We start from the raw sequence: 128,235 nt of genomic DNA, 5'->3' as shown, positions 1-128,235 counted from the left end.
CCATGCTTCCATATTCATTATCTGCCAGAGTTTGCTTGGTGATGCCATTCAACCATCTCCTCCTCTGTTGCCCCTTTCTCCTTTTGCCTTCAATCTTTCCCGGCATCAGGATCTTTTCCAATGATTTGGCTCTTTGCATCAGGTGGCCAAAGAATTGGAGTTTCAGCTTCAGCATCAGTCCTTCCAGTGAATATTCAGGGTTGATTTACTGGATTATATGATAATAAAATTTGTAATTTTTTGAGGAACTTCCATATTGTTTTCCATAGTGATTGCACCAATTTATATTCCCACCAACAGTGTACAACGATTCCGTTTTCTTCACAAGCTCACCAGCACTTGTTTTTTCTTGTCATTTGGATAATAACCATTTTTTGGTGTGAGGATATATCTCATGTTTTGCATTTCCTTGATGATTAGTGATGTTGAGCATCTTTCAATGTGTTTATTGGCCATCTGTGTTTTTTTTTTTTTTTTAAAAATGAATATTCATGTCCTTTTCCCAATTTTTATCAAGGTTTTTTTTTTTTTTTTGATGTTGAGTTGCATGAGTCCTTTGTATATTTTGGATATTAATCCCTTATCAGATCAGAGTAATCCCTTATCAAATTGCAAATATCTTCTCCCATTCAGTAGGCAGTCTTTTTGTTTTGTTGGTAGTTTCCTCCACTGTACAAGAGCTTTTAAGTTGGATATAATCCCATTTGTTTCAGTTCAGTTCAGTCGCTCAGTCGTGTCCGACTCTCCGCAACCCCATGAATCACAGCACGCCAGGCCTCCCTGTCCATCACCAACTCCCGGAATTCACTCAAACTCATGTGCACAAAGTCGGTGACGCCATCCAGCCATCTCAATCTCTGTCGTCCCCTTCTCCTCCCGCCCCCAACCTTTCCCAGCATCAGAGTCTTTTCCAGTGAGTCAACTCATCGCATGAGGTGGCCAAAGTATTGCAGTTTCAGCTTTAGCATCAGTCCTTCCAATGAACACCCAGGATTGATCTCCTTTACAATGGACTGGTTGGATCTCCTTGCAGTCCAAGGGACTCTCAAGAGTCTTCTCCAGCACCACAGTTCAAAAGCATCAATTCTTCGGCGATAAGCTTTCTTCACAGTTCAACTCTCACATCCATACATGACCATGGGAAAAACCATAGCCTTGACTAAATGGACCTTTGTTGGCAAAGTAATGTCTCTGCTTTTTAATATATTATCAAGGTTGGTCATAACTTTCCTTCCAAGGAGTAAGCGTCTTTTAATTTCACGGCTGCAATCAGCATCTGCAGTGATTTTGGAGCCCCAAAAAATAAAGTCTGACACTGTTTCCATTGTTTTTCCATCTATTTCCCATGAAGTGATGGGACCAAGTGCCATGATCTTTGTTTTCTGAATGTTGAGCTTCAAGCCAAACTTTTCACTCTCCTTTCATCAAGAGGCCTTTGAGTTCCTCTTCACTTTCTGCCATAAGGGTAGTGTCATCAGCCTATCTGAGATTATTGATATTTCTCCCAGCAATCTTGATTCCAGCTTGTGCTTCTTCCAGCCCAGCGTTCCTCATGATGTACTCTGCATAGAAGTTAAATAAGCAAGGTGACAATATACAGCCTTGATGCACTCCTTTTCCTATTTGGAACCAGTCTGTTGTTCCATGTATAGTTCTGACTGTTGCTTCCTGACCTGCATACGGGTTTCTCAAGAGGCAGGTCAGGTGGTCTGGGATTCCCATCTCTTTCAGAATGTTCCACAGTTTATTGTGATCGACACAGTCAAAGGCTTTGGCGTAGTCAATGAAGCAGAAATAGATGTTCTTCTGGAACTCTCTTGCTTTCTCCATGATCCAGCGGATGTTGGCAATTTGATCTCTGGTGCCTCTGCCTTTTCTAAAACCTGCTTGAACATCTGGGAGTTCATGATTTACATACTGCTGAAGCCTGGCTTGGAGAATTTTGAGCATCACTTTACTAGCGTGTGAGATGAGTGCAATTGTGTGGTAGTTTGAGCATTCTTAGGCATTGCCTTTCTTTGGGATTGGAATGAAGACTGACCTTTTCCAGTCCTGTGGCCACTGCTGAGTTTTCCAAATTTGCTGGCATATTGAGTGCAGCACTTTCACAGCATCATCTTTCAAGATTTGAAATAGCTCAACTGGAATTCCATCACCTCCACTAGCTTTGTTCATAGTGATGCTTTCTAAGGTCCACTTGACTTCACATTCCAAGATGTCTGGCTCTAGGTCAGTGATCATGTTATCGTGACTATCTTGGTCATGAAGTTCTTTTTTGTACAGTTCTTCTGTGTATTCTTGCCACATCTTCTTAATATCTTATGCTTCTGTTAGGTCCATACCATTTCTGTCCTTTATCGAGCCCATCTTTGCATGAAATGTTCCCTTGGAATCTCTAATTTTCTTGAAGAGATCTCTTGTTTTTCCTTTTCTGTTGTTTTCCTCTATTTCTTTGCATTGATTACTGAGGAAGGCTTTCTTATCTCCCATTTGTTTACTTGTACTTTTGTTTCCCTTGCCTGAAGAGACATTTCCAAAAAATCATCACTGAAGCCAGTGTCAAGGAGCTTACAGCCTATGTTTTCTTCTAGGTCTTACATTAAGTCTTTAATACATTTAAAGTTTGTTTTTCTGTTTGTTGGGAGAGAGTAGTCAATTTGATTCTTTTGCACATAGGTGTTCATTTTTCCCAATCCCATTTATTGAAGAAACTGTATTTTCCCTGTTGTATTCTTGCCTCCTTTAATGTACGTTAATTGCCCATCTAAATGTGGGTTCATTTCTGGGCTGTCTTTTGTGTTCCATTGATCTATGTGTCTGTAAAAACACCAGTGACAGTACCATACTGTTTTGATTACTGTAGCTTTGTAGAGTAGTTTTAAGTCATTGAGCATGATACTTCTGGCTTTATTGTTCTATCTCAAGATTGTTTTGATAATTGGGGGTCTTTTGTGTTTCCATACACATTTTAGGATTATTTTTTCTAGTTTTATGAAAAATGACATTGGTACTTTGATTGGAATAGCATTGAATTTGAAGATTGCTTTAAATAGTATGATCATTTTAACAATAATAATTATTCCAATCCTCAGGTATGGTATATCTTTCCATTTTTTTGTGTCATCTTCAGTTTCTTTTCTTAATGTCATATGTGATTTATTCCTAAGTATTTTATTCTTTTGATACAATTATAAATGGGATTGTCTTGTAAATAAGACTTTCTGTGCTTCTTGAATCTGGATGTCTGTTTCTTTTCCCTGGTTAGGAAAATTTTCAGTTAATATTTCTTCAAGTAAGTTTTCTGCCCTTTTTTCTCTTCTCCTTCTGGGACCCCTATGATGTGAATGTTAGTATGTTTGATCTTGTCTCAGAGGTCTCTTAAACTGCCCTCATTTTATAAAAAAACCAAAAAACTAATTTTTTCTCATCAACTTTGATGAGGTCCAAATTCTGTCTTCAAGTTTGCTGATATGTTCCTGTGCATCACCTAGTCAACTATCATCTAATCTTTTTTCAAATTATTACCTTTGTGCTAGGTCTTGAGTATGTGGGAATTTCAAGCGAGTTTTTGCACATGCCCAGTAAGAGTGGACTCTGTTTCTAGGGGGCTTCCCTCATAGCTCAGTTGGTAAAGAATCCGCCTGCAATGCAGGAGACCCCTGGTTCGATTCCTGAGTCGGGAAAATCCACTGGAGAAGCATAGGCTACCCACTCCATTATTCTTGGGCTTCCCTTGTGGTTCAGCTGGTAAAGAATCTGCCTGCATTGTGGGAGACCTGGGTTCGATCCCTGGGTTGGGAAGATCCCCTGGAGAAGAGAAAGGCTACCCATTCCAGTATTCTAGCCTGGAGAATTCCATGAACAGTCCATGGGGTCAAAAATAGTCAGACACGACTGAGCGACTTTCACTTTCACTTCACTTCACTTATGTTTTGTAGAGCTATAAGCTACAAACCCTGGCTTCGAAACCAGCTTTCAAGGGAAAAGGGGCTCATCTTCCTAATACAAATCCCCAAAAATAGGGAGCCTGATATGGAGCTTGGACCCCTCACTCCTTAGGGATAACCTGCGAAATTGTGATTATCCTCTCATTTGTAGGTCAGTTACCCTGGGGGTGTGAGTCTTAACTATACCATGTCTCTGCCCTTCCTACCTGTCTTGTGATTCCTTCTTTCTGTCTTTAGTTGTGGAAATTTTTTTCCTGCTAGTCTTTTGGTTGTTTCAGTACAGTTAAGTTCGCTCAGTTATGTCTGACTCTTTGCAGCCCCATGGACTGCAGCACGCCAGGCTTCCCTGTCCATCATCAACTCCCAGAGCTTACAGAAGCTCATGTCCATTGAATCAGTGATGCCATCCAACTATCTCATTTCGTCCCCTTCTCCTCCTGCCTTCAGTCTTTCCCAGCGTCAGGGTCTTTTCCAATGAGTCAGTTCTTTGTATCAGGTGGCCAAAGTATTAGAGCTTCAGCTTCAGGATCAGTCCTTCCAATGAGTATTCAGGATTGATTTCCTTTAGGGTGGACTGATTGGATCTTCTTGCAGTCCAAGGGACTCTCAAGAGTCTTCTGCAAAACCATAGTTCAAAATCAATTCTTTGGCTCTCAGCTTTCTTTATAGTCCAACTTTCACATCCATACATGGCTACTGGAAAAACCAGACCTTTGTTGGCAAAGTAATGTCTGTGCTTTTTAAAATCTCCAGTTCCCGTCCATTTGAGTTCACTGATTCATAAGATGTCGATGTTCACTTTTGCTATCTTCTGCTTGGCCATGTTCAATTTACCTTGATTCATGGACCTAATATTCCAGGTTCCTATACAATAGTTTTCTTTACAGCCCTGGACTTTACTTTTATCCCCAAGCACACACACAGCTGAGCATTTGTTCCCACTTTGGCCTAGCGCTTCATTCTTACTGGAGCTATTAGTAATCGCCGTCTGTTCTTTCCCGTAGCGTACTGGATACCTTCTGACCCAGGGGGCCCATCTTCCAATGTCATATCTTTTAGTTTTTTCCTGCTATTCATGAGGTTCTCCAGGCAAGAATACTGGATTGGGTTGCAATTTCCCCCTGCAGTATACCATGTTTTGTCTGAACTCTTCACTATGACCCATTTGTCTTGAGTGACTCTGCAGAGCATGGCTCATAGCTTCATTGAGTTATGGAAGGCCTTTCACTACAACAAGGCTGTGATCCATGAAAAGGATAAAGAGAATAAATTAATATCTAAAAATCCTCCACAATATATATTAAGAACTTCCAACTAACTGTTAAGGGCTTCCCTCATGGCTCAGTTAAATCATTCAAAAATGAAAATCAGACAGTTTTCCAATGATTGGTGCTAAATTGCTCCTTACATAATGTGTTTAACACACAGATGCCCTGCAACTATAAACAAGATAGAGGAATCAGAAGCTACTCTTCTAAAAAATGAATTAGTATTGTGTGGGGAAACATCATTCTTCAAAGAGTGTGTCTGTGTGTGAGTGTGTAAATGTGTGTGTATTTATGGAATCTGTTGTATCTACTACTGTGGGCAAAAATCCCTCATAGTCAACTAAAGAGTCCACAATGCAGTACTTGGGTGCAATCTCAAAGGTGACAGAGTGGTCTCATTTCATTTCCAAACAAACAATTCAACATCACAGCAGTTCAAGTCTATTCTCCAACTACTGATGTTGAGGAAGCTGAAGTTGACCAGTTCTATGAAGACCTACAACAAGTTCTAGAACTAACACCAAAAAGAAAGAAAAGAAGAAAAAAAAAAAAAGAGAGAGATGTCCTTTTCATTGTAGGGGATTGGAATGCAAAAGTAGGAAGTCAATAGATACCCAGGATACCAGGCAAGTTTGGCCTTGGAACACAAAATGAAGCTAACAGAGTTTTGTCAAGAGAGTACCCTGGTCATAGAAAACACTCTTTTCCAACAAAACAAGAGATAGCTCCTCCCCTGGAGGAGGAAATAGCAACCCGCTCCAGTATTCTTGCCTAGAAAATCCCATGGACAGAGGAGACTGGTGGGCTACAGTCCATGGGGTTACAAAGAGTCGGACATGACTTAGTGTCTAAAAACAAACAATCAAAAAAAAGCAGAGAACTTTAGTAATTCACACTTAGCCACAGGGTCAGGAAGATCCTCTGGAAAAAGGAGTGGCTACCCACTCCACTCCAGTATTCTGGCCTGGAGAATTCCATACAAACATTATTGAATGCTGTGTGTTAGGTCTTGTGGTAAGTGCCTCACATATATTATTTAATTCTCACCACAATTTTTGAGAGAAATTTCATTTTTGTTTTTAGTTGAGAGACGATGAGACACCGGTACTTGAATGCAGATTTTTCTGACAACAAAAAACATTTTTTCCTTCAAGTAGTTTTTTCTTCAAGAAACGTGTAGTAAACCCTGTAATAGGTTCTGAGAATTTAACAGATAGGAGGACATATGACTTATTTATATAGAGTTGTAATCCATTTTAAGTTGACTTTCTGTATGGTATAAGAGAGTGGTCCACTTCAGTTGTTCTTTTTTAAAAACTTGGGACATAATTGCTTTATAATGTTGTGTTAGTTTCTGCTGTACAATGAAGCGAATCAGTTGTATGTATATATCTTCCTCTTGGACCTCCCACTCGCCCCACCCCCTCATCAGACTCCTCTAGGTCATCACAGAACCAAGCTGAGCTTCCTGTGCTTTAGAGTAGGTTCCCATTAGCCATCTATTTTACACATGATAGTGTATATATTATTGGAGAAGGAAATGGCAACCCACTCCAGTATTCTTGCCTGGAGAATCCCAGGGACGGCGGAGCCTGGTGGGCTGCTGTCTATGGGGTCACACAGAGTCGGACATGACTGAAGCGACTTAGCAGTAGCAGCAGTGTGTGTGTGTGTATATATATATATATGTCTATATATATATGTCAATCCTAATCTCCCAGTTTGTCCCACCCTCCTCTTCTGCTCTATGTCCACATGTCCATTTTTGACATCTGAATCTTTGTGTCCTGGAAATAGGTTCATCTGTACCATTTTTCTAAATTCCTCATATGCGTTAACATTTGTTTTTCTCTTTCTGACTTACTTCACTTTGTATGACAGGCTGTAGGTCCCTCCACATCTCTACAAGTGACTCAAATTCATTCCTTTATATGACTGAGTAATATTCCATTGTATATATGTACCACATTTTCTTTATCCATGCATTTATCGTTGGATATTTAGGTTGTTTCCATATCCTGGCTATTGTAAACAGTACTGCAATGAACATTGGGGTACATGTATCATTTTTGAATTATGGTTTTCTCAGGGGATTTAGCCAGAAATGGGATTGCTGGGTTATATGATAATTTTATTTTTAGTTTTTTAAGGAACTTCCATACTGTTCTCTACAGTGGCTGTATCAATTTACATTCCCAGCAACAGTACAAGAAGGTTCCTTTTTCTCCACATCCTCTCCAGCATTCATTGTTCATAGATTTTTCAGTTATGGCCATTCTAATTGATGTGGGGTGATCATTCATTGTAGTTTAGATTTGCATTTCTCTAATAATTAATGCTGGAGAAGACTCTTGAGAGTCCCTTGGACTGCAAGGAGATCCAACCAGTCCATTCTAAAGGAGATCAATCCTGGGTGTTCATTGGAAGGACTGATGCTAAAGCTGAAACTGCGATACTTTGGGCACCTCATACGATGTGTTGACTCACTGGAAAAGAGTCTGATGCTGGGAGGGATTGGGGGTGAGAGGAGAAGGGGACAACAGAGAATGAGATGGCTGGATGGCATCACCAACTCGATGGACATGGGTTTGGGTGGACTCTGAGAGTTGGTGATGGACAGGGAGGCCTGGCATGCTGCGGTTCATGGGGTCGCAAAGAGTCGGACACGACTGAGCGACTGAACTGAACTGAACTGAACTGAATAATTAATGATCAATATCTTGTGTCTTTTGGCCATCTGTATATCTTCTTTGGAGAGATGTATATTTAGATGTATATTTCATCCATTTTTTGATTGGGTTTTTTGATTTTTTATATTGAGCCTCATGTGCTGTTCGTATATTTTGGAGATTAATCTTTTGTCAGTTGTTTTGTTTGCAAATATTTTCTCCCATTCTGAGGGTTGTTTTTTCATCTTGTTTATGGTTTCCTTTGCTGTGCAAATTCTTTTAAGTTTAATTAGGCCCCACTTGTTTATTTTTATTTTCTTTAGGAAGTGGGTCAAAAAAAATCTTGTTACGATTTATGTCAAAGAGTGTTCTGCCTGTGTTTTCTCTGATAGTACTATAGTGTTCAGTCTTACATTTAGGTCTCTAATCCATTTTGAATTTATTTTTCTGTATGGTGTTAGGATGTGTTCTAATTTCATTCTTTTACATGTAGCTGTGCAGTTTTCCCAGAACCACTTACTGAATAGACTATCTTTTCTCCATGGTATATTCTTGCCTCCTTTGTCATAGATTAGGTGACCATAGGTGCGTGGGTTTACCTTTGGGCTTTCTATCCTGTACCATTGATTGATATTTCTGTTTTTTGTGGCAGTGCCACTCTGTCTTGATTACTGTAGCATTGTAGTATAGGCTGAAACTGGGGAGCCTGATTCCTCCAGCTCAATTTTTCTTTCTCAAGATTGCTTTGGCTATTTGGGGTGTTTTGTTTCCATACAAATTGTAAATTTTTTTGTTTTAATTCTGTGAAGCATGGCATTGGTAATTTGATAAAGTTGCACTGAGTTTGTAGATTGCTTTAGGTGGCATAGTCATTTTCACAGTATTGGTTCTTCCAATCCAAGAATATGGTATATTTCTCCATCTATTTGTGTCATCATTGATTTTTTTCATCAGTGTTTTGTAATTTTCTGAGTACAGGTCTTTTGCCTTCTTAGGCAGGTTTATTCCTAGATATTTCACTCTTTTAGTTGTGATGGTATATGGGGTTGTTTTCTTTATTTCTCTTTCTGATTTTTCATTGTTAGTATATAGGAATGCAAGAGCCTTCTGTGCATTAATTTTGTATCCTGAAACTTTACCAAATTCATTGATTAGCTCTAGTAGTTTTCTAATGTCATCTTTAGGATTTTCTATGTATAATATCATAAATGCACACAGACAGTTTTACTTCTTTTCCAATTTGCATTCTTTTTACTTCTTTTTCTTCCCTGATTGCCATGCAAGGACTTCCAAAACTATGTTGAGTAATAGTGGCAAGAGTGGACACCCTTGTCTTATTCCTGATCTTAGAGGAAATGCTTATAGTTTTTCACTATTGATAATGATGTTGTAGGTTTGCCATATTTGTCCTTTATTATGTTGAGATAGGTTCCCTCTATGCCCAATTTCTGGTGAGTTTTTAATCATAAATAGGTGTTGAATTTTGTCAAAATTTTTTTCAGTATCTATTGAGATGATCACATGGTTTTTATTCTTCAATTTATTAATATGGTATATCACATTGGTTGATTTTCATGTATGGAAGAATCCTTGCATCCCTGAGATAAATCCCACTTGATCATGGTATATGATCCTTTTCATGTGTTGTTGGATTCTGTTTGTACTTTGTTGAGAATTGCTGCATCTGTGTTTATGAGTGATATTGGCCTGTAGTTGTCTTTTGTGTGTGTGTGATCTTTGTCTGGTTTTTGTATCAGGTAGCCTTATAGAATGAGTTTGGGAGTGTTTTTCCCTCTGCAATTTTTTGTAAGAGTTTGAGAAGGATGGATGTTAGCTCTTTTCTAAATATTTGATAGAATTTGCCTGTGAATCTGTGTAGTCCTGGACTTTTGCTTGTTGAAAGATTTTTAATTACAGATTCAACTTCATTACTTGTGATTGGCCTGTTTATATTTTCTAATTCTTCCTGATTCAGTCTTGGAAAGTTGTACGTTTCCAAGAATTTTTCCATTCCCTCCAAGTTTTCCATTTTATTAGCATATAGTTGCTTGTGAAAGTGAAAGTGACAGTCGTTCAGTCGTGTCCAACTCTTTGAAACCCCGTGGACTGTAGCCCACCAGGCTCCTCTGTCCGTGGAATTTTCCAGGCAAGAATACTGGAGTGGGTTGCCATTTTCATCTCCAGGAGATCTTCCTGACCCAGGGATCGAACCTGTGTCTCCTGAATTGCGGGAGGTTTCTTTACCATCTGAGCCACCTAGGGTAATACTCATAGTTGTTTGTAGTAGTCTTTTATGATCCTTTGTATTTCTGCAGTGTCAGTTGTAATTTCTCCAAATCAATTTTATTGATTTGAGTTCTCCCTTTTTTTCTTGATGAGTCTGGCTATTAAAATTGATGAGATTTATCAATTTTATCTTCTCAAAGAACCAACTTTTTATTGATCTTTGCTATTGTTTTCTTCATTTCTTTATCTTCAGATCTTTATGACTTCTTTCCTTCTACTGATTTACAGTTGTCTTTAGTCTTGTTTCTCTAGCTGCTTTAGGTGTAAGGCTAGACAGTTTATTTGAGATTTTTCTTGTTTCCTGAGGTGAGATTTCAGGAGACTGCTGTAGTTTCTTTTCCCTATCCTCACTTTCAGTCTGTAAGTGTCCCTAGCATTGTTGTTAAGCTGTTTTGGTGGTGCTGAATTATCTTAGTTTTCAGCTCACTTATTCTGTAAAACTTTTGATTTCTCTATCAAATCTGGAAGAGATCCTTGCTTTATAGAGTAATCTTGGTTGTAGTTTTTTTTTTTTTTTCCTTTCATCACTTTAAATATATCCTGCCACTGCCTTCTGGCCTGCAGAGTTTCTGCTGAAAAATCAATTGATAACTTGATGGGGATTCCCTTGTATGCTATTTATTGCTTTCCCTTGCTGCTCTTAATATTTTTTCTTTGAATTTAAGTTTTGTTTGATTAATATGTGTGTGTTTCTCCTAGGGTTTATCTTGTATGGAACTCTCTGTCATTCCTGAATTTGTGTGGATATTCCTTTCCCATGTTAGGGAAGTTTTCAACTATAATTTCTTAAATATTTTATTACACCCTTTCTCTTTCTATTCTTCTGGGACCCCTATATTCAAATATTGGTGCATTTAATGTTGTCCCAGAGTCTCTGAGACTGTCCTCAATTCATTTCAATTTTTTCCCCCTTATTCTGCTCCTTGGCAGTTATTTCTGTCATTCTATCTTCCAGCTCACTTATTCATTCTTTTGCCTCAGCTATTCTGTATTTGATTCCTTCTAGTGTATTTTTTTTTATTTCAATTTTTGTGTTGTTCATCTGTTTGTTCTTTAGTTCTTCTAGGTCTTTTTAAAATATTTTGTATATTTTTTTTTATCTGTTTCTCCATTCTATTTCTGAGATTTTGGATCATCTTTACTATAATTATCCTGAATTCATTTTCAGGTAGATTGTGTATTTCCTTTTCATTTATTTAATCTTGTACATTTTTACCTTCCTTCTTCATCTGGAACATATTTTTGTTGTTGTTGTTTCATTCTTTTGATGGGTGGGACCATGTTCCTGTCTTACTGGTTGTATGGCCTGAGGCTTCCAGCACCGGACTTTGCAGACAGTTGGGTAGAGCCAGGTCTTGGTGCAGAGATGAGGATCTCTGGGAGACCTCACTCTGATAAACATTTTTGGGGGTCTGAGGTTCTCTGTTAGTCTAGTGGTTTCAGGTTGATGCTCCCACCACAGGAGCATCAGGCCTGACCCTTGACCTTTGAGCCAAGATCCTGCAATCTGTGTGACACCACAAAGGAAAAAAAAATGGAGAATAATAACAAAGTATAAAAAATAAAATTAGAAAAATAACAGATATATTAGAAGAAATAAAAATAGAAATGAAACAAGATAACATCAACAAGATAAACAAGATAAATATCAACAAGATAAAACAGAACCACAATGGCAAAAAATAAAAACCCAAAAAACTCTGGAAAGGCCTTGGCGGTGGTGGGGCTGGAGCTTAGGTGTGGGTATGGATTAGGTGGCGCTGATGTTTGGTGGGGGCGGGGCCTAGGTTCAGGACCCAGGGATCTGGAAAGGGCCCTAGGGGTGGGGGGCAGGGTGCAGCCTCACATCTCCAAGTGTGGATAATCAGGACCAATACTGCTACAGGCTTGCTGGGACCCAAGTGGATTGGGGAAACACTGGCTGTGTTCCCCTTTGATCCTCCTATCCCTAAGGGTCCCTCCCTGTCACCCCATTTACCTCTATTCTTCCTCTCCTCCTCCTCCCTCCCATGCTCCCAGGACCTGAAGGGGGCACTGAAGAGGGCATTGGAGGAAGCCTCAGAGGGTGGAGGACCAGGCTTGGGACCCAGTAGGCTCTCTGGGGCTCAAGTGGACAGGAGAAATGTTGGCCACATTCTCCTCCCATCCCCAATCCCCTGAGAGTCCCTTCCTGTCCCTGTTGCTCTCCTCATGGTGAGTGGACCCCTCCAGTAGTGGGACCCCAATTCTCTCTCCCAGTTCCCCCTCAAGGGTACCTGTCCCTTTCTGCCTCCATCTCTTCCCCCTCCCTGCTCACCCCCACCCCCACAACCTACACAGTAGTTTGGGCATTCCTCTCATCCTCTTAGGTGTCCATATCTATCCCCCACCAATGTCAAGTAGGTGCCCTAGTTGTGACATGAACTTCACATCTTACTACTCCACCATTTTGACTTCACCCCCTCCAGTTTAGCTCTTGTATGTGGCTGTCTGGTTTTCCAAATACCATTTTTTAAAGAGATTATCTTTTCCCTATTGCATAGTTTTTGAAGCTGTCTTTCTGATGTTTCTCCTGGCAAGCAAGTCATGGAAATGTGTCAAGAATTTGAAAGGGTGACTATAAGGAGCCAGACTGTGTTGTGGTGTTTAGTGTCCAGCTTCATGGGTGTTGTGAGGCAATTATGGAAGTAGTAGAAGCAGCCATGGTTTTCTGGTTCTGGCTTTCTGATCCTCCTTATTACTAGACCACAGAAATTCCAGTGGCAGCCCCTTTACTCCTACTCCTTTGTTCCTTCCAACAGTAATGATTCCTTACTGAATCCCTTGGCCATAAATTTTCTGGAGTTATTTGTTTCCTACACTGAGTCTTGACTGACAACTCAATTCTCATTTGATTTATTTCACTCTCATGGTTCTAGTTTCATGTTCCCTAGGCAGCCATCCTATCATGACTTGATAGACAGTCTGTGTAAGGGATAAGAATATAATCTCTGGAATCTGTTTTGGCATCACATTTTCTTCAGTTACCATAGGAAAGTCATCTAACCTTTAGGAGTCTGTTTCCTTACGGTAAAATATTAACAGTGATGATAATATACCTCACAGGACTGTCATGGAGATTAAATGCCACCTTGTATAAGTGCTGTGTACATAATGAAAGTTGATAAATGACAGTTATGTTATTCCTATTGTTATCGTTGTTGTTATTACTACTGTGTGTCTGACTTTCACACTCTTTCTTTGGATTCTCAAAGCAGATGACAGGTCTTCATGACCTAATCAAAGCCCTGTTCTTAGACATCACTATTACTATATATCATCAGATTATATATTCTATATTCATTAAAATAATCTTTTAGAACAATTTTTCACAACATGCATAATGATTGACATTTGTATGCATGAAAACCACATGACTTGAGGGTATAATCTATGCTTTTATCTCGCATTCCAAAAAGCATATTAGAATTCACATGAGCAAAAATGATATTGTTATTGCAATACATCTATGTATATATGTATTTGTTTATGCTTTAATTTGTTAAATAACAGCAAAATTATTCACAAAATTTTATACATTTCTATCTTCTCACTGCTTGACTGATGATGACATTTTCAAACTTCCCTGAATAATTTTCTCCCTTTACGTGTTGGCAGCTGCTCTTCTCTGGTTGGATCCTTCCTCCCTATGCTATGGATTGGAAAATGCCTCCAGGCGGAAAGTTGAGGTGGCCATAGGGATCACTTCATTTTATTCTTTCTCTCAGTGATCAAAGTTCTGGAATGTCTATCGTCTCAGTTCTAAAACCAGGTGTTTCACATATTTTTGTTTAATTTTCCAGTTGTTTACAGTGGAAGGACAAGTCTGCTAACAGTTATTCCATCTTGGTAGGATTAGAAAAAAAAAAGCCTCCATAAATATTCTTGATTGAATGAATCATGTAATTTGAGAGGAACTATTAGAATATAATCTCTGATTTTCTACCTAATTTCTTTTGTGGTCTCTCAGGTATTGAAGATGGCTCTTCCTTTGGGGATAAAATGTTCAGAGATTCTTGTCCTTTTGATCTTTTCTCTGCAGCTGCTGGATCCCGAATCACCCTCAGAATGACACTAAGTTTCTTAAGATTTAAAAAAAAAATGACTTTTTAGTTTCTCACTGCATACATGTAACCCTTCTTACTTCAAGCCTTAACTAACATAATCCTTGATTTCTCTTTCTCTCTCTCTCTTTTTTTTTTTTTGACTTTTGTTCTTTTGCTCACTCTTCTTATTCCCAGTCTTGTTTTCTCTCAGGGAATCTATATTCCATCACATTTTAATATTTAAATACATGCATTTACATTGATTTTTTCTTTCTTTTTTTTTTTTTTCGCTATGCTACATGGCTTATAGGATCTTTGTTCCCCAAACAGGGATTGAACCTGGACCCTCAGCAGTAAAAGCACAGTCTTTTCTTAACCACTGGACAGCCAGGGAATTCCCACACTTACATTTATTTTATAAAATATTATTCCTGGAAAAATTGACAATATATACATGCAAGAAAGAATGATTTCTTTTAGACATCACCTGGGTTCAGCCCAGGATAGAAAGGACCTGGAAGCCACTCAAAGTCTTGGATAATTGCTAATTGGCTGGAATATTGGAAAATAACTTGGCATTTCCCACATGTAAAAAATATATATAAAAGAGACATGAATAGAAATAAGACATTTATTACTTTTCCCTAGAAAGGTAGCTATTTTTAAAAATTTTCATTAAGATAAAATTTTATTTAAAAAGTGTTATCTTATACTGCAAGGATGTCCATTAAACATTATAATTAAATATGCCAGAAGAGAAGTCATGTAATTAAAATGTCCACTTAGCTCATCCAATCATTTCAAAACCATACTTTGCTGACCTCTATAACCCCACTTAAAAAATATTTTTGTTTTAAACAAGAGAAAAATAGATACATGTTGGTAAATGCTAACTGTCCATATTCACATTGATACACAGTGTAATCTCTGAGTCCAATATTCAGAGAAAGGAGTAAAAAAGCTAGAACTCTGCACACTATTACATAGGAGCTAGCATCCTCCAGCTTCCAACAGAACTGAGGGAGCAGAAGGTTTTTCTGTTTTCTCACAGAACATGGTGGTGTTGATCACATAAAGTTTTTATTGAGACTGGAAGGGATTAAAATGAATTTGGAACAGAAAGAGGGTAAAAAGTTTCTTTCAAATGAGTTCTGCTGAAGGTATCTGTTCCCCAAAATAAGGTGAGAACCATGGTTTAAAGAAGAAGAGACCTCAAAAACAGAGCAACCAAGCACAAGAGGAGAAAAAAAAAGGTTTCTACTTGCTTCCACAGACTGAAGAAAATTAAAAAAAGGTAGGGCTTCCCTGCAGCTCAGACATTAAAGAATCTGTTTGCAGTGCAGGAGACCTGGGTTCGACCTCTGGGTCAGGAAGATCCCCTGGAGAAGGGAATGGCAATCCACTCTAGTATTCTTGCCTGGAGAACTCCATGGACAGAGGAACCTGGCGGGCTGCAATCTGTGGGGTCACAAGGAGTTGGACATGACTGAGTGACTACTGCTACTGGAATCTGTTTGTTCCATTTGTCTTCTCCTTCATCTTCCTTTCTTTCCTCCCACTCACCATCATCTTCATCTTCATGTTTATCCTCATCCACTTCAACAATATCTTCCAATCCTTCCTCTTCGTTATCATCTCCTTTTTCTTCTCCTTCTTCTTCTCCTTTCCCTTTCTCATCATCCTTGTCAGGAATCAAGTATTACTGTAATGGAGATTGGCCAAATATCATCTTTGGTGACCTCTCCTAACTCATCTGCACCTACATCAGAATGAACAGTAAACCAGGTGAAGAAGCTCTCTGGTTTCTCATGCTGTCTCTTCCTCCTGGCTTTATTCTGTGTTTGACTTGAACATTTCATCAAATTCTTTCTGGATTGCTGTTTGATTTCAGTGGACTTTGAAGATGGATCACCACTCTCATTCAGATGAAATTCTTTGAATAGAACTTTATTTTCAAGGTAAGGGTTTTCATCAAAATAAAAATCTATTCCATAACCTGATTTAATATCTTCAAATTCTGTCATTTCAGCTCTTGTCAAATAATGCAATGTCTCTTCGTCCTCCTCCCCAAGCCATGCAGACACTTGTGGATGGTTAACAAATGTAAATTTTGTATTTCGGCAATCAATTTTGACCTCTTCTGAAAAAATGTTTGGCAGAATTTGTTATATTTCTGTTCTGCTTTCAAAATCTCCTCACTGGCTTGTTTATCAGGTCTGTCTATTTTATTTTTTTCATCAGTATGTTCAGTTGCTTCTTGCTGTTCTTTTCCTTCCTTAGGCAAGTTCAGAAAAACAGATGTTTCCTTTGGCTTGGAGGCAGGATCTCAATTTCTTCAGTTTTTTCACTTGAGGTGGAAGTGAAGACTGGTGTTTGGGGTCTGTGCTACAAGAAAAGCCAAGAATCCACCCAAGGGAAGAGACACATACGAGGAGGTCTAAGAACTAGAAGGGTAACTCTTCACTGCATAATGAGGCCTGTGATCTCAGCCACGTGGCCGTCATATCTTAGGATCAATGCAAAACCCTAATAGTCAAATTTGAGACATTTGCACAGGTCCAGTTTTCTTCCAAAATACAACTATTGTTATCAGTTTCTTTCACATCTTTTCAAATATACCATATATAACACTGATAATGACTGTTCTTCATCTTTCTTTTTTTAATTTATTTATTTTAATTGGAGGCTAATTACATTATTGTATTGGTTTTGCCATACATTGATATGAATCTCCCCCAGGTGTACATGTGTTTCCCATCTTGAACCCCTCTCCCACCTCCCTCCCCATCCCATCCCTCTGGGTCATTCTAGTACACCAGCTCTGAGCATCCTGTATCATGCATTGAACCTGGACTTTCTTTTTTTCATTTAACATTGTATCTTGGCAAAGTTGCTAGTCAGTACAGAAAGAGCAACACCCTTATTCTTTTTTTATAGTCTAAGGAAAAGTTGTAACCTAATTCGTTTTCTTTTTTAGTTGAAATATAATTGATATATAACTTTATATTAGTTTCAGGTGTAAAACATGATGTTTTGATATTTGTTTAATTTGTGAAATTATTACCACAATAAGTTAGCATCCATCACCATAGTTACAGGGTTTCCCTGGTGGTTCAGACAGTAAAGAATCCTGCAATGCGGGAGACCTGGGTTTAATCCCTGAGTTGGGAAGAACCCTGGAGGAGTGCATGGCAACCCATGTTAGTATTATTGCCTGGAGAATCCCCATGGACAGAGGAGCCTTGCAGGCTACAACCCATGGAGTTACAAAGAGCTGGACATGACTGAGCGACTAAGCACACACCATAGTTACAAAGTTCTTTTTTTTGTGATGAGAGCTCTTGTGATCTACTTTCTTAGCAACTGTCACACATCCATTACAGTATTACTAACTGTAGCCATCTGAGGAACATTACATTCTCATGACTTATTTATTATTATTATTTTTTATTTGGCTGTGCTGTGTGTCATGCCGGATCTCAGTTCCCTGACCAGGGATTGAACCCTTGGAACCTTCAGTGGAAGCATGGGGTCTTAACCACTGGACAGCCAGGGAAGTCCTGACATTTATAACTGGAAGTTTGTACTTTTTAACCTACTTCATCCATTTTGCCCACCCTCAACTCTGCCTCTGGCAACTACCAACCTGATCTCTGTATCTATGAGCTTGGTTTTGTTTTTTTCAACATATAAGTGACATGATATGGAATTCATCTTTCTCTGACTTATTTTACTTAGTGTAATGCCCTCTAGGTTCACCCATGTTGCTGTTGCCACAATGTCAATATTTCACTCATTTTTAAGCATAATTTTATTAATTTATTTGACTATGCCACACAGCATGTGGGATCTTAGTTCCCCAAATAGGGATCAAACCTGTGCCCCTTAAAGTGGAAGCTCAGGGTCTTAACCACTGGACCATTATGGAAGTCCCTTTTTTTCAAATGGCTGAATAATATCCTATCGTGTATATATACCACATTTTCTTTGTCCATTCATCTATTGATGGACAATTAGGTTGCTTCCATGTCTTGTCTGTAATTTGTTTAACCAATACTTGCTGATGATCAATAGCATTGATATTTAGCCAGTACAAATTCTGCTGCATGAATCATCTTACACATGCTATTTTACATATGCACAAATACATCTGTAGTATGAATTCCTAGAAATTCAATTGCTGATCAGGGGATATGTAATTTTAACTTTTATAGGTATTGGCATTTTTTTCCAGAAATATGAGAGTGAATAATGTGTCCTTTACAATACTGGGTGCAATGCTTTATAGTTGTTTGAGAACTCATATATTCATTTGTTGATCCAATTTACCTTTGTAAAATCACATAAAGCAGTATATGTGACGGAAATTTGAAATATACAATCTTTAAAGCATTACAACTATTTTCAATAATAAATTCAAAATCAGCTCATGTTTGACAAATAAGTTTCTGGGTTTATTGCTTCCTTGTCCTGATGTGGGCACAGTGAGATAACAGAGGTAAGCTATCCATCTAAACTCCGCCCTAAACTGCAATGGCTGTGGCTTCAAAGTAACATTCACTTTAAGATACAAGGGTAAGGTTAGGTTTTACAACCCCAAAAGCAAAAATTAGTCGTTTTCACTGGACTTGTTTGTTCAGATGAGAAACAAAGCTTTATTCTTCCAGGTGTGCATCTTTGGATAAAAACATATTCTTGTTAATGCCTCAAATGAAGTCAATGTACTAAGCAAAGATACAGTTCAGCATTCTCTCAAGTTGAAAGCATTTAGGGTGTAAATGAAGTCCTATTGGCAGAGAAGATGGCTACAATATGTCTGGGGTAGATTGTAGTTACAATTACAGGGCAAGAAAGTTGGTGCTCTTACAATGGGGTTTGCACTATTTGTACCTTTACCCAAATGGTGAAGATTATTATAAATGTCATCTCTTTTATGGTTACATCAGCTCTATTAGAACTAAGACGGTTCTGTAGAAGACCAAGTCTTCTTTAAAGGGCATACAGAGAACCTTGCCTTGATTTGATAGCTGAACACACAGACTTAGCTGTATTCACCCACATATAATAGCAATTTAAAGTGACAGCAGAGGATAGAAAGACCCTGTTCTTGGGATAATGAGTCAATCCTGATGAATGTTACTTCTCAGTGGGTACCCTCTACTTTTAAAGAGTCTGTAATGCTGATCCAAACAGGACTAAACTCAGTTCTACTCCTGTTTTTTTCAGAGTTGGCTTAAGCCTTGTGTCAGCCTGCATCTTGCACTCCACGATAGGCTGCTTCATGCTGACCTCTTATCTATGATCCTAGTCCTAGGGGCTTTAATTCTTCACTCTGACCTGCTTATCCAGGGTTTGAATTTTGCAGGGGCCTCAGATGAGGAGTAGCTCAACCCTTGCTTTTGAATCTCTGCTTTTGCTGTTGGAAATCAAGGTAACCATGTGCTTCTTTTCCAGGAGAGCTGGTGCATGCTGACCTCGGCAGCCTGCATCCTGTTCTAGCAGCTTTCCTGGCAGAGCTCTGATTAGAGTTCTTTTGAATCAGGGGAGCTATATAGTGCAGTTAAGAAGACAAACATGGTCTTGAATCTCAGCTTAAATTCTTTCTGGCTGTGACTCTGAACAAGTTATTCAGCCATTTTGAGTTTCACCTTTCTTATCTGTAATAAAGTGAGAATAGAGTCTACTTTCTGAGGTTTCATTGACAAGACTGGAAGCAGTAATACATGTTACACCTTTGGTAAAATATGGGCTATCCTTTTATGCACTTTATTAGTTTATGAAGCCACCTTTGACCAGAGCCTGCTTTCTCCTTCCAATCAGTGAGGGCTGTGACAGTCTTGATGACTTGTATGCCTGTAAGGAGACGAAGAGGAAGCACTTCTTTCTTCTCTTCCAATATGACTCTTCCTCTTCATCAGTGCAGTTCAGTTCAGTCACTCAGTCGTGTTTGACTCTTTGCAACCCCATGGACTACAGCATGCCAGGCCTCCCTGTCCATCACCAACTCCGGGAGTTTACCCAAACTCATGTTCATTGAGTCAATGATGCCATCCAACCATCTCATCCTCTGTCATCCCCTTCTCCTCCCACCTTCAGTCTTTTCCAGAATCAGGGTCTTTTCAAATGGGTCAGCTCTTCGCCTCAGGAGGCCAAAGTACTGGAGTTTCAGCTTCAACATCAGTCCTTTCAATGAACACTCAGGACTGATCTCCTTTAGGATAGACTGGTTGGATCTCCTTGCAGTCCAAGGGACTCTCAAGAGTCTTATCCAGCACCACAGTTCAAAAGCATCAATTCTTCAGCACTCAGCTTTCTTTATAGTCCAACTCTCATATGCATACATGACTACTGAAAAAAACATAGCCTTGACTAGATGGACCTTTGTTGGCAAAGTAATGTCTCTGCTTTTTAATATGCTTTCTAGGTTGGTCATAACTTTCTTTCCAAGGAGCAAGCGTCTTTTAACTTCATGGCTGCAGTCACCATCTGCATTGATTTTGGAGCCCCCAAAAATAAAGTCTGACACTGTTTCTACTGTTTCCCCATCTATTTGCCATGAAGTGATGGGACCAGATGCCATGATCTTTGTTTTCTGAATGTTGAGCTTCAAGCCAACCTTTTCACTCTCCTCTTTCACTTTCATCAAGAGGCTTTTGAGTTCCTCTTCACTTTCTGCCATAAGGGTAGTATCATCTGCATATCTGAGGTTATTGATATTTCTCCCAGCAATCTTGATTCCAGCTTGTGCTTCTTCCAGCCCAGCGTTTCTCATGATGTACTCTGCCTATAAGTTAAATAAGCAGGGTGACAATATACAACCTTGACATACTCCTTTTCCTATTTGGAACCAGTCTGTTCCATGTCCAGTTCTAACTGTTGCTTCCTGACCTGCATACAGGTTTCTTAAGAGGCAGGTCAGGTGCTCTGGTATTCCCATCTCTTTCAGAATTTTCCACAGTTTGTGGTGATCCACACAGTCAAAGGCTTTGGAATAATCAATAAAGCAGAAGTAGATATTTTTCTGGAACTCTCTTGCTTTTTCAGTGGTCCAGCGGATGTTGGCAATTTGATCTCTGGTTCCTCTGCCTTTTCTAAGACCAGCTTGACCATCTGGAAGTTCATGGTTCACATATTGCTGAAGCCTGGCTTGGAGAATTTTGAGCATCAGTTTACTAACATGTGAGATGAGTTCAATTGTGCGATAGTTTGAACATTCTTTCGCATTGCCTTTCTTTGGGATTGGAATGAAAACTGACCTTTTCCAGTCCTGTGGCCACTGCTGAGTTTTCCAGATTTGCTGGCATATCGAGTGCAGCACTTTCACAGCATCCTCTTTCAGGATTTGAAATAGCTCAATTGAAATTCCATCACCTCCATAGCTTTGTTTGTAGTGATGCTTCCTAAGGCCCACTTGACTTCACATTCCAGGATGTCTGGCTCTAGGTGAATGATCACACCATCGTGATCATCTGGGTTGTGAAGATCTTTTTTGTACAGTTCTTCTGTGTATTCATGCCACCTCTTCTTAGTATCTTCTGCTTCCGTTAGGTCCATACCATTTCTGTCCTTTATCGAGCCCATCTTTGCATGAAATGTTCCCTTGGTATCTCTAATTTTCTTGAAGAGATCTCTAGTCTTTCCCGTTCTATTGTTTTCCTCTATTTCTTTGCACTGATCACTGAGGAAGGCTTTCTTATCTCTCCTTGCTATTATTTGAAACTCTGCATTCAGATTGGTATATCTCTCCTTTTCTCCTTTGCTCTTTGCTTCCCTTCTTTTGTCAGCTATATGTATGGCTTCCTCAGACAACCATTTTGCTTTTTTGCATTTCTTTTTCTTGGGGATGGACTTGATCCCTCTCTCCTATACAGAGTCACGAACCTCCATCCATAGTTCATCATGTACTCTGTCTATCAGATCTAGTCCCTTAAATCTATTTCCCACTTCCACTGTACAATCGATCCTGATTAAAATGATTAAAAGTTTTCTCAAGTGCCATGTTGGGGTGTGGCTCAGTCAATCTGTCATAAGTTAAGAGAGATATCCTAGGGGAGGTCTCAGCCTGAATTCTCTTTTTATTCCTAGAAATGACCTTTAACAGGGGTCTTCCTGGCTGAGAAAATACAAACTTTCAGCATGGAGCTCACATATGCATGTTCCTTATCATTATCTTTGTATTTCATAATACAGTATGAAGAGGGAAGCAAATTATAAATCATCTTTTCATTGTGAAATTCTTACACTGAGAAGACCAATAAACATCAGTTAATGTACAGACCAAGAAAACTACAGATGACATCAGAATATGTTGTACAAAGGGTCATAAGGAAATGTAACAGGTTTATTTGCTAACACTGTGCATTAAAAAGGGGAGTTTTCTTGTTCTGAACCCAAGAAGAATACTAGATTGTTTGTTACTGTTTTTGGCAAAAACCTTTCAAGTCTGAGGACCATTATTAAGGCTACCTTCTGCCATTTCTTTTAATGATTCTACTTTTTTCCAATTTTATTGAGAAATAATTGATCACTGTTTAAGTTTCAGACATATAGAATCATGGTTTGATTTACATATATTTTGAAATATATTCAGCAAATACCCATTTTCTCATAAACTTACAATAGAAAGAAAAGAAAAAAAAGTAAAAAATTTATTTTTTTGATGAAACTCATAGGATATACTCTTTTCTATACATCACACAGAAGTGTTAACTATAGTCATCATGTTGTACATTATATCCACAATATTTATTTATAACTGGAAGTTTATACCTTTCTATCACCTTCCTACACTTTCTCTCCCTTGAACCTCTACCTAAGGTAACCATAATTCTGGTTTCTTTTTCTATGAGTTTGCTTGTTCTTTTTAAAAAAGATTCCACACACAAATGAGATCATGCACTATTTGTCTTTGTCTGACTTATTTCACTCAGTATAATACCTTTACCATCTATCCACGTTGTTGTAAATGGTAGGATTTCCTTGTTTTCATGGATGAATAATATTTCATAGTATATGTGTATAGTATCTATATGTATCATGGCTTCTTTATCAATTCATCCAATGATGAATTAGGTTGCTTATCTGTCTTGGTTACTGTAAATAATGCTGCCATAAAATGGGGCAGCAGATAACTTTTTGAGTTGTATTTTCGTTTTCTTTGGATATATTCTCAGAAGTAGAATTGCTGGCATATAGTTTTATTTTTAATGTCTTGAGGATCCTCAATACTGTTTTATTTATGAGCTGTATCAATTTACATTCCCATTGACGGTGTACAGGGTTCCCTTTTCTCCACATTAACACAAGAAATTGTTATGTCTTTCTTTTGGTGATGGCCATTTTAACTGGAGAAGGGCATGGCAACCTACTCCAGTATTCTTGCCTGGAAAATCCCATGGACAGAGAAGCCTGGTGGGCTACAGTCCATAGGTCGCACAGAGTCAGACACAATTGAAGTGACTTAGCACTCAAAGCCATTCTAACAGCCATGAGGTGACATTGCATAGTGGTTTCTTATTTTTCCAGTTTTATTGAAATATAACTGACATACAGTATAAGTTAAGGTATCAGTCAGTCAGTTAGTCACTTCAGTCGCTCAGTCATGTCCGACTCTTTGCAACCCCATGAATCACAGTACGCCAGGCCTCCCTGTCCATCACCAACTCCCGGAGTTCACTCAAACTCATGTCCATCGAGTCGGTGGTGCCATCCAGCCATCTCATTCTCTGTCGTCCCTGTCTCTTCCCACCCCCAATCCCTCCCAGCATCAGACTCTTTTCCAGTGAGTCAACTCTTCACATGAGGTGGCCAAAGTATTGGAGTTTTAAGGTATACAGAATACTAATTTGATTTTCGTATATCACGAAGTGATATTACAATAAGTTTAGTGAACATCCATCATCTCATAGAGGTACAAAATAGAATAAAATAGAAACAAAATTTGTTGTGATGAGAATTAGGATTTATTCTCTTAGTAATTTTCATATATGACATTTGGCAATGTTAACTTTATTTATCATGTTATAAATTATAACCTTGGCCTGGAGAATTCCTGGACTATACAGTCCATGGTGTCGCAAAGAGTCAGACACGACTGAGCCTTTTACGTTCACTTTTACGTTCATAATGGTTAATTCTATGGGCTTCCCTTGTGGCTCAGCTGGTAAAGAATCTGCCTGCAATGCAGAAGACCTGGGTTCGATCCCTGGGTTGGGAAGATCCCCTGGAGAAGGAAAAGGCTACCCACTCCAGTATTTTGGCCTGGAGAATTCCTGGACTATACAGTGCATGGTGTCGCAAAGAGTCGGACATGACTGAGCGACTTTCACTTTTTAAAATTATAACCTTAGTACTTATTTATCTTTTATCTGGAAGTTTGTACCTTTGACTGCCTTCATTCAATTCCCCTTTCTCCCACCCCTGCCTCTGGTAACCACAAATTTGATCTTTTTCTATGTTTGTTTTGAAGTATAATTGACTTACAACATTATGTTAGTTCTTAATACACAATATAATGATTCAGTATTTCTATACATTTCAAAGTGATCACCAAAATAAGTCTAGTTACAATGTCACTGAAGATATTATATAGTTATTGCCAATATTTCCCACACTTTGCATTTTATGCCCATGCCTTATTTCCTTTAAAACTGGAAGTTTGTACCTCTTATTTTAAAAATTATTATTATTCAAATAATAAAAATAATTTATAATTTACATTCATATTTATATAATTTTATAATATAAAAATTATAATTAGTTATGTTATTTATTATTATAAATTATTTATAAATAAATATATTTAAATATGGGCTTCCCTAGTGGCTCAGAGGGTAAAGAATCTGCCTGCAATTCTGGAGACCTGTGTTCAATCCCTGGGTTGGGAAGATCCCCTGGAGGAGGGCATAGCAACCCACTCCTGTATTCTTGCCTGGAGAATCCCATGGGCAAAGGAGCCTGGTGGGCTACAGTCCATGGGGTCATAAAGAGTCCGACACGACTGAGCAACTAAGCACACATATAAATATACAGACAAGTTTCTCAGGAGACATGTAAGGTGGTCTGGTATTCCCAAATAAATAAATACTGTATAGAACTAGAAAAGGTCAGTTTTCACTGCAGTCTCAAAGAAGGGCAATGAGAAAGAATATTCACACTACTGCACAGTTGTGCTTATGCTCAAAATCGTTCAACTTAGGCTTCAACAGTACGTGAACTGAGAACTTCCATTTGTAACAAGATGGGTTTAGAAAAGGCAGAGGAACCAGAGATCAAACTGCCATTTGTTGGATCATACATGGAGAAAGCAAGGGAATTTCAGAAAAACATCTACTTCTGCTCATTGATTTTGCTAAAGTATTTGTGTGGATCATGACAAACTGGAAAATTCTTAAAGAGATAGGAATACCAGACCATCTTGTACATCTGAGAAACCTGTATGTGAGTCAAGAAGCAACAGTTAGAACTGGACATGGAACAACAAACTGGTTCCAAATTGGGGTAGGAGAACAACAAGGCTGTATACTGTCACCCTGCTTATTTAACTTCTATGCAAAGTACATCATGCAAAATGCTGGGCTGGATGAATCACAAGCTGGAATCAAAAGACTGCTGAGAGAAACATTAAGAAACTCAGACATGCAAATGATACCACTCTAATGGCAGAAAGTGAAGAGGAACTAAAGAGCCTCTTGATGAGGATGAAGAGAGTGAAAAAGCTGGCTTAAAACTCAACATTCAAAAAACGGAGATCATCACATCTGGTCCCATCACTTCGTGGCATGGATAGAAAGAAGGGGAAAAAGTAGAAGCAGTGACAGATTTTATTTCTTGGGCTGCAAAATCACTTTGGATAGTGAATGCAGCCATGAAATTAAAGTCGCTTGCTCCTTGGAAGGAAAGCTATGACAAACCTGCTGCTGCTGCTAAGTCGCTTCAGTCGTGTTATACTCTGTGCGACCCCATAGACGTCAGCCCACCAGGCTCCGCCATCCCTGGGATTCTCCAGGCAAGAAGACTGGAGTGGGTTGCCATTTCCTTCTCCAATGTGTGAAAGTGAAAAGTGAAAGTGAAGTCGCTCAGTCATGTCCGACTCTTAGCGACCCCATGGACTGCAGCCCACCAGGCTCCTCCATCCATGGGATTTTCCAGGCAAGAGTATTGGAATGGGTTGCCATTTCCTAGACAGTGTATTAAAATGAGGAGACATCACTTTGCCATCAAAGATCAAAGTCAAAGCTATGTTTTATCCAATAGTCCTGTAAGAATGTGAGAGCTGGACCATAAAGAAGGTTGAGTGCTGAAGAACTGATGCTTTGGAATTGTGGTGCTGGAGAAGACTCTTGAGAGTTGCCTGGACTCCAAGGAGATCAAACTAGTCAATCCTAAAGGAAATCAACCCTGAATATTCATTGGAAGGACTGATGCTGAAGCTGAAGCTCCAATACTTTGGCCACCGGATGCAAAGAGCCAACTCATTGAGAAAGACCCTTATGCTGAGAAAGACTAAAGGCAGGAGAAGAGGGCGGCAGAGGATGGGATGTTTAGACAGTATCACTGATTCAATGGACATGAATTTAAGCAAACTCTGGGAAATCATGGAGGACAGAGGAGCCTGGCGTGCTACAGTCCATGGGGTTGCAAAGAGTTAGACACAACTTAGTAACTGAACAACAATTCACTATGTTTTATTAAGTAGGAGCCAGACATTTGGAAACATCATGTTAGTTTATTTCCTCAACAATCTTATAATCAGTAAGTTTCAACTCCATTTTATCAATGAGGTAAAATTGACATTCAGAAAGTTAAAGTAACTCTCCAGAGTCACACAGTCATTGAGAAATAAAGTCAGAATCCAAACCCAATTCTCTACTCAGCTAAACTAATGTCTCAAGGGGAGGAGGGAGGTGGGAGCGGGGGTTCAAGAAGGGGAACTCATGTACACCCGGGGCGGATTCAAGTCAATGTATGGCAAAACCAACCAATATAATACTGTAAAATAATCAGCCTCAATTAAAAAAACAAAAACAAACTAATGTCTCATTGAAGTAACTGGAGATTATCCAAACAGCTGATGCTCAAGCCAACTTTCTTCCAAGGTAATCTGCTCAATGAAGGTACAACTTGTGTTCTATAATTAGCAGTTAAAGGTGAGGAATTGCAGCTGTCAAGAAAAGTAAGGAATGAAAAGAGGCACAGTAGTTTCTGAAATGACTTTATTCCGTCCCTGTAGTTTAATTGTGCATCATCTTTTCTTGTTCTCCTTGAAATCATGATTATTGGTTTAACTGCAGTTCTTGGCTCACCTATCATTCTTTAACTATGAATTTTCATGAACTTTGTCCTAAATACAATGAAACAGCCATAGTTGATACTCTGTAGCATCTGAAAGAACAGTTACCTTCAAAGTCAGATGAAATCAGTTTGCTAAAATTGTTGAATTCTTTTTGAGTGTCTCTAAATAGATGGAAAAACAGTGGAAACAGTGTCAGACTTTATTTTTTGGGGCTCCAAAATCACTGCAGATGCTGATTGCAGCCAGGAAATTAAAAGACGCTTACTCCTTGAAGGAAAGTTATGACCAACCTTGATAGTATATTAAAAAGCAGAGACATTACTTTGCCAACAAAGGTCCATCTAGTCAAGGCTATGGTTTTTCCCGTGGTCATGTATGGATGTGAGAGTTGGACTGTGAAGAAAGCTGATCGCCAAAGAATGGATGCTTTTGAACTGTGGTGTTGGAGAAGACTCTTGAGAGTCCCTTGTACTGCAAGGAGATCCAACCAGTCCATTCTAAAGGAGATCAATCCTGGGTGTTCATTGGAAGGACTGATGCTAAAGCTGAAACTGCAATACTTTGGCCACCTCATGCGACGAGTTGACTCACTGGAAAAGACTCTGATGCTGGGAAAGGTTGGGGGCGGGAGGGGAAGGGGACGACAGAGAATGAGATGGCTGGATGGCATCACCGATTCTGTGGGCATGAGTTTGAGTGAACTCCGGGAGTTGGTGATGGACAGGAAGGCCTGGCGTGCTGTGATTCATGGGGTCGCGGAGAGTCGGACACGACTGAGCGACTGAACTGACTGACATAGGGCAGGCAATGTTGACTATTCTGCAACCTCCTTTTTCCTTGCTCAATAAAACACTGATTTTGTTCAAGTAGTCACCATTCATGAGTCCTAGGGAAGGTAGCCCCTGCCTTTGGTGAAATATGATTGGTTTAGTAAACGAATTGTAGTTTCATTTTTCTTAGCATGAATTGAGTTAGGAATGGATGTGTGATCTAATACTGGATAGTATGAGTGATGCCTGATGGAAACTTGGAAATTTTTCTTTACTTAAAGAATGCAAGAAAGGGATATTTACTTTTTCTGGCCTTTAAATGTGGCTCTATGAAGATGAGGTGTTTGGAATTGCTGTAACCAGTTTGTCAAAATGGAAGAAATCAACCTAGAGACAAAATCTAAAACAGTGACAGTGACCCAGCAGGCAGATGGAAGGAATCTAAGTTCTTGATGACTGTAATGAATTGCTAAATAACCAAATCTGAGCCTAAACCTGACATTTCTGTTTCTTAGGCAAAAAACATTTACTGCCCAAACCATTTTTAGTTGAACCTTCTTGCTACTCAACTGCAAAATGAAGCATTTTAAGTGATAAACTGAAACAGGAGAAACAACCTGAGAGGAAGAATTGGCTCACTTTAGGTAGGAGCCACCAGAAGCGGGAATGTTGCTACGCTATTAATACGGTCACACCTAATTCTTTTAAAAATCTGTTTTTACAATACTAAAATAGATTACTTCTGTCTTTTAAATTTACAACTGCAAAAATCTCCAATTCGAGCAAGGAATAAAAGAAACAAGTTCCTGAGGAAAATAGTGTCAATTTTCAAAATACTAGTTTTTATGCACTCTTATTATAGAGGCTGTCAATTCTGACTTCACCCATTTTGGCTAAAAACAAAAGCATTTTCTTAATAATTCTCTGCTTCCCACTCTAATAATTTCTTGTTTTATGAGGGAGATCTTTTCCGGAAGACCTGTATAGGTCTAGAGTGCCTTCACTCTCACTGCACAGTTGATGACTCCGCATTTCCCAGGTGGAACAAAGGCCACTATAAACTGTGCAAGTGTCACAGTGAAGTCAGTTCCATCAAGAGCTGTGAGTGCTTCCTTAGAAAGGTACATCTCACTGGTCCATAGCTCTAGGAATAAGTGTTTGGTGTATGTATGTTGAAAGATACTCGAAAATGGAAATCCCTAACATAAGAAAACACCCTGAAGTGGTTCAAAGAAAATCTGCAACAGTTTGGACTCTATTTGTATTCAAAATAAAAATGCCAGATGTATGTTAGCAGCTTACAAGCAAAATTCAGGCTTCTGAGAGAATTAATTTCCTCTTGAAGTGGGATCTTTGAAGGTCTGATTGATCAGTGAAAATGAAGGAATGTCTGTGGCTGCCTCAACCTGTTTCTCTGGACTAATCTATACCTCCTGAGTTGTCTTTCCATCCACAGATGCAGCACTCCAGGTGGGAGTAAGACAAAATGTTCAGGAACTAATCCTAAATCTATTGAAATCACTGATTTTCAGGTTTTACTAAATCATGATTAGGCTCAGGTCTGATTTACCAGTAGTCCAGGCTTTAGCTAGATGAACTGGGCTAGACTGTTGTTTTGTTTAGTGGCTAAGTCATGTCTGACTCTTTTGTGACCCTATGGACTATAGTCCGCCAGGCTCCTCTGTCCATGGGATTTCTCCAGGCAAGAATACTGAAGTGGGTTGCCATGCCCTTCTCCAGGGGATTTTCCCTGCCCAAGGATTGAACCTGTGTCTCCTGCATTGCAGGCGGATTCTTTACCACTGAGCCACCAGGGAAGCCTGGGCTAGACTGCAAATAAGATAAACGCCTTTTCCCCTCTTGACTATGGCTCAGATCACTGATGTCACAGTGTTTACAACAGAGGCACAGCTTCAAGAATCATCTAGGAAAAAAGGGGTTTATTGATTCAAAAAGATTGGTGACATGCAGCATACTCTATTCCTTCTTAGAGATTTCACAATGCATGTTGCATATTAGGGACTGAGAAATCTTATAATCTAGATCTTTTCAATCTTTGTATATATAACTCAGCCACCTTCAAACTTATTAAGTATAGGCTATTTCTTCTTACATAACACGTATAAATACCCCCAAAGAACCTGTGTTCTGAAGAACAGACTTTCAGGAACACTTGTCTGGGCAATATTTATCTTCCTCATTCTACCTGGCCTTCTGAGGGATGAGTCATAAGTGTCTATGTGTGTGTATAAAATGGTTGACTGGGGGAAAGATTGGGCTTTTATCTAAGCCAACCTATCTGAAAAGAGAAATTCAAATAAGTAGATTAAAAAAGGAAAACAAAGGCCCATCCACACAGGAAACTCCAAATAATTTAGTCAGTGTTTATTGTGTAGATACTGTCAGGCATTAAGTGCTTTATAATTATGAAAACATTCAATCCTTAAAGCGATCCCATGAGGTAACTACCCCTATCATTCACATATAACAGAGAAGGAAAGCTCCGGCTCAGAGAGAGTTAAGGACCTTACCCCAACTAAGACTAACCCTTACCCTCCCAGCAAGTGGAGCAATTGCAATTTGAGTTCAACTTGGCTGGTCCTAGAATCAGTCCTCTTAACTGGCCAAGAGACAAACCAAAGAGAGCCCCCTCATTTCCCCAGAGTGAAGACAGAGTCTTGCATTCTTGGCTCCCAGGGAACCCCCAGAGAGAAGCCATCTCACCTGGATTCACATGGCCCCTCTGCATTTTCCAACTCAGCCGCTTTGGAATGTAACCTAACCTTTCTCTGCTTCAGGTTATTTTCACATGTAAAATGTAAAAAGAAAAGAAAAAAGTATATACTTTATGAGGAGGCTGTGAGAAGTGCTCAACATATGTCCATTCTTGTTCAGTCAAAGACAGTCATACAAGCCTCCCCCTACTGACCCTAGTCTGTCCTCTACTCTGTCAGAGGAAGTCCATGTCATCTTCTATACAGTGGTCTTTCAGATATTTAAAGAGAGATAATGTGACACTGTTCTTCCAGGCTGAATATTGCTGTTTTTTTTTTTTTAACTTTCTTCCAGACTATGACTTTTAGAATGCTTCCCCCTTAACAAATTTTAAACAACTCTTATGCCAATGTGTGGTATTTTGATTTTTCTCTCCTGAATAGACCATAAAAAATTTTCCTTTTACTCATAGTCCTTAAAGGGTTGAAGTTTATTTCTTAAGAGATGAAACTGTCAGTATTACTAAAAATAAAACATTAAAGTAGAATTTTATTTTGAAAAGTCTGTTTCCTTTTTAATCTATTTCATTCCTACAACAAATACTTTAAAATGTATAAGTTCCTGAATCTTAACATGGGCCAGTTACAGGGTCATGTTGGACATTAACTGAATGAATGACTGCACATTTTTCTTCATAAGAACTGAATCTTTTCTTAAAAAAAAAAAAAGAACTGAATCTTTCCTTATACAAGAAGATATTCTAAAGAGGACTTGACCAGATGTCCTCTACATTCCCTCCTAATCCTCAGATTTTGTGATTTGAGGCTTCTGCAATTTTTTTCAAAGTATATACATACTGAAGTCCTCACTCCATGCACTTTATTTAGAGGAAATTTCATTTGTAACTATAGTATGTAAATTATATATACATGTTTTTATATATATCTCCCCTCCATTTCCTTCTTTCTTCTAAAGAAGAATCACCTTCTTTATAGGGTGATTAGATTGGTTTTATGGTTTATCTACTCATGTTGCTTAATTTTCCCATTTGACACATTAATCCCCTCTTTATCTTGTCAGATAACCCTTTGGTTATTTCCATCAAGTATAAACAATGTTTCCATTTAATAGAAATCCAGGGCAGCAACCTCCCCTATTCCAGAAGATCATGAAGAATTCTTGACAAAGCAGCAAGGCCTTTAGATCTTTTAGCGGAAATAAATGCAGAGGTCCAGCTCAGTCCCTTTGATGATATGGACACGGTCTCAGACACACAGAAAAGAAGAAAAGCTTTGTGTATATAGCCCTGTGATCCAAGTGATATTTAGCTACATACGGACCTCCCTCAGAAGTGTTCATAGACAGTAGAGTACTGAGGTTTTTGCAAACAAAGTAGGACATGGGGATCAAACATAGTCTATCTTATGGTCGCAGACCCACTCAGTTTACTAAAATCTAACAATATCTAGATTTGTATGTCTCTCCATCTTTAGTCAATAGCTACTCCCATCTTTCTTACAGGAACTGTTTCTTGGTAAAGAATTTAGGACTAATTAGGGGAGAAATATAAGCAATTATATTTCTTATTAAACTCTTAGTAATTAAAGTTGAACTTTATAAGTCAAATACTCAAACATTATATCAGTCATACCACAGATACCAAGATACACAAATAAGTCACATATACCCAGCTACCAAGGCAGGCAATGCTATTTTTGCTTCATTTTGTGTTTACTATTACTGAAGGCTCTGTTGCTGCTGCTGCTGCTAAGTCACTTCAGTCGTGTCCGACTCTGTGTGACCCCATAGATGGAAGCCCACCAGGCTCCCCTGTCCCTGGGATTCTCCAGGCAAGAACACTGGAGTGGGTTGCCATTTCCTTCTCCAATGTGTGAAAGTGAAGTCGCTTTCCGTTCCGTCGCTCAGTCGTGTCCGACTCTTTGCGACCCCGTAAACTGTAGCTTACCAGGCTTCTCCGTCCATGGGATTCTCCGGGCAAGAATACTGGAGTGGGTTACCATTTCCTCGCTTTACTATGCCTTAAAAGCACAGAAATTCCTTAAATATACATTAATTATCTGGAGGAATAAAGATACTCCAAATGCTTATCATCAGAATTTTGGAAAAAGAGATATAATTTCTCTCCAGTGTTTTAAAAATTGGTATCTAAATAATTTCATTTTGAAGTAGTAACCTTAGTCTTCTTCATTGAGCTTTTGAAATGGAAAAAATTTAAGTTCCAAATAAAGACTTAAGTACACATTCAAAATGAAACTGGCAATTTATTTCCTATCACACTTTGCTGGCCAAAAGGAGCTGAATGATTTTTTTCCTTCTTACTTCCTTGAAGTAAATATTGTCAGATTCTTTTTAAAAAGAAAAATATAACAGAATTATGGTTAAGAAGACTAATTTTATCTGAATGGTATTAATCACAGTCCAGTTAAAATAACACTTTAGACTCCAATAGATGATGCTGTCAACTTTTAAATGTTAGCATTTCTCATATCATTTCTGGATGGCCTAGACACATTTTTTTCCTCAACATAACTTCATTTTTCTTCTCTAGTGTTTTCTTGACTTAAAATAATGGCTTAAGGAAGATCACATGAGACTTAGTGGTTCTGTACTATTTTTAAAATTTGGGCAAAGTAGGCTGGTTGATAATGTAGTTCATTAAAATGAGCTGGGTTTTCATGGCCCTAGCTGGTCCAACAGATTGAGAGATCTAGGTTCCTTTTGTAGCCAAACAGTAAAGTCCATTCTTCCACCAGCTCATTGCAGTGGCTGGCGTCCAGGAAACAGTATCATGAATACTACTGTCAGGAGAAATTTGCATTTAATAGTGCTGTTATAGGTGAAGTGTTTCCTTGAGTAAAAATCCTATTTATTATTTAGAGGAAACACCGAATTTCAAACTGTAGAAAAGATTTTTAAGTTTTCTATGATCACTTCCTTTCAATTTCTTATTCTTATAGTCATGCATGCTCTGTGATCTAAATTTCTTACATTTATTGAAAAGCCGAGAAAAACAAGCACAAAGTAAACAAACAGGCAATGCTGCCATTATATTTTCTCCTGGGCAACTCCACAAATATTTCTTGTTTCTGTTTCAACACTGCAGAACAATACACTCATGGCTCAATGGTGAAACAACACACATGTGAGTGACAAAACATGGAAATCAGAAAAGAAATATAAATGTAAGTCAAAATTTAAAATCCTAGTGATACAACAGCTTTCTTCCTTATTTACTTTGTTAATGTCCATTCCATATAAATTCATATTTTGATTCCAGGAGGCCATGCACCATTAGCCCTGATCAAAAAGACCACTATTTGTAGAGGGTAAAATTGAGCCTGTTGCCAGTATCTACTGGTGTCAAACTCACAAATGTCTTCTGGATTCAAAGACCATAGAAATAGAAAAGTATAGAAACAGGATATGCTTTTTTGAGGTTTCTTAAGCTGGGAAGTAGAAAAATAGGTGTTTTCCTTTGGAGCTTTTTGTAACTGAGAATGAAGAGGTTCATATTTCTGAGAGCACTTTTTCACATTCCTCAGTCTTTCAGGGAGTGGTAGGCTTTGGTAGTACGGCTGTTGACAAAATCCGTCTTCTTAAACTGAGCCTTTGGAATAAGCAAACAGAAATGTGAAAGGTAACAACATTTACACATAAGACAATGTAGGTTTTAGTAACTTATCTCCAGGGTCAAATCAAGTGGCACGTTATTACCTGGCTCTTTTTAGCATTCTTACCTTCTTGTAGGCATTATGGAGCTCTGCATGGGTCCACAGAGAATATAGGAGAACAGAAGCAGCTTTACTTGCTTTGTTGGAGGCGTAGCTGAAAATAAGAAAAGGAAATATTTTGTGATCAGTGAGAATGTGTGAGGCTTCTGGATGCTGCCCCTGGATGTTCTGTAAATCTTCTTTAATTGCTGTCGCTCATGAGCCATCCATTAAGTCAGGCCACTCACCATGACAAGAGGTTAGGATGGAGAGCTTTAGGAGGCAGGAGTCACGTGGGTGCTTTATTTTTTTTTAATTTTTTTAAACCACTAGCAAAGTGCTAACAAATTCCTGATATTTATAAGGCATATATTCTTAAAAGTTTTACAAATCCTTGAATTTATAGAATAAAATTTATATTTGTATTTATATTTTAGAAGATATTTGTCTTTAATGCATATTTATAGAGACAAACACATGAAAGTATGACTGAAAAATATGTATAACTCTTAGACTTAGTGACTCCATGAATATAAGAGTTATGTATCTTTTTCAAATTAATAAATTCTTACTGGAGCATTTAAAATAGTTTAAAAATTTATGCTTTTTTGTATAGCAAATGGAAAATGTGTTCCTGTTATAAATCTGAGTCACCACTGATTTTGACACTGTCCTTACTTTTTTTTGGCCACACTGCACAGCATGTGGGAATTCTAGTTCCCCGAACAGGGATCAAACCCATGCTCCCTGCATTGGAAGTGTAGAGTCTTAACCACTGGATGACCAGGAACGTCCTCTTACTTTTTTTGGTCTTAACTTTATTATTATTATAATATGTTCTTAGTTTTTGATGTTCTTTTAAATTCATCTCAAACTTCTAGTTTCTGGCTACTTTCATAGATCTTTTTCTCTTCCATCACTTGAATTAGCACATGGCTGTATTTTCTTCTTTGAACAAAGAAACAAAATATTTTATTTTTCCTATCATAGGAATTTGTAAGTATGCAACCAAGAGTAGAGAATGCAAAGCTATATGAAGAAGCCCATGCTGGGTTCATTCAATAGCTAGCTACCAGCATAATAGGGAGGGTAAGTCAAATCAGCACCTCACAGATTCTTTAGTATCTCAGGGGCTTTTCAGAGTGACTTGCTAATAACTGAAGTATTAAGACATTCATGAAAGCTATGGGTCTCTAATATTTATTATTGAAAGTTCTTAAACTGCAAAGGTTATAAAGTCTGTTCGTAAGTTGATTGCTTGGCACTTGGAACTCATTTACTCAAAGAGGAAATGTAATTGATGACTGATTGGTTATCACGCTAGTCTATAAATTATGGGTTAGCTATACAACACCCTAGTAAGGAAGCAGACCCAATGGTAGGGTGTCCTTGTTGGTTTTTTTTTCTGAGACAGAACATGTGAGGACGAACTTACAAATGGATACTCAGTACAACAAAGAAGTATCAGAATAGCACACCCCATAACTGGCTAAGCTACAAGAAATTTCCAAAAGTGATGGTATATTCCCATGTGCTTATTATTATGTCTGAATACTCATATTAAAAAAACATACACTGTCATATACAGTCTATGGAGATTTGGTTAGAAGTTTGGATGACTACTTCCACAAAAGAAAGTCAAAGATGACTTTCCACAAAGTCAGAGAAACTGCTACATGGGAACAGGTAAATATTCCCTGCTTTTGGGAAACTGACATTCTAACTGTACTCTTTTTAATCATGTGACTGTGAATGGAGTCCCCCGTCCCTGTAAACTTTGCCAGAGGGAAATCGCAGAGCACAAGGGGCTAAATTGGGTAGAGCTGTGGGAAAAGGGATGTGCTCATTCTAGGATACCAAAGATCCCTATGCTAGCCCCTGTGCAGCCAAGCACACGTTTGTCTACTAGAAGTCAAAAGTCCATTTGCTTTGCAACTCATTAGAAGTATGAGTCTGGACTATAATAACATTGGTTTTCTTTTATGGTTACTTACAAAACTAACTTTATTTAACAAGTCAAACAACTCAGAATTGTATAAAGAGAAAAAATAATAATCTTCATACCTCCTTGGAATCCCACCACTAAATTAACTAACAGTAATAATTAGTTACATTCTTCTTCATCTTTTTTTTAAAAATGGAGAATATTTAAAGACACAGAAACAAGGATGTGAGATGACTTACATGCATTAAACTTTCTACTTTCAAAAGAGAGTAAGAGGTGGAAGAGATGTGATAAAGAAAACTAAGGAAGCAAGAACTTCTTGTTATTCTGCCTCCTACTTCTCCTCCTGGGGTGACCCTGGTTTCACATAGTTAAGTGAGGATAAGGGCATTCCTTGTCCATAGGACTCCAATTTGCCTACATTCTTCTCTTCTTAAATCACAGCTGTGGCTCTGGGAATCAATTCATTAGGTCAATAAAATGCTGGAATGCATGACTCAGGTAAGTTATGAAGTTTGACTATTTCTGGATATTTCAGTAGCGAATGAGCAACTGTTTGGCTTAGATTCAGGTTTTCACTTATCTGATCACCAAGGCCTGGGCCACATGATCTGGCCCAGCTTTACAATCTTATTTTTTGGCCATGGTACTCAAAGACTGAACATTCACTACATTATATATGGGATTGGTGGTGGGAAAAGGAGAGACACTGACAGGCAGTGCTGGAGGACTTACGTGTCACCTGCGCTTATGGTCATAATTTTCTGCAGGCCCCCAGTGTTTAGAAGATCCCGTGCATTCTGGTAACTATTTTGGATTATATTGTTCAATGTGTAACAGGCAGAGGCTGTAGTTTCAATGAGAATATCAGTATTTGGGACTGTGTCAGGAATTATGGAAACCAAATCAGGTAGAGTTTCTTTGGCTACAAATGAAAGAAAAAAGAACACTTGATTAAAAAGATTGTTTCTTAACCTTAGGATCTCAATAACATTTAAGAAGAAACATTTGGTTAACAAACATATGAAAGGATGCAACCATTTAAATATTCAAATTACCAAAAAAAAAAAATTAAAAAAAAGATATTCTGTGCTCAGTGCACTGGAAATCTTTCCAGAAAGCAATCTGACAGAAATGTCAAAAAATTTTTTTAAATGTTCACAGTTCTTGATTCAGTATTTTCACTTTTGAGAATTCATCCTGAAGATATCACTTTAAAAACTGAAAAGCAGAGATCTTTATTATCAGTTCAGTTCAGTCGCTCAGTCGTGTCTGACTCTTTGATAAAATGAAAAATTTACAAAGTCTAAACATCCCAGTAATATGACTATGATTAATTAAAACATATCTTCAAAGAATCTCATGCATCCCAAAACATATCTATGAAGCATGTATAATAACAAGAAAATATTTGTTAATATTTCATGTGCAAATAACTGATATACTTAAAGAAAAACTCATACAGAAGAAACCTGAGAAGAAATACACTAAAATACTAACAGGACTTATTTTTCTACAATATTGATGGTGATCTCAAAATACTCTTAAAAAATTATCTGTACTGTCCAAAGTTTCCTTAATGTGAAAATAACACCATTATTTAGAAAAAGAGAAACTATTTAAAATTTATTTTTTCACTACATATGTAAGATCCTGGTTACAGAGTTTTTGTTTAGCTTTTTCTATTGTAACAAGAGAGGTTTTCTTTTTTCTCCATCTCTAACTACTTTGGACTCTCCTTGAAAGAAAGGATGCTTCTATTGCTTTCGTTGTTTCTCACAGCTCTTTAAGACAGTGCTGTGTTTATCATGGTTGTACAAATACTTCTGCCTAACTTCATTGTTTTTTCATTTGAGTTTACATGGCACCTTGAACTGCACTTGCATGCTCAGTCATATCTCTTTGTGACCCCATGGACTGTAACTCAACAGGCTGCTCTGTCCATGGAAATTTTCAGGAAAGAATACTGGTGCTGTGCATGCTTAGTTGCTTGTCGTATCTGACTCTTTGTGACCCACTGGACTTGTAGCCTGACAGGTTCCTATGTCCATTGGATTTTTCAGGCAAGAACAATTATTGGAGTAGGTTGTCACTTCCTACTCCAGAGGATCTTCCCTGCATCTCTTGCACTGGCAGGCAGGTTCTTTACCACTGTGCCACCTGGTAATCCCTTTCTCTAACACCAGACTGTAATTAGTTACATGCCTGTCTGAATTCTAAATGGAGCCATGAGTTCCATGAGGATAATTATTGTATTTATTTCTGGATTTCAACATCGATCACCATGCCTAAAAGAGAAACTCAATAAAAGGAAATGAAATGTATGTCTTCCTTTGATAATACCTGGAACTGATTGACAGGAAAAACATACCTTCTGCTCAAAGGCCTGAACACTTCCTTTTTCACTGTTGTCTAAGCATCACAGCATAGTGTTGGAGCTCAGAGCTGAGTCTCTGAAGCTACACTTTTAAAATTTTAGTCCTGTCTCTGCCACTTCATGGCTGTGTGGTCTGGGTAAGCAGATTAACCTCTTCTATGCTACATTTTCCCAATATGTAAATGAGATAATAATATTTACTTCACAGGAGTTTTGAGTGATTAAATGAGTTACTATGCGTGAACTGTGTCACAGTTCCCTGCACACAGTAAGTTCTCCATAGATGTGAGCTATTACCAGAAGGTTTCCTCCTTTTAGAAAGGTAAAACAGAATGAAAAGCCTTGAGAACCTGAGTTTTCCTTTTGCTGAATTTAGGTTGACAGCATGCAAACAAGTGAGACAATGACACCAGAACATGTCTAACTGATCTCTCTGCAGGGCGCAGCTATGGCTGGCTGAGACCAGGCTGCCCACACTGAGACGGAGCCCTGCTGAGAGAGTTTTACTTCTCCTGCCTCTGTATGACCAACAAGAATGTCCAATGCTACAGATCAATTTTATGGTTGAAACTTTGCCTTATGTTTGAGGAGGGGTGAGAATTAGAGAAATTAGAGTCTTTAACATTTTATATCTTGTTCGTTTTTCTTAGAAAAGTAGTATAAATGCTTACATCAACAAAGTTAAATATGACAATATAGTAAAGGAGGGTCATTCTGTCTTTATACACAAACACACATACCCTGTGGACCTGAGTAAATACATTCACTTTGAGATAGTTAAAGTTAGATCTTCAACAGTGAAATATAAAATTAAAGGCCCTATCATGATATTAGAGAGTCATAGCTCAATGTCATATTGTTGAGGGAGATTTTATTTAATGCTGGTGCTTTCACATACATTAGGTTATCTGGTCCCTGGAAAAACACTGTTCATAGTGATTACTAATTTTTCTCAGCTTAGGGCCGTTAAATGACTATCTAAGGTGACATGTGGCAAAGTAGCATTGGAAGACACAGATCAGTGTCTTCTGCATGAGACCTGTTATTCTGTCTCCATGCTAAGTTGCCTATCTTCAAGTTTTTAAGAAAATATAATTCCAAGTTTATTTCTGTAAATCTAAGTAAAATGTGATGACTTCATTCCAGGTCAACACATGGAAAGTTTTACTTGGCCTACAAATCTGAAGAAAAACAAAACGCTTGTTTCAAACTGATTTTCGTTTCTTCCTGGCTATTAATACTCTAAATCAAGACAGGTTATTTTACTCAAATTACGTATTTGACATAATGCCAATATGGAATTCAAAAATTGCATTTATCTTACTGAAGCCTCTTCTCATGATTGTCCATAAAACTTGGAGAGGTTTATCAGTGAAATCACCTTATGTAACTTGTGGGGCTACAGCTTTATTGTCCCAACAGCTGGAGGACATTGGAACCTGAGACAATAGCATTTCTGCCCTGAAGGCACAGGCTCAGTGTGTAGAGCACAGTTCTTCTCATCAGCTGTGTTCTAAAGATGGAGTCAATAGTTCATTTGAGAGAAAAAAAAAAATCAAAGGATAATACACCTGATTGAAGTACAGCACAAAAGTCCATAAAAGACAATGAGGAGAACACTTTCATAATTCGGAGACACTGCCTTTGGCAAAGTTTCTTTCAGATTTCACTGAAAAATTTCCAGGCTCTCTACATTTATAATGGGCACAAAACCATTGTATGAAACCTCCTATTCAATGTTGTGCTGTTGGCTGTCTTTGAAAATGACATTATTAAAATACAACCACACTGTGTGATTCCAAAGTAATCCAATTCATTAAAAAACAAAAAAATAAAACTATATTGGAATTTCTGAAAAATTTAATTTTAAGTAGTCTGAAATGACTATGGAACATTAGAGGAAGCAGGATTAATTTTAGCATTTTCCTATTATCTCATTTTACAGCTTTTGACTTAATTCACAAACATTTACATATTCATATATAAAGAAAATGAATAAAAAATTATGTTATTTGAAAGGGTAACATGTTATCATTTTTGTCAATAATACAGGCTTACAAAAAAGGGAGCAAATGTGTTTTATCGTTATTTATTCTAAAACCTATGCCAAATCTGAATGATTCATTCTTTCTGTTCTGTTCATCCATTTTTTCTAGTATAACAATGGCCAAGCTTCTTAAGTGAACAACCACTGTGTGTGTGTGTGTGTGTGTGTGTTTATTTAATGTTTGAGAAGGGTGGTGCTTAAGCAGATTACACAGAACATTCTGAAAGACATGGTTTAAAAAAGATGTCATCGGATGGCATAGCTGAGGGCCAAGAAATATCGCGTATATTACCTATCTTGTTCATTATTAGTATGGTTTAAAATTTCTCTTCAGTAGTAATGGGAACAAAAATGAGGTTGGATACTAAGAAAAATCCTATTTGAGACCAGTGTGAAAGTCTACTCTTGATGTCTAGATACACAAAACCCAGTTCTATTTATCACATTTTGCTTTTTATTCACACTTTCAACTCATCATTGTAAAAAGAATGGGATAAGGACAATGTTTTTGTTTTAGTGCATTTGTATTTTCAATCAGACACATTACCTCTAGAGTCTTATACTCACTTACCAATTTCATTCTGCAGAGAAAGATTCCGAGACAAATTCCTCAGCAGAGAGACGGCAGTCTTTTTCACACTTGGATCACAAACATGCAGCATCTTTCGTGTGTGTTGAAGGCCATTTTCCTTCTGGACAACTGTCTGAGCTACTGATGTTGGCATCTGTTTTGTGAGACATGTCCTATAAATACTACTGTATTTCATTTCGGGGTAAAATTCCTAAGTTTCTGTAGATTACTAGAGATTGTAATATATAAGATGTAAATATGTTTAAAAAGCTAGCTTCAAATTCTTATTAAGTTTTCAATTACTGGATAAAGACAGTTTATTCAGTATTTTAAAATAAAAATATTGGATTTGGTTAGCTACAATGTTTTTTGCATCAGTTTAGCTAAAGTGTCTGCCTACAATGTGGGAGACCTGGATTCGATCCCTGGGTCAGGAAGATCTCCTGGAGAAGGAAATGGCAACCCACTCCAGTATTCATGCCTGGAAAATCCCATGGACCGAGAAGTCCATGGGGTTGCAAAGAGTCGGACACGACTGAGCGACTTCACTTCACTTCACTTCATAAATAAAATGGGTCTGTCTTTCCCTTTCTTTTTCATAATATTCTGCTTTTTACTCACATTTTCAGTTCATTGTTGTGAAAAGAAAAGAATGTTTTAGGATGAAATTTATACTAATGTCAAAATTTATTACGTTTTTTTCCTTTTTCTATTTTCTTAAACTATGTGTGTAATATAAATAATACTCTCAACTTTGTGGCTCTAGTAGAACTAACTTAGCTATAAAGTCAACTGAGCTGAGGAAAATTTTACAGAGAGATGTCTTTGATTACTATTTAAATGTATTTACTGACTGTTAGCTTATTCATCTTTTCTGTTTCTCTAGTTTAAACTTTGGCATTTTACATATTTTAATAAATTTACTCATTTCTAAAAAACCAGTTTATTCTGAAAGATATATTGGACTTTAAAAATAAGGAGTGTATGGCTAGTCAGATTACCTGTAACTCTATGCTCTGTATGGGAAGCTGCATGTGCAAGTTTCTTGTTTCAGGTCTAAGTCCTCCAGAAGCAAATCTTACTTGGAATCAGGTTGGTCACCTACTTTCACAGGTCTGAGTACCAAGTAGGCCCTACCTGGCATCAGCAAACCCCCAACAATATTGGGGCCTTAACTTGTCTGCAACTTTATGTATTTTTATTTGAAGCTAATATTAGGTCACCGTACCCAAAATCCATACATTCTTAACCATTCTTGAGGGTGTCTATCTCCTGTTTATCTTACCCAACAATGCCTGCTTCCCCTACCTCCTGCACACTGTTCTCCTTATATTCTCCACTATACCTTCCAGAGAAGGAGTTAATATAGGAGCCAGGATAGGTTTCAGGGAGGGAACAGGAGGTCCTTAAAATTATTTTTGTGTTTATAATAATCTTTCTCAAGTAAAGAATCTATCATTTGGAGAAGGCAATGGCAAGCCACTCCAGTATTCTTGACTAGAAAATCCCATGGATGGAGGAGCCTGGTAGGCTGCAGTCCGTGGGGTCGCTAAGGGTCGGACACGACTGAGCGACTTCACTTTCACTATCATTTTTATTACATACTCAAAATATCCGTGAGTATCTCATGGAAGTTTAATAACCACTATTTTGCAATGTTTATTCCAAAGTTACACTTTGTCTTTCACTAATTTGCAGAACATTCTATTAGATTCTTTTCTCTCCTCTGAGAAAAATCCTTCCTCTGTAGGATTCTGTAAAACTGCTCCTCCTTGAACAGGGAGGTATTCATCTCTCTTTCCAATGGTCCATCTAAGTAATTACATCTGTCCTCATATGCAAAAGCTCTGCTTTTCTGAGTCACTGCCATTGAGCTCTATCACTCTCATAGCATTTCTTGTCATCTCAAGGTCTAGTATATAAAAATGATTATGGAAACATGAATTCTGATTCATTGAAGGAAACGGGAGAGGCTGACGTGGAATGGCCGTTAGAATTTGCTCATTAAGGAAAATAAGCAATGAGATTTACCAAATAGAGGTTTCATATTCCAGTTTTAGGGAATTTGTGAAAATGATTACTATAACTGTTTACACACAGCAATTCTAGTTCATATTGTCCTGATTACTGATGAGGCTGAGCATCTTTACTAATGTTTAATGGCCATTTCTATATTATGTTTTGTGAAATGCCTGTTTAAATCTCTGTCCATTTACAATTTGGTTGTCTATCCTATCATTGTTAAATTGATGAGTTTTTTAAAAAAATATTTCCTAAATACCAACCTTTGTTACTTATATATGTTACCGAAATCTTTTCCTCCTCTGTGCTTTGCCTTTTTACTGTCTTTTGCTAGCATCAGTTCAGTTCAGTCACTCAGTTATGTCCGACTCTTTTTGACGCATGGACTGCAGCATGCCAGGCTTCCCTGTCCATCACCAACTCCCAGAGTTTACTTAAACTCATGCCCATTGAGTCGGTGATGCCATCCAACCATCTCATCCTCTGTTGTCCCCTTCTCCTCCTGTCTTCAATCTTTCCCAGCATCAGGGTCTTTACAAATGAATCAGTTCTTTGCATCAGGTGGCCAAAGTATTGGAGTTTCAGCTTCAGCATCAGTCCTTCCAATGAATATTCAGGACTGATTTCTGTTAGGATGGACTGGTTGGATCTCCTTGCATTCCAAGGGACTCTCAAGAGTCTTCTCCAATATCACAGTTCAAAATCATCAATTCTTCGGCTCTCAGCTTTCTTTATAATCTAACTCTCACATCCATACATGACTACTGGAAAAACCATAGCTTTGAATGTACAGACTTTTGTCAGTAAAGTGATGTTTCTGCTTTTTAATATGCTGTCTAGGTTGGTCATAGCTTTTCTTCCAAAGAGCAAGCGTCTTTTAATTTCATGGCTGCAGTCACCATCTGCAGTGATTTTGGAGCCCCGAAAAATAAAGTCTGTCACTGTTTCCACTGTTTCCCCATCTATTTGCCATGAAGTGATGGCACCGGATGCTATGATCTTAGTTTTCTGAATGTTGAGTTTTAAGCCAACTTTTTCATTCTCCTCTTTCACTTTCATCAAAAGGTTCTTAGTTCTTCTTTGCTTTCTGCCATAAGGGTGGTGTCAGCTGCATATCTGAAGTTATTGATAGTTCTCCTGGCAATCTTGATTCCAGCTTATGCTTGTTTGCTAGCATAAGCAATTAATTTTTATGTAATCAATTCATGAAGCTTTTACTTTATGTGCTTTTTATGTCTACTGTTAAGAAATCTTTCCCTATTTCAGGTCATGAAGATATTCTATGTTAACATTTAGAATCTCTATTGCTTTATCTTCCACATTTAAATCACACTGCTGTTGGAACTAATTTGTGGGTAAGGTGTGATATAAGAAATATGTTTTGTTTTTTTTTAGTGGGTATCAAATTAAGTGCCTTTAGTGTTTTAGAAACTTGAAAACTGCTTATCTCAATGGATTTTTACTTTTACAATGTACTTTTTAATTTTACATGTATACAACATAATGAGTTGATATATGTATTGATATACATTGTGAAATAATAGGTTTAGATAACATCCATCATCACACATAGTCACAATTTTTTTTCCTTCTGTGATGAGAACTTTTAACCACTACAGTATTGTTAACTATAGTCACCATGCTGTACACTACACCTCCAGGAGTTATTTATATTGTACTTTATACTTCACACTATATTTAGAGAATTTGCTAAATGGGCAAATTTTATCATCTCATCCCCTTTCCTTATATTTTTTGTGTCATTTAAAAATAATGGCCATTATACTTGAACTAATAAAGTTTACATTAAGGTATTCTTACTGACAAGAAATTACTTTCATATTTTATATAAAAATTCCATACTCTATCTTTTAGAAGCTATTCAGTCCAGTTCAGGTTCTTTGCCATCTAAGACACATGGCCATCAATTTTCATTGATGTTTCTGTTATGAACACAGGTAGATGGACGGAGTATTTTCTAGAACTATGTTTAATGGCAGCTTTTCATGTTTTTCTATTCAGTGATTCCTTTTATAAATTATAAAGCCAAGTATTATTTTATCATATATCTAAACACAGAAAATCAGGGAATGCAATAATTAGAAAAGAAATACTTATAAATCAAAACTTTAATAAAAAGCATCTCACAACTTAAAAGAATAAAGAGTCCTCTTATCATTGTCCCATGCTGCTAATAATTTTCTCCTATAAATCTCTATTTAAGTTCAACTCCAACAGCTTTGGGTACAGATTAATACCAGTTTAGTATAGGTCTTCTTTCAGGGGACTGGACTGGTCTAATGTTCCGTTCCCTTCCGTCGCTCAGTCGTGTCTGACTCTATGCGACCCCATGGACTGTAGCCTACCAGGCTTCTCCGTCCATGGGATTCTCCAGGCAAGAATACTGGAGTGGGTTACCGTTTCCTTCTCCAGGGGATCTTCCCAACCCAGGGATCGAACCCGGGTCTCCCGCATTGGAGGCAGATGTCTAAGGTTAGGTATGATTTTAAATGCCTTCACATAATTAGAACAGTTGTGAAGATATCTCCATTTCCTGGATTCCTTTTGGACTTGGAACTCTTCTGGTATCTTAGATTTCTGTTTATTTATTTTTTATCCCAGCTAGATTATTACCAAACACAGAGATTTTGTCTTATTCATCACTATATATGTAGCACTAGGCTAGTGCCTTTTAGTGCTCAAATACTGTTTAATAAATGAATAGAGGAATTAGAATCTAGGTAACAAACTACATAATCAGAATTTAAGTGGCATATTCCTGTATATTAGGTGGCAAATATTCTTGTTTTGGTAGGCATATGGAAACACCTCTGAATGATTTTCATTCCAACATAGATTTTGGAATGGAAAAGGCTAAAATCCAAAATAAAGGGTTAGCTCATATTGAACCACCCTCAGAGCACAGTGAGCTTAAATCATAAATACACAGCAATGTAATTTCTGATCTTTTCTATTAATTTGACTGGTTGTTAGTTAATAAGAGAGCCTCTTTAGTTTGGGAAAATGAAAGAAGTGGTTTTGGGAAACCAAGCATGGGGAAGTGGGAAGATAAGATGATAAAATATGTCACTATGTCTGTCAGGGCTCCCTGCTCACTCCCCATTTCCTTCTCCTTATGCACAAGTATGTTTTAAAGAATTTCAAAGAGGTTAAAGTTTGGTTGTATTCTTAACCACAGTGCTAAAATTAGAGAAATACTAGCTTCAGTATTTCACAGTTTTATTCGAAGCTGAACAAGCTTTTGTATAAACACATAAAAGAATGAACATGGCTTCTCAAGTAAAGAACAAATAATATTTTTGTTATCTACAAGAGTGCTTTCCTCTCTGATGATGGATAATTAGGCTGGCCTTATAATGAACTATTGGAAGAGAGTTTAATCATTTTATGATCAAGGCAAAGAACACAAGCTTCGTTCAAATAATTAAATATTTATAGAATCCCTTACTGTGTTGCAAAATACATGGGAGAAGGAACAAGTTTTTACTCTTTTTCAAAATAATTTTTTAAGACTTCCCTGGTGGTCCAGTGATTAAGACTCTACACTTCCAATGCACAGGGTGCAGGTTTGATCTCTGGTTGGGGAACTAAGATCCCACATGGTGTGTGGGGTGGCCAAAGAATAAAAAATAAATAATTTTATTGGAGTATAGCTGATTTACAGTGCTGTGTTAATTTCTGCTATAGAGAAAAGTGATTCAGGTATACATTTATATATACACATTCCTTTTCATATTCTTTTCCATTATGATTTATCACAGGACCTTGTAAGTTTTGACTCTTTTTAATATTTTGATTTTGCTGGTATAAAGTAAGTACACCTGAAAAGAGATGTAGCTCTTCATTTTGTAGTTGACTTTCTGGGACACAAAAGCACAGATGTCCTTTCCAACTGCACTGGACATATGTTGTCTGCCTTCTGGCAGTCATTCTTCTTTTTGGTAACAACACTGACTTTCCATTAGAGAGTCACTCTATATGGTACAAGTGGCAGTGACCCTTGCTCACTCCACCACATGCCCCTGAAATTCACATGTGAGCACACAACTCAGACTTGACCAGTTAGAACATCACAGACTCCTAGCCACAGAAACTTGTTTGCAAATGGCTAAGTTCTTAGAGCCATTGGGAAAATAGCAGCAGTTTCTTTTCTGTGGAGACACTGGGCTGGATGAAAGGTAAGCTTGAAATCACTGGTGGCTATCTTTGCTATAATATGAAGATAGCCTTTGAGAAAGAAACCAAGAGAGGAAAGAAAACAGAGGCCAGAGATAGAGAATCACAATTACAATCCCTGGGGCACCTATGTCCCACCAGGATAGAAGGAAAACCCATCCTGGACTTTTCAGTGATATGAGTCAAGAAATTCCTTTCTTTTGCCTAAGCCAGCTTAGGTAGGATTTTGAGACTTCTAACTGAAAGAGCTCTGACTAACACTGATAAATACTGAGTCTTTCACTTACAGTTTGACTTGGCTCTATAGAAGCTGAAAGTCCTGGAAAGCCAAACTCTCTGGCAACTCCTGAGAACTTTCTTGACTAAAACGAGAAAACTGATGATTTTACTTCACTATCATTTCTGAACTTAATGTAGGTGTATCTATAATGTCATTATTTTTAAAAGTAGCATGATACTCACTGGTCCACTTCCTGCTGTGAGATTCTGGAGAGCTCCCAAAGATGCTTCTTGAGTATAGTTTCGGACACTCTTGGCGATCAAGGACAAATACATTCGTATCACGATGGAGTGCCACAGCCACTCCACACCCTTGGGGTTGCTCTTTTCCTCTGGCATTGGCATGTCCTGGTATTGCTAACCACACACACAATGGAATCCAAAATTAAAGACTTCAGGTGATTTCTACAATTCCATACCCAAACCAAGAGACCAGAAGTATTGTCTTGTCTAGAGAGACTAATAAGAAGACCTTAAACATTAAAAAGGCACATGTGTATGATTTACAATCACTTAACTTTTAGCCCATGATGATTATTTCTCCCTCACCATGAGAGAGAATACAGAGAATTAAGCAAAGAGTGTTCTAGAATATTTTTCAGGCTGCTGATAAGCTAAAAGCTAAATTAGTCACAACTGCTCTGAAGATAAGAAAAACAGGCCTCTTCTCACAGAGTCTTGTGAAGTTGTCCAGGATAGCATCAGGATTCTAAATTTACCAAGTATTCTCCAAGTTCATCAACACTGTGGTAATCTGAAGAGCAGGAGAGATCACATTCCTTTAATTTTCACAAAATGCCAGTCTGGAAGGTGTCCTTCCTATGCGGTTTGCTTTTAGGATGTCTTGTTTGTTTTCTAGAACATTTAAAGCTGAATGTCTGGGCTTCTTTTAATGTTAAGACAATGCTATACCACTGGCCACACGGTATTAAGTTTACTTCCTAAACTGCGGGGCACAGAGCAGTATGGTTTGATGGCTAACAATGTAAATCTGGGGCCAGATTGCCTGGGATGGAATTCTATCTCCTCCACTAATTCGCTGAATTATTTCGGAAAAATCAATTAACTTTTTTGTATCTCTGTTTCTTCATCAGTAAAGGAAGATATTAATAATACACACTTCATAGGACTGATACAAAGATTAAAGGAACTTAAAATAGAGCCTGACATATATTAAGTACTTAGAAATACACATGCACACTTATTCTTTCAAAGACTTCCCGATATACCTCTTTTACTTTTCTGCTTCGACTGCCAAAACACCCAATACTTTTGTTGTTGTCAGCCTGGATATTCCGGTTTTGAATATAAATACTCTGGGAATATTTCTCTGGGAGCTCTGCCTCCAGCTGGTAGGAAAGGTTATGAAGAATGCACACACAGTTCTCTGTGGCCTGAGAAATAGGACATGAATATTGATTATATATATGTGTATATAGGCAACTTCACAGGTATATCACAGAACTTCTTAGGCTTTAGATCTTAAAAGGTTAACTGGATGCAACAGGGTGTGCCTGGACTACAGGGTGCCTGGGGGAGTGACATAAATATGACTAGAAAGGTTAGGGTTAAATCATAAATGGTCATGAGCACAATGCTAAGAAGTAGAGGCTGGATTTTTTAAAACATTGGTTTTTACAATATGTTCAGAATGATTTTATATTTTAGGTACACTGCTTACCAGCCATGTGGAGTTGGAAAACAGGAGGAGATATTACTTATAGGGACCAATCAGGAGCTGACTACAATAATCAGTATGAAAGATGCACAAATTAGGATAGCAGTAGTAGCATTAAAGAGGAGTGCTTAAACTAAAGAGTATTTCAGAAGTAGAATGCACATGATTTGTCGTCCAGTGGATGTGGGATGTGATGGAAGTGAGGAAGTCCTAGATTACTTAGATTGCTATTTTCATTTGGTAGATGGTAATAACTATTACAGATTATACAGAGGAGCAAGTTTGGGGATGAAGGAAGAGATGAATTTCATTGCTGAAAATGTAGCATCTAAGCTCCTTTCAAATATCTAGAGGTGTTAAACAGTTTGAAATTTGGGTCTGGAAAGTAGAAAGAAAAACTGGACCACATAGATTTTAAAATTTATGAGCATGTATGGGAAATCTTAAGCTCAACGAATGAGTTAATGAATAAAGCCAAACCCAAGCAGCTACTTCAAGAATACTCTGAAGTCTTAGTAAGACAAAATAAGTAATTTTATATGAGAGAGATCTAACTCTTAAATCACCTTGTCATCTGGCTGGTAATCTGCAATGGTGCCTCTGACATAATGCACCAGTGAGTCAATAAGTCCATCACACCTCCTCATCACTTTTCTTCCTTCAGGGCCAGCTGAACTCATGTTTCTGTTAGGAAAAACAAACAATCAAAAGATTTAGGCTTAGGATAAGACACACTTAGGCTGTGTATCTAATAGGTTTTTGTTTCAAGGGTTTACTTTTGTTTCAAAGTTTCTTCCAAGGGTTTGGAAAACTGGAAAATTTGTCAAAGTTTGACAGACTTGTCCTAGACTCAATAAATCACCAATTGCCTACAGTCATCAAATCTGGACACAACTTATAAATATATTCTTAACACATCATTGTGTAATATAAGCCTTCTGTCTACTTCATTCCAAGCACCAAGGTCAGAGCATTATTTACTTAATCGTCACCCTATTTTTCAAAGGGTATAAATATACAAGGAAAACATCTTACAGTTAAAAGTAGAATAAATGGCATATTAGCTGTAGCAATACACTACATGTCCAAGTCTCAACTTATTCCTTGCCTTAATTCTAATTAAATTAAAAATTTCCTAAATTCTTTGGGCCTTAGTTTCCTCATTTGTAAAAACAGAGTGTTAGACTATACCATTTGGAGGTTTTCTAGGCTTCAGCATAAACTGTTACTGACAAATATTAAACCAAATGCTCTAAAATGTGATGATTCTATAATTACAATGACAGAGAGATGTCACAAAAAATACAGTTTCACAGTGTATAAGACCTAAGTTACAAGCCTGACATAGAAACATCTTTGCACTTAGTCTATTTCTAATTTGGCTAAGCCATGACACTTTTCTATAAACAGTAACTAAATCTACAAGTGGAAGGTGCTTCCTTATAGACACTGAAGGTTATCAAATACAGTAAAGTAATATATTTAGGGATCATATTTCAGATTCAGATAATGTTTTTATGCTGGTATTACTATGTTCCTTTGCATTAATTTTTGTCAGCATTAACTATTTAAATATGTTTTTTCCCCAAAATGTTAACACTTCTATAAACAAGAATGATAAAAGAATGACTTCAGATTTTTAGAATTTTGAGAACCACCCTTATTCTCGTTTGCTAACTTCATTGGCTAAGAACTATTCCTATAAAACTTATCAAATCAGCTCCTTTCACTGTAGGCAGAACATTACAAAGCATATTCTTTTTGTGTATAATGTCTCAGTGTGATACTGAACACTGAAAGAACTACAATTCTGAGAACTTTGGGGGTCATATTTTCTTCATCTTTAATATACTGCACTAAGTGATTTAAAAAAGGCTTTCTGTCCCCAAATACTGTTTTCAATACATACTGTCAAAGAACAAAAGTGCCTGGCATTGTATAAAGAACTGCAGGGAACAAGGAAGGAGTACCCAGCACTGCACCTGCTCCCAGGGAGATCACATCTATACTATTTTAGCTGTCTTTAACCCATGAAAATGAAGTTTCAGAATCCAACCTAATAAGGAGATAAGACAAGGTTATCTCCTAATAACCTTAAGGAGATAAGACAAGTACTCTAAAACTAAGCATGGACTAATAATTTAATGGTTGCTGAATTGATACAATGAGTTTTTTTATTTTAACAAAACCCCTCTGTGACTTTGGTTCTCATTTGATGTTTCTAATATAATTATTCACTTCCTTATTTTCACTGTACTTGAAAGATTTTGACACTTTGTCCATTAAAAAGATTATGAATTGGCTCACAGACTGTCAATAAAACCATTTTTTTCTATAATTTTTTTCTCAAGAAATGATTATTTGAACCAAGATCCTTTGTCTACTCTCTGAGCCCTTTAAGGTCATGAGATCTTAAGAAGCTTGACAAAACTGAAAAAGCATCTTTCACAATCTCCTTATATTGCACATGAAGAAATTGAGAACCAAAGAGCTGAAGTTACTTTTACTGGTGAGATTAAGTTAGTGGTGAAGTCAGAATAGGAGAGCTGTTCTTTATTCTGTGCTGAGGGCAGCACCACAGTAAAGCATACCTTATCTAACATTCATTCAGTTTGCCATTTGTTTAGCAAGTACCATATGTCCCCCAACTCCGAGACAGTGTTATCATATTTTAAAGCTTTCCTTTGACCTTTTCAACATCTGGCTTGAGGAATGGCAGTAGTTTTAAAATGGCTTTGACAAATCAAAAGGTCTTTCTTCCTAGCAAAGCCCCTTACATACCGTGCAGATGAATGACTCAGCTTTGTTTAACTTCAGGCTGTTTATTTTGGGTGAGGATGGTAATTCAATTTGGCAGTACTTCCAGCTCACACACACTAACTGTTGTCTTGTAGTTTGGTATTATCCAGACTCTACTGGCTTGAAACGGGACTTATCAGGGGTTCCTGACAGCTGATACCTTTGCTGACAGAAAGTGCATGGAACACTACTACCTCAATATTTGTTTTGCATATCAAAAATAGTTCCTACCTTACTCAGATACTCAGAAATATAAATGATAAGGGTGGATTATTTTACAGCAATACATCCACGAATAGAGGTCACTAGTTAGAAAGGAATTTGCTATTGTATCACTCTGAAAATAATCAGTAATTATTAGGAAATTATTAAGAAATTCATCTTACAGTATTTTTTCAACAGCTAATACATAAATTTGTGGGAATGAGAGAATTAACATGGCTAATCTTAGGAAGACTCAATCGTTTCACACTGTGTCTCCTGAGTCCTGAGAAATATGTATCACCGTTTCCAAGATGTAGCCCAATAGAGGTGTAATATGGAAAACTGCCTCAAAACTGTTCACAAAGTATATTAAAACAACTATCTTGTTGAAAAGTAAAAAAGAGCATAAAAACCACAGTAGTTACTCGATAAAAGTTCATTATCAGAGTTACCAATGAATATATTGGGTTGCCATTTCCTTCTCCAGGGGATCTTCCTGACCCAGGGATCAAACCCGGTCTCCCACGTTGCAGGCAGACGCTTTACCATCTGAGCCACCAGGGAAACCCAATGAATATATTGGAAATGTTTAATTTAGTGTCTATGGTTTGAATTTGATTAAATGATGAATTTATTTCCCCTTGGTGTAATTTAGCAGAAGTCTGAGTAAATATGTGAGCACCTTTCTGGAAATTAGAACTTCACCCTGTTGTATATTAAAATTCAAATACCAGGTCTTTGGGGCTAGGGGCTGGGGCCTCAGAAGGAGATGGGTAGAGAAGGATGTGAACTACTCTAAAATATAAAGGCAGGGCTGTTTCAGAGCTCTTCTCCTCCACTGGGCCTGAGTAGGAGGATACCAGCGAAAACTATAGCTGCTTGTGTTTGATATTAAGAAGAATTTTTTTGGTAATGTGACCTGTAAGGGGTGAGAAAAAAATAGAATCTGAACCTCTGTATGTCTCTAACCAAAACTTCAAATAGGAGGCTTCAGGTGATTTATCTGAAAGCGAATCAGTGATTCCTGACTCTCCAGGACCATTTATCTCACACATTCCTCAGTGTCACAATCAAAAGGAGAGAAAAAAAACCCAGAAAACAAACACCCAGGACCTTGCTGGAATTAAAATAAAGAACTGTCTTTGTTAAGATTAATGACAATAAGCTTTAAACTCATATGGCAAACCAAAGTGTGAACAGTGTCAAATGATAAGAATAACTGCAATTTAGTGCATAGGCTAGACATTATTGCATACTTTGCAAATATTATGCTTTCACAAAATTCCTGAAATTAGGGTGTGCTGAATTTCATTCAGATTTCTGACCTATGACTATTTTTTAAAATCAGAATTACCCACTTCTAATGGGATTTTTAATGGCCCTTCCATAAAGTTATCTGTGTGGGGCTACATGCAGGCAAGCTGTCAAATATAGTCTATCAGCATTGAAAGAAAAGTTTGTTACAACACAGAATGCCTAAATGTTGTGTATGGACAACTGGAATTAAGGCCAGAGTTAGTCACCAGGGCGTGAGAATGGCAGGCAACAATACGATAGGAATGAATCTTTTCAAGACATTTCACCAACAGGTAATTCTAAGATGTAGAGATTAAAAAAAAAAACCAACCACAAGGGACTACTTCTTTGGATAATAGGTGGTTTTCTACTAACACAAAAATTTACATGTGTGTTAATGAACCTATCTTTAAGGTCTAATCAGCATACTTAGTGATCACCACAATGGTTTTAAAAAAACTGTGGCTATATTTTCATTTTCACCAACAATTATAGGCTTCCTAATAACACATGTTATAAATTGTATCCCAAGTGGTACCAGTCAATTTAAGAGCTTGGTCTGAGTCCATTCTAAGACCCAATAGGCACTTGATAAGACAGTGGCTGATAAGCAGGCATCCTTCTTCCTCTTGTTATTTGAGATTTAGGTCTGGGCTTTTGTTTAGCTCTCAGCTGATACATATCAAACAGTTGGGCCTTGTCTGTGATTAACCTAGAGAAAGCAGCAGAGGCAGCTTGTGGTTGCACAGAACAAAAGGGGAGCCTCACTTGAACTGGCAGAGAAACAAAAACTCTATGCCAAAAAAAGGGTTTGTCTGTTACTCTGAAGTCAACATCAGATCCTGCAGGTATCCGCAAACATCAGCCAAAGTCAGCTGCTCATTCTGCAAACAGAAGCAACATTGGGAACAGAACAAAGCTGTACAACCTATATGTCTTGTTCCTTCCAGGACAAGGAACATCAACTTTACTAAAGATATGTCTTACGAAAAAGGAAAATAGTTATTTGATAATAAGAGAAATTAGACTCTCATTTAATTATCTAATTCTTAATTATTTTAGTAACTAAATTAGGATTATGCACAGAGACAGACCAGATAAATCTTTTTGTCAGGAGTATTCAGAATAAGGGATAACTAAGCAAAGGTAAACAGAACAAAAAGCACAGTTAAGGAAACACAGATTCAGCAGAGTTCTGAAGTTTGATATCCAGGTATTATAAAAAATGAAATTCAAAAATACAGTTACATGTTTTATTGTGCAGGAGTAGATAGATATAATTGAATATATTAAAAATTTACATGGAGATATTCTTTTTCCAAAAAGTAGTTGGTATTGATATTACCAAAAAACTTGTCCTTAATCAGGAGGCTCATCAGGATTAAGGCTAATAATTATTGCTTTTCTTTCTAGAAGTACAGTTTGCTTCCTCTGATTACTCCCCACCCTAGCTAGATCTTCAGTGATAAGTGAAAATGGAATTTTCTTTTAAGACAGTTATAAATTTTAGTACAAATAACTATATTATACATTCATTAAAACACATTTACTAAACCATGACACATGTAGGAAAGAGTTAAGTTTAAGTCATTTGCAGCAGAAATGCATTACCAATTGCTTTTCTTCTTCATCCAGCATAAAATACAATCAGGAAAAAGGAATATGTTTCATAATGTTTCATAGTAATGTTTTGTCATTTTGTCCTATTATCCTAAACAAAATGGCAAATTCTGAGGTAGCCTTTACAATGCAGAAATGGTTGTGTTTTTGTTTTTTTTTTAATTTTTATCTAATAATGGAGCGTAGCTGATTAACAATGTTGTATTAGTTTTAGGTTTACAGCAAAGTGATTCAGTTATATATACACATGTATCTACTCTTTTTCAAATTCTTTTTCCATTTAGCTTATTACAGAATTGATCAGAATTCCTTGTGCTGTTGGTTATCTATCTTAAATGTAGCAGTGTGTATATGTCAATCCCAAACTTCCAATCTATCCCCTCCCCCCAGCCACATACTGGTTCTCTAAGTCTGTGAGTCTTGGAAATAACTAGTAATCAGATGTGGAGATAAAATTAAGCGAATGGTTAACAAATAACAGGACTTCAGGAAAGCAACGTTTCAGACTTTTGTGAATTCATATTTTTATATGGCTATACTGAAAAAGGACAGAGATGAACTAGCTATGATTGAGGAGACATTCATTCATACAGCTACTCATCCTTTACCACATGTGGCTCTCCAGTCAACATTTTCCCCAGCTCCCAGGAAACATCAGTTAAGCAACTCAGTGTCTCCATGACAGTCTTTTCAGACCGCTTCTACACTTCTTATCAAATGGATTGTGATTATCTCTTCTGGTGCCTTTCTCCCACTAAACCTGGAGGTCCTCCAGGGCAAAAATAGGTCCCATTCCCCTTTGAAATTTCAGAAATTTAAACAGTACTTTGGATACAGCAGGCACTTGAGTACCGGACAGGGATGGATAAGAACAAGAGGAAAGACAGACCAAGTGGTATAATCCCAAGAAGCACGGATTAGTTGCTTTTCTCAAATTTCTGATAACTGCTTCTATTATTGTGGAAGAGTCACTGGCACTTAATTTCTTCAACTGAAGAATGAGGCTGCTAACAGAGGCTGCCTCAGAAGAGTCTGTTTGGCCTAAAGTGTTTTCCAGAACTTTGAATATTACTTCTCTTTGGGGTAAGCATCCCCCCCCTCCACTTTCTAGTCAGACAGCAGCCCACAGTCTCACACCTGTCCACTTAAGTGCCTGTCTGACCCCTGGAGGCAGGGGAAGGGGAGTGGGGAGAGTTCTGATTTGTAGAATTTGCAGATTTCTGTGGCGTAAATATTCCTACCATGGCTGATTTCAAGGTGGAAAAATGATGCCACTGCATGTGTGTGGAGGTATGAAGAGATCCTAACAACTGCTTCTGACAGCTCTACCACAAATTGGAATGTATCAATTTATTTTTCTTTTACTAACTATTCATTATGCTAGCATACTGTTTAAGAAAAAATTGCCACAGTCTATGGGTTGTAAAGAGTCGTACATGACTGAAGGAACTTAGCATGCAGGCACATGGAGTACTTGACAGTTTCCGAAGGATAACCCATGTGTGTTCTCCTATTTGAATGCCATCTCACAGTATGGCATTGGAGCTGGTAACAGCTCCAGGTGGGCAGAACTGAAGTCACAGTCACAAGTTCATTAATGAAGCAAAGATTTTACCTGCAGAGCATATTCACTCTGCACCACTGCTACATAAAGACCTGGGTGGTCCCTCTCAGAACTGATCTCATCATCAAGTTAATCAGGGGACAAAGTCACTGGTATGTAGAAGTTTTATTCCAAAGTAGATTGAAGGAATTTAGGCACACTAACCTAAGTCAACCACAATGTCAAAGATACACTCAGGATGCCAATTCACTGTTGGTTCCACACTCAGCAGGGGAGACAATACCTCCAATGAACTTGTAGAAATTATATTTGTTAACATTTATGACCTTTATATGTAGTTAAGATTCATTTTTATCAGAGCTAGGCAATACCAGTCAAAATCTTTTTAGAGTAACTTGGAGTTAGAAAAACCATAATTCCCAAAGATATATGTACCCCAATGTTTTCTGCAGCACTATTTACAATAGCCAGGACATGGAAGCAATGTAAATGTTCACCAACAGAAGAATGGATAAAGAAAATGTAGCATATATATACAATGGAATATTACTCAGCCATAAAAAGGAACGAAATGGTGCAATTTGCAGAGACATGGATGGACAGAGATTGTCACAGAATGAAGTCAGAAAGAGAAAAACAAATATTGTATATTAACACATATATGTGGAATCTGTAAAAATGGTCCAGATGAACCTATTCGCAAAGCAGAAATATATACTCAGATGTAAAGAACATATGTATGGACACCAAACTGGGAGAGAAGGGGTAGGATGAACTGGGAGATTGGGCTTGACATATTAACACTACTATGTATAATACAGATAAGTAATGAGAACATACTCCATAGCATAGGGAGCTCTATTCAGTGCCCTGTGGTGACCTAAATAGGAAGGAAATAAAAAAAAGCAGGTGTATATATACATATATATACACACACACATATAGTTGATTCACTTTGCTGTATAGTAGAAAATAACACAGTATTGTAAAGCAACTATACTCCAATACAAATTTAAAAATTAAAAAGAAAAAAGAAGTAAGCAACTATTCAGAAGACAGCTCTACTCATGGAAATCGAGTCTATTTGACTGAAGTTTCCCTATTGGTCTTTTCTTAGGTTCTAATTTACATCTCCTTACTGACTTTTATACCCATTGTGACATCTACCTGAAGTAGTCTACAAAGCCAACTCCTCTCTTGGAAAGACCTCCAACTTCATATGCTTTCTGTCTTCTTTGTTAATAGGAAATTCAGTGCAGAGGTTCTACTTGCATAGAACTCTTTAAAAAAGACAATTACCGAAACACAGATATAATGCCCATAATAAGACAGAATATGACTGTACACTGGCATACCTGACTCTGTGAGGTTATGAGATTGTAAAGGGCAGAGGCTTAATCCACAGCAGAGCAGTTTGTAAACAGATATACAGTTTGTATACATTGATTAATATCAACATATCCAGGACAAGATGAAGAGCTCGGTTATGAAGACAGGCTTCCTGGATGAGAATTCCAGCTTTGTCTCCTACTGGCTGTATGATGTTGTGAAAATCACTTAACCTCTCTCAGCTCCAATTTCCTTATCCATAAAATAGGAAGACCTACTTTACAAGCGTCACTCTGAGAATGAGAAAATTCTCATAAAGCATTTTGAACAGTTTTTACAACATAATATACAATAAATCTTAGCTATTATTATTATAAACTAGATATACAGATGAAATAACAGATTATTTTAGTAAGCAAATACCATGATGCTTAATTTCCCAGTCTTTGTGTAATATTCTGCTTCTGAAAGTAGTTCAAACCAGTGGTTTGGATTGTCTTTGCAAACAGTTTAAAATGGTATCATTACGATGGGAGTAGATTTAGGATAAAATATATCTAAAAAATGTGCTTCACTCAAACCATGCAAGTCTGTTATTCCTTGTTCATAAAAGAAGACTACAGGAAGATTTGTAACCAACATCTTTGTCTTTAGATTTCTACCTTCCCAACACACCTTTCATGTTGATATTATAATTTTTCTACTTCACACAGAACTTTTATTTCTATTCTCCCCACACTATGAATTTTGCTTACAGAAAAAAAAAAAAATTAACTCATTAGCATGTTTTATAATGCCCCCATAGTCTGGCCTTAGCTAAAGTTTCTAACTTCTGTTTCATTACTTTCCATTATAAATTTGATACCTTGCCAGGCTTGATCATCCACCTAATTGATGATGGATTTTAATTTGCTTATTCATTCATTTACCCATTTCACTCAAATACTTTATACTTGCTTACTATGTGTCAGAAACCCTGCTAGGCGCTACGAATTAGAGATTAAAACAATGCATAGGCTTAGCTCTTAAGAGTTCACAATCTAATAAAAAAAGGTATGTAAATAATTTCGCATAAAAACAGTAATGGATGCAAAATCTGTACACAGGTGATTTACCTGTAAAAATCCCCATTTGAATTCTTAAAAACAAGTAATGGTGTTTGTCTGAGGAGGCAGAAAAATGTTTTATAGAAAAGATGAACTTTATCTTTGGTGTTAGATGATTAGGAGATTAAGCGTTTAATGGGAAGATAATGGAAAATGTTTCCCAGGAAATAAAATTGAATAAAGCCTTGACTATATGAAATTACCTATAATATCTAAGGAAAGCAAGTATTTTGTAGTTTGCTTGTACTTTGATGTATGTTGGTGGAAAAATGTGAAGTAAGACTGTAAAGAAGCTTGCAGACAGACCCAGAAAGGTTGCATACGCTGTAACTGAGGAAGGTGTCTTCTATTTTTGCTTCCTTTTCCCAGCAAGTGTCCACCTCCCTCTTGCTACTTAAATAAACCTTGTTGTCATTGTTGCCATGAAGCAAGTATCTGATCCAGGTCTGGCCAATCCAGGGGACAGAGGCTGAAATGATATGCACTTTTCAGAAGCAGGGCCAGGGTTAAACCTTCCCTGAAACTAACATTTGAAGAAAGAAGTTTACTTTTTCTGCTGGGTGGCCTGTGATTTAGGGATCTGCTATGTGGAGAAGGCTTGTCTGCATTTTTAGAGAATGAGCCCAGTAGTCTTCAAAGAAGAGTAAGCAGAGATGGGATGTACAGACATATCTTGTTTTTATTGTGCTTTGCTTTATTGAGTTTTATAGATACTACAATTATTTTTTAACAAATCGAAGGTCTGTGGCAACTCTGTGTTGTTAGATGATGGTTAGCATTTTTTAGTAATTAAATATTTCTTTTAATCTTTATTTATTTAATGCCTTTATTTATTTTACGCCATGGGCAACACGTGGGATCTTAGTTCCCCAACCAGGGATTGAACCTGGGCCCTCTGCATTGGGAGCATGAGTCTTAACCACTGGAAGTCTAGGGACGTCCCAGTATTAAAGTATTTTTAAATTAAGGTATGTATACTGATTTCTTAAAGACATACTGCCATTGGATATTTAACAGACTATAGTATAATATAAAGTGCATACTTATGTATGTACTTGGGAAACAAAAAAATTTGTGTGACTTGCTTCATTGCAGTATTCACTTTGCTGCAGTGGTGTGGAACTGAATTTACAATATATCTGAGGTATGCCTGTCAACAGGAGACTGAGTCCTAGGGATGCTGAATTTCTGTCCCAGTCCATGAGGCCATGGTTCCTGGTGTACTGCTTTCACTTCCACAAGTGACTGTTAACATCTCAGCCACATGAGTCACTTGGTTTAAGGAAGTTTGGAAGTCCCAGCCATGTAATCAGAGGAGAAAAAGAAATATAAGGAATCCAGATTAGAAAAGAAGTAAAATGGTCACTTTCACAGATGACATGATACTACACATAGAAAATACTAAAGATGCCATCAGAAAACTACTATAGCTAATCAATGAATTTAGTAAAGTCACAGGATACAAAATTATTACACAGAAATTCCCTGCATTTCTATAAACAATGAAAAATCAGAAGGAGAAACTAAGGAAACAATCCTGTTCATCAATGCAATAAAAAGAATAAAATACCTAGGAATAAATCCTATCTAAGGAGACAAATGCAAAAAAGCAAAATGGCTGTCTGAGGAGGCCTTACAAATAGCTGTGAAAAGAAGGGACGTTAAAAGCAAAGGAGAAAAGGAAAGATATAAGCATCTGAATGCAGAGTTCCAAAGCATAGCAAGGAGAGATAAGAAAGCCTTCCTCAGCGATCAATGCAAAGAAATAGAGGAACACAACAGAATAGGAAAGACAAGAGATCTCTTCAAGAAAATTAGAGATTCCAAGGGAACATTTCATGCACAGTTGGGCTCGATAAAGGACAGAAATGGTATGGACCTAACAGAAGCAGAAGATATTAAGAAGAGGTGGCAAGAATACACAGAAGAACTGTACAGAAAAGATCTTCACGACCAAGATAATCACGATGGTGTGATCACTCACCTAGAGCCAGACATCTTGGAATGTGAAGTCAAGTGGGCCTTAGAAAGCATCACTACGAACAAAGCTAGTGGAGGTGATGGAATTCCAGTTGAGCTGTTTCAAATCCTGAAGTGCTGAACTCAATATGCCAGCAAATTTGGAAAACTCAGCAGTGGCCACAGGACTGGAAAAGGTCAGTCTTCATTCCAATCCCAAAGAAAGGCAATGCCAAAGAATGCTCCAACTACCGCACAATTGCACTCATCTCACACACTAGTAACGTCATGCTCAAAATTCTCCAAGCCAGGCTTCAGCAAAACGTGAACCGTGAACTTCCAGATGTTCAAGCTGGTTTTAGAAAAGGCAGAGGAACCAAAGATCAAATTGCCAACATCCACTGGATCATCGAAAAAGCAAGAGAGTTCCAGAAAAACATCTACTTCTTCATGACTATGTCAAGGCCTTTGACTGTGTGGATCACAATAAACTGTGAAAAATTCTTGAAGAGATGGTAATACCAGACCACCTGACCTGCCTCTTGAGAAACTTGTATGCAGGTCAGGAAGCAACAGTTAGAACTGGACATGGAACAATGGACTGGTTCCAAATAGGAAAAGGAGTACGTCAAGGTTGTATATTGTCACCCTGCTTATTTAACTTATATGCAGAGTACATCATGAGGAACGCTGGGCTGGAAGAAGCACAGGTGGAATCAAGATTGCTGGGAGAAATATCAATAACCTCAGATATGCAGATGACACCACCCTTATGGCAGAAAGTGAAGAGGAACTCAAAAGCCTCTTGAAAGTGAAAGAGGAGAGTGCAAAAGTTGGCTTGAAACTCAACATTCAGAAAATAAGATCATGGCATCTGGACCCATCACTTCATGGGAAATAGGTGGGGAAACAGTGGAAACAGTGTCAGACTTTATTTTTTGAGCTCCAAAATCACTGCGGATGCTGATTGCAGCCATGAAATTAAAAGACGCTTACTCCCTGGAAGGGAAGTTATGACCAACCTAGACAGCACATTAAAAAGCAGAGACATTACTTTGCCAACCAAGGTCCGTCTAGTCAAGGCTATGGTTTTTCCAGTGGTCATGTGTGGATGTGAGAGTTGGAGTGTGAAGAAAGCTGATCGCCGAAGAATTGATGCTTTTGAACTGTGGTGTTGGAGAAGACTCTTGAGAGTCCCATGGACTGCAAGGAGATCCAACCCATCCGTTCTAAAGGAGATCAGTGCTGGGTGTCCATTGGAAGAACTGATGCTAAAGCTGAAGCTCCAATGCTTTGGCCACCTCATGCGATGAGTAGACTCACTGGAAAAGACTCTGATGTTGGGAGGGATTGGGGGCAGGAGGAGAAGGGGACGACAGAGAATGAGATGGCTGGATGGCATCACCGACTCGATGGAATTTGAGTTTGAGTGAGTTTGAGTGAACTCCGGGAGTTGGTGATAGACAGGGAGGCCTGGCATGCTGTGATTCATGGGGTTGCAAAGAGTCGGACACGACTGAGTGATTGAACTGAAAGGAGACAAAAGACGTGTATGGAGAAAACTATAAGATACTGATGAACGAAATCAAAGATGATATAAACAGATGGAGAGATATACCATGTTCTTGGATTTGAAGAATCAATATTGTGAAAATGACTATACTACCCAAAGCAATCTACAGATTTAATGCAATGCCTACAAAATTACCAACGGCATTTTTCACAGAAGTAGAAAACTTTTTTTTTTTTACAATTTGTATGGAAACACGAGACCCCGAATAACCAATGTAATCTTGAGAGAGAAAAATGGAGCTAGAGAAATCACACTTCCTGACTTCAGACTATATGACAAAGCTACAGTAATCAAGATAGCATGATACTGGCAAAAAAGCAGAAATACAGATCAATGGAATACAGGATAAAGCCCAGAGAGAAACCCATACACCTATGGTCACCTTATCTTTAACAAAGGAGGCCAGAATATACAATGGAGAAAAGACAGCATCTTCAATAAGTGGTGCTGGGAAAACTGGACAGCTACATGTAAAAGAATGAAGTAACAACACTTCCTAATACCATATGAAAAATAAACTCAAAATGGATTAAAGACCTACATGAAAGGCCAGACACTATAAAACTCTTAAGAGGAAAACAGGCAGAATACTCTTTGACATAAATTGAGCAAGATCCTTTCTGATCCACCTCCTATAGTAATAAAAATAAACAAGTGGGACCTAATTAAACTAAAAAGCTTTAGCAGAGCAAAGGCAGTCATAAACAAGACGAAAAGATAACCCTCAGACTAGGAGAAAGTATCTGCAAACAAAGCAACTGACAAAGCATTAATCTTCAAAATACAAAAGCTCCTGAAGCAGCTCAAAATCAAAATAACAAACAAGCAAATAAAAAAGTGGGTAGAAGACTTAAACAGACATTTCTCCAAAGAAGACATACAGATGGCCAGCAAACACATGGAAAGATGCTCAACACTGCTCATTATTTGAGAAATACAAATCAAAACTACAATGAAGCATCACCTCACATTGGTCAGAATGGCTATCATCAAAAAATCTGCAAACAGTAAATGCTGGAGAGGGTGTGGAGAAAAGGGAACCCTCGTGTACTGTTGGTAGGAATGTAAATTGATACAGCCATTATAGGGAACAGTATGGAGGTTCCTTAAAAAACAAAAAATACCATATGACCTTGCAATCCCACTACTAGGCATATACCCTCAGAAAAGCATAATTGAAAAAAACACACGTACCCCACTGTTCACTGCAGGACTATTTACAATAGCCAGGAAATGGAAGCAGTCTAAATGTCCACTGACAGATGAATGGATAAAAAGATGTGGTACATATACACAGTGGAATATTACTCAGCCACAAAAAGGAATGAAACTGGATCATTTGCAGGGATGTGGATGAACCTAGAGTCTGTCATACAAAGTGAAGTAAGTCAGAAAAAGAAAAACACATATCACATATTAATGTCTATATATGGAATCTAGAAAAATGGTACTGATGAACCTATTTATAGGGCAGGAATAGAGACACAGATGTAGAGAATGCATTTGTGGACACAGTAGGGGAAGGAGAGGGTGGTACGAACTGAGAGGGTAGCACTAATATATATACACTACCATATTTACACTATCTGTAAAACAGACAGCTAGTGGGAAGCTGCTATATATAGCACAGGGAGTTCAGCTTGGTGCTGTGATGACCTAGAGGGGTGTGAAGGTGATTCACGTTGTGATATTGCAGAAACTAACACAACACTGTAAAGCAATTATACTCGAATTAAAATAAATAAGCAAAAAATTTTTAAAAAGGAAGTTTGAATTGTGTCCCTGCCATGTGCACAATGAAGTGAAACAGTCCTAACCTAATCTGCCACACTAAGAACTCTGCTGCACATGGTAAGGCAATGGGAGCTGTAGGAAAATTTGCTGTAACATATTTTATTGCATTTTACTTTGTTTGCTCATCTACATCCCCTGCTAGATTAAAGGCTTCTTAAGAATTTTCTCATTCATTTTTGAAAAATCTCAGTGGCTAACATAATTCTTCATAAAAATCTGGTATTTAATATGTATTACTCTGTGATTATGGGTTTTCCAGGTGGAGTTAGTGGTAAAGAATCTGCCTGCTACTGCAGGAGACACAAGAGATGTGGGTTCGATTCCTGGGATGGGAAGATACCCTGGAAGAGGAAATGGCAACCCACTCCACAGCTCTTGCCTGGGAAATTCCAAGGACAGAGGAGCCTGGAAGGCTACAGTCCATGGGGCCACAAAGAATTGGACACGACTGAGCACGTGTGCACGCACACACACAGTGTGATTAATTATGGAGATAAGATAAATATCTTACCATAATAAATTCTCTCTGTTATCATCCAAACAGGCTCCCTCAAAATGTGAACTATGAAACTAGAGAAAAGATCAAAAGGCAGAATATATCCCAGCTTCTTCTGGGCTGCTTAATTTTGATTACATATCTATTTGGTTTCTTTTAATCTTTAGACATAAAGGACAATGATTATTTTCAAATAAAAGTAAGAAAGCCTGAGACACCTACTTCTAGTTGAGTGAAGACTAACATTTCCTCTTCGTACATGCACTTCTATTTCCTCCTGGTTTAGCTGGCACCTGACAGTCCAGGGGAGAAAACATTTCAAGTACCTTTTTCATCCCAATATTTAGAAATGCTGATCAAACTAACTTCTTTTGTAGCTATTCTTGTGGCAAGATAATCTATCCCTTTAGGTTTTATTGCCTATTTAAAAACACCAGGTTCAAAAAAAATTTTTTTAACTATGTCATTAAATTATATTTTTGTCAACTGAAAAATAGCATGCAGCCTGATTTAAATCCTGTGAGATAGGGAATTCCAGTCTTCACGGAACTGTAGGTGTTCGGATTGGATTTCCAGTTTACCTATCGGAAATGATATGCTCTCTCTCCTGAGATAATGTGGGTAGCTTCTGGAATCAAACATGTCAGGAAAAACAATACTCTTTTCTATATTGTGCTTCTAGTACTTAGAGTGACCTTTATAATTTTTAACTGTATTTCCAGGTAATTGGGTAGAGTTTAAGACAGATCTGGATGCAGTATTTAGAGTCAACAGAGAAAATGTTGAGGGAGATGTAGACTGGCATTACCTTAGGCATCCTGTGACATTGTAGAATATATCAAAATCAAGCAAACCATTTGCTTTCGGGTAGTCTCCCTCTGGCCACCCCGAAAAGGGGATGATGATATTCTCAGTGAGGATAAGCAAGGCTTCTGTTATCATGAGATTCTTAAGTTTGTCATTAGAGGATAAATTCCACAGCAAACCTAGGAAAGTAAAGAGTACCATCAAAACAGTGCAGGACTAGGTCAAAATGACTGCTGAAGAGGTCAATTAAGAACCTCACCCTTAGATCCACGGCTGGTTATAAAAAGAAAAAAAAAAAAAAAACAAGGCGAGGGAGATAGTCCTTTTCACAAGGGAAAGAACTTGTTTAGACATCGTTAGATGCCAATGGAAGCTGTCCCATAAGAACAATTAAAATATATATAAAACAAAGAGAACTTACAATGTGAAACTATACATATCTAAATTAATCAAGAACATAAATGAATGCCAAAAATTCTTATTACTATTCTCTTAAAAGATCCTACCACAAAGCTGACTTCATTAGGATAATAAATTTTGGGCTGAGGAACAGGAAAGCTTGAAATGATCCTACTGTAATTAAGAGTTCAACATTTTAAGACTCATATTTTTCTCCCTTAGATACATATCTAAGAATATCTCTGCCTGCCTCCTGCTTCCCTACTACCTACAACTCCCACCTGACATTCACTTTCCAATAACAGCAGGAAAAGCCTGTAGAGAGCCTTTGCCTATGCCTGTCAAGAGTAGGCTCATCAATATCACCAATGAATATTTATTAACTCCTACCCAATAGTAAACTTTATGTCCACCCAGAATTTATGCTAGCTCTGCTGCTGCTAAGTCGCTTCAGTTGTGTCTGACTCTGTGCGACCCCACAGTCAGCAGCCAACCAGGCTCCCCATCCACAGGATTCTCTAGGCAAGAATACAGGAGTGGGTTGCCATTTCCTTCTCTGATGCTAGTGCTACCTCATCTTATATTACAGTTTGGCAGAGAAGGAGAAATAAGAGTATTTACTCTACCTGCCAACTTGCAGGGGCTAGGCATTGGTCTAAGACTGGTACCACATTTACTCCCTTAACTTTCCTGTCCTCTTGAATCCCTTCCACCCCCAATTAAAAAGAAAGGCCATATCAGCCAACTCAGGAAGAAATTAAGATAACAGAATACTGTACTTCCCAGGACATCCACAGGAACTGAAGCTGGGTATTGAGAGAGAATACAAAGTTGCATATATTTACATTTAGGATTTGTTTTTCTCACAAATTTGGTGTTCAAATACCTCTGATTCAGTGGAAGGACTATATACCTACCCCTTGCTATTCCAGTGACTCCCAGCAGGTGTCAAGTTTCTGTGCCATCATTCATTCTTCAGTAAATTACTATAACTCACTATCATCCAAGAAAGCAGAAAGAGAGAGAGGACAGAAAGAGAATTTTCTTCCTATATATGACCCACCACCCAGTCAGTAATTCTTACTTCTTAAATTTATTGCTTTGTCTGCATGAAGAACAGAGGAAGCATAGATATACAGGGCAGTCCACTCTATGAATAAAGCAAACATGGTGGTCTCAGCTAAATTATGTGGTGATATTACCTCCCCTGATATTAATGACAGAAATACAAGTCTGTGATTAAAGCTTAGTAGTTAATCAACCATACTTGTATCTGGCCCTTCAATTAGAGCATTCTAGGCCTGATGTGGAGAAGGCAATGGCAAGCCACTCCAGTACTCTTGCCTAGAAAATCCCATGGATGGAGGAGCCTGGTAGGCTGCAGTCCGTGGGGTCGCTAAGGGTCGGACACGCCTGAGCGACTTCACTTTCACTTTTCACTTTCACACATTGGAGACGGAAATGGCAACCCACTCCAGTGTTCTTGCCTGGAGAATCCCAGGGACAGGGGAGCCTGGTGGGCTTCCGTCTATGGGATCACACAGAGTCGGACACGACTGAAGTGACTTAGCAGCAGCAGCAGCAGCAGGCCTGATGTAGTCTTTTGGGGATTAAACAGTTTACTTTAGCAGTGTACAAGTAACTAATTTTTTATTTAAATCACGAAATATCCACCACAGCTTATACCTAGCTTCCATTAGACAAAGCAATGCGGGGTCTAGTGTTTTCATGAGGACTAGAATTTGGCCAATGAGGTCTTTTCCTGATCAAACTGGCATTTGGGGTTAGCAGTGTCACTCAGCCACAGGCTTTGCAACACAATGACTTCATTGGTCACACCTCACATTAAGAGGCCCTGGAAGGGGAAAGACAGAATAAAATTCCAGAAAACTCCTAAGGTGGCTGAAAACAACTGAAAGGCAGGTCTGAGGTTGAGTTTTGGTTACTAAGCTACAAAAGAAAGCTGAAGAGAAAAGAGAGAAAAGGAAAATAAAAGCTTCCTGTTCTAAATAAGCAAACAAATGAACAGTCTCTGCCTGCCAGAAGCTTAAAAATGTGAAGCATAATGGCATTTCCTCTCTTAAAAAGGACCACACAGAACACTCAAAGAAAGTACACCTTACAATAAAACCCAGAGAGGATTAATGTGAAAAAAGGGAATGGAAGTTTCTTCCAAAGTCAATGTCCTTTGCAGTTTGGCATGCTATACTATTACTACAGAAGTATATGGTTTGGAAAGTTTCAGTATAATTTTTGAATTTTAAATGTAAGATACTGTACAGAAATGTCATACTTGCCAAAGTTCTGTATGATACAAAGCAAGGGAAGAGCTTAAATGTTCCCTAGAGATTCAGGATTGTATATCCTTACACACACCATCACATACATACATCTAAAATCAGTAAATGACCAATTACCAATTGGGAAAAGGTATATGACAATACAGGACAAAGGTTAAATACCATTAATATACAAGGTTCTTATAAATCTTTAAAAATTAAGTTATTGATAGAAAAATTAACCCAAAGCTCAGTCGTGTCTGACTCTTTGTCACCCCATGGACTATATTGTCCGTGGAATTCTTCAGGCCAGAATACTGGAGTGGGTAGCCTTTCTCTTCTCCAGGGCATCTTCCCAACCCAGGGATCGAACCCAGGTCTCCTGCATTGCAGGTGGATTCTGTAACAGCTGAGCCACAAGGGAAGCCCAACCCAAAGTGAAAAGCGTCTAATACACATAAGAATGCAGGCTCTCTAGTAACTAAAAAAAAATGCATTATTTAACAACTACATATCATTTTCTGTGGCTACAGGAGGCAAAACCAGAGCAATGAGTGGAAATTCTGAGGAAGGAGATTTTGGCTCAGTGAAAGCATAAACTTCTAAAAGAACTTTGAAGAAAACAGAAAGATCTGCTTGTAAGATTCAGCATTATCAATGGAGCCAAAAAAAATGAGCTCATCTTTTATGAAAATATCAACAAGGTGCTTTATCTCAAAACTAGAGTATTACAAGAGACTAGCAGTTTTCAAGTGAGCCCAGTGGCAAATTAGAATCATGTACTCTTGGGCCACACCTGCAATTTTTTTTAGGCATACTCATAGAAAAATTTACTAAGCCTGACTCTCAGGATGGATTCCAGGAATTTACATTTTAAAAATGATTCACATTTTTGGCATTGGGAAATTAATGGTTTAGATGACCCTGAATAGATGTCCCTTTCAATGATTACATTCTGTATTCCCTGATACTGCATTATATTTGGGGTTTAGATTTCCATTTGCTTTAACTTCTGGTCAGTTTATTCATAGTGCCTTAATTTCTATTATTACAGTTCTTTATTGTAGGTGTACTGTCTGTAATTTTCTGTCGCTAAGCTCTCTTTCTAGCCAAAAAGAAAGGAACAGGATTCTGGTAAGGGGTATAATTTGAATAATTAGCAATTTTAAGTGAGAGAATGATAATTGCATTATTGAGAAACTTATTGCCAACTGATATTTATAAAATATAGTTAGTGAATAAAGGGATCTAATAGATATTAAACCCCAGTTTTATTAATATTGCCCTTAGGACCAGAAATATAGTTAACCAAATCTGTATAATGTTAATAGCAAAACTGGTAAATTTTATGATTAAATCTTCAAGGAGCAGCAGAAGTAGAAGTGATTCTTTTTAAACTTATATTTCAAAATGATCACAGAACAGGAGGAATGTGTTTTTGTAATTTCCCTTACATGGATCATTCCTTCTTTAACCTAACTTTTGTAAAACTTATCAGGAATATCATATTATAACAAAGATCATTTATTTGAAAATGAATCTCAAGAGAAAGAAATTCAAGAAGGCAAAATGGTTGTCTAAGGAGGATTTACAAAAAGCTGAGAAAAGAAGAGAAGTGAAAGGCAAGAGAGGAAGGGAAAGATACCCCACTGAATTCAGAGTTCCAAAGAATAGCAAGGAGAGATAAGAACGACTTCTTAAGTGGATAATGCAAAGAAATAGAGGAAAACAATAGAAGGGGAAAGACTAGAGATCTCTTCAAGAAAATCAGAGATACCAAGGGAACATTTCATGCAAAGATAGGTACAATAAAGAACAGAAAAATTGAGGACCTAACTGAAGCAGAAGGTATTAAGAAGAGGTGGCAAGAATACACAGAATGGTACATAAAAGATGTTAATGACCCGGATAACCAAGATGGTGTGGTCATCTCATCTAGAGCCAAACATCCTGGAGTGTGAAGTCAAGTAGGCCTTAGGAAGCATCACTACCAACAAAGCTACTGGAGGTGATGGAGTTTCAGCTGAGCTATTTCTAATCTTAAAAGATGCTGTTAAAGTGCTGCCCTCAATATGCCAGCATATTTGGAAAACTCAGCAGTGGCCACAGGACTAGAAAAGGACAGTTTTCATTCCAATCCCAAAGAAGGGCAATGCCAAAGAATGTTCAAACTACTGTACAACTGCATTTATTTCACATGCTAGTAAGGTAATGCTCAAAATCTTTTAAGACAGACTTTAACAGTATATGAACTGAGAATTTCCAGATGTTCAAGCTGGATTGAGAAAAGGCAGAGGAACTAGAGATCAAATTGACAACATCCGTTGGATCACAGAAAAAGCAAGAATTCCAGAAACACATCTACTTCTGCTTCACTGACTATGCCAAAGCCTCTGACTGGTGGATCACAACAAACTGTGGAAAATTCTTCAAGAGATGGGAATACCAGACCACTTTACCTGTCTCCTGAGAAACCAGTATATAGGTCAAGAAGCAACAGTTAGAACTGAACATGGAATAATGGACTGGTTCCAAATTGGGAAAGGAGTATGTCAAGGCTATATATGGTCACCCTGCTAATTTAAATTCTATGCAGAGTACATCACGCAAAATTACAGGCTGGATGAATAACAAGCTGGGAAACTGAATAAAAAGACTGCTGGGAAAAATATCAATAACCTCAGATATGCAGATGATACCACCCTAATGGTAGAAAGTGAAGAGGAACTAAAGGGCCTCGTGATGAAGGTGAAAGAGAGTGAAAAAGCTGGCTTAAAACTCAACATTCAAATAACTAAGATCATGGCATCTGGTCCTATCAATTCATGGCAAATAGATGGGGAAAAAAAAAGGAAACAGTGACAGACTTATTTTCATGGGCTCCAAAATCACTGCAGACTGTGACTGCAGCCATGAAATTAAAAGACACTCGCTCCTTGGAAGAAAAGCTGTGATAAACCTAGACAGCATATTGAAAAGCAGAGACATCACTTTGCCAACAAAGTCCATATAGTCAAAGCTACGGCTCTTCCAGTAGTCATGTAGGGATGTGAGAGTTGGACCATAAAGAAGTTTGCATGCTGAAGAATTGATGCTTTCTACCTGTAGGACTGGAAAAGACTCTTGAGAGTCCCTTGGACAGCAAGGAGATCAAACTAGTCAATCCTAAAGGAAATCAACCCTGAATATTCACTGGAAGGACTGATGTTGAAACTGAAGCTCCAGGACCTGATGCAAAGAGCTGACTCCTTGGAAAAGATTCTGATGCTGAGAAAGATTGAAGGCAAGAGGAGAAGGGGCAACAGAGGATGAGATGGTTGGATGGCATCACCAACACAATGGAGATGATTTTGAGCAGACTCCAGGAGACAGTCAATTGCTGCCAAAGGGAGCAACTTTGGATATTTTGATACAGCAAAACACTCAGATAATACTGGACTCACATCTGGGTTTTGTTGTTTTCTTAGCTGTGCAACGTTGGGCAGCTCATGTAACCCCCTGAGCCTTACACTGGTCATATGTAAACAGTCAATAATACCATACCTTATGGAGCTATCAGGAAGAACAGAGGTAAAAAAATGAAAAGTTCAAGGTTATGGCTAGGCATAGATGTTAAGGAATCTTCCTGTAATGCTGGAGACTTGGGTTTGATCCCTGGTTTGGGAATGATTCCCTTGACAAACAGAATGGCTACCCACTCCAGTATTCTTGCCTGGAGAATTCTATGGACAGATGAATCTGCTAAGCTACAGTCCATGGGATCGCAAACAGTCAGACATGACAGCCCATAATAGAGGCTCAATAAAAAAAAAAAATGTTTATAAAAACAGACAAGAAAAGATTCATATATATGGCTACTCACTTTATGTTTCTAAACAAAGATATAAACATGTCTAAATTAGTTAATTTATTTTTGATCCCACAAAGCACTTATTTAGCACTTCTATTAATAGAGCTAAAGGAAGTTATTTAGTAGTGTGAGTCACTCAGTTGTGTCTGACTCTTTGGGACCCCATGGAGAGTAACTCACTAGGCTTCTCTGTCCATGGAATTCTCCAGACAAGAACACTGGAGTGGGTTGCCATTCCCTTCTCCAGGGGAGTTTCCTGACTCAGGGTCCAAACCCAGGTCTCCTGCATTGCAGGCAGATTCTTTACCAACTGAGCCACCAGAGAAGCCTGTTATTTACTAGGATTTGTATCAAACATTCAAATATCAACTCATGCAATGAGCACTTGCTGGTAGGGATGTTTGGCTTATACTAGAAACTCTGGGAATTGCACAAATTCAGCTCTGTAGATTATGTAAAGAAGATGGAATGATTTCTATGGCATCAATACCATAGAATATTCTCTGTTCTTAGTTTCCTTCTTCCTACACAAAAGAAGAGGAAGTTCACAAACGACAGATTATTTCCTTTACAAACACCCACACATCCTCCTAAGTGTTCTGGCTATCATGCACCCTAACCTTGATCAGTTTATTACTGAAGATTCCTCTAGATGAACAGCAGCTTCTTTGCTCTACTAGTGATTTTCACAATGCTGGGAATAACTTTCATACTCTTTCAAAACACTAGTCCAAAGTCTATACCTCTTTTAAGGTCCACAGTGAAACATATCTCCTTCATGAAGTCCTGACTGTGTATGGATCTGATTCTCTTTTGTGTTCACTACTGTAGTTTAATGAAGAAAATGTTAGTTTCTAAACGTAAGGTTTTTTTTTTTTTTTTAAGGCCAACAATTGTATAATCGTTCATGCTTTAGTAGATGGAAAATAAAATTCACAACCTCTCTAGTCTGTGATGTGCCTTGCTTGATACTCGAAGGCTGCTCTCTAAATGTTGGCTGAATGAATGAATGAATAAGTGAGATTTCTGAGGTACTTTAATATAAGTTACGGATATGAAAGGAAGTCTCTCATAGGACATGACAGCATGCTGGCAGAAGGGTAGTATGCAGAAACTCTTCATATAGTTTTAAACAATTACAAAACTTCATGTAGTTTTACAAAATTAAACTATATCAAGATAGAAAACTGTGGTATTTTGAGATACAAATGGGTACAGAAGATATAATGACAACATTTTTATAGGAAAAAAGACAACTGTTGAATAATAAAAGATAGCAGAAGTGCAACAGATATTCAGTTCAATTTAAACAATATTTAGGGAGCACCTCTTTTAAATAAGTATAAACACTGTCAACTGTATCACTAAGAAAAACTTTTATATATTAAAAAGGGTTAACTTCTTTGGACTTAACTTCCTCATCTGTAAAACTGAGATTTAGTACCCAATACCTCAAAATATCTCAAAACTAAGGTTTTGTGAGAATAAATTAAAAATTTCTAAATTGGAAGGACCGATGCTAAAGCTGAAATTCCAATACTTTGGCCACCTCATGCGATGAGTTGACTCACTGGAAAAGAGTCTGATGCTAGGAGGGATTGGGGGTGGGAGGAGACGGGGACGACAGAGAATGAGATGGCTGGATGGCATCACCGACTCGATGGACATGAGTTTGAGTGAACTCCGGGAGTTAGTGATGGATAGGGAGGCCTGGCGTGTTGCGATTCATGGGGTCACAAAGAGTCGGACACGACTGAGCGACTGAACTGAACTGAACTGAGGACACTGAAGATACTTAAAAGTTTCCCCAAGAAAATACTACTGAAGATTATACTCAGTAATGGTTTCTTACATTCTTTGTAATGAGTTCAGGGAGCTTCAGCAGAGAGCTGATGAATCATTTTCAATGAGTTATTTTCTATCACATACACTATTCCTTTAAATGAAATTAAGCCACTTTTCTCCATGCTTCAAGAATTATTAAAAGCATTACTTTATTTCTGATTATTTTAGTTTTCCAATTCACACACAGAACAGAGACATTTATTTTTCCAAATCAGTATTTGAATAGAAATATGAAATGGAGAACTGAAAAACATATCTAGTCATGTTTTCTTTTTAGGGGGTCAAGGGACAGGGAAGTTAGGAAGCTGGTATTGACAGGGGTCCAGGTGATGAAAGGTACATAGAATTTTTAATTAAAAATATTAACCAAAAGCTCCAGAAGAATTTCCCCTTTAGAAAAAAAAGGAATTCAAACTTGAATCTGGGGTCTAAGCCAACAGTAATAATGTTCCTTAAAAGTCATCTCACAGATAACAATGAGCCCATCTGTCATTTGTTTCAGGAAACTTCAGAAAAACAAATGATATTAACACATCTGGCTGGGGTGCACTATGCTACCCCTGTTAATAGTAGGCATTACCTGTTATTTGCTTCTTAGTCTCCAAGTCTCTGGTTTGCTTTAACACCTGGAGCAGCCGAGGTACTCCACTGAGTTCAGCTACCTCCAATTTATTGTCATTATCTTCAAACACTAAGTTTCTCAAGGCCCCACACACGGCTCGCTGGATATCTTCATTCTGAACTTTTAGGAGCTGTAGAAGCTTGGGGATGCCATGAAGCTGATAAACCTGGGAAGTAGATGCATATTTCAGATACTTATTAATTTTTATTTGATAGTAAAGATATTCAATGTAATATGAATGAACAGAGGAAGTTCACTGAATTTGCTGATAACTACCACCAATTAACGTCTGGTGCAACCTGACACTCCAGTGTACAACACATCCCAGCTCTAAGGCAGTAACTCATCAAGGGCTCAGGATAAATCTGCGAAGTTAAGACTGAAACCTATGAAAAAACTGAAGGGCAAAGTTACGTGATAAAGGGTGAATAAATGATAATTAAGTGGATGTTGTTGCCGTTTAGTCAGTCATGTCTGACTCTTTTGGGACCCTGTGGGACCGTAGCCCACCAGGGTCCTCTGTCCAAGGGATTTTCTAGGCAAAAATACTAGAGTGGGTTGCCATTTCCTTCTCCAGGGGATCTTCCTGACCCAGGGACTGAACCTGAGCTTCCTGTATTGTATGCAGATTCTTTACCACTGAGCCACCTGGGAAGCCCAATTAAGGCGACAGAAAAGCCTTAATCACAATAAAGATGAAGAGAACTAGGAATCCGAGAAATAGATAAAGTTTTATGGAAGAATACCATATTACATGAATTTGCTTTCCAGGACAGAGCTATACAGTCAATATATACAATAGAAATCACCTCCATCAGTAGTAAAAATAAAAATCATTTTTCATTTACCATGGCAATTGTAGTAGCAATGCAAAATCAATCCTAAATGCAAGTTTGTTTTTTTTTTGAGATATAAATGACATAACATTTATGTTAGTTTCAGGTGTAGACTATAATGATTCAATATCTGTATATAGTAAGTCTATTACCACCACACATAATTGGACTTCCCTGGTGGCTCAACTGTTAAAGAATCCGCCTGCAATGTGGAAGACCTGGGTTCAACTCCTGGGTTGGGAAGAACTCCTGGAGAAGGGAACTCCAGTATTCTGGACTGGAGAATTCCATGGACAGAGAAGCCTGGCAGGCTACACAGTCCATGGGGTTGCAAAGAGACAGACAAGACTGAGCAACTTTCACCACACAGAGTTACAAATTTTTTTTCTTGTGATAAGAACTCTTAAGGTCTATTTTCTTAGCAACTTTTTATTGTTACCATGCTGTACATTACATTCCCATGACATTTATTTTATAATTAGAAGAATGCAAGCTATTTTTATAATCAATTGTTTTGGCTATTTAAAAACATTTAAATAAGTTATGCAAGCATTTTAAGTAAATACATAACTTTATAATTTTTAATATGCTATTTAAAAAATATTTCTTCTATACAAATATGCAAGAAAGGGCATTCTATTGGAGAAGGACCTGAGGGTAAGAACTAGGAAGAAAAAAGAAAAAAAGATGGCTTTGATTCTGAAAACTAAGGCTGTTTAAGAAGAGGCCAAATAATGACAGTCTGAACAAGGTGACTTTGTGTTTCAGGCTGCAAATATTGAAAGAAATCAGGAGGTGGATGCAGTATTGCTGAAGAGAAATGTTAAGTTACAGACTGAGGGCTTGTTTTCTCAGAGGCTTCCACTAGCATCTGATTAAAACTTTTTAGTTGGTAAGACCTTTTGGTAAGGATCTCAGTCATTTTTACTGTCTTAATGCAGAAATTTATAGGAATTAAGTTGCTGTGAATACATTTCCCTTTAGGATAAAGTTCATTACTTTATGAATGATGTCCTAACTGCACAACAGTTTCCAAACAGGAGAGCGCTGCACACTTGGCTTGGCGGCGCATTTCACATTTCCTATGTATCTGATGGGCAGATAATGGAATTTAAGACACTTGCCTTCCAGTCTCACATCTTCCTTTACAGGACTGGGGAGAGATTAGCAAATCAGGAATAAAAGTCAAGGCTGTGAGATAATCTAGTAAAAATAATAACCACAATAATAATAAAACAAAAATAACAACTCTTCCTCCTACTTCTATCATTAGGAGGTATTGGCATAGTATTAAAAATTGTATATATTAATACATACATTATCTAAGCAATAACTTGCAAGAACCTTAAAAGGAAAGTACTCTTTGGGTCCCTTTAAGGCAATAAAGAAGAACACTTCCACTTTTGACTCCCTTCAGAGGAAATAAACAACTGGGAGACTGGCTACAGCAATTTTGTTGGGCTATGTCTAAAATCATTCTCATGTGTTCGTAAGAAAATGCTAATGGTAGCTATCAATTAGATCTGGTCCAGCAGATCATCTATTTCAAAAGCAGAAAGGCAAAACTTACTTGAAAACAGCCAATAACTCTTGTGTTTCCCTAATTCTGTCAATAGTTAGGTTTTATGATGACTGAATTCCTACTCTATAAACTCCTTAAACAGTAGATTGACTATGGAAATATTTCATTTCTTAATTTATAACTTACAAGTTGCTTTCTTCAAAATATGATGTGAAATGGCTTACTGGCCAAATTTCCTTTCTCCCTGTGATGACAGCATGGGTCAGAAGTGGCTAGTGGAAACCTCCACTGCCTTGTCCGGGTGGCAAGGATGGCTGGCTTTTGCTAACATCCCTCTGACCCATTCCATTACCCTGTCACCATTATTCCCTTGACTTTCAGCACTTGCTCAAGTCTAGTAAAAAGAAACTTCAGACACACCATACTCGGATAAATGCTGAAATCCAGCTACAGCTTTGCTCACTGGAGAATGTGCCTCCCTAGTTTTTGGCACCTACCTCACATTTAAAAATAGATTTTAGCTATTTTTACCCATTTTATCAATTAAATGAATATAAATCATATCAAGTGCAAGAAGCTGATGACATTCTGTGTATTGCCTATAACGTGGACAGCTGGTAATGACTCCTATACACATTTGTTGTTGTTGTTTAGTTGCTAAGTTGTGTTTGACTCTTTGTGACCACATGAACTGCAGCCCACCAGACTCCTCTGTCCGTGGGATTTCCTAGGCAAGAATTCCTAGGCAATTAATACCACTCCAGTATTAATTGCCATTTCCTTCTCCAGGGTATCTTCCCAACCCAGGAATTAAACCCATGACTCCTGCTTGGCAGGTGAATTCTTTATTGCTGAGCCACCTGGAAAGCCCTATACACGTTAGGTCCAATGTTAAATGCACTGTTCTTGCCCCCTTTGAATTCAGGGAAACAGGCAGGACCAGAGAAGTTGCCTATGTTTACTTTACACTGAATCCTCAGGAGGGAAAAATACTTTGGGGAAAGGAAAAAAACCAGAATTACACGAACATTTCAGAACTTCAAAAAAACTTCATTTGAAATGGTTTCTAAATATATGAAAGGGCAGAATCGCATAGTAGAATTTTAACTTTCTCCTTGATTATTCTGATTCTCTTCCCTGAAAACTCTTAAAGAATTAAATGATGAGGGTTTCTGATAGCAAATAAGTAGAGGGAACAGACAAATTCTCTTGGCACAAAGGTTCCCTCATGTCCTGGTGCCTTCACTCTCAATTCTTTTCCTGTCTGAAATGCTCTGCCATTCTGCCTTTGTGTTGGCAAAGTCCCACTCATCCTGCCTAAGCAGCTCAAATATTACCTCCCTCTGCAAAGTGTCACTCTTTCTTTTCCTCTCATTACAATTAATCACTCCTTGTAAACTGGTATAACCTTTCAGGAAGGCAATTGTCAATATGTGTTAAAAACTTCAAACATACTCACTTTTAGTAAACTTCATTAGGAAATAATTTGAAATACAGATTAACATGATAATAGTAACTACATTATTTATAATACTAAAAAATAAGAAGCCATAAATGTCCAATGATGGGGGAAGACTGGTTAATGGTTAATGAGGTATCCACAGAAGAGGCCAGAGCAATGCCTGAACTGACAGGGATTTTATTGGTCATATAGTTCCCTCATCAGTTAAATGGGATTATATAAGATTGGCAATTGTGTGCTAGGCCCACAGTAGTTCTCAACATATAGTAGTTACTACTATTCTGATTACTATGCCATCAATAAAAAAATATATTTTTTGCCATGCAGTGGCATGTGAGATCTTAGTTCCCCGGCCAGGAATCGAACCCATGTCCCTGCAGTGGAAGCATGGCGTCAAAACTACTGGACCACTAGGGAATTCTGTTTAAAAAATATCTTTAATGTTATAAGAAAATGATTCATGCAATGTTACTGAAAAAAAGTTGAATATCTATGTGTTTCTGCTCACAGATACAAGGAAGGGAATGTGACTAGGGAGTTTGGGAGAAATGGTGGGATTATAATGTATGAATGGGGATTGCTACTTTGTATTTTTTTTTTGAACAGCAAGCATGTATTTATGCATGCTTTTTAAAAACAAAAGAAAAATCCTCATACAGAAAGCTACATATTCAATTTGATGACAGCTATGTATATGCATGCATGAAAAAATTAGAGAGTAAAACCAAAATAATAACAGATGGACTGTGGGCTTTTTTCTTTCTTAATTTCCTTCTAAAACATTTTTTCTTTTTTAATTTCTCAAATTTCTTATAATAAACATATTATAAAAAGATTTTGCAAAGCAGTTATGGTGATTCAGTGATGAGATTTGAAGTAGGCATGGAAATAAAACCAGCCTAAGAAGGGTCTTACAGAATAAATTACAGGATTTGTTCTTTATACTGTAGGCAAGCAGGACAGATATTGGAAAGGTCTCCCGGATGCTATGAAGAGACTGGGCTTAGGTGTGGGTAAAAATGGAGGCAGAGAGGTTAATTAGGAGTCAGCTGAATTAACAAAGATGATGGTGACAGGGATCAGCAGGGTGGCACTGAGTAGGGAGAGAAAGTGTAGGTAGATTCCAGACATGTGTAAGAGCAGCATTAACAGGACCTGAAGCCTGCATGAGTATGAGAGGTAAGGAAAAAAGAAGGTTCAAAGTCTGTCCATATTTTGGTATCAAACTGCCTGAGTGAGTTACCACTCAGAGAGGAGAGAGCTATTATTTCAGGGCAAATGTTGTATGATTATCTAACTGCATTCTCACAACAACTCAGTAGTAGGACTATTATTTTCCATTTAAAGGTAGGAAAGCTGAGGTAAAGTAAGGGTAATTAGGGTACTGGGATTCACACTCAGCCCCTGGCTACTCTTGAGAGTCAATGCTTGAACCTCTCAACTCAGCAGAAAGAACAAGTTTAGAAGGAGGATTGGATAGTTGAGAAAATGCAGCAAAGAAGATGTGTTCATTTTTAGATGAGCTGGTATTGAGTACAGCAGGATGCTTAGGAAATGGACAGACATGTGGCTTGGAACCCAGGGAAAGACATGGTTTGGAGATGCTGTTAGTTGTTAGCACTGAGATCACATTAGTGGAAGTCAGAGGAGTAGATGAGGTGGGTCAGGAGATGGTGTCAAATAAGAAAAGTCCCAAGAAAGTGTCTAAGAAACATGAACATTTAAGGTACAGGTTGAGGATAAATTTTTTTTAAATAGAGGAAACCTGAAGGAGCCAGAGAGATGGAAAAAGAGCCAGGAGACTCTTGGCCAAAAGAAGAAAGTTTCAAAAAGGAATGAGGAATTGACGGTGCTAAATGCTTAAAAAAACTATACTATCACTCTTGATATTAATGGGTTTTGTGAATGCCCTTGGGTTATATTGTCACAATTCTTAGATTTCCTATCAAGCATGTATGTGTTTAGGTTTCATATAGTTTTCATGTTTCATTATTCTCAAAACCAGTCTTTGTTTTAGCTTTATCACACTGAATAAGAGCTAAGAAGGGAAGCACAGGTTTAATCCTACATGTAAGCAGAATGATATTTATAGTCAAATTAGTAATTTAAGAGAGTGGAAATCTAGTCCAACTTGAGTAACAAGAGAATATTTCATGTAATCCCACATTATAAAATGAAAGCATGTATAAAAGTGCTCAGTTTTAAAAACTGGGAATAAAACAAGATTTGTGTATAAAGAAGGTTTAATACTAAACATACTATTAAAAAAAAATCCTTATTTTTTCCATGGAATAAACATAGACAAAGGGTCAGTGAGAAATACCCAAGACTTAACATAACTTTTAAAAGTAAATATATATGGAATAGATCTTTTGAAATAATACATAATAGATATCATGAAGAAAAATACTGACAAATTTACTTCATAAGAATTTAAAAACATGCATAATGAAAGATATCATAAAAGAAGGAAACAATATTGTCACATATGTAGCGATGGGCTAATGTGCATAATAAAGAACTCTTACAACTCATTAGAAACAGGCAAATGTCTTAGAAAAATAACAAATGAGTTAAACAATGACAATTGACTGAATAAATATGAAGTCAAAATATATAAAAAGGTGCTCATCTTCATGAATAATTAATGAAATGCAAGTGGGGAAAAAAAAACAGTGGAAGTTCTGACTTACTACTCAATCTGTAGGATTAATCACATGCTCTTTCTCCTCTGTGAAATCCAGATTTTGAATACTGTCAAAGCTGGCAGGTTAGTATATTTTGGCCTTTGGACTCTTATTTACTCTGTTTTACCAAGAGCAAATTAGGTTTGTTACCTAATGTATTTATGCCAACTGTACTTGTTACTGTAATTATGTAATTTATTTACCTATTCTGAAAAAGCTCTGTCTCTCTGAAAGCTAATTTGAATGCTTTAGAAAGACTAGATAAAGGTGAAGAGCTTTGAAAAGATCTATAATTGGTTTTAACTGGAAGAAATTAACCTAAAAAGCTAGGTAAAAATATAAGAATCTAGAAGGATATGAACTCCAATGAATTACGGCCATTAGGTTCTCATTTTACTCCAGAAAATCTAAAAATGGCAAATGAAACATAATGGGAATAGTTTATATATGAAAAACAATGACAAACTCTGTGTGTTTATAATTTTTTAAAAGATTTTCTCTGTAATTCTGATAACGCGATCTGAGATTGTCTTGATTTCAAAAAGAGGAAAATTTCTAATATAAAGAAATACCTTTCTTTCTGCTTATCAGATTAGCAAAAATGAACAAAGAAGAATAATATCTTGTGATAATGGTGCATGTAAATAGGCCCTTTGACACCATGTTGGTGGGAGGTTAAATTTATATAATTTAGGGGAATATTTATAGCAAGTTATTTATCAAAATTAAAAATGACTCACTAGTTATGAAGACTGGATTTACCTACCACTTAAATGGTTTTAAAAACCAGACAAACTATATAATTGTTTCAATAGCTGGACATGAGGCAATGATGGAGATGGAGGACAAGTAAGGAGAGCCCTAATGCTGCCTCAGATCACAGTCTTGCGAGAGACCCCAGGCTGTGGTGTTGTAAGGGTGATCTTAAGTGGAATTCAACAAGCAGAGATGAGAAGAAAGAGTGAAGAATACAAGAAGAACAAGGAAGAAGAGTACTAGTAAGAAAAGTACTGCACAGAAGGATTCCTGAGATCTGCAGAGGGTTCCCATTTAGTATTCAGCAGAGTATTAACCAGTTTTATCATTGTGAAGAAATTGCCTGAGGCCAGAGAAGTAACTGCCTAAATAAAGTTACTGCTCTTCAGGCTCCCAAAGGCCTGTGAACAGTGCCTATTCTCACCAGACAGCCAGATAGACAAGGTTAGTCAAAGAGCTATTTTAACAGTCTTGCAAATGTTCAGAAACATGTTAAGTATGGACACAGAAGATATAAAAAAAGACTAAAATTTAACTTCTAGACATGAAAACTATAATTTACAAAATAAAAAGTACATTGAATGAAATAATGGCATATTCAACAATGCAGAAGAAAAGATCAGCAAATTTAAACCATAGAAACTGAATTTACCCAAAAAGAAACATACAGGAAAAAAACCAGAAAAGAAAAACAGAGTACGCATGAACTGCGGTACAACTTCAAGCAGCCTAATATATATGTAATTATATGTAATGGCAGTTTTCAAAGGAAGGACAGAAGATTTCCTAAATAAAATTTCAAAATTTGATGAAAAGTAGAAATACCCAATTTTGAGAAGTTTAATGAACTCCAAAACACAAGAATGGTCCAGTGGTTTTCCCTACATTCGTCAATTTAAGTCTGAATTTTGCAATAAGGAGTTCATGATCTGAGTCACAGTCACCTCACGGGCTTGTTTTTGCTGACTGTATAGAGCTTCTCCATCTTTGGCTGCAAAGAATATAATCAATCTGATTTTGGTGCTGACCATCTGGTGATGTACATGTGTAGAGTCTTCTCTTGCGTTGTTGGAAGAGGGTGTTTGCTATGACCATTGTGTTCTCTTGGTAAAACACTATTAGCCTTTGCCCTGCTTCATTACATACTCCAAGGCCAAATTTGCCTGTTACTCCAGGTGTTTCTTGACTTCCTACTTTTGCATTCCAGTCCCCTATAATGAAAAGGACATCTATTTTGGGTGTTAGTTCTAAAAGGTATTGTAGGTCTTCATAGAACTATTCAACTTTAGCTTCTTCAGCATTACCGGTAGGGGCATAGACTTGGATTACTGTGATATTGAATGGTTTGCCTTGGAAACGAACAGAGATCATTCTGTCATTTTTGAGACCACATCCAAATACTGCATTTCAGACTCTTCTGTTGACTATGATGGCTACTCCAGTTGTTCTAAGGGATTCCTGCCCACAGTAGTAGATATAATGGTCATCTGAGTTAAATTCACCAATTCCAGTCCATCTTAGTTCGCTGATTCCTAGAATGTCAACATTCACCCTTGCCATCTTCTGTTTGACCACTTCCAATTTGCTTTGATTCATAGACTTAACATTCCAGGTTCCTATGCAATATTGCTCATTACAGCATCGGACCTTGCTTCTATCATCAGTCACATCCACAACTGGGTGTTGTTTTTGCTTTGGTTCCATCCCTTCATTCTTTCTGGAGTTATTTCTCCACTGATCTCCAGTAGCATATTCAGCGCCTACTGAGCTGGGGAGTTCATCTTTAAGTGTCCTATCTTTTTACCTTTTCATACTGTTTATGGGGTTCTCAAGGCAAGAATACTGAAGTGGTTTGCCATTCCCTTCTCCAGTGGACCACATTCTATCAGACCTTTCCACCATGATCCGTCCATCTTGAGTGGCCCCACATGACACGCCTTAGTTGAGGTTCATGACAATGTACAGAAGACAGGGATCAAAACCATCTCCAAGAAAAAGAAATGCAAAAAAGCAAAATGGCTGTCTGAGGAGGCCTTACAAATAGCTGTGAAAAGAAGACAAGAGAAAAGCAAAGGAGAGAAGGAAAGAAATACCCATTTGAATGCAGAGTTCCAAAGAATATCAAGGAGAGATAAGAAAGCCTTCCTCAGTGATCAGTGCAAAGAAATAGAGGAAAACAACAGAATAGGAAAGACTAGAGATCTCTTCAAGGAAATTAGAGATACTCAGGGAACATTTCATGCAAAGATGGGCTCAATAAAGGATAGAAATGGTATGGACCTAACAGAAGCAGAGGATATTAAGAAAAGGTGGCAAGAATACACAGAAGAACTGTGTATTCACAGTTCTTCACATCCTGGAATGTGAAGTCAAGTGGACCTTAGGAAGCATAACTACGAACAAAGCTAGTGGAGGTGATGGAATTCCAGTTGAGCTATTTCAACTCCTAAAAGATGATGTTGTGAAAGTGCTGAACTCAATGTGTCAGCAAATTTGGAAAACTCAGCAGTGGCCACAGGACTGGAAAAGGTCAGTTTTCATTCCAATCCCAAAGAAAGGCAATGCCAAAGAATGCTCAAACTACCACACAATTGCACTCATCTCACATGCTAGTAAAGTCATGCTCAAAATTCTCCAAGCCAGGCTTCAGAAATTCGTGAACCATGAACTTCCAGATGTTCAAGCAGGTTTGAGAAAAGGCAGAGGAACCAGAGATCAAATTGCCAACATTTGGTGGATCATCGAAAAAGCAAGAGAGTTCCAGAAAAACATCTATTTTTGTTTTATTCACTATGCCAAAGCCTTTGTGTGGATCACAATAAACTGTGCAAAATTCTGAAAGAGATGGGAATACCAGACCACCTGACCTGCCTCTTGAGAAACCTGTATGCAGGTCAGGAAGCAATAGTTAGAACTGGACATGGAACAACAGACTGGTTCCAAATAGGAAAAAGAGTATGTCAAGGTTGTATATTGCCACCCTGCTTATTAAACTTATATGCAGAGTACATCATGAGAAATGCTGGGCTGGAAGAAGCACAAGCTAGAATCAGTATTGCCAGGAGAAATATCAATAACCTCAGATATGCAGATGACACAACCCTTATGGCAGAAAGTGATGAAGAACTAAAGAGCCTCTTGAGGAAAGTGAAAGAGGAGAGTGAAAAGGTTGGCTTAAAGCTCAACATTCAGAAAACTAAGATCATGGCATCCGGTTGCATCACTTCATGGTAAATAGATGGGGAAACAGTGGAAGACTTTATTTTTTGGGCCCCAAAATCAGTGATGGCTGCAGATGGTGACTGCAGCCATGAAGTAAAAAGTCGCTTACTCCTTTGAAGGAAAGTTATGACCAACCTAGACAGCATATGAAAAAGCAGAGACACTACTTTGCCATCAAAGGTCTGTCTAGTCAAGGCTATGATTTTTCCAGTAGTCATGTATGGATGTGAGAATTGGACTATCAAGAATGCTGAGTGCTGAAGAATGGATGCTTTTGAACCGTGGTGTTGGAGAAGACTCTTGAGAGTCCCTTGGACTGCAAGTAGATCAACAAGTCCATCCTAAAGGAAATCAGCCCTGGGTGTTCATTGGAAGGACTGATGTTGAAGTTGAAACTCCAATACTTTGGCCACCTGATGTGAAGAGGGAATGATTGAAGGCAGGAGGAGAAGGGGATGACAGAGGATGAGATGGTTAGATGGCATTACTGACTCAATGGACATGAGTTCGGGTAAACTCCGGGAGTTAGTGATGGACAGGGAGGCCTGGTGAGCTGAGGTTCATAGGGTTGCGAAGAGTCGGACTGAACGGAGCGACTGAACTGATACTGAAGCACAAGAAACCTATGGATAACTGCACCAAGGTACATTGTTATCAAACTGTCGACAACAATGAGAAAGATAAAATCTTAACAGCAACTTGAGTAGGCAGGGAGAGACACATCATGTAAAATGGAACAATTAGGAGGACAGGAGGTTTCTTGTTTGAAACAATGCAAGTGGCAGGACAGTAGAGTAACAAGCTTGAAATTCTGTTTTTAGGAGTTTTGTTGCTAGTAAAGCAAAATGAGAGCAAAAATGAAATTATTTCTCAGATATACCAAAGCTAAAATAGTTAATCATCAGAATACTTGTACTATAAAAAATGTTTTAAAAAATTCTTCAGGCAAAGGGAAATGACATCAGATGATATTTATAAAAAGCAATGAAGAACACAGAACAACTTAGACAAAATGAACAAAGATTTTGGTCTCTGAGTAACATAAACTACCAAAGCTCAATAAGAAGAAATGGATTGTCCAAATAGCCCCATATCAGTTAAAGAAATTAAATTTATAGTTAATAACCTCACAAATAAGACTTAAAGGTAGAATCAGTTTCATTGGTGCATTCTACTGAACATTTAAGGAAGAAAGAGTACCAAGTCCAATCAGACTCTTTCAAGAGGAGAGGTCACTTTCCAATTTATTCTACGAGGCTAGGAGAACCCTCAATCTAAAGTTGGACAAAGATACTATAAGAAAACTACATATTAATATCATTTATAAATTAACTGTGGAATTTCTTGACAAAATTTTAGTAAATCTAATTAAAAGATATAAAAAGTGACAGTACATCATGACCAAGTGAGTTTTTTCATAGGAATGGGATAAATTTAAAAATCATAGTAAGAGACGTTTTTAGCAAAATTAAAATAAAAACCCCAGAAATCTTTCAATAGATGTATAAAAAGCATTTGATAAAAATCAAGTCGTTCCTTAGTAAAAATTTGTGTGTGTTTACTCCCTCAGTCATGTCCAAGTCTTTTCAATCCTGTGGACTGTAGCCTGCCAGGCTCCTCTGTCCATGGGGATTCTCCTGGCAAAAATACTAGAATGGACTGCCATGCCCTACTCCAGGGGATCTTCCCAACCCAGGGATCAAACCCAGGTCTTCTGCATTGCAGGAGGATTCCTTACCATCTGAGCCATCAGGAAAGCCCTTTAGTAAAAATAAAATCTATTAAATTAGGGATAGAAGGGAAGATGTTCAACTTGATTTGGTGATTTATGAAATGTCTATACCCACAGGTATCATCAAAGTGAAAGCGAAGTTTGCTCAGTTGTGTCCGACTCTTTGTGACCCCATGCACTACATAGTCCAAGGAATTCTCCAGGCCAGAATACTGGAGTGAGTAGTCATTCCCTTCTCCAGAGGCTCTTTCCAGCCCAGGGATCGAACGTAGGTCTCCCGCATTATAGGTGGATTCTTTACCAGCTGAGCCACAAGGGAAGCCCAAGAATGCTGGAGTGGGTTGCCAATCCCTTCTCCAGAGGATCTTCCCTACCCAGGAATCAAAGCGGGGTATCCTGCACTGCAGGCAGATTCTTTACCAACTGAGCTATCAAGGAAGTCATCAAACTTAATGGTAAAAACCTGAAAGCTTTTCCTTGAAGATCAGAAACAATAAGGATGTCCACTCTCACCATTTCTAGTCAACATAGTATTGAAAGCCTTAGCCAGAGCAATTAGGCAATACAAAGAAATAAAAGGCATCAAATTAGAAAGGAAGAAGTAAAATTGTCACTATTTGCAGATTACATGATATTATAGATAGAAAACCCTAAAGACATCACAGAAAACTATTAGAACTAATCAATGAATTCAGTCAAGTTGTAGGATTCAAAATCAATGTACGAAAATCAGTTGCATTTCTATATACTAAATGAAAGATCTGGACACTGAAAATTATAAGGCACTGACGAAAGAAACTGAAGACACAAATAAATGGAAAAATATTCCATGATCACAGATTGGAAATATTAATACCATTAAAATGTCTACATGTAATTAATTAATACCATTAAAATGTCTAATGTAATCTCCAGATTCAATGAAGTCACCATTAAAATTCAAATGGTACTTTTCATGGAAGTAGAACAATCAGTCCTAACATTTATATGGAACCATAAAAAACACCCTGAATGGATAAAGGAATCTTGAGAAAAATGGACAAAGCTGAAGGCATTATGCATTCCAGATTTCAAACTATACTAAAAAGCTATAATAATCAAAACAGTATGATATTGGAAATAAACACAGACATACAGATAAGTGGAACAGATTAGAGAGCCCAGAAGTAAATACAAACACTCTAATTGATTTACAACAAAGGAACCAAGAATACATAGTAAGAGGATCTGCATAAGCTGCACAGCCACACGGAAAAGAATGTAACTGTACCACTATCTTATTGTTTAGCCGCTAAGTCATATCCGACTCTTTTGCAACCGCATGGATTGTAGTATGCCAGGTTTTTCTGTCCATGAGATTTCCCAGGTTAGAATACTGGAGTGGGTTGCCATTTCATTTTCCAGGACATATTCCCAACCCAGGGATCAAACCCATGTATCCTGCATTGCAGGTGAATTCTTTACCACTGTGCCATCTGGGAAGTCCAATACATATGTATGCATATGTACATGTATATATATACATATGTGTATACATATACATATGTGTATATATATACACACATATACAAGACTGGGAGCTGACTGTGGCTCAGATCATGAACTCCTTATTGCAAAATTCAGACTTAAATGGAAGAATGTAGGGAAAACCACTAGAACATTCAGGTATGACCTAAATCAAATCACTTACGATTATACAGTGGAAGTGTATTAGATCTGATAGACAGAGTGGACAGAGTTTTGTGACATTGTACAGGAGGCAGGGATCAAGATCATCCCCAAGAAAAAGAAATGCAAAAAGGCAAAATGATTGTCTGAAGAGGCCTTACAAATAGCTGTGAAAAGAAGAGAAATGAAAGGCAAAGGAGAAAAGGAAAGATATACCCATCTGAATGCAGAGTTCCAAAGAACATCAAGGAGAGATAAGAAAGCCTTCCTCAGTGATCAATGCAAAGAAATAGAGGAAAATAATAGGATGGAAAAGACTAGAGATCTCTTCAAGAAAATTAGAGATTCCAAGGGAACATGTTATGCAAAGATAAGCAGAATAAAGGACAGAAATAGTATGGACCTAACAGAAGCAGAAGATATTAAGAAGAGGTGGCAAGAATACACAGAAGAACTATACAAAAAAGATCTTAATGACCCAGATAATCACAATGGTGTGACCACTCACCTAGAGTCAGACATCCTGGAATGCGAAGTCAAGTGGGCCTTAGGAAGCATCACTACGAACAAAGCTAGTGGAGGTGATGGAATTCCAGTTGAGCTATTTCAAATCCTGAAAGATGATGCTGTGAAAGTGCTGCACTCAATATGCCAGCAAATTTGGAAAACTCGGCAGTGGCCACAGGACTTTAAAAGGTCCGTTTCCATTCCAATCCCAAAGAAAAGCAATGCCAAAGAATGATCAAACTACCACACAACTGCACTCATCTTACACGCTAGTAAAGTAATGCTCAAAATTCTCCACTCTAGGCTTCAACAGTACACGAACTGTGAACTTACAGATGTTCAAGCTGGATTCCGAAAAGTCAGAAGAACCAAAGATCAAATTGCCAACATCTGCTGGATATTCAAAAAACCAAGAGAGTTCCAGAAAAACATCTACTTCTGCATTATTGACTATGCCAAAGCTTCTGACTGTGTGGATCACAACAAACTGTGAAAAATTCTTCAGGAGATGGGAGTACCACACCACCTGATCTGCTTCTTGAGAAATCGGTAAGCAGGTCAGGAAGCACCAGTTAGAACTGAACATGGAACAACAGACTGGTTCCAAATTGGGAAAAGACTATGTGAAGGCTGTATATTGTCATCCTGCTTATTTAACTTATAATGCAGAGTACATCATAAGAAACGCTGGGCTGGATGAAGCATAAGCTGGAATCAAGATTGCCAGGAGAAATATCAGTGACCTCAAATATGCAGATGATACCACCCTTATGGCAGAAAGTGAAGAAGAACTAAAGAGCCTCTTGATGAAAGTGGAAGAGGAGAGTGAAAAAGTTGGCTTAAAACTCAACATTCAGAAAATTAAGATCATGGCATCTGGTCCCATCACTTCATGGCAAATAGATAGGGAAACTATGGAAACAGTGACTGACTTTATTTTGGGGGGCTCCAAAATCACTGCAGATGGTGACTGCAGGCATGAAATTAAAAGATGCTTGCTCTTTGGAAGAAAAGCTATAACCAACCTAGACAGCATATGAAAAAGCAGAGACATCACTTTGCCAATAAAGGTCCATCTAGTCAAGGCTATGGTTTTTCCAGTAGTCATGTATGAATGTGAGAGTTGGACTATCAAGAAAGTTGAGCACTGAAGAATTGATGCTTTTGAACTGTGGTGTTGGAGAAGACTCTTGAGAGTCCCTTGGACTGCAAGGAGATCCAACCAGTTCATCCTAAAGGAAATCAGTCCTGGATATTCTTTGGAAGGACTGATGCTGAAGCTCCAATGCTTTGGCCACCTGATACAAAGAACTGACTCATTGGAAAAGACCCTGATGCTGGGAAAGACTGAAGGCGGGAGGAGACGGGGATGAAAGAGGATGAGATGGATGGATGGCATCACCAACTCAACGGACATGAGTTTGAGTATACTCTGGGAGTTGGTGATGGACAGGAAGACCTGGCGTGCTGCAGTCCATGGAGTCACAAAGAGTTAGACAGAACTGAGAGACTGAAGTGAACTGACTGATATATATATATATATAAATTGTAGTAGAAAACAGAAATGGGCTTCCCTGGTAGCTCAGCTGGTAAAGAATACCTTCCTTGCAGGAGACCTCAGTTCGATTCCTAGGTCAGAAAGATCCCCTGGAAAAGGGATAGGCTACCCACTCCATTACTATCTGGAGAATCCCCATGGACAGAGGAGCCTGGGAAGCTACCATCCATGGGGTTGCAAAGAGTAGGACATGACTGACCAACTAAGCACAGTACACATAAAACATAGCAACATAACTATTTTGTTGATTTTTCCACTCTATCTGTTGATAGAAGGCAGTTTAAGAACTTAGCTGCTGTATTTTAGCTAAAATTATATTGCTAATGTATTTTTAGGTGCCTCTGAAGAAATACAGTTTTTGTGCAAGTATTTAATATATTTATTCCTAGATTTCAGAAATGTATTTTAGTACCAGAAAACCCAAAACTTGTTGAATCAAATTATTGAACATTCATAGACATCAAAAATTATATGAAAATGTCCCATAGTACCTAATTTTGTGTTTCCATTTTTTTCCCCCTGAAGGGTGACTGCTGGTCAGGTTGTAAAGGGCTGGAAAAATCCCTTTCAACCACCTTATGATGCTAAGAGCACCCAAAGGAATGACTTTAAAAACCCAACATGTCCATTCTCCAGTCAAATATAGCAAGTCGCAAAAGCTTTCTTGTGGAATAGGTAAGATTAGCTGTTCTCCACTGTCTCAGGTTACTCCAATCAAATTAAGACGGACTAGATGTGCTTGCATCTCCTGGGAAAATTAGTCTTCTACAGGAGTTGAAAATATACATGCAGCAAGTACAGCCCTTGACAAGTTTGTTCCTTATCCCTTCCTGGTGGACAACTTAGCTCCAAACATGTTTAATATAACTATCTTATACCATACACCAAAATCAAATGAAAATGGATTAAAGACTTCAATGTTAAGACCCAAAACTATAAATCGCCTGAAGAAAAGATAGGCTATAAGCTCCTTGACCTTGATAATAGTGATGATTTTCTGGATTTGACACACAAAGGAAAAAGCAACGAAAGCAGAAATAGTGGTCCAGTGGTTAAGATGACATGTTCCAGTGCAAAGGGTATGGGTTTGATATCTGGTTAGGGAGCTAAGATTCTACATGCCTTGTGGTCAAAATACTAAACCATAAAACAGAAGCACTACAACAAATTCACTAAGAACTTTATAAATGACCCACATCCAAAAAAAAAATCTAAAAAAATCAAAAAGGCAACCTGTAAATGGGAGAAAATAACTGCAAATCATCTGATAAGGGGTTAATATCAAAATATACAAATAATTCATACAAGTCAACATCAAAACAACCTGATTAAAAAATGGGAAGAGGACAAGAATAGACATTTTTCAAAGAAAACAGACAGATGGCCAAAAAACACATGAAATGATGCTCAACATCACTCATCATCAAGGGAATGCAAATCAAAACCAAAATGAGATGATTACCTCCCACCTGTTAGAACGGCTATTACCAAAAGACAAGAAATAACAGCACTGGCAAGGACATTGAGAAAAGGAAACCCTGTACACTACTGGTGGGAATGTAAATTGGCACACTTTGGAAAATGGTATGGAGGTTCCTCAAGAAATGAAAAGTAGAACTACCATATGATCCAGCAATTCTAATTATAGGTATTCATGGGGTCGCAAAGAGTTGGACACGACTGAGTGACTGAACTGAACTGATCCTAAGGAAACAAAAATGTTCACTACAACATTATTTATAGAGACATGGAAACAACCTAAGTATCCACTGATGAATGAGTAGATACAGAAGTTGCGGTGTATGCGTGTATACACATATATATTCCATATATATATATATATATATAGAATATTATTCAGCTATAAAAAGGAAGCAATTACGGCTACTGCAACATGGATGAACCTTAAAGGCAGTATATTAAGTGAAATAAGTCAGAGATAGACAAACACCCTATGATCTCACTCACATCTGGAATCTAAGAAACAAAACAAAACAAAAACAAAATCATAGATAAAGAGAACAGGCTGGCAGTTGCCAGAGGTTGGGGAGGGGGTTTGAGGGAGGGTACAGTGGGTGAAGGGGGTCAAAAGGTACAAACTTACAGCAGTAAACTAAATAGTTCCGGGGATGTAATGTACAGCCTGATGACTATAGTTAATAATACAGTCCTGCATATTTGAAAGTTGCTAGACAGTAGATTTTAAAACTTCTCATGACAAGAAAAATCTCATAACTATGTGTGGTGATGAATGGTAACCAGATTTATTGTGGTGATCACTGCACAATACATTCATATATTGTATCATTATATTATATGTCTAAAACTAATATATGCCAATTATATCTCAATTAAAAAAAAACACAAAAGACAAAAAGCAGGAAAAACTGTTATTAAGAATATTAAAGTATAAGCCTTTCCCTTTCTTCCAAAAAAAGAAAAAAACAACAAAAATCCCCCAAATTAAATTCCTCAAAAAAAAAAAAAAAAAACACGACCAAAAAACCTTACAGTTAAAAATCATACTTAAGAATGAAAGCATAACTGAATGCTTTCCCTTATGATCAGGAACAGGACAACATATCCACTCTTCTTTTTAACACTGTACTGGAGATTCTAGCCAGCACAAATCAAAGAAGATTAGAAAGGAAAAAAAAAATGTCTTTATCTGCAGATGGTATGATCTTCTATGTAGAAACATGATGAATCTACAAATATGTTACAAGAGCTAGTAACTAAATTTAGTAATAACACACATACAAAATCAAGAGATAAAAGTGAACTGAATTTCTGTCTACTATCATGAAACTATCAAAAATTAAAATGAAAAAACCATGCCCATTTATAAAAGCATCTAGAAATATGGTACTTTAAGGACAGATCTGACAAAAGACATGAAAGATCTCTAGAGTAAAAACTAAAAAACACTGCTGAGAAACTAAAGACCAACGTAAGTGGTAAAATATACCATGTTCAGAGGTCAGAAGACCTGTTTAGATGTCAGTTCTCCACAAAGTGATTTATAGATTCAAAGCAACCTCAAAACAAAATCCCAACAGTTGGTTTTAAAATTGGGAAATTGACAAGCTTATTTCTAAAATTCAAATGGACTGCAAAAAAACCTAGAACAACCAAAATAATTTGAAAAAGAACAAAGTCAGGGGACTAACAGTACCTAATTTCAAGACTTAACATAAAAATACAGTAATCGAGACAGTATGGTATTAGTATAAAGATAGGGGCAGTGGGATAGAATGCATAGTCCAGAATTAAACTCATGTATATGATTAATTCCTTTTCAACTGAAGTGCAAAAATAACTCAGTACCAAAAGGATAATCTTTTTGACAAATCCTGCCTAAACAATTGTATATATTGATATATATATTTTAACAAAAGGAACTTTGGTAAACATCTTGCAATATATACAAAGATTAACCACAAATGCACTATTCAACTACAAAGTCTTATACTTAAAAAAACTTCTGGAAGAAGACATAGGAGATTATTTTTGCAACCTTTGAGTACAGGAAGATTTCTTGGATACACCATGAGAAGCGGGATCCACAAGGAAAAAACTGACAAATTATACTCCATCAAAATTTAAAACTCTTGAAAGAATGAAAAAACAAAACATAACTGAGTGAAAATATTTCCAAATCATACATATGAAAAAAGACTTATATCCAGAATCTATAAAGAAATATTAAAATTCAATAGTAAGAAAACAGAAGACCCAAATAAAAACAGGCAAAAGATCTGAAAACGCATTTCACCAAAGATGGTATCAATATATAGATAACAAGCAAATGAAAAGATGCTCAACATTAGTCAATAGGAAAATGCAAATTAAAACCACAATGAAAAACTACTACAAACCTATTGGCTCTAATTAAGACTGACCATATCAAGTGTTAGGACATTGTGGAACCAGAACTCTCATACATTGCTAATGGGAATGTAAAATGGTTTAGTTACTTTGTAAAACAGTTTGGCAAATCCTTAAAAAGTCGAACAACTACAATATTATCCAGGTATAAGAGTCAGACACAACTGAGCGACTGAACTGAACTGAACTGAACTGCTTCTACTCCAAGGTATTTACCTCAGAGAAATTAAAACACTTGTTTGTAAACATATATTCATAGCAGCTTTATCTGTAATACCCAAAACTCAAATGCCCATCTACAGGTAAGTGGATAAACACATTATGGTAACCACAAAACAAAATACTACTCAGAGACACACACACACACACACATACACACACACACCCCTTTATGGTAACCACAAAACAAAATACTACTCAGCCATACACACACCTTTTGATATATACAACCTTTTTTTTCCCCTTTATTTATTAATTTATTTCGCCTTACCTTGGGGCACCCAGAATCTTAGTTCCCCAACCAGGGATCGAACCTGTGCTCCCTTCAGTGGAAGTTCGCAGTTCTAACTGCTGGACTACCAGGGAAGTCCCTGCTGGTAGATTTTTTTTTTTATTATTATATTGGTTGGTGTTGCCATACATTGACATGAATCTGCCCCGGGTGTACATGAGTTCCCCTTCCTGAACCCCCGTCCCTATATACAACCTTAAAAGATTTAAGCTGAGTAAAAGAAATCAGACCAAAAAAATGCATATTTACTCTGCTGCTGCTGCTAAGTCGCTTCAGTCGTGTCTGACTCTGTGCGACCCCACAGACTGCAACCCACCAGGCTCCCCCGTCCCTGGGATTCTCCAGGCAAGAACACTGGAGTGGGTTGCCACTTCCTTCTCCAATGTGTGAAAGTGAAAAGTGAAAGTGAAGTTGCTCAGTCGTGTCCAACCCATAGCGACCCCACGGACTGCAGCCTATCTGATACCATATATATACAATTCTAGAAAATTCAACTAATCTATAGTAACAGAAAGCAGATCATTGACTGCCTGGGGATGGGAAGTGGGTTGTGGAGGGGGTGGGATGTAGTGATTACCAAGGGGCACAAGGAAACTTTGGAGGTAATGAATTTGCTCACTGTATTGATTGTGATGATGGTTTCACTGTATCAAAACATGTATCAAAAATTTTGTCATTTTTAACCTTAATAAAACTGTTAAAAAACTGAACAAACAAAATTAGTGCATTTATACAAGAGAAATCTATGTAGCGGTTTTAATTAATACAGAGATACACATATATATGGAATCTAGAAAGGTGGGACTGATGAACCTATTTGCAGGGCAGCTAAGGAGACACAGACCTAAAAAACAGACTTGAGGACAGAGTAGAGGAGGGTGAGGGTGGGAAGAATTGAGAGTTAACACTGAAACATATACACTACCATATGTAAAATACACAAGGAGCTCAAATCCAGTGTTCTGTGACAACCTAGAGGGGTGGGATGGGGTGGGAAGGATGTTTAAGAGGGCGAGGACATGTGCATACTTACGGCGGATTCACGTTGATGTATAGCAGAAACCAACACAATATTGTAAAGTTAAATAAAGTTAAATCTCCAATTAAAAAGAAATGTAGCAGTTTTAAAGAATGAAGCTAGGGCTAATATAAGGGCTAATATATGCTGAAGATTTCCAAGATATAGTGTTAAATTAAAACAAAGTACTGAGTATTATAAGTAACCTGTTACCATTTGTGATTTTATTTTAAAACAAAAAGGATATTCAATCAACCCATCCAATAACTGCTTCTAAATGCATAAACTATCTCTGGAAAGATACCTTAAAATTGATGTGAGAGACAAAGAGAGAAGGAGGGGAGGGTGGAGGACAAAGAATGGGAGGTTGAGAGAAAATGAGGGAGATGCAGGCCTAGACTGGAGAAAAACTTCTTTTCACTGCGTACCTTTTTAAACTATGATTTCCGCCCCCCTACAAATGTACCATTTAAAACAAAGTGACTTATTGATTCCATCTTAGAGGATCTGTTCTATAGCAACACTGGTGGAAATGCCAAAAGATATATGTATAAAGCTATTTATTGAGTCACTGTTGTAATGGTAAAGAACTGTTTACGGAAAATAAAAACTCAGAACACATTGCTCACATTTAATATATTTTTTAAATATAGAAAACAATAGCCTAAAATGTACACTCATTTTCTCTCTCTCCCCTCTTCTCTCTCAAAAAAATCTGAAAGTACACAGACTGAAACAAACAATTATTTCTGGAGATGGTTCTAAAGGGAGAGGCAGACAAAGAAGGGAGAGGTACATGTAGTCATTTATGTTCTAATTTTCTGGATTGCAGAAAACTTTTGTGGTAATCAGTGTATATTTCCTTTTAGATTAAAAGGTCTCAATAAAAGATTATTTTTAATTCTTTAATTAATTAAAGAAATAAGCTATAATTGACATAAAAAAATGAAAGTTAAAGTCTCTCAGTCATGTCTGACTCTTTGGGACCCCATGGACTGTACAGTCCATGGAATTCTCCAGGCCAGAATACTGGAGTGGGTAGACGTTCCCTTCTCCAGGGGCTCTTCCCAACCCAGGATTCAAACCCAGGTTTCCCACATGGCAGGCGGATTCTTTACCAGTTGATTCACCCGGAAGCCCACAAATAATTCAATAATTTCAAATATTAAATTTGGTTTCAGTTTGCAGGATCACCATAATAGATGTGAAAGTATGCTTGTTTTGCACCAGACTTGAGATGATATACTCACCCTTTTCCGTGCCTCAGATTTCTGGAAGCACTCATGCTGTATGAAAGTAGCTGCAATAGGAATCTTGGACGGTGGCGTGTGGTCTGCCTCAAGCATACTCACTGCTCGTTCCAGAGTCATCTCTGTGTCTACATTCCTAGACAAACAATCACAGATTTAGCAAGATTCCAAACCTGCTCCCTCCTGCCTGTCAACCTGATCCTCCAGGGGATAACCTGGCTAATATCGGGAAGCACCTAGAACATCTGAGCCATGGCTCCTGTTCAGGCAAAGGAAAAATTAGCTTCTGAGGTCAGAAGGTATAGGAATCCAGCAGCAGAAACACTCCACTTCTGTTCAGACTAGCTTCTGAGGACACCACTGAATTGAGAAGAAACTTCCCTCTATTTAAGATACATATATGTCTCACATGAAATATAAATATATCTGACATGAAATTTAAAAGAAATTTGGTCACAGAAATTAAAAATTATCCCTCCGTGGTAATCTCATACCTGAAAGTTAAATACCTTCCCTCAAAAATTATTAGATTTTTCTCACAGCTGCTCAAAATCTGTTATTACATCTCAGAATAAGTTTTAAAAGAAGCATTCTACTACTATTTAAAAAGTCCCTTTTAAATACAATTTAATCAACATTCTGTTACCATTGTAATGACATTCAGCTACAGTCTAAGTAACATATTTTGTTCTCTACTAATTGCAAATACATACAGTATTGATGAAATCTGATATAGTTTGATACTAAGATAATTTATAGAGAATAAATAAAATTGCTATGAATAAAACAATAACTCCCAAATGCCTCACAAAAGTGGCATTAATTCTCCTTCCCCTTTTACTTCTGCCTGGAGGGTGACTAAGTTTAGGCAGCCTATTACCAAGGTGTATTTGTAACTTCCTTTTTTATTTTTTAAATTTTATTTAAAACTGCTTGCTCCTTGGAAGGAAAGCTATGACAAACCTAGATAGCATATTAAAAAGCAGAGGCATTACTTTGCCTACAAAGGTCCGTACAGTCAAAGCTATGGTTTTTCCAGAAGTCATGTATGGATATGAGAGTTGGACCATAAAGAGGGCCAAGTGCCAAAAAATCGATGCTTTTGAACTGTGGTGCTGGATAAGACTCTTGAGAGTCCCTTGGACTGCAAGGAGATCAAACCAATCAATTCCAAAGGAAATCAAACTTGAATATTCATTGGAAGGACTGATGCTAAAGCTGAAGCTCTAATGCTTTGACTACCTGATGGGAAAAGCCCACTCATTAGAAAAGACCCTGATGCTGGGAAAGATTAAAGGCAAAAGGAGAAGAGTGGAGCAGAGAATGAGATGGTTAGGATAGCATCACTGATTCAATGGACATGAATTTGAGCAAACTCCAGGAGATACTGAAGAACAAGGAAGCCTGGCATACTGCATTCCATGGGGCCACAAAGAGTCCTACATGACTTAGCGACTAAATGATGCTAAAGCTGAAACTGCAATACTTTGGCCACCTCATGCAACGAGTTGACTCACTGGAAAAGACTCTGATGCTGGGAAAGGTTGGGGGCGGGAGGAGAAGGGGACGACAGAGAATGAGATGGCTGGATGGCATCACCGACTCAATGGACATGAGTTTGAGTGAACTCCGGGAGTTGGTGATGGACAGGGAGGCCTGGCGTGCTGTGATTCATGGGGTCGCGGAGAGTCGGACACGACTGAGCGACTGAACTGAACAACAACAAAGTATCACCTCAGAGAAACCACACTGAGGATGGCAACACCTTAGGACTGTGGCTAAAGACAGGCCTTAAAAGTAACCTAGGCTTCTCTTTGGTGTCAAAGAGGATTACAACTGATTCACTTCAGTTAACGGAGATTTCTACGACATTATGGGAGGGTATTTTCCAGCATCTGCTAGCAAGCATGGTGAAGCAATTCTCTCTTCTATCAGGCTAACCCACCAATGCATGCACCTATGTACTGAGGGGAGCATTTTTATGTTGTGAGTGGCATGTTGGTGTGTGAATGGGTATGGCACAGGTGAGAGGATAAGAGTAAAGGCCTCATGACTGAAAACTAATTCCCACTGCTTCTGAAACACATGTTCAAACACAGAAGTGTTACCTCATGAGTATAAGGGTATTAAAAATTAAGAAGTTCTGGCATCTCTACTGAGAATTATATAATGATCTCATATTTTAAACTTTTATGCCTCAGGAGTCAATTTAATTGGTAAAAATGTAGGCTATTACCATTAAAATTAGAATTTGAATCACTTTTATTTAACATAAACTCCCTTTTAAAAAGACATGGGAATATTTCACAGGCATGGACTCCAATTACTTTACAGGGAAATCAAAAATAAAAAAAAAATTTAAGTCTTTCACCATGTACCACTATAGGTGTTTAAACTGATGAGACAGCATTCATAAGCTAAGAGTAACCTTCTATTTAATACTTCTTTTTTTAAGATTTAGCTATTAATCCATTTCATAAGTCATAAATGACTCAGGAAAGTTTTGAATTTCCCAACAAAATTTCCCATCCAAACCAAAATTTCCCAACCAACAAATAATTCCATTACTCTAATCCTTTATTTTCCTGAACATGATTCACAAAGAAGTTCTTCATTTACCACCAGCCAACCTAATGCTACTTCAGTTTATTACTAAAAACAACTCCCAAACAGAACAAAGACTTCCTCAACAAGAACGTCTGCCACAGCTGTCAGGGCATCAATTTTCTGTTTTGTTATTGTCTGTAAAGTCCAACCGTATAGCACAGCGTATGTTCTGACCTCAGTCTGGCTCCATCTCTTGCCAACCTCCATCCCATCTCCGCTCCCTCCCCTGATGGATTAACTCTTCCTCCAATCACACCCGACTTTTAATCCTTCTCTAAATGCTGCATGCCCCTTCACAAGCCACTCTCTCTGATGTTTCTAAGAGACCTACCCTTCTACCTATTTCTTATCATTCTTCAAGACTCAATTCAAATATCATCCCTTCTGTATTCCTATCCCCAGCTAAAGCTATTCCTTTCCTCCTCTATTCTCTCTTTACCAATGGAATTGGAGTCTGCTCACCCAGCACATGGCGAAGCCAATCTAATGACACTGGGTTGTGCTAAAGGAAAGTACAGTGTTTGTTATAGGACAGCAAGCAAGGAGAAAGGGCAGCTCATGCTCAAAAAACAGGACGGCTGTCAGGACAGGATATTTAAAAGGAAAACTAGGGGTAAGGGTTGCAGAGTGCCTGGTCAGCTTGTGGATATTCTTCTGATTGATTCCTAGTGGGGTAACAGAATGATGTTCCGGGAATCTCAACACTCAGCCTTCTGGTTCCAACCAGTATGGGGTCGAGGCGCTGGTGGTGAGCATGTAGTCACCATCCACCATGATTAGGGGTCCTAATTTCTGTAAAACAACTCTAAGATACATATCAGATTGTTATCTATATTCCTCAGGATGACCAGGAGTCCTGTGACTCATGTTCTAATTATTAACTGCTTAAGCTCTTGCTCTTTGGGTCTCAGAAAAAGCCCAGGAGACTAAAGCCTTTCTTCAAACAAGAAATGGGGCACATGGAGGGAAGTCTGTACCCAGGCAAGGGCCTGCAGGCTCCTCTTTGGTTTTACTTCAATCTCTCTCTCTTCCTCCCTACTTTCTTCTCTGCCTCCCTTTCTTCCCTCCTCCTTCCCTTTCTGCTCACTCACATTTCTTGAACCCTACAGAAATGTGGCTTGGGAGAAAGGGTTGGGGAGGGAAGGATCAGGACGAGCAGTTGTTCCAGGGGTCCCGTTATCCACTGAATGTATTCTGCAATAGTGAGTCTTTTCAACCACTTTAGTTAATATGATGTCAATACATTCATCATAAAAATGTAAACAGGAAGCAGTGTAAAGTATTATTGGTCAGAATATGAGTAATTACAGGAAAAAACTAAAAACAGTACTTTTTTTTTTGGTATGCAATCCCTCAGCAACCACATTCCTGACAATAACAACACAGCCCTACCCCAGGCTGGTTCACAGATATCACAACAGCTCGGAAGGTTAAGCAAACACCAGATGATGAATGAAGAGCTCCCTCCTGTTGTAAGATGCTTAGGAAATGCAAACCCTCCTACCTCACAAAGATTTTAGGTGTGATGAAAGCACTGCTTTACAAAGGTGACTTTAGAGTGCATATGAGTTTCTAGAGACAGTTTTGAGGGCATTACAAAAGTCTTAGTTGAAGCAATAAAGTTGTGAACTTTGTTCACAACTGTGAAAAATGGAAAGAAAGATATAGTTGAAAGAGACCTGAATAACCAAAGAACTAAAAAAGCAGGTAACTAAGAGGATGTGAAGGGAAGTTAATATGACATCTTTTCTGTTCTGTGCTGCTCTACATCTCAAACTCGACTGGCGATCGTACCAGAGACACAGGCACTCACCTTTGTCACCGTCTACCAATGCAAAAGCATCACTCTTTTGTTCTCTAAATTCCTACAGACACTAGTACAATCTAGCACTTGATGTGTCTTATTTTATTTTCTTCTTTACAGATCCTCTCTAGACCTTCAAATATCCCATTACATTTTTATCTCTATGGTGCTTATTGCAGTGCTGGGTACAGCGGAGCAATCTAATATTCATTTGCTGAACCACCAGTCCCTTATATGTACAGAAATCATATTTTCATAAAACTGATTACAGTGTTTTACTTAGTGATTTCTTAAATCTTTTTCAATAGTCTGATTTAGAGCAGCTGTTGACTATCTCTCTTCTACTCCAATGTTTTGATTTTCAGCTACATTAGAAACTGACCAGCCATTTTTCTTTTAGAAACAAAGACCCATTGTTTAATACCTTCTGCCATTATGTAGGATTATAGTTTTAGAGAATATAGTTTTATTCCTACTCTATAGGAATTTTCCACAAATGTGAAAGAACACTTCTTCACATGTGGGACTTTGTGAAAAAATCGAATTCAATATATAGGCACTAAATAGAGCTTGAAATATGAGACACTGCAAGGCATAGGGGAGCAGAGCATGTGTTCTCAGGGGCAGCCTGTGGAACTGAAATGAGCCATGGAACACATCAAAGGAGGAAGAGAATCAGATATGGATGCCACCTTGATCATTATAGGAAATATCCCTGACCCCCTTTCCTTTCCATACATAGCAATATTTTCAAGAAGTGGTCATTTCTATGATTTCTGTTCTCTTGGATGGCAACTTTGGGAATCATTAAGAATAGGCTTCTTGCCCTTTATTTTAAATTTCTTGGTCCCAAGTATTTCTATTCTTGGAACATGATTAATTATTGTAATAAAATTTTCTCTATTAAAACAACTCAAAATTAGAGGGAGAGCAGACAGGTAAATGAATAACCACAATGTATTATTCTGTAGTAGAGACACCCACACAGTGCAGCTATCTGGAGCACCTAGTTGGCAAGGCAAGTGGTAAGGGAAAAGGCAGTAACTGAGATAAATCTAGAATCAGGATTAGTCAGCCAAAAAATAGTTTCTGGGAAGAAATAGATTAGATAGGTAGATAAGAAAAGAAGGAAGGAAGAGGGAAAGAAAGGAAGGAAAGAAGAAAAGAAGGCAGAAAGAGAAAAAGAAATAAAATAAGTGAATCAATACTTTTCATCCCAAAGAAGGGCAATGCCAAAAAATGTTCAAACTACTATACAATTCTGCTGATTTCACATGCTAGCAAAGTAATGCTCAAAATCATTCAAGTTAGGCTTCGACAACACGTGAACTGAGAACTTTCAGATATAAAAGCTGGATTCAGAAAAGGAAGAGGAACCAGAGATCAAATTGCCAACATCTGTTGGATCATAGAAAAAGCAAGAGAGTTCCAAAAAAACACATCTACTTCTACTTCATTGACTATGCTAAAGCCTTTGTATGGATCACAACAAACTGTGGAAAATTCTTCAAGAGCTGGGAATACCAAACCACCTTACATGCCTCCTGAGAAACCTGTATGCAGGTCAAGAAGCAACAGTTAGAACTGGGCATGGAACAATGGACTGGTTCAAAATTGGGAATATGCATCAAGGCTGTATATTGTCACCCTGCTTATTTAACTTATATGCAGAGTACATCATGAGAAATGCTGGGTTGGATGAAGCACAAGCTGGAATCAAGACTGCAGGGAGAAATATCAGTAACCTCAGAAATGCAGATGATACCACTCTAATGGCAGAAAGCACAAAAGAACTAAAGAGACTCTTGATGGGGATCAAAGAGAGTGAAAAAGCTGGTTTAAAACTCAACATTCAAAAAACTATAATCGTGCTCGCTTCGGCAGCACATATACTAAAATTGGAACGATACAGAGAAGATTAGCATGGCCCCTGCGCAAGGATGACACGCAAATTCGTGAAGCGTTCCATATTTTTTTAGTGTTCTAGTGGTTTGGAAAATGTAGGTGAGGTGAAATGAAATTCTATTGAACTTAGCTACAACTAAAACTGACATAATTTTCCTCTTAGTTTTATTTCAGGTATGAAAAAAAAACAAAAAACAAAAAACTACAATCGTGGCATCTGGTCCTATCACTTCATGGCAAATAGAAGGGAAAAAAAAAATGGAAGCAGAGACAGATTTCATTTTTGGGGCTCCAAAATCACTGTGACTGCAGCCATGAAATTAAGACACTTCCTCCCTGGAAGAAAGGCTATGACAAACCTAGAAAGAAAGAAAGAAAGTGAAGTTGCTAAGTCATGTCTGACTCTTTGCAACCCCATGGACTGTAGCCTACCAGCCTTCTCCATCCATGGGATTTTCCAGGCAAGAATACTGGAGTGGGTTGCCATTTCCTTCTCCAGGAGATCTTCCCAACCCAGGGATTGAACCCGGGTCTCCTGCATTGTAGGCAGACGTTTTACTGTCTGAGCCACCAGGGAAAACCTAGACAGCATATTAAAAAGCAGGGACATCCATTTGCTGAGAAAGGTCCATATAGTCAAAGCTATGGTTTTCCAGTAATCATGTATGGATATGAGAGTTGCACCATAAAGAAGGCTGAGTGCCAAAGAACTGATGCTTTCTAACTGTGATGCTAGAAAAGAGTCCTGAGGGTCCCTTGGACAGCAAGGAGGATCAAATCAGTCAACCCTTAAGGAAATCAACCCTGGATATTCATTGGAAAGACTGATGTTGAAGCTGAAGCTTCAATATTTCAGCCACCTGATGTGAAGAGCCATCTCATTGGAAAAGACCCTGAAGCTGGGAAAGATTGATGGGAGGATGAGAAGGGGGCTGACAGAGGATGAGATGGTTGAATGGCATCACTGACTCAATGGACATGAGTTAGAGCAAACCCTGGGAAATAGTGAAGGGCAGGGAAGCCTGGCATGCTGCAGTCCATGGGGATGCAAATAGTCAGACACAACTTAGCAACTGAACAACAAGAGAAGCAAGCGGTTCAACGTGGTTTGAGTGTTTAGGCGTGTTTTTGGGGATGGTGATGATGAAGGGTGAAGAAAAATAGAAAGAGATCAGACTAGAGTGTAAGCAGAGGTAGAAACATGGGCCTTGTGTGCCATGCTAAAAAGCACAAAAGTTTGGTGGAATTATGGAAAGATTACAAGTTGTGGCGAGGAATCATCAGAGTTTGGAAGATCATTCTAACAGTTTTACAGAATGGTTGAGTGAGCAAGACCAGAGGAGAGAGACCTATGCAATAGAGACAGAAAGAGGGTAAAAATTTACAACCCATTAAGGAGTTAAAAATAATAGCTTGGTGATATGTGACTATGAAGGGAAAAGACAAGAATGACTCCCAGGTTTATAAATGACAGGACTTTAGTATAAGAAGATGGTCAGGAATAGAAGGTAGGGAAGAGCTGATAAATTTAATTCTGAACATACTGAGTCCATGAGGTTGTTAGAAATACACACCAATTTAGAGTTGAGGATGGAGGACAGAGATGAAAATGAAACATGGGAATCACAGGATGTAAGTGCAGTATGCAGGGCCTCTTTAAAAGAGCACCAAGAGCAAAACAGAAGGTTGATGAAGATGACTTCCTTGGGCATGCCAAAAAGTCCTCTCCGGGAAGACTAACACATAGCTAGAAGAAACCAGGAGACGCTGGTGTCCCGACAACCCAGGGAACAGAGAATTTCACAGACAGTTTACCAAATGCTGCCCACAGACTAATATAAGTGCTAATTATGTGTCTGCTTCAGATGTAGCATTAGGGCAGTCTTTGGTAGATCTGTGGGGAGCCTATTTCAGAAATGTTGGGGACGAAAGTCATACTGCATGAGTGGACGACAGACTGGGAAGTGACAAGGCGGTGGAAGCATGAGGACAGAGATGGAAGAAGAGAAGAGTGTGGAGAAGGTGAAGCAATAGTCCTGTTACTGAATCATTTCATTAAAACTGACCAAGCACAAATCTTACACTATAGCAGGCATTTAATACATCTTGAATTATCAATTTAAAAGAATTGATCAGCTTTTCCCTCCGTAAATAATTACCTCATGCATTTTTCTTTTTATAAGTGTGTCCATATTGACAAAGATCTACTTTCTAAAGAATAAGTCTCATATTCAATTTTGCTTTATAAAAAATATTTCTTGCTTCAAGATTAGATTAGCCCTAAAATCTTTTCTCACTGGTGCCTACCTAATCAATGAGTATACTGCACAATTTCAGTTAAAGGGATGATTAAAGGTAATAATTTCCATTAACCAACTTCCCAAGTTAAAAAAAAATCAAATATTTAATGTTTTACCATAATGATATGTCATTATTTTAGTAGTTACTAATGTAATCATCCATCCATTTCTCAACTTTTCTCTTAGTGAGTTCCTCAGTTTACGAAATTTGTGCTCCAGCATTAAACTTGAGTAAAAGTTAAAGTTCAAACGCTAGATTAGTCAAGCCATAACGTAAACAGGAGAGGCAAAGGAATGACTTTGAAACTTCAAGTATTTTAATTATTCAGTACTACAAAACAAAAACTCTGATAAATCCCATATACTAGAGTCAAATAATATTGAATAAAATTATCAGGTATATCAAAGAAAGGGAAAGAGACATTTAGAAATGAGTTGCCTCTGATTAGCTCTTCCTTTTTCGGTAGTGTTATCAAAACAGCATTTAGTTTGCTTTTAACACCGGGAATAAACATTTTTGCCTTTTATTTCAAGGAATGATTGAGAAAAATGCAAGTAATTATCCATTTCTTCATCTACTTTGGAGTTAGCTCTCATTCAACGCACATTTTCACATAACCAAGGGGTCAGGCCTCCCTTTCAGCCATCATCTAATTTGAAACAGATGGACTAAAAGCCACATTTCCCCGCAGAGCTGCCATACAAGCAGGTAGCTTGGCCCCTGTCCCTGAGGTAAATAGGCTAATCTGTCAATTAGGCAGCTGCCTGAGAAGTCATTATTTTAATCACTTATCTCTGGAAGCCTTTCTCTGCAGCCCCAGAAGCGCCAGCTCACGCAGTTAAGGGCTATGGGAACAGAATGTGCTGGCACTGACAGCGCTGCAGATTGAGCAGGGGACTCACCCAGACTGGGCCTCGGTGAAAGCGCCTCTCTCGGCGGCGAGCACGATCCCACTTCCTCCTGCCGCCACCTGACCCACGGTCATGTGCGGCCTCCTCCCGCCCGCCTCGGCTTCCCTCAGCGTGCGGGTGCTGTGGAAGGAGCTCTGATGCCAGGACGACCGCTCTGCCCGGCCCTGTGTGCCCGGCGGCATGGGCCCCGGCCTGGCCTGCCCTGCGGCGAGTCCCGCAGTCACGTAGTTCTCCTTCTCCAGGAGGTTGCCCAGGCTGTGGCTGGTCCCAGGCCTGGGGTAGGTGAGCACTACTGGGTGGACCGGGGCGCCGTCAAAAACGGCTTCGTTCACAGACCCGTACTGGTAGCGCCTGTTGTAGGTGTCGTAGTGACGCTGTCTGCCCACCGCCCCGGAGTGGCTGAAGCCTACAATTTCCGAGCGGGCGTAGCGAGGTGGCACGAGAAGCGTGGACCTCCGGCTCTCTTGGTGCCGCAAGGTGTGGCCGGCCTGACTTCTCTGGCTGTATTGGTGTTCACTGTGTGCGTACTGAGCCCTCTCAGGGCTGCTGTCTGGGGAAATCTCAAGTCTCCTTAGAGGCTGCCTGAAGAACCTTTCCTCTACCGACTTTTGGGAGCTGTATTGTGAAGTTCCTCTTCCCCAGCGACCTTCATAAGTGGGGGCTGTGCCTGTCTGCACAAAAGAAAAATAAAATTTAAATGAGGCATGAATCAGTTTTCAACTTTGTTGAAGATCAGTTATCCTAAGACTATTACACAAGATGTTGGTCTTTCTAAATCACATGGAGAAGTCGGCTCTTTTCTGGGTAAAAACTGTTTTTAACAAGATTTGGTTGTCTAGTTATTTGCACCAGGATTTGATACTGTTTCAAGTCTCCAGTTTTCCATGATGTCCACACAAAACCAATCTTCTTATAATACATTTAGGAAATGGTAATACTTGAGAATGGTACACATTAAAAATAACCCATAGAAGTTTAAAAATGTTTTCTTGGTATTCTAATAACTATGGTTATATTCTTTGGTATCCTACCTTTAGCAAATCATAGGTTTTAGTAACAGGGGAACGCACACCAGCAAAATCATTTTCAACCAAGTGTAGATTGTAGACATATTCAGGAACACTGCTAGTTCGGTGAAGATTTCCTGTAATCAAGCATATAATAAAATAAGTGGGCCAATCAGTGGTGGTGGTGGTTTAGTCGTTAAGTTGTGACTGACTCTTGTGACCCCATGGACTGTAGCCTGCCAGGCTCCTCTGACCATGGGATTCTCCAGGCAAGAATGTATAACAATAGTATATTTTAAATTTAAGTAATTAAAGTCAGTGACAAGTATTAGATTTATATTAGTGTTTTTCAGTGCTAGGCTAACATGGGGCTTCCCAGGTGACAAAATGGTAAAGAATCTGTCTGCCAAAGCAGGAGATGCAAGAGATGTGGGTTTGATCCCTGGGTTGGGAAGATCCCCTGGAGTAGGAAATGGCAACCCACTCCAGTATTCTTGCCAGAAGCTTCCATGGACAGAAGAGCCTGGTGGGCTAGAGTCCATGGGGTTGCAGAATCAGACACAACTGAGCATGCATGCAATGCAGTGCAAGCTTAATATGACCCTTGGATGTGGCAATGATCGCAGGTGGCAACATCCTCCACAAGCTTTTCAAAATAAAAGCTGAATTAAAAATAATATTAAAACTTTTTTTTTGAGGAAAGGGAAGAAAGGAGAGAGGAGATTTTCACAAAAATAAATGTTTATTACAATGCTAAAGAATTTGGAAATCACTCAGTTGGCTTATGTGGTCTGTACTATAAAAGTTGAGTTTCTGTTAAGAGGAATACCCAAGGCAGGAACTCTGAAGTTTGCTGAGAGAAGGTAGGCGAGGCAACAAATATAATGGGTCAATATGGTCAGACAAAACATGGGTCAGTTTGAAAAAGGCCAACTCTGGGCCTGGGGCATTAGGCAATGTGAGAGTTAGGCAGGAGAGGGAATCCACTTCCACACCAAAAAAGAACTGGTGACTGGTTCTTAGCTTGGGGTTTAACAGGTAGCCTGTTCCTGCAAATGCTGCACAGGAGACAAGCCCTTCCTGCTCAGGTCTGTGGGGACTACAGGGACTCTCAAGTAAGTTTGCTGTTGTTTAGTTGCTAAGTTGTGTCAGACTCTAACTGAGGCACATCTTAAAATACTCCTTATTGAGCTTCAAATGTCTTAAAAAGCTTCCAGTTTTTTAATCAGTTCTTTTGTAATCTCCCACTGCTTTACAAAAAATAAAAATAAAAACAACCCCAAAAAACTAATCAAAATAATCAATTATCTCTAAAGCCTAGTTAATTTTTAATTTCCTAACGTTAACCAAAATTACTGTCACGTAGCATTCTTTTAGACATTAGAGGAAAAATAAAATACTCAATTACTTCTAGGCTTCAAAAACTCGTGAAAGATGTTGGTAATAAAATAACACAGGTAGTCCCTTTCCAATACAACTGGAACATACCAACATACTTTCCCAATAAATTGTTATATTCTAACTAACAATATATTCAACAAGTTATTTTGAGGGAGAGGTGGAATGGAGAGTATTGTTGTCAAAAAGCTAAAAAAGTAAGAATCCATCCCAGATTATTTTTGTACATGTGTTTTATTTCCTGGAGACAAATAATCTGGCTAGCAAACATGTTTCAGACCTCAAGGGGTCCTGGGGAAGACAGCTACACGCTTGTAACTAACACCCTAAAGATCAGGGGAGTTGAGCAAAGGCAGACAGCTGTTTCCAGGGGCTTGATATCTTCTCAAGGGTTAGCACAAGGTCAGGCAGCCTCTTAATTTTTAACTTCAATGTCAGAAGAAGCCTAGAACCTGGACACTGAAAGGAATCTTCTGTACGACTCCATATCAAAAACTTTGAGAGGCTTAAGTCCTCAGCTCTCAGTGTCTGCCTGAGGTTCCTGCTCAGGCTGTCTGTAGTCCCCAACTCAGGTCTCACTGTTCCTTCTCTCACCCCTACCCCCACCCCCCACTACCAGGGAGGTAATGCTGCAAGGAAGAGTCCCACCCATGTGGGAAAGGAGGCTAAATGTTTGACTTACATTCTTAACTCAACATTGTTGCTGTGGGTGGTAAGGCTTTTTAAAGCAACATGGATTAACACCTTAAACTGCAAGATTACTTTGAAGGAACTCAAATTATTTTATATTTTGTGATGCAGAGTTAGCTATTATCATATACCCTTAAAAGAGGGAAACTTAAATTCAGTTCAGTTGCTCAGTTGCATCTGACTCTTTGCCACCCCATGGATTGTAGCAGGCTTCCCTGTTCATCACCAATTCCAGGAGCCTACTCAAACTCGTGTCCATCGAGTCAGTGATGCCATCTAACCATCTCATCTTCTGTTGTCCGTCCCCTTCTCCTTCCACCTTCAGTCTTTCCCGGAATCAGGTTCTTTTCCAAAGTGTCAGTTCTTCGCATCAGGTGGCCCAAGTATTGGAGTTTCAACTTCAGCATCAGTTCTTCCAATGAATATTCAGGACTGATTTCCTTTAGGACTGACTGGCTTAACCTCCTTGCAGTCAAAGGGACTGTCAAGAGTCCCAACATCACAGTTCAAAAGCATCAATTCTTTGGCTATCAGCTTTATGGTCCAACATCCGTATATGACTACTGGAAAAACCATAGCTTTGATTAGACGGACATTTGTTGGCAAAGTAAATGTCTCTGCTTTTTAATATGCTGTCTAGGTTGGGCATAACTTTTCTTCCAAGGAGCAAGAGTCTTTTAACTTCATGGCTGCAGTGACCAACCATCAGCAGTGATTTTGGAGCCCCCCAGAATAAAGTCTGTCACTGTTTTCATTGCTCCCCCATCTATTTGACATGAAGTGATGGGACCGGATGCCATGATCTTAGTTTTCTGAATGTTGAGTTTTAAGCCAACTTTTTCATTCTCCTCTTTCACTTTCATCAAGAGGCTCTTTAGTTCTTCTTCACTTTCTGCCATAAAGGTGGTGTCATCTGCATATCTGAGGTTATTGATATTTCTCCCAGCAACTTGATTCCAGCTTATGCTTCATCCAGCCCAGCATTTTGCATGTTATACTCTGCATGTAAGTTAAATAAGCAGGGTGACAATATACAGCCTTGACGTACTCCTTTTCCTATTTGGAACCAGTCTGTTGTTCCATGTCCAGTTCTAACTGTTGCTTCTTGACCTGTATACAGATTTCTCAAGAGGCAGGTCAGGTGGTCTGGGATTCCCATCTCTTTCAGAATTTTCCACAGTTTATTGTGATCCACACAGTCAAAGGCTTTGGCATAGTCAATAAAGCAGAAATAGATGTTTTTCTGGAACTCTCTTGCTTTTTCCATGATCCAGCGGATGTTGGCAATTTGATCTCTGGTTCCTCTGCCTTTTCTAAATCCAGCTTGAACATCTGAAAGTTCACGGTTCATATACTGCTGAAGCCTGGCTTGGAGAATTTTGAGGACTACTTGGCTAGTGTGTGAGATGAGTGCCATTGTGCAGTAGTTTGAATATTCTTTGGCATTGCCTTTCTTTGGGATTGGAGTGAAAACTGACCTTTTCCAGTCCTGTGGCCACTGCTGAGTTTTCCAAATTTGCTGGCATATTGAATGCAGCACTTTCACAGAATCATCTTTTAGGAGTTGAAATAGCTCAACTGGAATTCCATCACCTCCACTAGCTTTGTTCGTAGTGATGTTTCCTAGGGCCCACTTGACTTCACAATCCAGGATGTCTGGCTCTAGGTGAGTGATCACACCATCGTGGTTATCTGGGTCATGAAGATCTTTTTTGTATAGTTCTTCTGTGTATTCCTGCCACCTCTTCTTAATATCTTCTGCTTCTGTTAGGTCCATACCATTTTTGTCCTTTATTGTGCCCATCTTTGCATGAAATGTTCCCTCAAATTTTCTTGAAGAGATCTCTAGTCTTTCCCATTATATTATCTTCCTCTATTTCTTTGCATTGATCACTGAGGAAGGTTTCTTCTCTCTCCTTGCTGTTCTTTGGAACTCTGCATTCAAATGGGTATATCTTTCCATCTCTCTTGTACAATGTCACGAACCTCCATCCATAGTTCTTCAAGCACTCTATCGGATCTAATCCCTTGAATCTATTTGTCACTTCCATTTTATAATCATAAGGGATTTGATTTAGGTCATAGCTGAATGGTCGAGTAGTTTTCCCTACATTCGTCAATTTAAGTCTGAATTTGGCAATAAGGAGTTCATGATCTGAGCCACAGTCAGCTCCTGGTCTTGTTTTACTGACTGTATAGAGCTTCTCTATCTTTGGCTGCAAAGAATATAATCAATCTGATTTCAGTATTGGCCATCTGGTGATGTCCATGTGTGCAGTCTTCTCTTGTGTTGTTGGAAAAGGGCGTTTGCTCAAAGCAAACTTAAATTACTTGTTTTAAACTGCAAAGAGACTTAATATCAGGTTTGAACTCTGGGTTCATCATTTCCACTGATCTCTACTATTTGATTGCATTGTGGCTCTTCTGAAACTGTCATTTATCAAAACCCTAGAGGAATTATCATTTTTTTATGAGAACCAAAACAATCATTCTCTTTCCTCTATAACCTTTACCTGGACAACTCCAAATACTCTGTAAGTTTTTTATTTGCTGACATAAATCCTTATAAGGAAGTTCTTCTTCTGTTTTCAGATGAATGTTGAGACTGATTTACTGGTTCCCAAAATAACTACAAGGTAGTTGGTAACAGGGAATAAACTAAGATTAGATCTTCAAACCACAGACTCTCTTCCTGTGCAAGAAAATTTGTGACTCTTGATATTCAAACCACAGGATGGCTCAATAGATAGTTTCTCTGGTTAAAAGGCCAATCTTAAACAACAAATAATGCACATTAATTTACCTAGGCAGTCATGAGTTTGAGATCAGTATAGGGGACTAATGAATTAGCAGCTGTTATCTAAGATTTTAAAGATATTTTGAACTGGGTGGAATTAAAAAATATTAATCAGGATGGAAACAAACCTCTTTAAGGCAAGTCATCATTTTCTGTTCACTCAGAGGATAAAACACATGATAATATGACTCTTGAATATATAACTCAGCCATGCCCTTCTCCAAAAACAGAAATAAGAAAGCAACAAAAACATATTATACATACAGGTACATACTGCTTTAAATAAATCCAACATAAAAGTTTGTATTTTCTAACATGGAAAATTAGGTCATGCCTTTATTTCAAAGGACTTGTTTACATCACAAAAGGACATGGGTATTTTCTTTAAACTGAAATAATCTGTATGAGGCCTCCAACTCTACTACTTTCTGTGTGTCTTTACAAATTACCTACATTTATTTCCCATAATTCCACCTATTAACAGAGTTGGTGAGAGACATTTACCCGAGAAAGCATATAGTCAATGCTTTTAAAATTGTAAAACAACATGCAAAAATGAGATAAAGCTTTAAAAACAGAATTTGGATAACAAAATTTATATTTCACACATTTTCATGAATTAATCTGTTGTAGACTTTATTTTTTGGGGCTCCAAAATCACTGTGGATGCTGATTGCAGCCATGAAATGAAAAGACGCTTACTCCTTGGAAGGGAAGTTATGACCAACCTTGATAATATATTAAAAAGCAGAGACATTACTTTGCCAACCAAGGTCCGTCTAGTCAAGGCTATGGTTTTTCCTGTGGTCATGTATGGATGTGAGAGTTGGACTGTGAAGGAAGCTGATCGCTGAAGAATTGATGCTTTTGAACTGTGGTGTTGGAGAAGACTCTTGAGAGTCCCTTGTACCGCAAGGAGATCCAACCAGTCCATTCTAAGGGAGATCGATCCTGGGTGTTCATTGGAGGGACTGATGCTGAAGCTGAAACTGCAATACTTTGGCCACCTCATGCGACGAGTTGACTCACTGGAAAAGACTCTGATGCCGGGAAAGGTTGGGGGCGGGAGAAGAAGGGGACGACGGAGAATGAGATGGCTGGATGGCATCACCGACTCTGTGGACATGAGTTTGAGTGAGCTCCGGGAGTTGGTGATGGACAAGGAGGCCTGGCGTGCTGTGATTCATGGGGTCGCGGAGAGTCGGACACGACTGAGCGACTGAACTGAACTGAACTGAGAAAGAGGGATAAACTGGTTTGTATGCTTTAATTCACACTGTATTGTATCTAAGAGTTTTTATTCAGGTATTGAATTTGGCTTTTTCTGGTTATTTTGATTGACCCAGCCATTGAGGATGATCACAATGACATTATTGTGGTTTTAAATAGTCATTCATGTAATGTGCTTTTGCTATTTCCTAAAAAGGCAATGATTTATAGGCACTATTTCAAATTAATACTGACTCAGGCAACATTATCCAAATTGTTTCTTCTAAGAACACTGCAGATATCTATGGAGCCCAATTTAAGGAAAATGAAGGAGGAAGTTACAGAATTCAGTCCTCCTCAAATAACAATCAATTCAGATCAAAGCAGTTGCGGGGGCAGGGTAGGACGGTGAGAGTGAGGGGGTGTTGGTTTTGATTCCAGATGGCTTAGAGGATTGCAGAGGTGTAGACCTCACAGGAAATGTAATTTTCTCTCTTTCCAATTCTGAATGTTAATCTGAATGATGTGATCCCTAAGCAGCTGTTCATGGGAAAATATCTTGGTTTCTGGTCATCTATGCAAGTATTGTCCAAGATAATGAAATACTCTTAGAGTTAAAAATAGAAAATTAATTTCTATAATTAGTTCTTTCTTTGTAGCTTTTGTGACCAGCTTTATTACCTAATTGGTTAAATTTAATAATTTATTTATATATATTACATACATAAAAATATCTAATTGATCAAATTTAATACATTGATTTGTATATATTATAGATAAATCTAATACATTTATCATATTGAAGGACAGGATAGCCTAGCGTGCTGCAGTTCATGGGGTCGCAGAGTCGGACATGACTTAGCAACTGAACAACAACAATACATTTATGAAATTAAATTGACAAGCCTCTAATTATGTATCTGTATCTGGGCACATTAAAAAAAAAATCAAACACAGCTTCCTTTATGGCAAGCATTAAAACAGGTGATACAGTTGCTAAACAAACACCTTTAAATAACTTGTGTTTATTAGAGAGATGAGAGTAGCATTCACATTCAGAAAAGCATCTTTTTTTCAAGCCTCCAGCACTAAGTATGGTTAAAAAACTGATTTGGTTCACATTCAGCTCTAAAAGAAGAATGTGTAGAGATGGTGGTATAAGAAATTCCCATGAAAACAGGTACTCATAGAAATCAGTATGTGTTCACTACCGGTGTTGATTTAAATGCTACAATTTATTGTGCTCGATCACAAACAGTTGCCTTCTGTGTGAATTCACAATGGTCTTTTTGATGGAAAGAGACTAGACTCTGGAAGTCTAATAGCTATCACCTTCTTCTCTTTGGTCTTTTCACAGCAACCTCTGGATAACAACATCTCTCTTTCTCCACATACCTTAAAAAAGATTTAACTACATGATGTCTTGAAATTTCTTAGAAGGAATCTGTATAGCAATACATATTTAAATAGCTCCTTAAAATCATTTACTAACAAAAGTAGGTACTAAATGAAAACACAAAATAGGACCCATTAAGAACCAAATGGGCTTCCCTGGTGGCTTGGATGGTAAAGAACCTGCCTGCCAATGCAGGAGACATTAACAGACTCAGGTTCGATCCCTGGGTTGGAATGATCTCCTGGAGAAGGGAATGGCTACCCACTCCAGTATTCTTATCTGGAGAATTCCATGGACAGAAGAGCCTGGTGGGCTACAGTCCATGGGATTGCAAAGAATTGAACACGACTGAGTGACTAACTCTTTCAGTTTCACTAAGAACCATACATCAGTACTCTTGAGTTAGTGAAGGACTTTTCTTTGCCTGTGTGGTCATGTAACATAGAATTCATTTTCCCTGACTTAACATTAAAAAAAATTATTTCTTTTACCTTCTGTTTTTACTCTGTAAGAAAAATGTATTCATGAAAACTACAGTTCCACAACCCTGTATACAACTCAGGTAAGCACTTGCTCAGGCTGGAAAATGAGTGGAATTTGTTTGTTCAAAAAACTATGGTGAAGAATTGTTTTAAAGAAGACTGCTGCTGCTAAGTCACTTCAGTCGTGTCCGACTCTGTGCGACCCCATAGATGGCAGCCCACCAGGCTCAGACTAAAGTCTATTAAAAAGCAGAGACATTACTTTGCCAACAAAGGTCCGTCTAGTCAAGGCTATGGTTTTTCCTGTGGTCATGTATGGATGTGAGAGTTGGACTGTGAAGAAAGCTGATCACCGAAGAATTGATGCTTTTGAACTGTGGTGCTGGAGAAGACTCTTGAGAGTCCCTTGGACTGCAAGGACATCCAACGAGTCCATTCTAAAGGAGATCAATCCTGGGTGTTCATTGGAAGGACTGATGCTAAAGCTGAAACTGCAATACTTTGGCCACCTCATGCGAAGAGTTGACTCACTGGAAAAGAGTCTGATGCTAGGAGGGATTGTGGGTGGGAGGAGACAGGGACGACAGAGAATGAGATGGCTGGATGGCATCACCAGCTTGATGGACATGAGTTTGAGTGAACTCCGGGAGCTGGTGATGGACAGGGAGGCCTGGCGTGCTGTGATTCATGGGGTCGCAAAGAGTCGGACATGACTGAGCAACTGAACTGAACTGAACTGAGAGTCTATTAATCGGAGAAGGCAATGGCACCCCACTCCAGTACTCTTGCCTGGAAAATCCCATGGACGGAGGAGCCTGGTAGTCTGCAGTCCATGGGGTCGCTAAGAGTCGGACACGACTGAGCGACTTCACTTCCACCTTTCACTTTCATGCTTTGGAGAAGGAAATGGCAACCCACTCCAGTGTTCTTGCCTGGAGAATCCCAGGGATGGGGGAGCCTGGTGGGCTGCCATCTATGGGGTTGCACAGGGTCGGACACAACTGAAGTGACTTAGCAGCAGCAGCAGCAGCAGAGTCTATTAATGTCTTGCATTATGAAAAAATTAACAAAACGTGGTGGTGCTATAAATGACCAGTTAAGAAAGCTCACATGATCAACCATGAGGAACAACTCAGTGTGTTGAGTATACAGTTGGAAAGTACTGGCTATGAGTTCTTACCAAGTGGAATATGCCAGGAGCCAGTGTTGGCCGTACAGTGGTGACCATAGCTGGCTTCAAAGTTGAATATGCCAGAGACAGACCAACCATCCTGGCAGAAAGGCCCCTGAACTCCAAATGCCACTGTGTCACTAGTCAATGGCTATCACCTACTAACATACTAACCAGTTGCCAGAAGTCCTTATTTTTTAGGAGTCCCTAATGTAGTTTATGACATCAGTTTATGACATTTTGGAGGTATTCCTCAAATTATTGCTTTAGATAACCACAAAACACACATTTAAAAGTTCCTTCTATACTGCAGGCATCTATATCATATACTTTGAGTAACCATAATATGTGATTATAAAATTTGTGATTATAAACTGGTAATTTAGCATACTGGTAAAATACTAAGTTGATACATCCTGGAAGTTTTTAAATCTATAGGAATTCCTATAATTTATCACTGTACTTTGGCATTCCTGCCAGTTCATTTGGTGAGATATCTCATAATGATTACTTATAAAACTTTAGAACTACAATGACAAATAACACATTATACTCACAATGATGCAACTAATAGTCAAATAGATGAACTTATAGAACTTTTTCCTTTAAAAAACTCTACAAATTTTTGTAGTAACTCTTAAATCATGATATTTCCACCACCTCTCACTTGCGAGTGCTAACCTCTTCTCTCCCAGCTGATTTCATAACTTCCGTCCTTTCTTTAAATCCACCAAATGTATTTTCAGAAAACCCCTGCATATTTCTTGTTTCTCCCCTATTGAAACATCTTGTTTGACTCACAGTGATCAAATCTTTAACTTGGATCTTTAACTTGGATCTTTAACTTGACACTATGAGGTGGAGGGATGAGGGAAAGCTGCCTATACAGGGGCACAAACTGAACTGAGTTTTGAGGGGCATTTAAGAGTTAAGCCAGCCAAGAGGAGGGAAGGGGGAGTGAGAGTAGTAGTAGGGAGAGGAACTGAGCAAGATAAATTGCTGGCGTTTGGTTTTGTGCCAGAATAGTGGTGATAGGACCAAGTTTGAGAAGATGCAGGCATCAGAGCACAGAGAACTTAAAATGCCATGCTGAATAAGGAATTTCACTGCTTAGAGAACAGCAAGAAACTGAAGGCATTTAAATCAGGAAATGGAGCGCTGAGATTTTAAAAAGTTTACTACCTAGGTGGAGAATGAATTGGAGTAAGGCCAGTATAAGCAGGAAGAGTTCTTATGTTCCAAGTAAATTTTTACCTTTTTAACATAGAATCCATCTTTTACTACCACTTCTGGCAGTCCTACATCAGCACTTGACATGTTAATGGATGATCAGTCAATATTTCCTTGTACATTCAAAATATCCTAGTTACACGTATTCAGTTTGCACTTAATCCTTCCTGTGGATCACCACAGTGGAGCCAAAATGGGAGGATGACAGTTGCATATACGCTTTTGTCTTAGAGTAGATAGAAGGTGCTCAAATATTTCCTATTGTTTCTCTGTCATTCTGGAAATAAAGAGAGGAAGAAAAAAAATTTCCCCGAAATGTAGGCAGGCTCTAAGTGATTAGAAAAGCTGACTATGTTCATTGTGGCAAGGCTGATTCTACATCTGCATAATATATATTTACTGTCATTCTCTTATCTTTTTGGTGTGTCTGTTTATCTGTAATATTTTGATATTCTACAGTAAGTTCCTATGATCTGTCAAGAAAAGTTGAAATTTATATTCCTCCTTTAAAAGAAAAGGTCATCAAGATACAGTAATTCTGATGTGATCTTCCTCACCACCATCCTGTGACCATACTAGTGAGATTTAAGATTTAGCGGGAATAATTTATTAAGCTTCTAGTGAGTAGTATTTTCTTCTGGATATCAAGGAGTTGCAGAACTTTGGTTATGATGCTTTGGCCAATTAACACTTTTAAGCCTAAAGCTGACTATTTCAAGAACACAAGTATGTGAATTCTTTTAATGGTAATAGCAAGCTGTGTTTTCAAATGCTCAAGTTCTTTTTTCTGAATATGCATTTTCATTTAAGTCTACATATTGAATGGGCTCCTCAGCTCATCTTTAAGCACTTTTCTTAATAACAGAGCAACTGTTTTTATGTCCTATATCCGGTCACCATTAATGGTATTACACAAAAGATACACAATAGATTTTTCAATAATTCTATTATAAGAGGACCTGAAATTCTGCTTATTGTTCTTATCCTAATAAGTCAGGGGATGGTTCACTCTAATACAAAGATTAAATATTCTACTAATTGTCTATTTCCATTTGCAACACTCTTTTTACTATTGACTCTCCCAGAAGGAGTATGATATTTATGTCTTCATACATTTGTGTACATGCACAAAATAGCTGAAGTCCAACATTTACCTCAGAAGTGTATAATTTAAAATTCTTGAATGTCATCTGAGATAGTACCAAATGATCTTGTTATAGACAATATTAATCAAGTCTGATATATCAATTCCAGAGGTGTTGGCAACATATTTGTTATTTATATTTCATTATTATCAAAGATATGCTTGTTCTCTCAAAAAATAAAAAAAAGTTTTTAATAATTTCTATTGATCAGACCCGGAGAAGGAAATGGCAAGCCACTCCAGTACTCTTGCCTAGAAAATCCCACGGACGGAGGATCCTGGTGGGCTGCAGTCCATGGGGTCGCTACGAGTCAGACATGACTGAGTGACTTCACTTTCACTTTTCACTTTCACACATTGGAGAAGGAAATGGCAACCCACTCCAGTGTTCTTGCCTGGAGAATCCCAGGGACGGGGGAGCCTGGTGGGCTGCTGTCTATGGGGGTCACACAGAGTCGAACACGACTGAAGTGACTTAGCAGCATTGATCAGACCAGAAATTCAATTTGAATGTAAAATTAATGTTAACTATTTGAAGATACTATGTATAGCCTTATTTTAATACATAGGAAAAAAATTTAAAGCTGATATCCAAAACAGTTAGAAGAAGGTGAATAACATATGCCTAGAATATCTAGCTGAAGTGAGCTACCCTCTGTTCTCATGACTTACTAACACAGGGCATAAGTAACATTAATGCAGTCTTTAAAAAGTCTAAGCGAACAGTTGTCTTCTCTTAAGGTAATTTCTGATACTTTATCTGGGACATAGAGCAATGTACGTTTATAATCAAACACTGTTACATTTCAATTGACTCCGAAGCATCCCGACTCATGTCCTCACTCAAGACCTTATCCATAAAAGATGTATTTTCACCATTATTTAGGGATGAGTTGTTAACATTCTATTTCCTTTGACTAATTATAATCGGAAGAATTTCTGGAAAAATAAAAATAAAAACACTTTTTTTAATCCTTGCAATTGATCTGCTAGACACTAGGCTATATATCAGGCAGACAAGGAAGTATATTAAATCAGGTGGCACTACTGATACTTTACATTCACAGCAACATGGCCATGTTCCTGCCACCCCACCATCTAACTTTTTTTCCTTCTCTCCAGAATTCTCCTACTTTGTGAAGGACTAGCTGCCTTGCTCCCAGAATTGCTTCATTCCTGGCATTCCTTTTTTGGCAACAAATGATTCACACAGGATTTAAACAATGTCCAACAACCCTCACCCTCACCCCCCAGCCCCAATAATACCTATTAATTGCCTTTTTTGCTACCTTAGCCAATTTTCAGTCCTTTCCCCCAAAATCCTTCTGATCACAGATATTCAAAACATCTTGGCCAGGAAAACCAAGTAAAGCATGCCTTTGGTTGATTTCCAAAGTTGCAAATTTTATTAGGATATTGTTCATTGTGTTTATAAGTATTACATATGATAACTTAAAACATAATTTCCTTACCCAGGCACCCAAGGGGGAACTGTTATAAGTAAAGTAGTAGTATTTTCAAAGTAAATGTAATAAATAGGATATGGACACTTAAAATTCTTCCCTTTGCTAATATAATAATGTACTTGCAATTCATAAATGAGTTCTAACTTTTATAAAAGAATTAAAATTTTCTACAATACAAATTCATCTCACAATGCTGCTATAGACCTCAGTTACGTCTCCCCAACGCCCAAGAGTTTAAAATGTTGAACATTTTAAAATGTTCAACACAACTTTAAAAAACTTAAAAATAACATCAAAAGTTAGAGTAATTTACACTGAAAACCACTCACTTATACAAAGGCATTAGAGAGAATCTGACAAGTTAAAGAACCCTGCAGGGTATTTATCAACAAATCGGTCATATTTATCTCATCTCTGCTTTCAGCAGATTATCTGCTGCTTCAATCTTACAGGTATGTCAACAATTCAGAATTCTCCAGGGCCCTGGAGCTAAAAGCAGTTAACATTAGGGTCATTTCTTCCTGGAATTTATGTTGATACAGCATTCCTTCCAGACCACCACAGTTTCAACAATTGCCTGTCTGTTTCAACTTTAGAGACAGGATGGTAACATCGAAACAACACTCACAACCATAAGAAGCCCCCAGACTTTTTCAAAGAACTTTAACAATATACACAAACCACCCCTGGTAATTGTTCCATAGTATGTTAATGCTAAATTCCTCTGAAGCTAATTTCCTCATTGAGTCTCAGAAGCTTTGTTCCTTAGTTGGACTCAAGCAGTTACAGCAGAAGCATCATGACAGGGCCCTTTGTTCTACCGTATCAATTCTGTGAACTGTGTAATATTCATGCTGTTCCCCCTAGAACACTCTTCCTTCAACCCATTACCTATGTCCAATCCTACTGAATTTTTGAGACCTAAAATCCCAATTCCTCCAAGAAACTTTTCAAAATTCCCTCCAGATAATAGTCTAACTCATACTTCTAAACTCCATAATCTGTTGGCTGTTCTTCCTTTGGGTAGCTTACCATTTTTTATTTGATAAACATTTTTTAGAGAGCATTTTCCTTCTACAGACATTGAACTCCTTGCTTTAAAGCAAAAAGAGTGTATGCTTAATTCAGCACCTGCACAGTGCCCTGAATGAAGACTAGACACACCAGAAAGTTCTTGAATTCACCACACAAAGTGAATTCACCATTTTCAAGAGAACAAATCATGTGTGGGTTTGGGACTAAGCATCCAATAAATGTTGAGAGACTAACAGACTTTTCATGTGTGAAATGGATCCTCGTATCTATCTCATATAATTATTTGAAGGATATAATAAAATGCAAACATAATCTTGAACAGGGTTAGGCACATAGTAGATGCTCAGCAATGCTCCCTTTCCTTTTGTTCATTCCCTATATTTACTGAATAGTTGATGTCTGGTTGCTCTTCCTCGCCATTCTCAAAGGGTAGGAAAAATATTTCATGTGCCTTCTTTGTGTTCCCCTATGCAGAAGCAGCTAGTCTGGCTCCAGTTTAGCACTGGATCTGCACAGACTAAAGGGGTACAATGATCTCACTGGTCAAAAACTGGAGTCAGTTGTCCTCCGGTCTTTAGTCAGAATCCTAAATGTAAATTAGGTTCTTTTTTTCCATGTGCTATGGCAGTTCTGTGTCACTGAGATGTCTCTGCTCTCTCAGAACTATATCAATTATATTTAAAGGAAAAATTGCAATGGACCATAGACAGGCTTGGGTCTAATAAAAATCCTACTTTGTATTAATTACCAAAAAGCTTAACAGTGTAACTGATGAGTAGTTTAAAAATTAAGGCTTGGGAGTTTTTCTGCTACTTAATATCTGTGGGAAATTAAGTGTTACTTAACTGCTTAGTAAAGCAACCTACCTCACAAGCATTTTCTTTTCCCCCTGGAAACACAAATAACATAATGAATACACACCACAAAGTCCAATTCTTGGCACATAGTAGGCACACAATTACATCAACTCTAATCATTAAACAGCTTCTCTTTACCTTTCAAGTATGTAAATATTGATTGCCTGATCCTTTAAAATTATTTTACACAAATGGAAAACAATACAGCCTCTCAGATTCTGCTGTTTTAGATCTCTGATCTGGTCTGCAAGCATTTTTCTTTTTCCTAATCGAGTCTACATTTGTCATTTCTCAAGTTAACTTCCTAGAGAAACAGCTCAACATTGCATGAAACAACCGGTAATCCAACTTAACTGTTTCTTTCCTCTTCTCTTTTCCATAATAAGCCTGGAATACTTTTATATTAAAAAATTAAACAACTAATAAAATAATTACTGGGGGGCTCTGATCATCTGACTTTTAGCAAGAGAGAAAAGGTATTTCACGTTCTCTAATTTTCAGAACAGGCTTGCCATCTTCTTTCCCTTCCACCTCCTTGACTATCAATTACTAAAATAGTTTTTTTTTAAAAAACAAAACCAAACCTTGTTCACCTCCAAAGTTTAATTTTTTGGAAATACCAGCGCTGTGCTCACGAGTGCGTTGGTGGGGCACAGCAAGCAAGCCAGGCAGGACTGCTGCTGGCCGGGTCAAAGTCCCCTTCTTTCTCCTCCTCCTAGTCAGCCCGCGGGATGGTGTGATTGTTCCCCTACCTTTCACTTCCGAGCTGAAACCACTCGCTCCATATACTGGGTGGAGTGCCCCGAAGAATCTGGGCAAGGCCCACAATCCCAATTTATAGGTTGTAGGAGCGCCAGTACTTTCAGGTTTTCTTTTTAAAAATATTTAAGGAGGTCACAGATCCTTTAAAATTTTTAATAAAAGCTAGGGACGCTTTCTCCCAGAAAAAATGATCATATCAAATTTCTGCACAGAATTTCAAAGTGTTTACAAATTCCTGGAACCTCCAGATGAAGTCCCCTGGGATGGGGGCAGGGGGCCTAGGGGAGTAGGTTAAGGAAGGGGTGAAAATCTTGGACTGAATTCTTTTCAAATATATATATATACATACGTATATGCATTTAATATACGTAGATACATACATGACAAATCTGAATAAGAGGTTATTTTAAGAAAGAGTGCTTTTCCAAAGTAAGCTGATCTGAGTCTGGAGGCGCAACTGGCCGTACAATGGGCCGGGCAACCAACAGGTGCGCAGAACACTGGGTCCTGCACCCTCAGGAAGAAGCAAGAGGAAGCAACTGGGCGCTGAGGGTGAACGGCGGGTAGGGAAGGGATAAAGGGCAGGATGAGGGCGGTGTAGGGGACAGCGGGGCTCCACTCACCGTTGCCCGCGAAACTGCGGCCCTTCCGGGCCAGGGTCTGCTGCACCTGCTCCTGGATCCGCAGGCTCTTGACCGCCTGGCCGCTGCTCCCCGCCAGCTTCAGCTTGGCCTCGGAGGGCAAAGCCAGGCTGGAGCTGTCCAGCTGCCCCAGGATCTGCTGGCCCAGGACTGTCCGGATGTAACCGCACTCAGCCGAGGAGCTGGGAGCAGCCATGAGGCCGGAGCTGGGGACCAAGCCGCTTGCCTGCCGCGAGACCTGCGGGAGAAGCTGCGGCGGAGCCTGGGGCACCGGTGCAAGCCCCGCCCCACCGCCCCGGTCCCTCCTCCGGCCCCGCCCCCGCGCCGGTGAGAGGCCGGAGCAGAGGAGAGCTGGGCCTCCGGAGGCCGGAGCCGGGTCTCAGGCTGGAGAGGGGCGCGGTTTTAGCGCGCCAAGCACTCGGCTAGGGAGCTGGGCCCAGCGGACCTCGCGCGCCGACACCTGGCGAGTTGAACTGCTCACAGGGAAACGGGAGAGGGGCGCGGTCCGCCGTGGGGCTTGCACACTCTCCGAGTCACCGCGGATCCTGCGGGCCGGGGCCGCACCCCGCTCTCTATGCCTCGCCCGGCCACCGCCTAGCCCTCGAGGAGGATGTGATTTCCGCCTGACTGCCGGGGCCGACCTGCAGGCACTTGCTCCCTGGAGGGTCAGTGCTGTTCTTGGGCCGAGGTTTGCCTCTGGGATCTCCGAGGGAGTCGTCTGTCTGGTTCGTCAAGCTCTGTCAGACTGTTCGAAACATTTCCTGGATCTGAGATGAGAAGGGGCTATTTGATCAGGCGTCAAAAGGCAGTAGGAGAGAAATGTGTCGAGAAGACGACCTGTGTAAAATAAAAGACTTTTTAAAATAGTTTTTTTTTTTTTCCTCCTTAGTTCAGTTTCAGGGACTGTGTCCTTTTTGCGCAGATGCAGTCCCGGAAACATATGTTCTTCCTTAGTGAGAGTTTCTGTTTTCTCTTGCACATACACAAATTGTACCCAGTACACTCTTGCTCACCCACTCCTCTCTTATGAACACTCCCACACAGAGAAGCTCCAGTAAGACAGCAAGCACGCTTTCAATAGCTGGTACTTTTAAAGTCCTTTTTATGATAGGCTCTTTGTAGGGATCCCATGGAAGGAGTCTATGACTTTTCAGTCGTGTATTCCACCATGTATTGCTATTAGTTGTGTTTCACACTTAGTTAACTACAGAGAACATGATGAGCTAAACTCAACAGAAAGAGCCCTTGACCTTAAAGCTTTCAAATTAAGTCACTCACCCTGCTTTCCCTCTTTGGACTTGAGAGGCAGAAGGAAAAACGTCTATCCCCAGTATTCCATTTGATTACCTGGGATTCTATGTCCACTCTCCCTCAAATCACTGTTATTGCAGAACCTCACTTATTCAGGTTTCTGGTGGCTATAGAACACAGCTTATCCTGTCTCCATTTTCCTATGGCATTTCCTTCTGTCTTTACACACACACTTAAAGCACAGTATAAGGCCTTCCAGGGGATGAATAGAAAGTGAAGGGGCCCAAAGCCAGGACTGGCGACAGTTCTGCCATCCTTTCTCAGCTGGCTACGTTGCTTAAGTGAAGCCATGTAGATGGTGGGGCTTCTATGCAACTCCTCCTATCCCAGTAGGACTAGTCTTAAAGTAGATTATATCTTGTGGCGCTATTGGTAAAGAACCTGCCTGCCAATGCAGGAGATGTAAGAGACATGGGTTTGCTCCCTGGTTTGGGACGATCCCCTGGAGGAGGACATGACAACCCACTCCAGTATTCTTTCCTGGAGAATCCCATGGACAGAGGAGCCTGGCAGGCTACAGTTCTTAGAGTCGCAAAGAGTTGGACACAACTGAAGTGACTTAGCACACAGGCACGCATACCTTGCGAAGAACTTAATTATATAGCCAGATGTAAATATCCAAACCTGGTGCTGAGATTCAACTGAAAAAGAGAGGGGTGAACTGAAGGGGAAGTGATGATAGAGACTTCCAACATCGAATTTCATTCCTGTCCCCTTCTTCCTCCCCTCACCGCCCACCTGGTAGCCTCCTCTGGCAGCTCTGTAGATGCTGCTTTGAAAGATAATTTAAGTACCTGTCCCACAGGGTCAGCTGGGCCATTCCTTGGTTTTTGTGCCTAATAAAGTCAGCTCTGCCTCCATATAGATCCTTCAGCAGGGGACTGGAGAGGAATGTTTCTCATTTATTTATTTGATTGGTCCAAACTTCATTTGCTTTCTTCCTCTCAAATTGATTTTTTTTTTCAAGTGTGATGTTGTAGTTGACTAGCCTAATATCCTATTGTGAATGTAGAAATCTTGGTAATGGGTAGTTAGATGATTTGACAGGATAGTTAAAAGCACCGAGTTGTGAATGAGGCAGATCTGGGTTCAAACCTTAGCTTGTCCTTTTATAGTGTATCCTTAAGCAAGTGTCTTTACATTTTTAAGCCTTAATACTCTTACCTGTAAAATGGGAGTAATAAAAGTACCCACCATGAAGTGCTGCTATGATAATTAAATAAATGGTTCATAAGAAAAACCGAGCAAATCATTGTTCAATACTCTTTAACAAACATCCCACTGAGTTCCACTTCTGCATTCCTCACCTCCTTCAGGTCTTTGTTCATATGTTAACTTATCATTTGGGTGAGATGCTTTGTCTCTCTGTCTCTGTCTCTCTCTCTCACACACACACATGCTTGCACACACAGAGTCACTCATTATCTCCCTTCTCTGCTTCATTTTTCTTCACAGCACTTATTTTCATACATATGCTTTATATTTATAACTGTTGATTATTATTTTCCAACTGGAATGTAAACTCCTTGAAAACAGGTTCTTTGTTTTGTTTACAGTTGTCTCCAGGACCTAGAATAGTGCACATAGTAGATAATAGAGATATGTTGAATGAATGAATGAATCATGTACAAAAGCACTTAGTATATTACGTGGTATATAACTAGTGTTCAACAACTGTTAGTATTCTAGGTATTCTACTAGTTAGCTATGTAATATTCCCTGTAAATAAAAAACAACTAAACTGAGGTCATTTTGAATACTTTCAGAATTCAATGATTCATTAGAATAATCCCTTTGAAAACAAGATAAACATATAAATTAATTGAAAGAATATCTATGGAGGTGAGAATCCTATTACAACAGCAATAATTAATTATAGGGTAAAGGAATCCAGACTCTGGCACTGTGCTCCAAGACAGTCTTAAATGTGCTTCTATTCCAATAGAGTGCAGGCCCTTTCATGCTCTTTGTATTTCCTGGGAAAGTTGCCTGGCTGACTTCCTAAATTGTGAGCAGTCTCTGTGAGATAACTATTAAATGTAGTTTCTACCCAACATATTGAAGCATGGAAATTAAATGCTATGAATACTTT

General features: G+C 38.3%; 1 protein-coding gene, 1 non-coding gene and 1 pseudogene across 2 annotated transcripts; 1 reads left to right on the top strand and 2 right to left on the bottom strand.

Moving 5' to 3' along the window:
- Nucleotides 1-14,108: 14,108 nt before the first annotated feature.
- LOC129536100 (protein SET-like) lies at nt 14,109-19,517 on the bottom strand (annotated as a pseudogene).
- A 13,393-nt stretch (nt 19,518-32,910) lies between these two features.
- PKP2 (plakophilin 2) lies at nt 32,911-125,092 on the bottom strand. Its single transcript, XM_055395749.2, has 13 exons — nt 124,815-125,092; nt 108,579-108,691; nt 107,539-108,218; nt 98,020-98,155; nt 75,361-75,568; nt 66,409-66,586; nt 50,427-50,544; nt 49,412-49,576; nt 48,366-48,539; nt 41,685-41,838; nt 37,425-37,614; nt 34,772-34,859; nt 32,911-34,641 (listed from the first exon to the last, which is right to left on the bottom strand). The coding sequence occupies exons 1-13, from the start codon at nt 125,026-125,028 to the stop codon at nt 34,573-34,575; spliced, it is 2,487 nt and encodes an 828-aa protein (XP_055251724.2). The 5' UTR covers nt 125,029-125,092; the 3' UTR covers nt 32,911-34,572.
- On the top strand, nt 104,299-104,405 carry LOC148777664 (U6 spliceosomal RNA). Its single transcript, XR_016037755.1, has one exon. It is a non-coding gene; the product is annotated as a U6 spliceosomal RNA (small nuclear RNA).
- Nucleotides 125,093-128,235: the final 3,143 nt, after the last annotated feature.

Source organism: Moschus berezovskii, chromosome 6 (genome assembly GCF_049115385.1).
Source record: "Moschus berezovskii isolate FMDL1 chromosome 6, NW_MosBer_1.0, whole genome shotgun sequence".
Lineage (NCBI taxonomy): Eukaryota > Metazoa > Chordata > Mammalia > Artiodactyla > Moschidae > Moschus > Moschus berezovskii.
The sequence above is the reverse complement of the archived record's forward strand: the minus strand, read 5'-3'. Positions and strand labels throughout refer to the sequence as shown.

What these genes read in the sequence shown, in the direction of transcription:
- PKP2 (XM_055395749.2), bottom strand. Translation starts at nt 125,028, where the DNA reads ATGGCTGCTCCCAGCTCCTCGGCTGAGTGCGGTTACATCCGGACAGTC. An exon ending in GAAGCAGAAAAGTAAAAGAG is followed by an intron (nt 48,540 to 49,411) that starts GTATATCGGGAA and finishes GTGTGTGGTTAG; the next exon opens with CAATACCAGGACATGCCAAT. An exon ending in TTCTCTGCAGAATGAAATTG is followed by an intron (nt 37,615 to 41,684) that starts GTAAGTGAGTAT and finishes TTTCATTTGTAG; the next exon opens with CCAAAGAAACTCTACCTGAT.